General features: G+C 39.5%; 2 protein-coding genes across 4 annotated transcripts; both read right to left on the minus strand.

Moving 5' to 3' along the window:
- Positions 1 to 8,116: 8,116 nt before the first annotated feature.
- Positions 8,117 to 110,025, minus strand: tafa5l (TAFA chemokine like family member 5, like). Of its 3 annotated transcripts, XR_003674511.1 has the most exons (6): positions 109,184 to 110,025; positions 79,860 to 80,009; positions 52,936 to 53,063; positions 20,919 to 20,962; positions 14,630 to 14,664; positions 8,117 to 9,302 (listed from the first exon to the last, which is right to left on the minus strand). XR_003674511.1 is itself a non-coding variant. In XM_028453649.1 (5 exons), the coding sequence occupies exons 1-4, from the start codon at positions 109,278 to 109,280 to the stop codon at positions 20,939 to 20,941; spliced, it is 399 nt and encodes a 132-aa protein (XP_028309450.1). In that variant the 5' UTR covers positions 109,281 to 110,025; the 3' UTR covers positions 8,117 to 9,302; positions 20,919 to 20,938. The 3 variants fall into 3 exon arrangements, 2 of the variants coding, with proteins under 2 accessions (XP_028309450.1, XP_028309449.1); XM_028453649.1 differs by lacking the exon at positions 14,630 to 14,664; XM_028453648.1 differs by lacking the exons at positions 14,630 to 14,664; positions 20,919 to 20,962.
- Positions 110,026 to 112,560: 2,535 nt separating this feature from the next.
- LOC114466921 (uncharacterized) lies at positions 112,561 to 115,379 on the minus strand. The gene is given in 3 exon segments (XM_028452797.1): positions 112,561 to 113,010; positions 113,012 to 114,880; positions 115,269 to 115,379. Coding segments are annotated over 3 exon segments (2,430 nt in total).
- Positions 115,380 to 121,896: the final 6,517 nt, after the last annotated feature.

Raw genomic sequence — 121,896 nt, forward strand, 5'->3', positions numbered from 1 at the left:
GGATCCAGATTGGGGGGAAGTGTTTCAGCGAGTACAGACATGTGAGGTGCGAGAAAAACAACCACAGCCAAGCTTGCAAGCAGAGATGTTGTCCGAGTACCTGCTGGTTCTGTAGCCACAGTTTATGCAAAGGGCCTCCAACCCATGTCTGATGATAGCACCTGTCTGTTAGTGGAGCCAGCTAAGACCCCATTGCCAGGTGGTCTTGCAGTTCTTCCAACAGTAGTAAAGGCAATTAAGCCTTAGTTCCCTGTAATGGTAGTGAATTTCTCTCAGGAGGATGTGTGGTTGTGTCCCCGGACCAGGTTCGGCGTTCTGTCTTAGGTGGAGTGTGTTGACAAGGATCAGACCGAGGTACGCTTCCAGCGTATATCAGCTGACCAGGAAGAAGTCACGGTAAGCCAGAAAGGAAGGCAGACATCAGACCTTGACCTTCAGGAAGTGCTAAACAAACTGCTCCAAGGAGGCACCGAAGAGGAGCAGGCTAAATTAGCTGCGCTTTTAGCTCAGTATGCTAATGTGTTTGCTCTCCAGGATGAAGACTTGGGTTACACAGACCGAGTCAAGCATGAGATCCTTCTGGTAGATGATGCACTTGTGGCCCAACCCTACCGCCGCATTCCATCCACACAGTATAACGAGGATAGAGAGCACATGACAAAGCTTCTTAAGAAGGGTGTAATCCAGGAAAGCAAAAGTGCTTATGCTTCTCCAGTGGTCCTAGTTTAAAAGGCTGATAGCAGTCTGCCACTGTGCGTGGACTATAGGTAGCCAAATTCTAAGACTCGACGTGATGCTTTCCCATTACCACGGACTGATGAGTGTTTTGATGCCCTGCAGTATGCACAGATCTTTTCAACTATCGATCTCGCTAGTGGGTATCACCAGGTTGCTGTAAATGAAGAATGCAGGTAAAAGTGTCACTTTTTGCAGTCTGAGGTGTGCTTCCTAGGTCATCAGATTTTGGCTAAGGGCATAGGGACTGATCCTGGAAAAATAGCTGCAGTACAGCAGTGGAAAGTTCCCAGTACAGTGAAGAAACTAAGATCATTCCTAGGTTTCTGTAGTTATTACTAGTTATTAAATTCAACCAAGTAAATTCAAACTGAATTTATTAGTTTTTTTTATTGCTTATAAGCTTTTGTTCATGTACTCTTATCATGCACCAAACAACACTATAAGTAATTAATAAGTATTTATAACTTGTACAAATACATTGCAGTTCATAGAAATAATAATAATAAAAAGGCTTCAGTATCGCGATATTACCCGTGATACTTTGTCTGGTATAGTATCGTGGTTACTCATTTTGGTATGGTGACAACTCTAATGGTTGCTGTCCAGGGGTGCTATTGTGCTTGTTAGAGATGGATCTTTTTTTGTGTTACTATTTAGGTGATGATAATAAGAGATCAGTTTATTATTGTTTGAACTTTACCCTAAAGCAAAATACCAAAAACATGTAACAACCAAACTTTATGAACAATGTTTGAAGCCTTTACAGTTTGACAAGTTCAGTATTTATTGAAGAATAATGACTCTAGCCCCAAAAGACTGATTTTGTCTAACTTGCACAACTATTTCAGGTTAACACTTCTTATTTTGTAGCTAACAATAGCTATCAATACTTAATGATGAGTTCATTTACTGACAAATTGCTCAAACTGAAAACAGTAAGTTATACAGTCTTTTCTGATTATTTTGGTTTAAACAAAGACACAAAATGATCACACAAATATGAAAAGTAATTTGTACATTATGCTATAAAAAATGTACTAAAGTACCAAATCTACCACACGTATATATATATATTTGTATACTTTTGTCCATTCAAATTACCTCAAATAACTGTGTCCCTCAGATGAAAATATAAATCAAGTGCCTGGGACAAGGTGGATGGGAACTCCAAGCTTGATTCCACCATTATTATTGAGCACAAATCAAACATGTCCACATCACATGGGACTGAACTAAAAAATGTGCAGCTGTCTTTACATGTGGTCAAATCTCAGTGGAACAAGACATTCTTCTGCACCCCAAAGGAGAGGGCTATGTTCATGACATGAGGAATCCCACTGGGCATGTTGGTATTCTTGGAGGGCCTTATATGGTGAGCATGCCAAACACTCCAGATGTCATTTAATACCCCCTGCTGAAGAAACAATAAGGATTAAGTCACAGCTGGTATGCAGTGCATTATGGCCTACAATAAGTGAAATATAGTCTCTATTATTCTCTACATGCCTTTGCAGTGGGTAAGAAAAAAGTTTCTGTTTAGAAAAAAAAAGCACCTTAAATTGCATTGTGATGTGTCTTATTTTCACAACAGTCTAAACCAGTGGTTGTAAAACCTTTTTCAGCAAGTACCACCTCAGAAAATACTTAGCGTAGTAGGCCTTAGTATTCATAAAAACAAGGTATTATTTAAAGTGTATTTAATATTGTTGGCCACTGTAACATTACATACAGTTTGAACAGTAACACTGTGTTTAAATATAGGAAAATAAAACACTTAATCTTTTTAAATTGTATTTATAATTATTTAAGCGATTCTTTGGCAGACCACTAGTTGAATCAGTGGTCTCAAAAATCAATACATCACACACATTAAATAAACAAACTCGCAGTGGCTTAAATCTCTAAGATTACATGAAGGTAATGCAGAGGGTGCAGTGTCTGGGTTTCTTGCTGTGATCACAATATAGGCTATTTACCTGAATGAGTGGCATGAAATAGAAATATGACAGAGCTTTGTCAACAAAATCCCCAGCGAAGAATCCCTCATCTTTCAGTTCTGCTAGAAGCGTGATCCAGGGTTCGATTCCTTTTTTTCTCATCACTCCCCACCAGCTCTCAATTCTGTGGTTTGCGGCACTTGCCCCTGTGATGTAGCTTCTCTCCACTGCTTTGTCGTCCACGTCATTTGTTCGCAAATACCTCTGAATGTCTCTGACCACTATACTGTACGTTCTTAGTACCCATGTCAGTTTGTACAAGCCTGGGCAGCCCCCATGCAGCGCTCCACTGCTTCCGCAAAGTACTGTCGATAACTTTCGGGTTGCTGCGAGTGAGGGTGGCCCGCAGCCAAATTATGTTGCATGAGAACCGCCATTAATGCATATCCCATATGGCTTCATATATGAGTCTATGTGGCACACAAAGTTAGGTCCCTGAGCAAAATATTGCCTCCTTCTGAGACGTCTGGTCTGGTGAACTTGGGAACCAATGGGATCCAGTAGAGAGAGGAGGATCCTGACGTCTTCTTTTCTGATAGAAAGACCGTGTTGTTTACACTTAGTAGACATCCACTGGTAACCGTGATCCTTTGCAGGGCCTTGCAGTTGGTCAACAATAAAATCTATCTCGGAGTCCAAGTCATACGACCGCCGGTAAAGCAACCTGGCTCTCAATATTCTGTTTAAATGCCTCTCAGTAATAATGGTTCCTTGCAATGCCAGGCTTTTCAGAATGTCTTTGTAGCTCATTCCCAGCCTAAAATAAAATGTTATCATACTATCCCTGTACATTGTGTTACTTTAGCCCCTATGCTACCTTAAAGACCTTAGAAAAGGTGGGCTCGATATGCTTACCCAGCTGTCCAGGAATGTTATTAATATTATTAATTAGTATTTCGTGCACACATTAAACCTACTTCGTGGCCACAAATTAGTATTTTGTGGCCACAAATTCTTATTTTTTTACCATGTCATGTCTGCGGCTCCGCCCAAAACATTTCAACAATCATTATTATGATAAAAACTTTAGATTAAATTCTAGTATGAATGGTGGAGATTTCACATATTTTCCTAGACTCATAATAAATGCAAAAGTTGTGTAGCTTTGATTTCACCACTGTGAGTATACAAAAAGTGGAAAGTCTCCTAAACAGTCAACCTGAAACTATGTCCTCTGGTCTGGATAATATTGATGGCTGGCTTTTGGAATTAGCTGTGAACTACGTGTCTAAGCCCCTCTGTCACATTTTCAATAGGTGTTTATGGTGTGGCGTGTTTCTATCCCTGTGGAAAGTGTCAAACATGATTCCAATTCCAAAAAATAAAAATGCTTTATTGAATGGAGGAACTAGCAGATTATATCAGTATGTTACCTGTGCTTTGCAAAATGATGGAAACTATTGTAAATGACAAAATTAACTGAAATGATTTTGTTGTATTTTGTTGAAAATCACTTGCTCACTAAATTCCACTGCCACAGTTCATATGACTGACAAATGCTATCAAGATTTGGATGAAGGCAGCTTGGTGGGGGTTATTTTCTTAGACTTCAGCGCTGCTTTTGATTTGATAGACCTTGACCTTCTAATTTTTCTAAGTTTTTTTTATTTTTATAATGGCTTCTTCTCTGATAGCTCTGTGGTCTAAGTCTATAACTCTATTAATAAATGGGATTTGTTAATAATACTGACTGTAGCCCTATTGTCACAAAAACACACGATTTGCTTCCTAACAACGTTTTCCCCACAAGAGTCAGGCTATCACTATGGGGTACAGGAGAGACCAGAAGCGGAGCTTGGACCTGCCTCCTGAGTCTAAGCTTACCGTATCCTGAAGTTTGGCTACAGATTTGGAAAGGTCGAAAAGCCTGGAAATGAAGGAGCGACCCTGGGGAATAACACGTATGGTAAAGTTGAGATGCCCGAGCAAAGAAAGCAACTCTCTCTTGGTAAGTTCTACCGAGGCCTGAGCATTTTGCATGATTTCTCTGATGCGTTTGATTTCTCAAGGAGCAGGGAGGCCTGCATTAAGTTACTGTCTAAGGTTACTCCTAAAAATTCGATGACTTTGAGTGGTCCTTCTGTTTTTTCTTTGGATAACGAAATGCTAAGAGTGCAAAGCAGTGTTTAAGTGCCAAAATACATTGGTCAGGATAGTCCACTGGCAGAAAGTCATTGAGGAGGTGAAGCACAAAAGGCAGTTTGTAATTATTAAGCAAGATCCAGCAAAGGGCTTCTGACAGGGTATCAAACCCGAAGGTGAGCTTGACTGAAAAATATATTTTTTCTCTCCATTTTATGAAAAATAAATGCCATTGTGAAAGGTGCAGAGGCAATACTTTAAAGGTGTCCATGATGTCTGCTTTAGCCAGCCAAGCGCCCCTGCCTGTTTTTTTAATGAATTTAATGGCGTCATCAATGAAAGCATAAAACAGGAAAAAGGGTGCCAAAGGAATGAGACTATTAATACTTTGAGTTTTATCATTATGGGGAGACGACAGATCGATGATGAGGTGCTTTTTTCCAGAGTATTTTCGGGTTGCTATGCCTATCGGGTTAATACGGGTAGCTGGAAAGGAAGATTTCTCAAATGGCCCAATCATGAATTCTTTTTTGATTTCTTTTTCCAGTAATGAGTCAACTATCTCAGGTCCTTTCAGTGTGGATTGTAATTTTTTGCAGGTAAAGGACATGACATCATCATGGCCTGCCGGAGTGAATGTTGGCGCATGGGGAGAAGTAAACACATTGCTGGGCCCGGGAAGGAAGCTGCTAGAAGCAGCTGACGCCATTTTCAAGTCTTGGATACAGGAGCTCATGCTGGACAGACTGGATGTTGCCCAGAGCCGACAGGACGGAGTCGAGTTGGTGGGCTGCGAAGAGCCGGAAGAGCTGAAGTTGAAGCTGCTGCAGCGGGGTTGGTGGAAAGGTGCTTTCTTTTCTCCGTGGCTTTCCTAGGGAGATTAGCTGGGTTAGTTTGTGTTGGTTGATTGAAGGGTGTGGCTGGCTTGACGTCTGTGACCTGCCTGAACAACCGCTATGCTGAATTTGTGCTAAGGTTGAAAAAAGGCTCAAAATACCCCCAGCCTGCGAGCCAGATAGCAAAATAATAGGTGACATGTAGGAGGTAGCAGCGCACCTTTGGATGAGAGATCATCCATGCTCAGCAGAGCTAAGAGGGAGAGGAGGAAAGGCGTATACGAGACAGAAAATGGCGCTACGAACGAGAGTTGATGTTCCCAGCAGCTCACGGCAGCGCGCACTTAACCAGAGCATGTGTGGAACTCATGGATAGTTTGGCGATGGTGAGATAAAACGATAAAAAAAAAAATGTCCGGGAGGAAGAGGAAGTTGCATGTGCGCAAACTGACGGAAGAAACTTGGAGGAATGCCAAAATACAGTAAGAAATCCATTCAACTCTGACCCAGATAGCAAAATAATAATAATTTTGCCATCAAAAGCCTGGTCTCAGTGTTTTTTTTTTCTTCCTGTTTTATATAAGGAAACAATGTTCAGATGTTAGAGTTGTCACTAAAGCAAAAAAAAAAAAAGCTTTAAAGTCAACGACAGGGTTTTTAGAAAAAGGCTTTTTTCTCAGCTTTTTGCTCTGAAACTCATGATTTGTGTAAAACTTGCTCTATTCAACAGCTGCTTACAAAAGAACAACTTTTGATGAAAGTAGAGGCTTCAATCTTTCAGAGTCTAGTGTCAGATTTCAGATAGTCATAGTGGAAAATTTTCTGTGGGTCTTTAAAATCAGTCAAAATGCTCAAAAACAGCTGGCACTGGGGGTGGAAAATCTGAAAATGGTTGGCATTGAATAGGTTAATACAAGAGCTATTGGGGTAGGCTGGATTATTTTCTGATACAGCACTGATATGAAGCTGTACGGACACAAATGACGAAAAAATACATTATTTAAAACTAAGTGAATTAAAAGTTACTTTTTCCAGTAACGCATTACTTTTTGCTGTAAGAAATCAAAAATAGTAACTGAGTTACTTTTTGCATGAAGTAACTCACATTTTTTCATTAACTAGCACAACACTGCCCAGAACAAGGCTGCTCGCCTTCCTTTGAGGTGTCCCTATTCAGGACCAGCATCACTGATGTGCACTGCACATTATCATGGCCCCTCATTGAAAGTAAAATTATGATAATATACTAATATTCATAAAGAATATTATTTTAACTGGCAAAGCAAGATTATTTCAAGAAAAGATCAAATACTCCCATCATATCCAATTAATACTCGACTTGCGTCAAACTCCAACTTAATCACCAATGATCCTAATACCAACTATTGACAAATGTCTGTCCTTTTTTTTTTTTAGTTTTTCTCTTATGGAACAAATTACCTGGGGACCTGAAAGACAACTTTACGCATGTTCAAAAATGCTTTAAAAATCACTATTTCTACCAATTTTGAGGTATATATTATGTATTTTTTTTTATGTATTTGTTGGTGTAATGCAAATGTGTCTTGATGTACCTTTTCATGTAATGTTTCTGTATATTTTAACTGTTTTTTGTTTTGTTTTACTAAATTATGTTCTAAAATGTTCTAGAGTATTGCTTTTTTGTTGTTATGGACCCCAGGAAGAATGTCAACCACAACGGTAGAAAGTAATGGGGATCCAACAAAAAAAATCAAATCTCCGTTCAAAAGCAGCAGGTAGAACTTCAAGAAAATGTGATGCTGGTCCTTTCACGCAGATATGGAGATCACAGAGGAAGTAATCACTAACCAAACAGAGCACGGCCAGTTATTCTGCACAGTTCTTATCCTAGATCCAGATTATTTTCCACTGGCCTGATGAGCAACACAGCCATGACGGTGAGTCAAATAAAAGAGACAGTTTATTTATGGTGAGCACAAACCAATGGAGTGATAAGTAGCATGAAATCAAAGGTACGAGGATCAGTTGGAAATTGGTATTTTAGCAAAGCGGATCACTGCTGACCTGGAAAATAAACACACACACATAAAAATAAACACAGCAATGTTTTAGTGATTTCTGAGGACTTGTGCACAATCTCAGTATACACAAAATTGTAACTACAATTTGCCTAATTACTGGGGATGTATGGCATCCTCACTATTGTACTTTACAATAGTTTTTTTTATTTATAACTTGTCCACCAAATTAGTCAAATTTTACTGAAAAGGGTATCCCAGCGTATAGAATACTAAGGATACTTCAGTTATGTTCTGCTGTTTTCGTAAGCTGAACGGTTATTAAAACATTTCTTACATCTGGCTCAAGCCTGATATTTATATAGATATTCATAACACAGAGCTGTTTTTTCACCCTATCTGCCTCTGTTTGTGGTGTTTTAGTTGATCATTGTGTATTAAAGAGAGAAAACAACATGATGACAAGAATTCTGAAATACATTTAATCACATATTAATTGATTTTCATTACAGAATTTGACCTTAGGAACCTAATGTAGTTCTTACGCAGTTTCAACATGATTCTGCCCCATTATAAATATATCTGTTTATTAAAGAAAAGACAAGAGAGAAATCAAAAGTAAAACCAGCTTCTAATAAGATTTCACATCTGGATTTTTTTTTTCTTTTTGACATAAGGTGAACTGCAGTCTGGGCATGTGCGAAAAATATACAAGAATATGAATAATGCATTGGATAGGACCTAATTCACAGTGTATCTCTGGATGTACACACACAGGCATAAACACTTACACACTCCTCCTCGTACAGGTATGTACACTCATGCGCGCACACACACAGAGACACACACTAATCAACCCCATCTGCTAAATGTTGCCAGCATTGTGTAAATCTTCATTGACCTACAAAAACAAAAACTACTCCTCTAGTCTATGTTTGCACCACATTAATGAAAAGCACAAGATAGAAGCCAAGTCATCCAAGTGTTCACATCTCAGAGACAGCATATACTCTCATTTCTGTCCGTGTTAACTTCTTTGACTTTCATGCTTTCTCCCAAAGTCTTGTCCTGTGTGTGTATGCTGCAATGTCGGCCACTACGGCCTCGTAAAATCTCACCCAACCGAATGAGAGGAAGTTACTAAAGGCCAGGATCCAATGGACAACACGGCCTGGCTAAACTTCAGTGAAGTCACATCTCTTTAGCAGAGTACGCTCATAAAAGGAACTTGGCAGAGATATCACCCGAGACAGCTTCATGAGGGCGATAGTAAAAAAAAAAAAAGATGAAAAGGCTGACTTTTGAATATTATTTGATAAGTTTAAATCAAACTGTAGGCAGTGACTGACAAAAAAAGCTCCAAATGCCATGTTGAGTGTTCTGTACTCTGCCCTGTACATACCAGTTCCTCACAGGGATTAGGTGGAATGAAGTGCATGACTTGACTTTTTGGTGGAAACTCAGTGTTGATGTTGCTCCATCAGGCTGAGATGAAACTTCAAAATGTCTTCAGAGGTGTCAGTATAGGCTCTTCCACTGTTGATTGTGGAGAAGCTCGAGGATTCAATTTCTTTTGAAAGTTGGGCCTTTTGTGAGGTCTGGGAGGCTTGTTAAAGAATGGAGACATTATTCCCGTGGAGTGATTGGACCTGCAAGGACAATGAAAAGGCAATATCAAAAAACAAGGTAGTTTCAGCAGCCTGTCAATAACTGCCCATATCAGATGATCCTGATGGTACAGCCTATTTCATCATCCCTGCTTTTCCAGATTAACACATTATTTATTTTTAAACCATTTATTTGTACTTTCTTATATAATTTTCCATTTTATTTTTCAAGTTACAACAGGTCACAAAATATAAAAAAGGGTGAAGGGCACAAAAGGATTTTCTAAATCTAAAGAAATGTAGATTTAGATCTGTTAGAGATGTCACACATGAAGATAAATTATCAGACATAGAACAGTTTTGATCGTGCTGTGTGTGTGAGCTCCGATAATCTCACCACAATAGACAAAGAACTATTCTGACACACCACCGATCTTCCTCCAAGACAGAAATCTTGTGTGATTAAACAAGATCTAACACTGTCACCTAATGCGGCATTCGATGCAATTCCAATATCAAAGGATATCCCAGGAAAGTAAAAATATTTTCTGGCCTCCGACTTGAAAAAGTGACTTGGAACGCCACCTGAAGTTGGAACTCCTACTCAGTAAAGTCAGGAAAAAAGTTAAATATAGTGGTCAGCCATGTTTGAGATATTTCAACATGCTGCTGTTGCTTAACTAAACTCGAAGATCAGAACAACTCGCAAATGCTGAGTTCCGAGTTGCATTGAACGCATCAGTACGTGCTTCTCTGTCAACTCCCTTGATTGGTTACATTCTTTTCTACGCCACAAATCACAGGGTCAGGAGCAGTATTGGGCGGAAACACATTACAAATAAAGAAATAAAATCAGTTACCATTACAATATAGTGCGATTGTCAGTTACTTGGTTAGCTGCAGTGTACTTCCTGTTTACAGTGGCGCTACATTTTTTCGCGGAATGTCGTGCCAACCACCGTAAAACTGAAGAAGAAGAAGAAGAAGAAGCATTGTAGGCGTGTCTCTGAGCGCTAATCATGGCACGTCAATGCGAGAGCAAGACAAGCTTCTCATAGTGGAAATATGTGCATTATTTTACTTTACTTGAGCATTAAGACAAAAACATTTCAGTGAAGTGTAAGCTGTGCCTTTCAAGCTCGAAGGTTCTACTGTGACAAACAGCAACTCCAATCTGCCTCCAAAAGATACATACTCCAAGCTCCAAGCTAACCCTGCGTTGGTGGACGCACTAGACGTGAGGGAAGGCCCTTCAATGAAACAACAGCGGCTAGATTTTAAACAGACTGTTAGCCAGGGACAGATCAACAAAGCTACTGCACAGTATGTTGTAGAAAATAGAAAGTGTCTATTTGTACAGTTGCCGTACGAACAATCCTATTGGTACGGTTACCGAAGTGCAAGTATGTAGCATCCTAGGTTTAGGTTTAGGGTTAGGTTTAGGGTAAGTTTTAATCTTAGTGACGTGACCTAAACTGGCCAATGACTGACCTATCACGTGACCTAAACTGGCCAATTAGGGGCGCTGCGCACGGCTAGAATGTCGGTATATTGATGCGGCAACCGTACGAAGAGCCACTGCCTTGAAAATATGCATCCTGTCGCTACTGTGGAGTCACCCGCTTCCAGGCGGCTTGTTAGTCTGATACTATGTCCTATGCATTGCATTGTGCAGCTCAGAAAAATGCTATGATTTTTTTTTTCATATTTATTTTTAAATAGACTGGCTTTGAACTTTGTGTTTCAGTCGGATTGATGTTTGTAGAGCAGAGTTTAGTACTGTGAAATATATTTAACTGTAGGGTTGGATACAATAACAATTCATTTAGCAGAGGCTTTTATCCAAAGCAATGTTATTACAGGAGCAGTTGATGACAAGCCAGCTTCCTTAACCACTATTCCTCCACCGCAGAGTTGATCAACAGTGTTATTTTCTGATACAGCACTGATATGAAGCTGTACAGACACAAATGACTGAGAAAATAATACATTCTTTAATTTCAGGTAACTTAAGAGTTACTTTTTCTTGTAACGCATTGGTTTTTGGTGTAAGTAATCAAAAATAGAAACTGAGTTACTTTGTGGATGAAGTAACTAGTAACGGTAACTAGTTACGTTTTTTTCAGTGACGAGCACAACATCGGTCATGAGTCAGGAGTTCTCTGCTTTCCTCACACACACAAGAGGAGTTTTAATGATCAACTCTAAAACTGATCGTAACTACTAAAATTGTTGATTATTGGGGCAAATTTACTCTTCGTTTTTGTTTGTTAGGTTTTTTTTTTTATTATATCCTTTATTTAACCAGATATAAGCCTCATTGAGATTAGAAATCTCTTTTTCAAGAGGGACCTGCAATGGCAGCAGCAGACAAAACAACAATAAATACATTCATACATCAAAAACCAGCAGTTCTGGAGACACCAGCTCCAGATGACAAGCCGTCAGAATTAAAAACAGTCACAATGTCCAAGACTAGCTCTTTCCCGGTCCCTTAACAAAGATTTAAATTATCCAACAGTGACCATATCTATTAGTTTCATATAACTCTGAAAACTGTTCCATGAAAAGGGGGCGATATGTTTAAAGGCAGTCTTACCCAGTTGTGTTCTGACTCTGGGAACAATCATTTTAATAAAATCCTGAGACCGTAATCCATGACGGTTACTAGACCTGATCAAATATGTGGTCAAGTAAGAAGGCAGTAGTCCAAGAACGGATTTATGGACAAAAAGCAGCCAGTGTGTGAGTCTACGGGCAGACAGGGAGGGGCGGTTTGCAGCAGCATACAGCAGACAGGGATGGACAGCGTATCAACGACCAGTAGTAAAACGTAGAGCACAGTAATACACCAAGTCCAATTTCTTTATGTGTTTTTTAGGAGCATTCATAAATAACAAATCACCGTAGTCCAGTAAAGGTAAGAAAGTAGTGGAGAATAAATCATCTCTGACCTGATGTGAAAAACAGGACTTGTTTCTAAAGAAGAATGCCAAGTTAAATTTACACTTAGACACAAGACTGTCAATGTGCTCCTTAAATGATAAATTGTTGTCAATGATGATACCCAAATACTTATAGGTCACCGTTTCAATTTCTGCCCCTTGAGCTGTGGTGATTTTTGGAAGGTCGGTAGGTAATGCTTTGCGACCCGAGAAGACCATCAGCATAGATTTACAAGCATTTAACACCATTTTCAGGTTAGTTAAATGTGACTGACATATCAAAAGCAGACTGAAGAAAATCAAAGGTTTGTGTTAATGAACAAGATGCACAGTAGATAACTGTCATCAGCATACAAGTGATGCATACCATTTGATATATCCTGACACAGATTATTAACATAGATAATGAACAACAATGGTCCTAATGTTGAGCCTTGGGGAACACCCTTTGAAACAAGAAGAGTTGAAGAACAGAACCCAGAGGTGTATACACATTGAATTCTGGCTGTCAAATAATTCCTGAACCATCCAGCAGTCTGGCTTGACAAGCCAATATTAAAGAGCCTATTCAAAAGTGTCATTATTGACTATCAAAGGCTTTTGACAAGTCAATAAATAAAGCTGCACAATATTTTTTTCATCATCCAATGATGCCATTCACTACTTTAATGGCAGCAGTGGTTGTACTGTGGCTTTCTGAATCCTGATTGATATTGGGCCATAGTCTTATTTTATTGTAAAAAGTCTTTAAGTTGCTCACTGACAAGCTTTTTCAAGACTTTAGTCAAAACGCATAATTTAGAAATTGGCCTTCAATTATTGAAACTCGAAGGATCACTTCCTTTATGGAGATGAAGAACAAATGCAGATTTCCAGACCTCAGGAATTTCATTATTTAAAAGAGGCAAGTTAAAAATATAAGTGAGTTGGTCAGCAATAATGTCAGCTGCAACCTTAAGAAAGACAGGGTCAAGTTTATCTGGACCAGCGGATTTCCTATAGTGTCAATATTTTGCAGAACTCTACAAACCTCAGTCACATTAAAGGGAATAAAGTGAAAGGGTTGAGTCTCTGAGGTTGATAGAGGTGGTGGTAAATGAACATCCTGTTCACACGATTGATGTGAAGGAGGATGAAGGGACTTGAATAAGTGCCCAGAGGAAACAAAGTGCTCGTTAAAATGATTAAGAATTGCTGCTTTGTCAGTTACTGTGTGGTTTTCATCCTAATACAAGTTGATAAGTAATTTGGAGTTTCATCCACATAAATAGATTTTATCACTTTTCCAGAATTTCTTGGGATTCCTATAGTTTTGGAGAGGTAGTAACTTGATTTCGCCTTTTTGACTTGAGACATAAAATAGTTTCTAAGCTGCCTAAATCTCAGCCAATCAGCTTCAGATGAGGATTTTCTGGCCACAGCCCAAGCTGTATTCCTCTCTCGTTTTAGAGCAGACAGTGATATGGCGCATGTTTATCAATTGCTTTCATTAAAGGTTATAAGAAGTAGTCCCTGGCCAGTTAAACATCAGCAATAAGCGATATCTTCTTCCAGTCTACCTCCCAAAGGTCACGAAGAAAGGCTTGATCACAGAAATGCTTAAGTACAATGAGTGATCTTGCCTTAGGAAGTTTCGCTTGTGTGACTGCTGCTACTGCACAGTGGTCATTCAAATCGTTACCAGAAACACCCACGTGAAACTTTATGGGGTGTATTTGTTAAAACTAAATCAAGTAAAGTTGATTTCACCGGGTTCTTAAAATTAGGTCGTGTTGGGCCATTTACCAGTTGTATGAGATTAAAAGAATCACACAAGGATTTAAAACTGTCAGAGACAGAAGATAACCAGTCCCAGTTAAAGTCACCTGTTAAAAATAACTCTTTAATATCAAGTGACATTTAGAGTCTGCTAAGTGAAGGTAAAGCCTTACTTTTTAGCAGACGGGAGTCTATAACAGCTCACTACAGTAATAAAATGGTCCTTTAAAAGTTTTACCTTCAATTCAAGGAATTGTAGTTGTTTGCTCAGGGAATTTGATGCAAGAAGGACAACATGGAATTTGTTTTTTATATGAATTACCACGCAACCACCTTTCCTTGGACGATCACAACGAAAGACATTATATCCCTTAACAGCAATATCTTTATCCAAAACTGGTTTATGAAGCCAGGTCTCAGATAAAACAAGAATGTCTGGGTCCAAGGATTTTACCCAGATTTTCATAAAGGAAAACATCAGACAGTAGCCTAGTGCTTAGCATACTAACTGATGTTCAGCTGCTGTTTAATGAGCTTTTGCCGGGGTGAAATATCAGGAAAGTTTGTCAAACTTTGTCACTCTTCAGCTTAAAGTATTTACAGCCGTCATCTCATCCATACATGCTCTGTGCACATATGGATCTCGAGCAACAAACGCTTTCTTACCGGTTCTGGATCCAGCTTTGTCTCCCGTTCCACATCTATAATAATAATAGTAATAATACATTTTATTTAAAAGCGCTTTTCCAGACACTCAAAGACACTTTACAGCATAAAAACAACAAGAAAATATGACAGAGAAAAGAAGTGAGTGGGTGGGTGGTTTAAACATTAAAAGCTGAGTGAAACAGGTGAGTTTTGAGTGATGATTTGAAGGATGGGAGGTTGGTGCAGTTGCGGATGTGGCTTGGTAGGGAATTCCATAGGGTGGGGGCAGCTACAGAGAAAGCTCTGTCAACCCAGGTTCTGTGCTTGGTCCTGGGGACAGTGAGGGGGGTTGCATTTGAGGAGCGGAGGCTGTGGGAGGGAGTGTAGTGGTGGAGCAGATCTGTGAGGTAGGAGGGGGCCTGATTATTAAGGGCTTTATAGGTGAGAAGGAGGAGTTTGAATTCGATGCGCTGAGGAACGGGGAGCCAGTGGAGGTTTTGGAGGACAGGGGTGATGTGGTCACGGGAGCGGGTGTGGGTGAGGAGGCGGGCAGCTGAGTTTTGGATGTATTGGAGTTTATTTAGGAGTGTGGAGGTTGTACCAAAGAGGATGCTATTGCAGTAGTCAAGGTGGGATGTGATAAAGGCGTGAATTAGAGTTTCAGCGGTGGGGAAGGAAAGTGAAGGACGGAGACGAGAGATGTTTTTAAGGCGGAAAAAAGCGGTTTTCATGATTTGTTGGATGTGGTGGTCGAAGTAGAGGTTATTATCAAAAATGATACCAAGGATACGGCACTCAGAGGCGGGACACAGGGTAGAGTTATCAATGGTGAGGCGAAAGTCAGAAGCTGTTTGGGTGAGGGAGTTTGGACCAATGAGGAGTATGTCTGATGTGTTACTGTTGAAGATCAGGAAGTTTTCTTGGAGCCATGTTTTGATATCAGAAAGACAGTTTGAGAGTGTGGAGTGGGTTTCATGGGTGATAGACTTGGTGGAGATGTATAATTGGACGTCGTCGGCGTAACAGTGAAAACGGAGATCATGACGACGAATGATTTGACCGAGGGGGAGGAGGTAGATGGTGAAGAGGACAGGACCAAGCACAGAGCCCTGGGGGACTCCTTCGGACAGGGGGCAGTGGAGGAGGAGCAGTTGTTGATGAAGATAAATTGTTTTCTGTTAGTGAGGTAGGATTGTAACCAGGTGAGGGCATCGCCAGTGATATTAAGGAGGGATTTTAAGCGGGAAAGTCGGATGGAGTGGTTGATGGTTTCGAAAGCAGCAGTGAGATCAAGAAGAACAAGAATTGAGAGTAGGCCGGAGTCAGATGAGAGGAGGAGGTCGTTGGTCACTTTGAGAAGGGCTGTTTCAGTGTTGTGTTTGGTGCGGAATCCAGATTGGAATTGTTCGAAAAGGTGATTATTGTTGAGATGGGATGTGATTTGTGAGGCAACAATGCGTTCCAGGACTTTTGACAGGAAGGGGAGGTTGGAGATGGGTCGGAAGTTGCTCATGATGTCAGGGTTGAGACCAGGTTTTTTGATGACGGGGGTTACGGCAGCCAGTTTCAGTGATGAAGGGACGGAGGGAAAAGTGAGGGAGGAGTTGATGATTTTTGAGATGATATGGGAGATGGTGGGGAAACAGTGCTTAACAAAGGTGAATGGGACAGGGTCAAGTACGCAGGTAGAAGTTTTCATGGTGGAGAGGATTTTTAACAGTTCAACTGCGTGAATTTGGAAAGAGAACGAGTGGTGAGAGGGGCGGAGGCAGGTGAGGAGTGGGCGGTGGTGAGAGAAATATTTAAGGAATTGTAGAGGGTGTTAATTTTTGATTGGAAGAATGATAGGAAGGAGTTGCATTTGTCTGTGTTAAATGAGTGGGAAATGATGTCACAGGGTTTGAGGAGTTTGTTGACGGTGGAGAAGAGAGCCTTTTGGTTATTGAAACTGTTGTGGATAAGGTTGGAGTAGTAGTCATGCAGCTTGTTTCACGACATCATTAGATTAAGTGACTGATGCAAATAGATTTTATTCATATTTACATTGGGGTTTCTGGGAAAAGCATCACATTGCCATGTTGGTACCAACTATTTAAACTGTAACGGATTACGGTTACTCATAATTTGCAATCTGATTACGTAACACCGTTACATGTAATCCATTAGATTCTTTTTAGTGTATTCCACACCACATTTGAATATTCTGTTCATCCTACAAAATTCAAGAATCTATGGCTGTGATTGGTGTCTTGTTCTCCACACAGTCTACATACAACATTGCTGTAGGGAGGGTAAAATCACTCCTTTCATTTTTGGTGTGATAAAAAACAAATTTGGTGATTCCTTCCAGCTTGTTGAATCAGTGGTTTTCTGTTGTGTTTTGCAGATGCTGTACTATTTCTTATTGGATGTCTCACTCTTCAGCTGTTTTCCCCACTTATCTTTTATATAGAGGGTTGATGTATTTCTGCTTCTCATCATACTTAAATTCCCCCTGAATATCTGGCTTTTAATTTGTGATGTGGATTATAAATCTTTGTTTTCTATGCCAAACATTACAAAGCTTCTGAATTCTCCTTTTTCAATCATGAATTCAAGTAGTATTTTCATGCCACTATTTGCCCAATGTTTGAATGTTTTTTTATTCAAAATTGGTGAGGTCTGCCACACAACTCAGTATCCTGACCTCTTCTTCCAGTTTGTCTTTCTTAACCACTTTGAAGCCTGTCTCTAGAGGAAATCGAGTGACCGTGTAAAGCTAATCCTGTTTTTCCCTAATCATGTTTATGTTTGCTATCATACTCTTCACATGACAATCTTCTACATTTAGTTCAACCTCCTTCCATTGTGAAGTGTAGCCCACATGACACCAGCAGACCATGGTGCAGGGTCATGCAACCTGATAACACTCTTGAAGGTTTGGCATCAAAATATTACCCTTCTGACACAAGTTATAGAACTGTCCTCCAGTAGAAAGGGGGCTTTTCTGTTGCCCCCAAGGTCCCGGTGGATTATCCAAATGGGGAGAATCTCCTTGAAATGAAGGAGATCTTCAAAAAGTGGACACTGACTCACATATGAGTCTTCCTTCCATTCTAGATAAGTGCAACTTTAATTGAGTACTTTTCCTGGCATTCGAGTGTTTCTTGATCTGAGACTAGGTGTTACTTTGGTCAGGGTGGCTGTAACTGTTCAATAAGTTCCTGGAGAACAAATTTAAAGTGTTTTAAACCATAGTTTATCCCGTTTTTGGATATTTCCAACATTGGCCTTTGTTATGGCAAAAATAAACAAACCTTAAATCTACATAGAAGTCACAAATTTAAAGGGACCTTTTAAAACAGTTCCGTGGCCTAAATGACATATCTGTGCTAGTGTTTGGTCAATACATAACATGAATTAAGCAACAGAAGAGATTTAATACTCTATACTATCAAAAATAGTTCTCTGACAGTGCTCTGTTTAGGGGAATGTTTCCCTGGATTTGCATAAACCTCGCCCTTCCCTGCCGCTCCCGCTACACCAGGGGTGCCCAATCCTGGTCCTCAAGGGCCCCTATAAAGCATGTTTTAGATGTTTCCCTCTTCCAACACACCTGATTCAAATGACTAACTCATCATCAAGCTCTGCAGAAGCCTGATAACGATCCTGGTCATTTCAATCAGGTGTGTTGAAAGAGGGAAACATCTAAAACATGTTGGATAGGGGCTCTTGAGGACCAGCGGTTAACTTCTTGAATTAGCCTACATTCTGAGTGCACTCATCCTTTAGTAACTCCGTAAGTTGATCATTTACACAGTAAAAGCAGCACTGTTAATGATAAGTGCTGGGAGAAGTGATTAGCTCTCTCTCTCTCTCTCCCCTGTCACCCAGCTTTGCACACACTCTCTTTCTCCTCCTCTTCTGATCTTCCTAGTACATGAGTATTTAAGGTGATAATCATTTGTTTTGTTCAACCTCTGCGTCGATTGTGTCACAAAAACGTCAGATCAGCTATACGAGGCGATAGAACAGATACTGAGGGTGGAGTCCATGGGTGGAGGGTATTTTCTTCGCTTGTGACGTCACAAATTTTATCTGTGTTGTAAGACTTACACAAACCACAAACAAACGACTGGATGGTTTTCCTTCACATTTTGTGTGCTGGTGGACACTCAAGTTACCTCATACCCCAGCGGTATCTGTCATTGTGTCCTTGGGCAAGGCACTTCACCCACATTGCCTAGTATGAATGTAGTGTGTGAGTGAGTGTTGGTGGTGGTCGGAGGGGCCGATAGCGCACTATGGCAGCCTTGCCTCTGTCAGTCTGCCCCAAGGCAGCTGTGGCTACAACAGTAGCTTACCACTGAAAGAATAATGCCTTAATTCTGTAAAGCGACTATGATAAAATTAATGCATTATTACAAAAGTGGATTTTTCACAATATGTCCCTTTTAAATAATAGTCTCCACAGCCACTGCCTGTGTCTCTTATCTTATAAACTGCAGATGCTTTTGTGTTCTGCAACTCCTCCGACTCATTGCCATGGGAACCCAATGTCAAATTAAAAGAAGTTGACAATGACAGTGACCGTGGAGTTGTATGGACAGATCAACATCCTTATTTAGCTCCAGATCCTTTTGTATCAGTCTCTCCACAAATCAGGCCAGTGGGTTCCTCTCTGTGCCCTCTGGTATCCTGAAAATGCCTACGCTGTTTCTTTATGTTCTCCCCTCTAAATCAGTCACATTCTCCTTCAGGTGTCTCTGTTCGTTGAGTGCACCTGGCAGCACATCATTAAGTTCTATGTTCTGTATTTCAAGTATGTGGATGTGGCTTTCAGCTTCATTAATACTTTGCTTTGGCTCTTGTTGTTGATTAACATCAAACTGTTCTGTTAGTTTATCAACCATACAATGAATTAGAGATTTCCAAAGTGGATTCTCAGTTTGAGACTTATCTCCTAACAGAGTACAAAAATATGTAATAAAATTCATTACAATAATAAAGCTTTAACGTGAGTAGAAAATGTATTTTTTAAGGACACAAGCATTACATTTTTGTAAAAAGGCTATGCACATACTACATTTCCATGAGGAATTCCTTTCACCTCCAGTAATATACTCAACAGTTAATGACTTCATTTAGCCAATCATTCCATCAGGAAATCCATTTGAATGAGAATGGGATCCTGCCATGAATATGTTATATGGATTGATCTATAAATGTTAATATCTAAATGATTCAGGGTGACAGTGGACAAATGTGACACCCCAACACTGACCGTATAAATCATTCAGACACTTAAATATGAGTTGGCAAATCCCCATAATATTGCAAAAATTCCCAGGGCTGGCAAATACATATTTATGACCTCCCCTCCCTTCTATTTCCTTTTCTCCCTGTCCTTGGTAATTGTGCTTGATTCATTTTGTTTTCTCAGTGGAAAAGGGAAAATCAATCTTGGAATATTGTCTAGAAGATGCAAAGCATGCAGATTGGAAATGCCTGTGGTTTTGCAGAATGTAAGAGATTTGCAGATCCTCAGAGAGAGGAGTTTTGTTTAGTCTTTGGTTGTTTTCCACTGAGAAATAAGATGTTTGTAAAGATGAATGTGCAGAGAATCAGGCAAGCATGTCTCTGACTATACTTGTAACTTTTAATGAGGAAGTGCATGGAGAGGGATTCAGCGCTGCAATGCAAATAGAGAGGTAAGGATGGATGGTGGATGGATGACGGATGCTGAACCCTTTTGGAATGTGCTCTCGAGGAATGTACCTTTTTCTCTTTTACTGCTTTTGTTAAAATCACCTTTTGTCCGAGCAACAATTCCTGTCTTGTATTGAAAGGAAATCTAGCACACATGAAGTAGCCTGTTCCTTTGATGTAATCACAAAGGGGATTTTTCATTTCTTTATTTCTGCATTTTAAAACAGCCAATAACCTGCATGATCTTTCCTTTCTTCAGTGCTGATACATCAAAGAGAGAAAAATGAAGGTTTCCATTGTGCTCTCTCCAAGCCAAGGATGGCCTTTATTTAACCGGAGCAGTGCTTGTGGAGCAGGACATAATGTGATGAATATACACTAATGGTCACTTCCTTTCAGGTCTGAGCCCTGCTGCTACAACCGCCTACTGAGAATGTGAGACGTGACTTCGTCTGCTCTCAGGTGGTTCCTGCTTTCCTTCACATTTTCTTAAATGCTTTCTACCACATTCTGCAATCAGAGTGTCTTTGATTGCTTGTTCTTCAGGTGTGAACTGAAGCAGGGGTTATGCACTACACATGTAAATGAGAGCCAAAGCCATAATTAGAAATATTCATACTTGCTGGTTTTCTCTGCATCTTACGATGGCTCCTTGGGCAAAGGCTGGAAAAGAAGAAAGTAGAAGGTCAGCGTGGAAGGAACAGAAGGGAGCCAACCTCTTTGAGAACGTGTGATTCCACTTTCCCTCAGCAGCATTGGATGCAAAGCAACATACTGTATGTCCATTTAAAAGCATAGATTGCACATATTGCAATTATATCTATGGCGAGTCGAGGGGAGCTGGAGGCCATTTTCTTTTCTTTTTACTTCTTTGACCTCTGCCAATGCAGGTTCTCTCCTCAAGCAGAAAATATGAGTTGCCCTTATTGTCTGCATTCATGAATGACAAATCTCTTTACCATGACTGACACCCCACAGCCTTAGACTCATAATCAGGCAGGTAACCGACACGCCAGGGGACATTTAGGGGTTATTGTGTGAATCAAAAAGTTAAAGCTTATTATTACATCAATCTGTAAATTTATAAAATCACAACAAATTCACACCATTACGTTTATCATACAGCAATGAGTGGACAGCTTTCACACAGCAATGTTTTTACAATTCAAGCAATTACGGACAAACTCGTGTAATGATAATTTATTCTTCTATTGTAGCATTTATACTAGGGGGATCACAAAGCATACATACTTTAATTATTTATTTTGTAGTGTGGAATGTTAGAAAAAGTCTTGATCAAGTGATCAAGTGATCAATTTTACTCAAACAGAGAATAATAGTTATTGGAAGTTAACACCCAATAAATGCCTTACTTTGCCATCCCCACCAGGCAGCGCCACAACATTTTGTGCCAAGCAACAAAAAAACGAGTCGCACAGAACAAAAACTCTATGTGCTGGGCAGCATTAATAAATATTGTACCCTGCAACAAGTCAAAAGGATTAGTCTATGTCCATTTCGTTTATTTATCAGACTAAACTGGCAGTTCAGTCCATCACAGCAATCATTAATCCTAATCCCTGAGAGTTAATGCTGCTCTTATAAACTGTATAAAAATAATAAAGATTTTTATATAAATTATCCTTTATTAATCACCGTAGTAAAACCCTCTCTCTGCATTTAACCCATTCTCTCCAAGGGATTTCAGTGGCACAGTGTGGCACCCGGAGAGCAGTTAGGGTTAAAGGACTTGCTCAACATCCCACAGTAATGGCCCACGTGAGATTTGAACCGGTGACGCTTTGATTACAAGCCTGCTTCCTTAACCACTAGGCCACCACTGCCCTATATTACTGAATATATGTAGTACATAACAATATATGCACTGTTTACATTTAAATAATTATGCCATTGATTTATATCATAAAAGAGGTGGTCTGTAACCTCCTCCCAGTAAAATTTTAGAAAACTGAATGCAGGAAAAACACTTGTCCTCAGTAGCATGGCTCACCTCTATCTTTAAGAAGATTTGGTAAATTAATTCCCACAAACAAACTGAGTTATCACACAGCCAGAGCTGTTGTCATTTAGATCTAATATTCTCTATCAATATATGGTTTTGCATCTAAATATAAATTTGATTTCTGCATTTGTGATGCCCAGTAAGTATGCAGGGATAAAAGCTGAGCTCTTCAGCATTAACGGGTTAAGGAGTTTAGTATAACAAGCAGTTTCCCCTTCAACCAGAGGAAGACAACATCCTCCTTGTCTTATTAATATTGGTGAATGGGCCACTTTTGTGAAGATAATGACTTGGCTAATCAGAATCAGTAGGCTAATGATCTGTTTAGCCAATCAGAGGAGCCTCGGAGAGACGGCTGTGTGGGCAAATCATTGGCATTCCCAGCGGCCTCTGCTGCGGTCCTCTCAGCTGTGCTGGGAGCGTTTTGCAGCAGCAGCATTAGCATGGAGGACTTGGTATTCCGCTGTCTGCCCGGCCTGTCATTCTGTCGCTTAGTCTGTCCGACGGGCTGACGAGCTTCACCGCTGTCAAAGGAATTTGGTGCTTCCAAAAAAGCCCTGATCCATCACGGCTCTTTGGCAACATGTCATCTAAATGCTAAGTACTTCCACTGTATCTTTAAAAATGCAGGAGAAAGGAGTGAGCGAGTGGTTGGAAGGGATACAAACCCATAGCTCTTTGATTACATTCATTTTAAGTGCAGGGGTTGGGTGAATGCTGAAGGGTGACAATATCCTACAGAAACTTAGAGACATTGTTATTCCATCAATACATAGAGAGAAAAAAAGAGTGTACAAATTTGTTACACCACCTCCTAAAGGGTTCCAGAAAATGCTGCGATGTTTGATTTCACTCTAACACCATCATAAACGACCCCCCCTCACTTCGCTCTCCTCTCAGTCCAAGTCCCAGCTATCGATTGCAGCTGTTTTTGAAGTCAGAGCAGAGTGCTGAGCCGGCACAGGCGGCTGACACTATTAACTGCTGCTACTAATTAAAAGAGTAACAAGGTGAGTTTGGCCCTCATGGGACTAACTATGCAGGACACAGGGCTGGCTGCGTGCCTGCCGTGCACACCGGTAAACAGTGCTTACCGCCTGTGGTGTTTACAAGACAAGGAATCCAAGGACATGGAAGACACATTCAGTCACAGCAGGCATGGGGAGACTCATAGAAAAAGATAGGAGGGTGGTGAAAGGTGCGGAACAACAAGCGCTTTGCTAATTGGTTGTGTTATGGGGAGATTGAAATGTCTGGACCTCATGTGTGAGCTTGTCGTGCCCTAGTTTCATCTACACAGAGCACTGAGCATGAATGATAAAGTTTCTCAGTTCAAATGTGGTGCAAAGCATGGATCTGTGTCAGGAAAGATCAAACACAACATACTCCAGGATCAAAATATTTAACATACAGTATGCTTTATGCTAAAATCAGAAAATCCATCGCAAAGAAGGCATAATAATAGAAATTATTGTACTTGTACCTCAAAGAAGAAGCCACTGGAGCTAAAGGGGGAATGCATTTCATATGTTAATTTTAGTAGTTAAAAACAGACCCTACTCATTTTTTTGTAAGCAATAAATTGTCAGATAACTATATGGTGCGATACTTTGATGTGCCACAAGGGGCGCATTGAACAGGAGTTAGGACGCCAAGGGGCAGAAGGGCAGAATAAACCCTGCAGCAGAGCAATGCAAACGGAAAGCTCATCTCCGTCCCTTGTACTCTTTTCTCAGGGTTTCCATTCTCACTCCTCTCGGGCACGGGAGGGGCAACACATACTCATTGGACTCAGACAGAAGTCATAGTCAAGTGCATTTCTTGGGATGCATTTCAGAAGTCATAATTGGCAAATATAGATGCTGCTGCCTCACAGCAATTCCATGTTGGGAGAAGAAATGAACATTGTGACCATGAAGTTAAAGCAATTGACAAGCGAGAGATGTTCATTTAGGCTGAAAATCTGCCATGAAAGAATTCAAGACAACTCAAAAAGATCCACTTTTTAGTGTTTGTTATTAAAAGTGCACCAAGGGACCTTTTACTTCTAGCTTTTGGTGAGTAAACACTGAATTAAAGAGCTATGCTATTGATCTATGCACTTATTAACATAAAAGAAAGAGACTGATTCTTTGTTCTTTCAACCTTTGGCTTTAACCAAGACACTACAACTAGAGCTAGATTTAATGGAGTAGTTGATTAGACTTTAATACTTTTTGTTAACAATTATCCTGATCATGTGTTGGCTGATGATTTAGTTACAAAAACCAAATGTTTGGTAAAAAGCATAATTTTGCTAAAAATATTGAGGGGCTATTAATTATTTATTATTATTATTATTATTATTATTATTTTTATTAATAATAATAATAACAATTTCAATCCCATCACCTCAAATAAATACGTTACTATACAATCAGGATAAAAACTATTTTATAAACTAAACTGCAGCAACACAAAACAAAACACTGAGCTCCAGATTAAATCCCACAAATCACTTATCTGATAATAATAATAATAAAAAAAAAAAAACACTACTATTTTTAAAAAGGCTAAAATTTAATAACCCTGCCTGCAATATGGAGTTTCCTGACACCAGAATCCATCTTGTACTGCACTGTTCCAGTTGCGGGGAGAAGAACTAGCTTGGCTACCGCTATTAGTATAGCTCCGAATCAAAATAGAAAGATGTCAATGCAGAGGATAGTTAACGTTCCCTTAACTGTTGCAAACACGGCAAAAGTCACTCAACGACATAATGACCACACCATTACTATCCCAAAAGAAAGTTTTCACCAGCAGAGCCTTGTTGTTGTTGTAGCATGACGACATCATCATTTGTTACCATGTGATTGGCTAAAACAAATCATGGCGAAGAGGCGCTTCGCCCAATCAGCTTCAAGCTTTCTGTTCATGTCCCTCCCTGGTTCTGAAAGGATTCGCCAGACACAGACACAGATCGATGTAGAGAACTGGAGTTAGAGGGAGGGCTACACATCAATCTGGCTCTTGCCAGGTTAAAAATGTAATCACTCAGAGTTTAAATCCCTTTTTTGAAAAATGTTTATGTCTTTATTTTTAGGATTAAAAATCTATTTCTGAAAACGTTAACTTTATTCACACATGCAGTACTGCCATGGGACACAAGAGGGCTTTGACCCACACTTAAGGTTTGACTATTGTTCATTCTAAGCCCTGTAATAAGCAATGATTGATTATAAAGAACTGACAGCTTCCAGTGAGTCTGGGACCCGGGTCCTTACCCCATATCATTTGAGTCTTGACTGTTTTGGGTGAGTCCATAATCTGTGTTCTTTTCATGCTTATTATAAATGATATTTATTAATTTTTAATTGTTCACTTGTTACTCATTTACAGCCCTTTAATATTTGAGTTATAATCTGGATCGTTTACATCTGGACTCATTCCATTTGCTTTACCCATATTCAGAGTTTGGGTCAATTATAATTGTAATTGCGAAATTGATAATTAATTACAATTATGGTGTAATTATAATCATAATTGTAATTGAAATATTCTGTTGCTGTTGTAATCGTAATTCAATTCTAATTGAGTTCAGCTAATTGAGTTTTTAATTGTAATTGGCATGGAAATTAAATTTAAAAAAAAAATATATATATATATATATTAAATATTATAATTTGATTAAATGCAAAACTAGGGAACCAAGTTCCATGGCTTAAACATATGTGGTTAACAATAAAATATGTTTCAAAATCAAGTTTTCCTACTACCTGTCAGTGAATTTTACACACATACTAGTGGTAAGCGATAGAAGGGTTAGGGGTTAGTGGGTTAGAGTTGGGATATAATTAGGGATGTAACGATTAATCGTAAGGCAGTTAAAAATCGATTCATAGGTATCACGATTCACATCGATACTGTGAAAATTGAATCGCAATACTTTTTTTAACCAGCAAAAGTGTTGGCGGCAAGCGGAATCTGCTAATACTTTCTTTCTGGCCGCCTTCTACTTTTAAACATGTTCATACATGATTCCTTACCCCTTTAGCACCAAAAATATCTGTAATATTACTTGAATATCTGTAAAAGTCACGTTTTTCTATTAGCTCTGTCTGCTAGCATAGCATCTCTTCTTCACTGCAAGATATCTGCATGCCAACCGACCACTGGGTTACCAGCGCCCTCTGCTGGTCCAAACAAATATCTGACCTAAATACAGTGAAACGACTGTTTTTTTTTTTTTTGAAGTCCAATTGTTAAGGCACAAAATACATTTTCAGTTGCACTTTTAAAAAGAAAAATAACTATTATGCAGTTTTGCATTGTTTACTATAGAATCAGAATTTAAATTAATAGGCATAGGAATTCTTTTGACAATGAAAAACAAAAGGAAAACACTAGTTTTTTCCCCCAAAACAATAAAGGAATATTTTTCAGTCATCATTTGTCTACAAATCGTGAGAGAATCGTGTCGTGAACCCAGTATCGTGAACCGAATCGTATCGGGAGTTGAGTGAATCGTTACACCCCTAGATATAATACTATTGTATTGTATATACAATTTTACAGCGTAACAATACTGTGAATGTAACTGATGTTTAGTACACAGAGTTTATAGCTGTTGCTACATTTCAACTCTCCTCCCTGGATGGGCTTCTACATAAGATATAACCAATGCACTAAAATGTAAATGTACACACCAGATTGTTCGTATCCGGTTTGCTAATGCTGTTTCTAAGACTAGTACAGTGCCCGTCGGAAGTATGTATTCATATAGTGGGAGCTTAAGTCGAGTTGTCAAATATGGCCAAATTAGTATGTTTTTGAAGGTTGAATGTACAAAGAGGTGTACATACTCTGTACTCTGTAGTGTTATAAAGGGGTTTATTTCTGGGTGCAAAGTAAAATAGCGTGTGCGATTTCCCTGGTTTAATTCAATGGGACACGCACATGATATGTGTGTGTGTGTGTGTGTGTGTGTAAGACTCAAACTTCTCCGTGAGTTCTCTCTCGCACACACGCATGCACATCAGCCGCGCGCATGACACTGAGTTTACCTCCATACTGCTACGTACTGAGATATACCCGTGCTGAATTAGCCATGCACAGATATATATATATATATGATTGCAGGGCTTTACACTAACTTTTACAGTGGTCGCACCAGCACAGAATTTGGTCGCACCCTTTTTTTGAAGTCAACTATTCATCAGCCATGCATGCTGAAGTTTTGTACGAAGTAAAGATTACATGAACACAATGTTATATAAAGAAGATTTTTAGTTTTTAGCAGTACAAAAATTAATACTGACCTTCTTTTTTAAACCCAAACAAACTGCGACACAAAGACGTCAGGAACCGATGACCCAGAACCGGAAGTACCGCGCTCAATACCGCGCTCAATACCGAGAGGGAGCCGTAATCTTAAAATGAAAATGAACCTTTTGAACGTTTTGCAACACCAAATTACTCCAAAATAACGGATGCACACACTCAGGCTATGTAGAAGCCGTTGACAAAGTTTCAGGTCGAACGGACACCGTGTCGGGGAGAAATTTGCTCCACAAACACACACGCAGAACTTCTTTGCTTTTATATAGAGATTTCTGTCAGTAAATCAGTTTAAGTGAATCCTTGAAGTCTTGCGTGTTTGGGTAGTTAGCGGCAGCAACCTCACAAAGGTACAGTATATGTGAATACTGATTCTGTAAAAAAATATTAAAAAAAAATTAATTAACCGAGCAGCTCTACTACACACAGCCATGGAATAAAAAAAGCATAATTATAAACAAGGAAATTTGAATTCTCGGAGGAAACCTTAGAACACTAAACTCTGCGCTGTACGGTTTGTTAAACCCTTCTTGACGCTGTTGCTGTGACTCAGCGTTTTGGCTTTGAGCAAACCAAAAAATTGTTAGAAACACACAAATGTGAGATGAAAAGAGCTCCAAAGCAAGAGAGTCTGGATTTGGGTCGATTCAGCGCAATGTTTAGACATGTCCAGCACACCGAGGGGATCGTTGTAGGATCTTTGGGATATGTGTTACAAGTACTCTGTGCTGAAACATGGCCAGTGGCTGCGACAATTTCACACCAGAAAAAAACATCGACAGTGACATCTAACATGCAGGGTGAAACAGGCGTGACACTTCAAAGCCTGGGCCTGACAGAACTTCAAAGAGCAGAGAGCAGTACAGTGAGCTGAATATGACAGCAGAGAGGAGGACACTCACCTCGGGCCTCGGACAGAGGAGCGAGGGGGGGGGCACGACACGTGGCTGCTGAAGTCAAGCTGACCAAAGAGCTGCTCTAATCAATCATGGTAGAAGGAGAAGAAATAAAAACAAAATCCCACTGTGTTGTTTCACCCCCTGCACTGAATGCATGCCAAAGGAAACATTAGAGAGTAAAAATGCAATCGTTGAGGTTTCCACTCTCTCCATACGGCATCACAAACACCTGCGATAACACAAATGAAAAAAGGAAATTGGACCGTGGCTTGTATTAGCCGTTCCTTTCCATTCTCAACATCTCTATCAATCGAACCTATTTCAATATATTTTCTGCATCACTCCACGCGCTATCTTCTCATGACAGATGATGATGCCACGTCGCCCGGCAAACCGATGAGAAGAAGCTTGAGAAGACCATTTTTCTTCTCAGCTTGATAAATAGAAAACCTGCAATAAAAGTAACGTAAAGACTATACTTGTTTATCAAGCGTAACCCCTTTGTAGCCCGATGCGTCTACATGCGTTGTCAGAACATCAGTCATTTTAAAAGCAGAAAGCAGGCCGAGCTGCACAATGTTGCCCCTGAGGAGTGAAACAGAGGCTGTTAGATACAATATGACAGGAGCGCTGTCCGTTTATGTGTATGAAAGCCTGGAGGTGGGCCAGTGAAATATGAAAGCAGGACTCTCTGCTCTTTTGTCTGATGTTTAAATCAAAGCAAAGATGGCGGTGCTTTCAGGGTACCCATTTATCCATGAATTAAAGGTAATAGTTTCCGTTTTACTGCACATTTGAATTTTCCCTGGTTTGACATAGAAAGAACTGAAAGTTATACTCAGTGTTAATAAAAAAGTAATGGATCTTGGAGAACCATTGGTGCAATGTACTTTGCTCATAAGAGTATTAGAAACCACTAAATATTTCCCACTCAATAATTCTTAATCAATATTTTCGTGCTCCACCAAATACAGGAATGTTAATGTAATACCCCTGTACTGTATATATTTTAATATTCTGATTTATTGTATCCTATAAGCCCTAAATAAATTCTGGTCCCAGTGTCACCCCATAGGGATACTGTCATTATATATCACAATCAAATAATGGTTTACCACTAAAGTCCAAATTTTCGGCAAGAGATAAAAGCCTTTTCCTTACAGACATCCCTGACATGACTTTAGGCGAACATCTGTTTACATTTGTAAATAGGTGGTAATAATTTGGGACAAATGCCATATTTATAACAGTGTTATATTTTCAATTGGTTTTGTCTAAACAATTTCAAACTGCTGCCTACTTTGTCTTCTATGATGCACTTTGAATTGACTATTTATTTATTTTTTTAAAATGTTAACAACTAAAGCTTCTTTTATCTTAGATTTAAACAGCACCACCTTTTAACTGAATACATTCAAAATGTAGAAAATGTTCCTTTGTTTTTAAGAAGCGGGGATGGGTCAGAACTGCCCAGACCAGTTGAGAACCAACCAAGGAAAACAACTACTTTTACCTTCTATGCCAGTGAGAGAGAGAGAGAGTGAGAGATAGAGATAGAGAGAGAGAGAGGAATATCATTCTTGGTCTCATGAGCTGACCGGAAATGATAAAAATTATAGAAATAAATCTATTCAAGAGCCACTAAATCAGTGGTTTTCAACCTTGGGGTCAGGACCCCATGTGGAATCTGAATTTTCTGAAAATTTAAAATAGATTTTTAAATTTTTATTCCTTTTTTTAAAAATGAAAACAACACACAATTTTTCACTTTGTGAAATATAAATCTAGTTCAACTAAAATGCAGTAAAAAAAAAAAAAAAAAAAATTGAGCTCAAACACGATCAAAATCAAATTCTAGAAAAAAATGTCTTTGGCGTCACCAGAAATTCTTGAGACCCAAAAAAGTTTTAAAAACCACTGCACTAAATACTAGGGATGTAACGATTAATCGTAAGGCAGTTAAAAATCGATTCATAGGTATCACGGTTGATATCGATTTTCTGAAAATTTAATCGCAGTACTTTTTTAACCAGCAGAGGGCGCTATCCACAATTGTAGGCGGCGGGCGGAGTCTGCTAATACTTTCTTTCTGGCTGCCTTCTACTCTTAAATATGTTAATAAATGATTCATTACCCCTTTAGCACCGAAAGAAAATCTGTAATATTACTTGAATATCTGTAAAAGTCATGTTTTTCTATTAGCTCTGTCTGCTAGCATAGCTTCTCTTCTTCACTGCAAGATATCTGCATGCCAACCGACCACTGTGTTACCAGCGCCCTCTGCTGGTCCAAACAAACATGACGTAAATCATTGCAATCACGTTTTTTTTTTTTTTTTTTTAAGTCCAATTGTTAACAAACAAAATACATTTTCAGTTGCACTTTTAAAAAGAAAAATAACTATTATGCAGTTTTGCATTGTTTATTATCGAACCAGAATTTAAATTAATAGGCTTCATTTTCATTTGTATTATTCCTTTATTTATTTCATTCAAGATTTATTTTTAGTTAAATTGCATTGTTTTGAATAGTTTATCAAGGAATTCTTTTGACAATGAAGTATAAAAGGAAAATAATACAGTATTTTCTAGTTTTTTTCCCAAAAAAAAATTTGTCTACAGTCCCATTTTGTAAAATAAATCGTGAGAGAATCGTATCGTGAACCCAGTATCGTGAATCGAATCGTATCGGGAGTTGAGTGAATCGTTACATCCCTACTAAATACTGTTTCTTTCCACATATTTACAAAATGAGATTCAATAAAATGTGTGTTATCACTCGTTCATTCCATCATTATGCTCTATAGTGTGTTTTAAATAGTTTTCTAAGGAAAATGTTGTAGTCGGACAAAGAAGGTACTTGGATTCAGAAACAAGAGAAAGGGGTACTTGAGCCAAAAAACGTTTGAGAACCACTGTTCTATGCCTCCAAAAGGAACATAATATCAATAATGCAGATTACATCTCTTAGTGGAGAAAGTTTGGAAGAAGTAGCTGGAGATAACTGCCAGTTAAAAGTATGACTAATAGTATGACTAACTTACAACAGATGTCAAAACTTGGAACAATCTCAAAAGGTGCCAAATCCTATTATGATAAATTGTTAGCCAATATCTCCTCCGAGCTGAAATTATGGCATATTACTGGCACTGCTGCAAATCCTAAGACTAGAGCAGGGGTGCCCAATAAGCCTTTTCACACTCAGGAAGTGCGCCTACGCGATCGGCGGGAGTCCTAGGTCAATAGGGATATAAATGTCCACACAACGCTGTTTGTGCTATGCGCTGAGATTTTCAGAAGACTTTTGAAGTCACTCACTTAAGCCGGCTTTCAACAAACAAGTTTCAATGAGATTTGTGCTTTTATTTGTAACGGACGAGGAGTCGCAAAAAAAATAAAAAATCTATGGTTAGCTGAATGTGTGGATAAAATTGATAAATATAAATTATATGTTATATTGTTTCATATTATAAATTATAACTAAACATATATTCATGGTAGTGGTACAGTGAGATGCTGAAAATACACAGAGAAGAACAGAATATACTGTATCTAATCACTTGAATATGACCATTATTTTGGTCTTTTATCATGTTCACTACTGTACTTCATTCCAGTGCAATATATCTAGAAAACTGTATGGAACCTAAGCAGTGTAGCCAGGACCCATAAATGTGCCAAAACAACCACCATTCACTTATTTTGAAAAAAATAAATAAAATGGATCAATTAGTAAGCTCTGTAAACTTCATAGGATTTATTAATTGGTCATTTCTTTAACTCCACGATAACATTTTCAGTTTATCACAGATTTTGTAGTTCCATAATTACAATTTTCAGACTACATGACCACTTTTAATTATTTTTTCAGATGCTCGGAGTCTACTGCTATGTCAAAAACTGCAACAGCAGTACTTATCATCTCAATAATTGGAAGCAACAAAACTGTGAACAGGATGGAATTAACTTTGGTGTCGGCAGATGCAATTAAGCTATTATATTATTTAAATTTAAAAATTTGAAGGAAGTACACAAGATGGACTGTTCATTTCATTTGCACATTTTCTTTGTGTAGTCTTGCTCTTTTTTTCTGCGCGTGTATAATTATCATTACTAGAATTATTTTTTAAATACACTGCTCTTTGTCGTTTATACTACAGGTCAGGGATGGAGCTATGCGGGGGCTGGGAGGGCGTCATGTTCCCGGAGGGGCTCAGAGAGGAGGTAGGACTTAAGGGAGCAGGGCCTCTACCACGGCTCGGGGAGCTGGAGAAGTCGGGCCCTCCATAACTTGTGCCCAGAGGCGCACAGAGTATTGGCAGTCACCCATCATGCTGATTTACACAAGGGTTATATAGACCCATTCTATGTGACGTATGCATACTAAATTAGGTGCATGCGCGCGCAGGCTTGGTGCAAAACAACCAGAGGACTACTGAGGCGATTGTGCACGGGAGCGGGTAGAGCGTGATCTCAGTCTGGATCCAGTAAAAAGTGACCATAAAAAGCTGTAAATGGACTGATATGCAGACGTGGGACAGTGAGATGGAAACTCATCCGTTGAAACTGATCAGAATATGCGAACATACATGGAAACCCTCGGTAACAGGAGTACAGCAGCCCGCCTACCTGTCCGTTCCTAACAAGTAGTTATAATCATCTATAGACTTCATGCTTTTATATTTTCTTTTGTATAAGCACTGGGTGATTCTATCAGATATGTATAAATGTCTGGCCAGTGAACATCTGGCCAGGAGCACACATCGGATGACCACTTGTTTTCAGGAATGCTGCATAGATCCCACAATCGTTCACCTGTTCTTTAAGTGAGTTTCCTTAAATAAGCGGCCGCGTCCTCAGGTAACAAGCTTTCTACATACTACGAACTATTTACAAGCCTTAACAGCGGTTCATTCATTACCATTTTTCAATTTTTCAAGCGTCACATATGTAAACAACATTGTTTCTGCACAGAGTATGCGCGCGCACGTCAGTCACATGTCCCGCTGATTCTCTAAGTTCAAACTTATTAAAAACCAGTTGAGGAGCACAGTGGGACAGGGGAGACTGAGTGGACTTGCCATGATGTCCATAGAGAATGAGAAAGCAAAGAAAATGGACATACAGAGAATCGTGGACAAGTTCGGAGAGCAAGGCTTGTCGTATGTCCTTCAAATAGTGGTGAGTAGGTCTATAGTACTTCATATTGAAATATTGTTTGTGAACATGTGGGCCGCTGTGTCAGTTTTACTAAACTTTATAGTTACTGATACAGGCTCTGAGTTGAAATGGTTAAAGTGGGTGTCAAAATAAAGCGGTTGCTATCCATGGTGCAGAGATGCTTTGAATTTGTGTTAGTGACCATCCTAATGCTTTTGTTGTTCTCTTGTTTTGTTATACTTCATGTCCATTTGATGGACTTCAAAATGACATAGTCGCTCTCCGTGGTGTCAAAGCATGTAAGCCCCACTGTTGCGGGTATGTGTATATTGTAAAATGATGTTATCATGAGCTTTATTATTTAAGTTTAAAGGGCCCGGTCATTTGCCCCGCCCCCGGCTCGGCTCTGATTTGTTCCTCTACTGCTACAGGTGCTGGTCATCTAACTAGAATATCATTACAGCAGCAATGTGGCATGGCGTGGAGTCGATCAGTCTGTGGCATTGCTCAGGTGTTATGAGAGCCCAGGTTGCTCTGATTGTGGCCTTCAGCTCATCTGTATTGTTGGGTCTAGCGTCTCGCATCTTCCTCTTCACAATATCCCATAGATTTTCTATGGGGTTATGGTCAGGCAAGTTTACTGGCCAATCAAGAACAAGGATACCAAGGTCCTTAAACCAAGTACTGGTAGCTTTGGCACTGTGTGCAGGTGATAAGTCCTTTTGGAAAATGAAATCTGCATCTCCATAAAGTTGGTCAGCAGCAGGAAGCATGAAGTGCTCTAAAACTTCCTGGTAGACAGCTGCGTTAACTTTGGACCTAAGGAAACAGTGGACCAACACCAGCACATGACATGGCACCCCAAACCATCACTGACTGTGGAAACTTTACACTCGACCTCAAGCAACATGGATTCTGTGCCTCTCCTATGTTCCTCCAGAATCTGGGACCTTGATTTCCAAAGGACATGCAAAATGTACTTTAATCAGAGAACATAACTTTGGACCACTCAGCAGCAGTCCAGTCCTTTTTGTCTTTAGCCCAGGCGAGACGCTTCTGACGTGGTCTCTTGTTCAAGAGTGGCTTAACACAAGGAATGCTACAGCTGAAACCCATGTCTTGCATACGTCATGGTGGTTCTTGAAGTACTGACTCCAGCTGCAGTCACTCTTTGTGAATCTCCCCCATATTTTTGAATGGGTTTTGTTTCACAATCCTCTCCAGGGCGCGGTTATCCCTGATGCTTGTACACTTTTTTCTACTACATCTTTTCCTTCCCTTCGCCTCTCTATTAATGTGCTTAGACACAGAGCTCTGTGAACAGCCAGCCTCTTTAGCGATGACCTTTTGTGTCTTGCCCTCTTTGTGCAAGGTGTCAATGGTCATCTTTTGGACAACTGTCAGGTCAGCAGTTTTCCCCATGATTGTGTAGCCTCCAGAACTAGACTGGAGACCATTTAAAGGCCAACGTTGCCACCCTAGTCTTGTTTAGGGAACACTCTGCCTGGACCCTCCTCCAGGTCCCCCTCCAGCCTCCCAGTCTTGGTTTTGGAGCATAAGTGGGGGGTAATGTTAGGGTCTGTTATATTTTGTTTTATGTAGCCCTTGTGGTGCTCTATAGTTTTTTGTTTATTCTGTTTTTGAGTCTAATCTCTGGTTAACTCTTGTCTTTGTGTTCCACGCATTCCTGCTGGTGTCTCCACCTCCCAGGAATGTCAGTGTGTTTGAGTTGTGAGTGGTTAACTGCCTCATGTTTTGCACCCAGGTGTGGCCCATTCCCATTCAGGCCTCCAGCACTATTTAGTGCTTGGACACAATGTTTGCTGGTTCGTCGACAATGCTTGTCACCATCCACGTGTCCTGCTGTGTTTTGTTCCCTGTTTCTTGGTTCCCGCTTGCCTTTTTGGTTTTTAATTACCTAAAGAATAAAAGATGAACTATTAAAACCAACACCCTCCCTGCCTGCTACCTCCATCTGTCTGCATTTGGGTCCACATCCACACACCCTGACCACTTGTTAATAAATACACACACACATGCTATACAATTTAGCTAAAGAAGTAGCACTCCTCATTCAATTACTCCATTAGGTGCTAATACATCCATTCAGTCAGCCTGTCATTCATTCATTTTATACATGTATTGTGAACTGAAGCTTCTTTAAAGCTGCTGGTTATTATCCCTAACATTTTTTAAACTGTATCTGTCTTTTATCTAAAAGTTGTTCTCATCCACTTTTTTCTGCTGCTGTTGTGCTAAAACAATGGTGGAAGTGGATTTTGTGGCTTTCCACAGAATCACCTGAATTTGCCCAAAATTTAATGTCTAGGGGAGTGATAACATAGCATGGAGAATACCACAAACAAACCAGAACAAAAGAAGTTCAAATCATATTATTTCAACAAACTCTTCATCCACTCATTTACCCAAAACCACTATAATAGTGACCACATACCATTTCTCTGTTCCCTTCCTTTCTGAATTATCTTTTTTGCATTTTGCCAGCGCTTTAACCAGCACGAGGAAGTGCAGCTCATCAATGCATGCTATGTCTGAGGATGAGATCCTCCTTGTAAGACCATAGGTGGGTGCAGTTTTAGCAGTTACTGCATGATGACAACTGGGACATCATGTCTCATTCAATCCACCAACACCACATTACCCAAGACTGTCCAGGAGTGGACTGATGCTTTGACCCAGATCTGAGAGGAGATCTCATCTCATCAGGAGCATGCCCAGATGTTGTAGGGAGTGTATACACAGGCACAGGGAGGCCACACACACACCTGATTTGACTTGTCTTAAAGGGCCTATACTACGAAGCTATTCAACTTTATTTATATAGCATATTATACAATATATTATATATATACAACAGTCATCTCAAAATTAAAAATGCATAATAAGAAGGAAAAAAAGCTAATTATACACTGGATTTATCTTCAAACATTGTCTGTCAGAGAGAAGCTGTACTACGAATCTTGATTACAACCAGCCTGATTACGTGCCCACTCTTGTGTCAGGGGAGGAGATGACAGAGTCAGACCAATCGCGATCACAAAGCGAAACTGTGGAGAGCAATTTACATCACAATTGAGGAATTATTCTTTAAAATTATGAAGAATTAAAATCCATAATTCAGACCAAAAACAACACGGTTGCTGCAGTAAAAGCAAAATAATTAATGCAGGAATTGTGTGTTGCTTAAATGAGTGAAATTACACACTGAGAATAAACAGACTCTGATCAGTTTCACTTTCTCTTCTACCGTGCCCGTGGCTCTGATGCTGCGTTCATACAGATCAGCCTAAATCATAAGGTGGAATATATTTATATTCTATAATATCTTAAAGGATTGAGGCTCTTTGCATCACCCCAGAATAGATTAATGAATTAATTTAGCGGTCTGAAAGCGCCCGATGCATGAAGGCTTTATCAGCTGACTCATTTACTTAATCAATCCATCAGATAAAAATCTCTGTTTCCGATAGAATGTCATCTGTAAATGACAGGATTGTATCGATGTCTAAATATTCTCTCTCTCCTGTCGGATTCACACAGAGACGTGTTCACACATCACCTTTTATTAGTCAGGTCAGAGCCGTATAGAGAGAGAAGTCCAAAATACTGGACCGTCACTTGATTCACGTAAGACTGAATTTTGTCCCGGAAGTTATTGGCGGGCCATTCGAATACATTGATTCCTTGTGACATAACTGGGATTTTTTGTCATTTGTCGTCAATAACTGCATTAATTGACAATATTTATACAATACACTGTCATATGTACTGTATGTGTATGTACAATATATGTTTATGTAGTTCCATAAATAGTTTTATTTCCCTAATGCAAATTCGTATTAATGATTAGTGTAAACAGCTATCTTACCTGCTTTTTTTGACGTAGTTAAGGCCAACATTAATTTCGTTAAAAAATGTATTAATATGTATTATATACAGTATGTATTGCTTTGAATTTTCTTTTAATTGTGAGTCATTTTGTCTGTTTATGTGGTAATTCCTTCTTTTTATGTGTTTTTGGAGTTATTTTCTGTTTTTGAAGTCATTTTCTGTGTTTTTGGTATTTCCTTATTTTCCATGTGTTTTTCTTTGAGTCAAGTTGTCTGTGTATTCAAGGGAGCTTAATAATTGATGTCATCATTTAGAGTGTTCCATATTCCGACACCCTGAACTAAAATGCACCTTTCTTTTGCAAATGTTCTCAATTTTGTGTTTTTCTACTATCTGTATTCCTCACTATAGAAGCTAGCTTATCTGCCTTTTTGACATAGTTAGGGCCAACATCAATTTGGTTAAAAAATGTGTTAATATGTATTGTATACAGTATGTATTGATTTGAATTTTCTTTAAAAAAAAACAAAGAGGTAATTAAAATAAAATAATAATAATAATAATAATAATAATAATAATAATAATAATAATAATAATGTCCAAAATGATTATTTAAATGTCTTAAAGTTCAAAAGTGCATCACAAACTGTCTCATTTGCTGTAGCTTCAATGCGCTACAATGGTAAACTGCTCACGATCGAGACAAAATGTGAGGCTCCATGAGCCGCCATTACTGTAAAAAAAAAAAAAAAAAACCATTGAAGTGAACGGAGTTGTCGCAACTCTCTCTATATATGGCTCTGGGTCAGGTCATTTCCAAAGAGATCTGATTGGTCAGGAGGCGGGACTTTAGGACTCGCTCAGATCCTAGCCAGAACAAAACCTGGTTCCAACCAGGTTAGCTGTTCAGCCTGTTACCATGGTAATTTAGCTCCGTAAGTTGTTAGCCAGCTTCGTAGTTCAGCACACACTGACTAAATCCCAGATGTTAGTGTAATAAGAGGTATTCTAGCTTCGTAGTATAGGCCCAAAGAGTTTCCACAGAAATTGAATCAGCCGATGATCTGATTTTTTTTTAACTTTTATTTTGAGCGTGATTCTAAATACAGAGCTCCATGGGAAAAATGATTTTGATGTTCAGTGATCATCCTTACATTATTTTGTCCTCAAGACATTCCACTATATAATAAAGATTTTCTACACAAATATTCAATACATTGAAATGTGGATGTGAGGGTGTTTTATTTAAGTGTTTTTGTTTTGTTTTTAAGCAGTTTCTCATTATTTAATTGGTTTTAAACCACAATGCTTGATAAAACAATACATAATCCTAGTGTTTTTGACTGCAGGAGGAAACTAGAGTATAACCTACCCATGCTCTGGGAAAACACAGAATGTGGGTCCAACATATTACTCACAAAGTAACATAACTAGTACATTTAGATGGAAAATCCAAAGCAAATATTTTCTGGATGAGATTTATTTCATGTGCAACTGGGTGTTGGAGAGATCTCAGCACAGCATTGCAGCTTGGAGTCAGCAGTTCCAAACCTATTTTATGAGCCGAGTTTGTTTGTTTTCCTTAAGTATGAAAGCCTTTTTCTTTGCTTGTTCTAGTTTCTCTTTTCACAGCCCCACGAGACATCTATGTATGTTAATCAGAGCTTCTAAATTTAACCAAAACAATGAATCCATGATTGTGTAAGTTTTCTGTTTTCTATGTGATAAAGGTAAATATCATTCAGATGCCACCTTCAGTGCGATGGAATAGCAAACGTGAAATGGCTAGAACAAGCTGGCCTGGGGTCAATTCCAGCCATTTCCGAGACCTGTGAAGTTTAAATGTTCTCCCTGTGCATGTGCTTTTTTTTTTTTTTTTAGCTATTTAATTATCCTTGTACAATCCAAAAACATGCATATTAGGTTTAATTAAAACTCATTCACTGCCAGCCATTTTCAGAATGGCTACCCCCCTCACTGCCAGCCACTTTAGATAATTTTGACTGAATTTTTAAAGACCCACAGAATATTTTGTACTATGACAATCTGAAATCTGACCAGATTCTGAAAGATTAGAGTCTCTACTTTCATCAGATTTTTTTTTTGTTGTTTTTAACTTGTTTCGTTCTTTCACAATCAGCAGTTAAAAGAGGCAAATTTCACACAAATTGCCAGTTTCTGACGAAAAGCTGAGAAAAAAGGCTTTTTCGGAAAAAACCTGTCAGTGACTTTGAAACTTTTTTTTTCTTTTGCTTTAGTGATAATATATAAAACTATAAAACAACACTGAGACCGGGCTTTTGATTGCAAAATTATTATAGATTTGCTATCTGGGTCAGAGTTGTACGGTTTTCTTACTGTATTTGAGCCTTCCTCCAAATCTCTCCCCCTGTCAATTCCACACACGCAACTGCCTCCTCCTCTCGGACATGCCAAGTGTTACCGCTTGCCCCGGATTGTTGATCATTTTATCTCACGATCGCAACACTCAGTCGTCCACTTAGTTCCACACATGCTGTGGTTGAGTGCGAGCCACTTTGAGCTGTTGGTAGCTTCACAATCTTCCCTCGTAGCACCATTTTCTGCCTCGTCCCTGGCTTCTTCCTCCCCAGCGATGGTGATAATCTTGGCTAATCTCTGCCACCTACAAGGCACCAGTTGGTCACTACATCATAGTACAAGCCTGATATCTATGAGAGAACTCCGTCACACTGTCTCTTAGCAACCCCCGTCGAAAAACACAATTGACGTATTTTTACATCAATGGCAGTGAGTGAGTTAAATGGAGGCTGTGATTTTCCTGTGTGTGAATTGTTGCTTGTCTATTTCAGCCATTGTCAACTGGTGACCCAGGGGCCAAATGCAACCCTCGGTTTAATTTTGTGCTGCCCCCAAATCAACTGCACAAACTAACTCCAAAAACACACAAAACGCCAAAAAAAAATTACACAAAAGCACAACAAAAATACAAATGATGACAGAAAAATATACATAAAAACAACAAAAACACATCAACATTTCCTGTATTCATGCTCAGTTTGGTCATTATTATAATCGAAATGCTGACATGAATGTTGATAATGTCACCCTTGGATCAGACAATCATATTTCTGTGGCTTTTGCTGTGATTACAGCTGTCCATTTAGTGGAAACTGTGAAGCTCCATTTTTAAAACATGATTTGCTCAGACCTCAAAGCAAAACTGTGAAACTCACTGCCCACTGATCTAAAATAAGCTACGAACTCCTTTTTATTGAAAAATGCCATAAATTCCTGGTTAATCTAGCACCAAAATGTAAACATACCTAATGATCCAAATTCCATGAGTTCTTATTAATGTCTTTTGTGATTTAGTATGTTTAGATATGTATGTGCAACTGTGTGTAGGTGTGGGCGCACACACATGAATTATACAGTCATATTCACATTGATTTATAAAAGCCCTTCTAGGGACAAGTGTTTCAAATTAGCACAAGATATAAACACTGTTGCCTGCCTTGGACTGTTGTCTGTAGTCTATAGGGTGTCCAACCCTATCAAATACACCATACATTAATTCATAAATTAATTGATCTCTGGTCTACATGTTGATATACTGTATGTAACAGATAGATGTCCTGTAAAGGGTTTTCACATCCTTCCACCTAATGTAGTGTAAGTAAGTAACATTTATTTATTTTGCACTTTTTACAGGTAAAGTTCTTTACAGGATTAAAACATATTTACTACAAACAGGATTAAAGTTATTAGCTTGAGATAGGCACTAGCAGACCCATGTGACCCTGAGGCAGACATGAAAAATGGATGGATGGAGGATATAGCTGGGTCAGCTTTACATGCTAGGAAAGACATCAAATGAAGCGAATGAACTAAATCACACAACAGAGCACACTGATAGGAACCTAAACACTACCCTGGGAATTCTCAACCACAAAACTGGATTTAAAAAATGGGCAAGACAGGGTGAACACAAAGATCGTTAAATCCATCCTTCCATCCCAGCGGTCAGTTGGATAATAGAACATGTAATAGTAATAAAAGCATATTTTGCTCACGGCAACAGCTCACTAATAGGCTTTAGATGTCATTGTGTCACTGAGGTGCAGATGAATTGGCAAAGACAATCTCATCTTAATTAGTATTAGACAAATTTTTGTTTTAGGAGCACTTCATGTGACCGATGTTGTCTTTAGTGCTGAGATAATTAATTATTGGACAACTTAATGCAAGTCACAGGTGTACAGAGACAAAGTAGAGGTGAAACTTTCACATTCTCGGTTTTCACAAGCTGTTTGGACAACTTCAAGGATTTTCAAATATATCACACCTTTGCTCTTTGAATAGCTATTTCTACTTTAATGATTACTAAGTGTTTGTGCTAGAATTGATTTTCTTTAACCTTGTTTGCAAAGGAGAACTTTGCCGTTCGATCTTCATTCCAACCCTCACATATGGTCATGACTGAAAGAACAAGATCACAGATGGCCAAAATGTGCTTCCTTTCTCTCAGATCAATGATGAAAATCATTGCTACAAGATAAACATACTTTAATATGAAGTTGGGCCTTCTTGCAGGGATAACGGTTTCTTGAAAAGCATTTTTTAAGATGTTGAACTGTTTCTGTGGGAATTTGTGCACATTCATTTTGCCAAGCATTTATGAGATCAGGCACTGGTGTTGGACGAGAAGGTCTGGTCTATAATATTCTTTCCAGTTCATCTCAATGGTGCTGGATGGGGCTTGAGTCAGGGCTCTGCAGGCCACTCCAAACTAATCTTCATGTCTTTATGCTTGTTGCTTCGTGCACTGGGGCACATATTGGAAGAACAAAGGGCCTTCCCCAAACTGTTTCCCACAAAGTTGGAAACATAACATTGTCCAAAATATTTTGGTATGCTAAAGAATTTAGATTTCCCTTAACTGCAGAAAGGAGGTTTATAGTCAAAACCCTGAAAACATGTGTGGCCAAATACTTTTGTCCAAATTAGTTTATCTGTTCCCTTAGCAACCATTGCATATCATGTCCTTGCCTGGTTATAACCTTATAGGCACCACACCACACTGAACTGTTTCTTTACTACAACTGACCATGACTGCAGTAATCAATAGTTTGTAAAACATGAAAAATGCTGGAAAACCTCAGCAAGGCAGAAAGAGCCAGCTAGTGTGCTGTGATGGCTTTAAGAAGCATCTCATTAGAAGTATGTCGCTGCTCAGATGAGCTGCCAGGATAGCAGTGGCCATGGCGACACATGACTTGGCTGCCTGGTCTCTTTTTCATAGACACTGACGCCTTTATAGTACAAGTGCTAGCAAGGGTTACATAATGATAGTGTGCAGCTACATCATCTGTCCATGCAATTCTCTCACCTCTTATGAAAGAGGCGACAATTTCACAACTCCTTAATTACCCAAAAGGAACATTTGTATTGATACAGTGCTTTAAATTCATTACTGGCTCTGCCTCTGCATCGGATCACACATACATTCTCTTTGTGTCAGGGAACCACAAACGTTGAGCTACTTTTTTGTTTTGCAAAGCTCTTTTTCACATGGCACCATTACAAAGCACACAATGCTTACTGGCCTGAATGACTATGTTTACAGCAGCAGCGTTGGCTGGACTACAAACATCCAGCTCGAGCTGGAGAACAACGACCAAAACAGGCAAATGACACAAGCACCTCTCTCACCTCCAGGGTCACGGAGAGTGTGTATGGCCGTAGGTTCGTTCTACAACTCTCATTTAGCACAGTAGCATGTGTTTGTAAGATTAATGTGCATGTTTTTTTACACAGTATTGCCTACATGTAAGAATGCACATAACGCCACAGCGTATGGAAAGTATGAGGTGATATCAGTGATATGAACCATAGTTGAGCTCTACTTGTAGTACTCATATTTGGAGTACATCAGTGGCCACGGTTACATGATGTTTTTTTAATTCGGAATTAGTTATTCAGAATTAAATTGTTCAGAATTAAAGTGTTCTACTTCGTGTTTACATGGAAATAGTAATCCTGAATTCAGGTTTAAATGGAAAACCGGTTTATTCGGCTTTATACTATTCCTCTTTAGATCTTGGGGTCGAGAAGGGTTCTGATTGGACAGGGGGCGAATTATTCACGTCTATCGGGGAAAAACACACAATAAACCATTTCTTTTCAGCTCCAACATAGAAAACCTCACATGAGAACTGTTTTTACTTCTATTTTTGATTGTAGTTTTGAAGCAGCTGCTCATCAATGACATACTGTTTTGCATTCATTCGCGGATCTCTACCTTCCCTCTAGTTTATAAAATGAGATCAGATTTGCCAAAACTGTTAGGTCTTATTCCACACAGAAGAAGCATTTCTGATATGCACGATTTCAATATCAGCCCATCATTTTGCAAAAGCGAGGCATTAGCAAAGGATGGTATTAAAGCTGAATGGAGCTCTCAATCTGCAGAGCGTATTTGATGCAATCACTGAGGTTTCCTGCTTGGCAGAAAGCAGAGGAATCCTTTTACTGCACTAAATTATTCCTGTTCGTCAGTTTTCAGTTCCTTGACCATTTCACTCCTCTATCTGTTCACATACACACAAACACACTGCTATGCTTTTGTGTGACCAACCACAGTCACTATCACCTTTGTCAGGTACAGTATATGAAACAGCCACACAACACTCTGCCTCCACCTCTGAGAATGTCATACGTGGACCTTTCAGAGGCTCGATAGTGAAGACAAACCAAGGGCTTGTTTGATTTGGAGGGTAGGGGTAGTGGTGGGGTGGGGGGTGGAGGGCTGTGAGAAGACAAGGCTTCAGAGAATGAATGATTTCGACAGCTGACTGGCAGTGGAGCTGACTTATGGTGCAAACACAATAGTTAGGCTGAGGTGTGTGACCGGGCGGTGCCACAATGAGCTCCACACAGAGCAAGCTGCACAGTAAGAAGAGTTACAGGTGGAGAAGGTGCATCACACGCTTCACGCGTCATACATGGAAGACACATGTTTGAATCCCGGCGGCTGCAGTACAGTGAAGAACAAGCCAATCTGGAATAGAGTAGATATAATCATCTGTTATCCCAAAAAACATCCACATGAAAGAATTTTCCAAAATGACCTTGTTTTTAGAAGTTTTCTGTACACATTCCACGCCATCTTGGCAGTACAAAGCATGTTATCCCTCTGTCTTTTCGACTATACTGTAGTTTAAATCGCCTGTGATGAGTCGCTTCAACATAGTTGTGCTTTTTTAAAATAAATTTTTAAGTCAGCTATTAAAGTACATACAGACGTAAATCATTATTTTTGCACTTTAGTTCCATGTTACATTTTGTTTGTTTGGTCGCACATCTAATGCAATCTAATAATTTAATGCTCTTTTAATTTCTGCTACATTTTTAGGCTATTCATTATTATTTTCTTCATCTGTAGGCATTTTGTTGAGTGTTATTGATATTAACTATCAATGAAGAAAGGTATTTGGCATCAAATTGAAAAGTGGTCATGCCCCACCTGTCAAATCTCGATACCCCACCAGGAGGTGCGCCACACACACTGAGAAGCACTGCTTTAACTTCAGCATTTCTTTTTGTAGTAAAGAAAATACATGAATTAGTGCCTGCAGTATGTCTACCAGTTGTGGTTAGGTCTAATGAATAATACATTAAAGATCCAGTAATATGCAAATTTTCACCAATCTCCAATTGTTTTAAAAACCCAACTACATAGTATTTGAGGTTTAATTTCCCAAACTCGCCTGTTTTCTGGAGTTTTAGCCCTCTGAAAAGTTACTTTTAGACTGCTCTTTAGACACCTGTTTTTGCATATGCATGAGTAGGTGTAAACAGTAACACACGCTGCTTTAGTGTGTGTGTTGATCACAGCAGCAGGAGAGAAAATCATTAACAGTCACATTCTTTTCCTCCTCACCTCTTTTGACCAGATAAATAGTCTGTTTAAAATGATAGTCCATTGTTTTGTCTGACCGCTGCGTCACATTGGGTCACAAACACGTCAGATCATCCTATGAAGGCGATACAAGGCAATATAATGGCTACTAAAAATGCAACTGATTGTGAGTGCTCTTCGGATTATCTTTAAACTGAACAAAGAGATATTAACTGTGATATTAACCTGCATTTGCTTTGTTTGTTTTACCTGTGAGGTAGTTTGAGAGAGAGGAGCACACATTCTTATGTAGGGTAGGAGGATCGAGTATTGTCAGGAGGAGGAGTTTCTGCCTTATGACGCATGAGGGGGGGTAAAAACCAACTCGCCCATTTGGAGCTGACTTTTTACAAAATGTGAAAAAAAATGAGGGAGGAAACAGAACTTTTTCAACTTTAGCCCTCTGAATGAGGCTAGAGGAATGTATATCACTGTAGAAAAACCATTATAAAGTGACTTTTTTCATAAAACTGCCCCTTTAAATGAAGCACCTATCTATGTTGCTCTGTGATACAACTAACTTGTGAAACCTGCTCAAAAATCAAATTATTTAAAAAAAATCAAAGTTTTTTAAAAAGGTAACGCAATAATGTCTTTCCCTGGTAACTAAATACTTTCATGATCCGATGATCGATTACCATAGGTATGTCGACCCCTGCGAGGCATTGGCCATCAATGAGTTTCCTCTAACCTATCAGATTTTTCTTTCAAGTTCAGACCATCTCAATCCTAAATCCTGAGGCTGGATCTAGATCCCTTCTCCAGCTATTCCCCAGGCAGCCTCTTCTCCTTTACCCCTGTGGGTTCCAGACAAGAGCCTGCCATGTGATGTTGCTTGCAGTCTATTGTAGAGTGTGTCCTATCCATCCCCAATTCCTCCTCTTTATCTGTAGTGCCATTGGCTCCTCCCCATCAAGCTTCCATAAATCCACGTTGGCGACTTGATTTCTCCAGCAGATACAAAAAAATAGTCTCAAACAGGTGTTGACAAAGGTCTGGATTTTGTTCTGTATTTTCTTGGTCATTCTCCACATTTCAGAACCATATGACCGACTTCACATTAGATGTAAAATATGCAAAGCTTTGTTTTTATTGTGAGCTCTTTTGTCTAGCTTTAAATTGATTGGTGTCTCTAAAACAAACATCCTTTGGAGTGAATATTTTTGTCCAATGTAGAACCCATCTTGGCATATAAAGCTACTTATTACATTGGATAGAGATGGAGATGAAGGACATCAATGTAGCATCAACCCGCAACTAAGGATGGGAAGCGAAAACCGGTTCTTTCTGAGAACCGGTTCCCAGTAATCCAATTCCTAGGAATCATTTGTTAGGCTTCGGCTTATCGGTTCCTTGTACATCGCAAATACGAAACGATAAACTCCTCCAAGTCCTGTATATTGTGTTCATGCTAGCACCAAGTGAAGCTCCTCCCACCATACAGTTGTTTGCTGTCCACCGCGGAAAATCCACCTCCTCCACCCGCAGCTGTGCTGTCATACTCACTTCCTGGTTCTGTACACTCGTGCAAAAGTTGCTTCTTGCACGGACTTTTCTTCCGAAAACAACAAAATTGAATTCCCTCACCCAATGAGAATCGAAAAGAGAATTGGTAAGGAAGAGAATCGATAAGCAGTATGGATAATGGAATCGAAATCCCTAAACTCTAATCAATTCCTATCCCTACCCGCAACCATTTTTAGTTATTGTCTTTTCATGTTCGAAAACATGATATTTATCCAACACTAAATATTAACAGTATTTTAAGTCATTTGCAGTGAGAAAGAAAGAGAACGTAGGTAACACAATAATTTTCTCACCTTGCTGTGATCAGAATTTGGTGGGAAACTGTTGAATGTCTTTGTTGTCATTTGTGTGGGAAAATTGTTAAATATTAATATTCTTTCTTTTAATATTATTGAAATTTATTATAAAAATGTTGTGAAACTGTTTCCACATCCATGTCCCATTTGGATCAGTTATTTAGGGCGAGCAAAGCCATGACCAGCTTTCAATATCTGTCAAAGTAAACAATGTATAATATGATTACAGCCACGCAAAGACAGATCCTCTCACAATTTCAGGACCTTTGCACTTTCTAACTAGCAGGCACGAACACATTGATGTGGACAGACTGAATCTGGCTGCTGGCCGAGCAGCCGCCTGTTTCCCTCTCTCGCTCTTTTTTCTCCCAGCTTACGCTCTGATAAATTCTCCATATAGATTTCTCATTTCCATCTATCTTTCAGAGGGTGTGATTCTCCCACTTAAGATCGGACAACAAATACCTTCTCCTTTCATCTGCCCCCTTTCCTTTCCACCTCTTGTTAAATCCAATAGACAATAAAACCCACACAAACCAGCAGTGCTTCTTAAGGTTGAGCCCCGAACATTAATATTAATTAAAAAAATATTATTATTCCAAATATCTTTACAGCTGCTAACATATGCGTGGGAGATTTGACATAGAGAGAGAGAGAGAGAGAGAGAGAGAGGGAGATTACTTTGACCACCGCTCCTTCCCTAGGAGCAGTACAATCATAAACTCCATACAGAGCAGAAGAAGAAGACACACTTGCGTTTCCTGTAGCTAATGCTGCTACAGCCTGAGCTAGCAATGGAACACTCAAAACACACGCTTCTAAGTGGGAGTTTAGCTTTAAAGTATTGCCAGAACGGGATGTGGACAAAACAAAAGTTATGTGTGCATTGCAAAGGGGAATTTAATTTCCACCGCAGTAATTGTTCTTTAATGTACCATCTACGAGCAAAGCATCCAGGTTCGGCGGCAGCGGCATCAGGAAGACCCGACAAACTACGACAAACAACTCTGGAGGAGAAGTTTGTTGCGAGAGGGGGGGCCAGCCAGAAAATGATTCTTTCCAAAATCGACACGCTGAACAAGAACAAAAGGGCTCAAAAACTTGAAATATTGCAGAAAGCATCTTATGTTGCCCTAATCACTAGGAAATCACTAGACTTCATGTGGAAACGAGAACTATTTGAGGGTTACAGCTCACTTTGTTGACAATGAATGCAATCGTTTGCTTTAACGTAAATCCAATGAGCACCACTATATTGAGGCCTGAATGTAGCACTCTGAAACCACTGCAATGGAATATTGACAAAAATATCTCAACGCTTGGAACAGATAGTGCACACAATATGACAGCAGCTGTGAGACTGCTTCCCTATGAACATCTGCCGTACAGTGCACATGCCATACAGCAATAAATCAGTGTTGCATTGCACAATAGTGGTTTTGACACAGTCTTGGCCAAATGCCGAAAAATAGTTGGTCACTTTAAGCACAGTCCATCCAATACTCGAGAGCCGAATGAACAACAAGTGGCACTTAATCATAAAGAAGAATCCCTCATTCAAGAACTCCACTTTAGAGATGATCAAAAGGGTCCAGCAAAATAAGGCACCGATAGCTGCAACACTGTCAGATCAAAAGAGCAAAATCTCAATGCTTACCGAAGTTGAGCTTGCAAAGCTGAAGAAGTTGGCAAAACTTCCTGAACCACGCAGATGAATGTTCCATAGATTTATTGGTTATTTAAGTTATTGCTTATTTAAATGCATTTATGAACCATTTGTGTGCACTAAACCAGTGATACTTGTGTAATATTTGGGTGGTACTGAGGGCCCTCTGGAATTTTAGGCTTTATTCATTTTAATTAGAGATGATTTCATTTATAGTTTCATAATACATTTAGGTTTGGTGTTTTTCTGGTTTAGGCATGGTTTACACTCAGTTCAGACACAATTTAGTCACATTTAGGTCAATTTTAGAGCCTTTTTAGACCCGTTTTAGTCCTGATTTGATTTTGATGTTTTTAGGTGTACTAGTGCACTAATTAATTAACTCATTATCCCTCTCTTTACAGATATGTCACGGAAATACTGGGTGGGGAGCACTACATCTCCTGCTCAGCTGTGCTGCCTGCCTTGTGCCATCTCTTCAGAGTCATAGAGCCTTCAGACGATGATCCGGTGAACATACTGTAGTTCGGCTAAAAAAAGGCCTTTTCTGAGGACCTGCCTCAATGACAACAAAATGCCAATCTCTCTTGACCCAAGATGGCAACTGCTTAAAATGCCTGCCCAAATCTGAGTGAGATGTAGTGTGGAGTTCTGTAACAGAGCTACTAAAAGAGGAATAAATCCCCAAGAATCCTGAAACACAAGGGCGGCGCCCCGTATTTAGATGAAAAGTGGGAGAACAACAGGAGGAAATGTGAGGGGAAAAGGCAGGTTTTAGACTGAGTTCCCTATTGGGGAGCCAGTAAAATCTAGGAGGAGCATATTTCTGCACAACAGCCTGGTGATAGATAAGACAACCTTGAGCGGCTGGCGTTGGGAGCCAAAGATAATAAACGATTTGTTTTTGATTCAGGCTAGCTCAATTTCAATAGCCTTTAGTCTCAGTCTCTCAGCAGATAATCCAATAAGGTGGTCTTTCAACTAGCGAGACGAGCAGTGAACTTCTCCAAGATTGATTTAGTTCTGTGTAAACGTTACAAAGCAGCCTCCTGCTTGCTTTTGAGATTATCACATGAGTCTGAGTGTTGAGAGCCCTGATCCATCCTTTAGAAATGACTGGCAGCCTTCCCAAAACAGCTGTCGATGTAATAAAGACTTTGCAATAAGTCAAAAAGCTGCCAGCTCCAATCAGCAGCAAACCTACTACCATAATTCCAATCATGTAGAAATCCTCCACGTCTTCCAAGGAAAGAATCGACAGACACACAACTCGCCACTTGTTCCGAGGGTCGAGCACATATCCAGCTGCAAATGTACAGCTCGGACAGGCAAACTCATCATTGTCCGTTCTGTTTCTCAAAAAACTTTGGTCGATTGCATTGAGAGACTGAATTGAAATTGATCAATTCCATAATTCTCGATTTGGATGAGATGCAAAGAGAGGCTCCTAATAGATTCCCAAGACCAGACAAAATAAAGCAGCACCATGGACAGATACATTGGGAAAGAGTGAGCAGAGAAAATGCGATGGCCCTCGTCTAGAGGCAGAAGAGACCAGACCAGACTAGACTAGACTAAATTAAATTAAATTAAATTAAATTAAACTAGACTAAACTAAGGGGTCTTGGTCTCGAGTAACACAACTATAATTCCAATAAGGACTGACCGTTGTATAGTAATATAAGAGCTTAAAGGTCACAAAGCTTTATTTAGCTTTATTTTTAAACATATTGAAACATTTTGGTTTTTTATTTATTTTATTTCTAGCTGGATAAATTGTTTTATTTCCCTTCTCTTTTAAATGTTTTTTTGTATGTATACTTTTGTTTGACCCCATGAAAAATAGCAACATCTCTGCCGCAGCTGATGTGTATCTTAATAAATTAGGCTAAATTAGATTAAATTAAATTAAACTAAGCTATGGAAAATGCAGTTTAAGAAAGGTAAATATATGTATGTATATATATGTAAATATATGTACTGTATGTATATATATCAATTGAATACATACAAGAATACAGAGTGTACACTGTGGAAAGAGGAAAGTACTGTACCGGTGCCTTTTAGACACGGACACACTGGTAGATGATCTGGTGAGAAGTGTAGGAACAGACACTTTATGGGACGGGTGGCCTCGTGGTTACGGACGCATTGTAATCAGAAGGTTCCCAGTTCAAGCCTCACCTGGGCCATCACTGTGGGATGTTGAGCAAGTCCCTTAACCCCAAACTGCTCCCCAGGCAGCCGCAAAATAGCTGCCGAATGCTCCCCAGGGATGGGGTAAATTGCAGGGGACAAATTTCAATATATGTGTAACAACATATACATGACTAATAAAGGCTGAAAGCCCCAATTTCATTTTAATTTAATTTTTATCCCTGATGTGCAGTCTCAGTGATTTAACCACACAGCACCAGTAAGACACATATCCATGGAGACTCGGCCACTATTGAGGAAAGTCTGAGTAGTAATGATTGAACCTTTTTTCTGCCCCGTTGCTTTTAGAGACATCTCTAATGATGTTTTTTTTTTTTTTTTTTTTAATGGAGTGAAGTTTCTCAGTGAGCACATTAATCAGTGCTCAGTCAGCAATGTACTATTGGCAGCTCGGAGGCATTGGATGCACTTTGAGATGAGCCTACAGGAACAGATGACACCATATTGGAGGGTTTAAAATTTAAACAGGCATGATAATCATTCACTTTTCAAGCATGAGAGGTCATGTAATGTTAACATGTAGCAAGTATTAAATAACTTAAAGGATTGATATTGTGAGTGTGCTATATCCTACTGTCTGTGAACTTTAAAAAATTGTCATAAACACAAGTTGTAAATAGGAGTCTGAATGTCCCCTTTTTAGGAATAGGAAGGGTCCATCATTACAAAACATAAAAGAAAAATCTGCCATTTAAAATCCTCCAAAAAACGCTAAAGAGGAGGTCCTCCTCTCTTTGGCACAACTTAAAGGTTTATTGAAAGTTTTACGGTTTGATATTTTCCTAATGCTTATAATAAAGAAAGAAAACAGGGTTTAGTTTGCCCTTTAGCTACATGGCTGTACATAGAGAGGCAGAAGAAAAGGCTCAATTAAATCAGAAATGGGAAACTTATATCACAGTGGGGACTGCAAAAATGTGATTATCTGATATGAGGGCCACATAATCAACATTTATGTCAGCATTTGGAATAACGACCAATCTGAGCACAAAAAAAAAAACACAAAGGGTTATATGTGTTTTTGTGGTCGTCCTATATTTCTGCCTTTATTTTTTGTAGATACTTGTTCTTGGTTTTTTGTGCATTTTTTTTTTTTTGTAGTTTTGTGTGTTATTAGATTAATTGGAGTAAATACGTGTTTTTTGTCATTTTGTGTGCTTTTGGAGTCATTTTGTGTATTTCTCTGTCATTATGTATGTTTTTGTGCCCATTTCTAATGTTTTTGAAGTTATTTTGTTGTTGTTTTGTATGTTACCTCTGCCAAGGAGGTTATGTTTTTGCCTGCATTTGTTTGTTATATTTGATTTATTTGTGTGTTTATTTGTTTTGTCTGACAGACAATACAATTTTAACAAACAAAATTGGTGTTTTGAAACCAACCAAATATGGTGTTACATACGGTTATGAAAACAAGACAGGATGCTTACCAATGCACATACGAGCTTCTCCGCATCCATTCAGTGTCTGAGACATTATTATATTATGTAAAAACAGATATTACATTTAAATGTGAAAAGACCTAAAGCTTCTGTTCAAGATTTGCATTTCCTGGCCTTTAAAATAGAGTATTAACTTAGGCTTTGAACATCTGGTCCCCTCTGTTTGTCTAAGTTTCCCATTTCACTTGGCAGATGCTATTAATGACATTATCAACTCGTGAAGGTTACTCATGCTGGAAATACAGGCACTATGCTGTTAAATGCATATGGTGTCTCTTAATGGAATGTCTTATAAATTACCGTTACGGTCTTGATGCGTCCGCTACCCCTGGTGCAGGTCCAGCCCGATCGGTTGAACAGGAGGCTGCAGTCCTCTCCCTCCAGGCAGGGGGCCATCTCACACCACTGACGGCTCCGCACGATTCGGGCTGGAAGCGCGAAAGACAGGAATGAGGAAAAAGAAAACAGCAAATTCAGATTCCAGAGAAAGACCAAAAAATGTCAACTGTTTTATGTGTAATAAATGAAACTGTCAAATTTTCTTCTCAGTGGAGAGGAAATAATCCTCCTGTAATAGTAATAAAAGTGCAAAAAGAATGTTAAATAGACATGATTTACTTGACTCTTTATTGTTAAAAATGAGATTGTGTGTGTTCTTAGTTAGACTATCTGTGATCGATTGGTTTTGTCTCCACCCACATATCGGGAAAATAAGGCTGCGTCCGAATAGTCCCATCTATCTCCTTTCCTATTCACTGTTCCTTAACCCCGTGAATGACGTCACAGGGTTAAGGAAAGATGTTAGGAGAGGAGTTAGGAAATGGCCATCACGTTTGTTTTGACAATCAGACGCACATCAACTAGGTGACGTAAAAATCTGACGGCCGCGAAGGTTAGTGACGTCTCGTGAAAAAACTAAAAATTTCCGAAAATGGACTAAAAGCTCATTCATAACTTTCTGCTGATATATACTCAAAAATCACAAGGTTTGAATGTAAATCAAAAGAAAAGAGGCTACCAGGCTACGAGGAACAAAAGTGAAACTAAAAGAATGTCACATTGAGAATGGTTCGTGTTTTAATAGCTCACTAGAAAACTTTATTCGTTAATAATTTGCGCATAATTTCACCGAACAAAAACTGAAAACTCTATGTGCCAAGTTTCACGCTGATTGGACAAAACCCAAAAGGAGTAGTTTGAAAAAGTAGGTTTTCCAGGTTTTGCGATTTTGCGCCCACACATTTACTGGTGGAAATGGGCGTGGCCCAGCCCAGGTGATTCAGTGCTATTCAGCGAATCTGTGGTTATGAGGTTTTTGAAAATGTGTTGACCTTGGTTATAGCACCACCTTGCCGGCGGACATATGTCAGTATTTGCGTCCGAGGTACGTGGAGGGGTCTGGACCAACCCTCCAAATTGCACGGTTTAGCCTGCAGCACCACTTTTACCAGGGGAAAAATAAAAGGTAAGAACTTTTTACTGTTTATTGGTTACTGTTTATTGTACTTGTGTCTTGCATGTCTTGTATACTGCTACTGGATGCCTTGAATTTCCCTCGAGATTAATAAAGTATCTATCTATCCATCTATCTAATGATAATAATAAAAAATCAGAACAATTACAATAGGGTTTCCCAGCACTGCTGGTCCTAGGAACCCCGTATGTATGCATTGGCTTTGGCTATCTAATAATTAGTATTCTTATTATTATATATTATATATATAATTTATATTATTATTATTATTATTATTATTATTATTATTAATAATAATAACAATAATAAAAATGGGAGGGGCAAATTACCATATGTCCCTACAGCGCCAATGAGCGAGGGATTTAATTTGCCTTCCAATCACAGGTGATTTTACTTTTAAACTGCCTGTGGTTTCATCCATTGGTTGTTAGTCAGGCAGGGCAGGCGATGGCGACATTGAAATGCTAATCGCATGCATTTGCGAGAATTATCAGGCATTCACAGAGCCAAAAATATGAGTAAATCAAGTTCATGTTGAACTAGTACTTCTAGATTCCCTCTGGTAGTAACCTTTACAGACCAGCTGGTGGTCCATAAATTACTAGATGCAATGCTGGATGTCGCTCTAACTGCTTTTTTTTCTTACACATCAATATTGCTTTTATTAATACATCTGGGTTACACACATTTATACAAATGAATGACCATTAAATGCTTCAGAATATTTATTTTTAACACAGTCTTTGTTAAATACCTTTAACTGATAAATCAACTGTATTTGTGACATTAAGATATAAAAATTGATTGATTGATTTTAGGACAACTGTCATGTAAAAGTCATTATGCTCCAAAGGGTCTTCATTAGAGATGTGACCACTTGCTGATGGAAAATCTGACACTGCCTTTATAACCAGGACTAGGAAGGATTTGGCGTGGAGGATAATCAGCGAGGAGGTGGTAGTAGCAGGTAAAAGTTCTCTCTGTAGCACAGAGCTAGGTTAGCATTAGCCGCTAATCACCCCGGCTTTTTTCACTGGTAGTTTGTTTGTGAGAGGAGAAAAAGCAGCGCAGCTCCTCGCTTCATTAGGCAGTGAAACTCAGTGAGTTGGATGTGTTGCTGGTGGTTGAACGCAGCATTAGCCAATCAGGACGCAGAACACAATGCGCGTTCATACATTGCAAAAAAAAATGCACCAAAAATTGCACTTTAAAAAAAATTCGCGAAACAGCGAGGCCGCGAAAGGTGAACCGCGATACAGCGAGGGACTACTGTATTCATTTGTTTGTTTCTCTTTTCGCAGGATATCTTCAAAAGTAATTAAATTATTTAGACAAAATTTGAACCACATATAGACCTTGTCACCCAACAGCACGGAAGATTCCATTCAAGTTTGGAGGGGATACGGATCAATATACTGATTCTGGATCAGTTTCAAAAATAAAAAAAAATGCTCTCTCTCATCTTTAGCGAGATTGGTTTCTCAATTTCCACACAGAGTTTCATAAGAATTGGATCCAGATTGCGCATTTTTCATAATTTTTTGAAACAATGGAGGGTGTCCATACATTTGGACCTACTGTATGGTTATAGGATGGAAATTTCTTACAAGCTTTTAAAGTGTAAATCCTGATCCTGATCCTGATCAATATCTGGCAATGTTTTGGTAAATGGAAAATGGACATGATTTATATAGCACTTTATAAACACCGAGGTAGTCCCAAAGCGATTCACAATATCAGCTCATTCACTCATTCATGCTCACATTCACACACCAATGGGACTGAGCTGCCATGCAAGGCACTAGTCAACCATTAGGAACAACTTAAGGTTCAGAAAAAGCAGAATTACTATTGCAACAACACATCATCAATAGGGTAAAACTTACCTGTCTCACGACGGTTTAAAACCAGCTCACGTTCCCTATTAGTGTCTTGCTAAAGGACACTTCGACGCATAGACAGGTACAGACTGGGATCAAACCATCAACCTCTAGATCAGAATACGATCCCTGTCCCACCTGAGCCATGATTTTTCAAAATGTTCAGAGTTTAGCCATTTCCGCATTCGTTTACACATTTCTGTTTTGTTTCCATTTCCATCACGCTGGATTTTGCGTATGATTTGACGTCGAGCCGTTTGCTACACTTTCTAAAGCTAGACATTAAACCACTAGGTTTACAGCAAAATATATTGTACAAATGTGTGATATTGCCCCAAAACATGTCGGTAAGAGCTTAGTCCGCATGTCATATACTGTAGATATTTCCATTTCAGAAAGTGAAGCCTGTCATCTTTCATTAGATTTTTCACCCTGACCAACCGTTTGTATAGACATATGATGCATGTGAGGCTTTATTCAGTTTCAGATTGCAATTTCATCTTAAATGTGTTTTAAAAAAATTACTAAATTATTATTGAAGAATAAAAGTAACACCAATATTGCTATTTCCGTTTCAGGAAGTGAATTAAAAACTTGGACGTCCTAGTCACTAACAACGTGTATAAGAAGTAAACTGGGCAGTGCAGGACTCGTGTTTCAGGCAATAAACTGGTTCCGTAGCCGATTGGGAAAGGAGCGTGGGATATTTGTGCTATAGCTGTCAATAAACAGGCCCATCATTGTAGTATATTCAAATGTTACACATCATTCAATACCTCCCAAATCCCTCTAAATATTAAGAATTATTATTGTAATGACTGTTGTGCTTTATGAAATACTGATTTTAATTTCTACTTTCTGAAAAACTTCTATACTTTATCAAAACTGACTTGCAGGAAATTGTTGAAACCATATCATGAACAACATTAAATGTCTTTACATCAGGCTACTGTCTTGGCCATTAATTTATCTTTTCATTTATCTATTTTTTAAATCCAAGTGCTACATTTGTTGTTCTTTTCCCCTAAAATACAAAAACATGTGAAGCTCCACATTAAAACTGCTAGAAAAAAACAGATTAGACGCCAACAATTATGAAGGCCACACCTTTCTCCTGTCTCCTCAAACTTTTGTCGACTCCAGACTGTCAGACTGTAAGCTAGTGATGTGCTCATTCTCTCCCTGCACTCTGACTGCATGACACCACATTAGCATTCGCCTGTAGCATACGCTGATAAGCACTGATTGTTCTTTACACAGCCCACAAAAGCAACAGCGAAAGGTTATCAGCTCTCTGCGGACTTGGCCGGGGCCGCTGCTCCTGTTTTGCCACCATCTCCCCAGGGGAAGCACACATTGTGGAGTGAGGTAACACGGTTGGCAACTTCAAAAGAGAAGAAGTACAATTTGCTGAACGTCCACAGTGGAGCTGAGACGGGGGCAGTGAGGTGGGGGAGTAAAGAGGTGTGGAGAGGGAGGCCTTGTGACATTTAGCTGTGAGGTATTCTTGGTCCAAGCCTTGTTAACCGTCTGATATTGGTCTTTGAAGTGTCTGATCTCCACTGCTACTCTGTAATAAAGAGCTGTGAGGTCTGGTGGAATTTATCAAGCAAGGTGTTTGTAACCTCACGCACATGATTGCTGACTTTTTTTCTTTTTACCCCATTCACTGGTGTCCTCAGTATCGTCTGCTTTTGAGACACAAGTACAGAGAAGTCCACTGAAGGAAACCAATGAAGGGGGACAAAGGTTTTTAAAGATGACAATATTAATTATTACTATAATCAATATTAACATTAAGATTTGCCGACGTGCAGAGTGGAAGGTTAGGTTTTACCCTGCGTTTGTCTGTCTGTCTGTTAGCCATTTAACTTGAAAGGTTATCAACAGATTTGGATGAAATTTACAGGAAGTGTTGATAATGGGTCAAGAAACATGTGATTAAATGGTGACATTCTGGATTACAAAAAATGAGAAAATACCAAAAATATAGGAAAATAGGAGCTGTGCCTGAGTGGCTTATGGGTAATGTAGTAGTGGTAGGGAAGTGCATCGTGTGTATGTCTGTCTCGCCTGGTTCTCGTGCGGTACTTGGCAGAGTTTTTCATTAATTCTGGATTTGTGGTGGACGGACGAAGCTTTAGCCCTTGTCTTCAAAGAAGATGTGAGTAACTTTAGCCATTTTCTGCTGCTACGGTTTTTGGAAAATAAGAGCTGTGCCTGAGGCTGCACCTTTAAGCACGCTGGCTTATGAGCAGCAGGAAGGTGGAGTTTGTCAACATAGCACCCAAAGACAAACAAATCTCCATGTTGAAACCTCAAGGGATCCTCCAAGAAATGGACAATGATGATGAAGATATCTTTTCTACGTCGCCACTAGACCGGTTTGCTGCTCTGCCAGACAACCTGCAAGATATGTCTCTGGCAGAATTTTCGGCCACATACACAACTAGGGGAAGACATGGTTCAGAGGAGGCAGCTGACCACATACATGATGTGCTGGATGGCGGTGATGAAAACAAATCTGTCAGCAATGAATCAGACAATGAAGAAACTGCCAACAATCATCACTTTGCGCAACAATCTTGTAAAAATGAAAAAAATGCAAACGCCACTGTATCATCCGGTTCCATAAAGAAAAGAAGGAAGGTGAAGATGGTACAGGAACCTTCTGATGCTGTATTATCTTTGGCAAGACAAAGTGGTAGAACTGTATCCTCTATACCAAACACAGAAATGGATGAAGTTGGGGGAATGGTGTGTTTGCTCTTGCTGTGAGTCTGCACAGCAAGATGAAACAAGTTACATAGGGGGTTCGAGGCAGTGTGACTGATTAGCCCTGAAAGGGTCAAGGAAACCCAATTCCTGAGCTTAGACGACAGGACAGCCATGGCTGCGTAAAGCCGACACACCAATCAGTGCACTGTCCATGCTAATGAAGTGATGTTCAGTGTTAACAACGATTGGTCCTCCAGACGACACCTGGGATAATGTAGCCCCAAATGTGGAGGCCCAACAAGCAGAAAAAAAGCTGAAGGAATGGTCCAGGAAAGGGAACGGGAAAGGGAAGACCAACTACAAAACATTGAACTTGCACCTGAAGCATCATCAAGCAATCGCTCTAAGCTTCTTGCTTGCTTCACGGCAGAACTAAACAAGATCTTGATGAGCCATCAGCAGTACAGAGCAATTATGCTGTCACTGAACAGCAAACAGTTAGAAGTTGTCATGTTTCACCAAAAATGGTGCAAAGATGCAATCTTCGCCTTGAAACATGGCCGCCCCGTGTCACAGTACAAAGTTTTTCTCAGTGGGCCTGGAAGAGTGGGTAAGAGACACGTCATCAAGTCGTTTCACTATGAAACCCTGAAACTTCTCAAACCTCTATCCGTACATTTTGAAGCAGATGAACTTCCAGTTTTGCAAACCGCATTCGCTGGGACAGCAGCATTTGGTTTGAAGGGATTGACTCTGCATTCATCTCTTGGCTTCATCTACACCAGCTGTAGCCTGTTGGCCAAAATCATGTCTTTGGCCTCCCTTCAGACAGCTATGTCTGCCTCTATGGATCCCTGTGGGAAGAAAATTTCAGCTTAATGGATCTCAGAAAAAGCATGCAGCAAAAGGATGACCGGCATTTTGCACAGCTTTTGATGAGGGTCAGGACAGCTACCTGCACACAATATTACATCACTTTGCTCAAGATTCAACTCATCACAAAAACAGACACTGCTTACCCAGCGAGTGCCCTTCAAGAAGCTTCCCAACCCACTTTTTGACAAAAGCTATCAGCAAGAAAAAGGACATCCAGACAGGCCTCATTGATGTTGTCATTTCCACCAAACCATCAGACACCAGAGGCCTGAGGGACATTGTGTCAGTGGCAGTTGATGCCAGAGTCATGCTGACTGTTAACAAAGATGTTTTTGATGGCCTTGCAAATGGAGTCTGTGGCACGGTAGTAGGAACCAACAACAATGGAAGTGATGTCCATACAATCTTTGTCAAATTTGACAGTGAATGAGTGGGTAAGCAGGCCATTGCTGACAGCCAATACAAGCAGTCCTACCCAGGGGCAGTGCCCATCAAAAGGCAAGATATTCCGTTTTTGCCGGAAGAGGAAAGCAATCTATAAAAGTAAAGCGCTCGCAGTTTCCACTGTCACTGGCATGGGGATGCACCATTCATAAGGTCCAAGGCAAGACCAGGGAGAAGATAGTTGTCTCAATGGAAGGCAAGGGCTCATTCACGCCAGACCAAGCCTATGTTGCCTTGAGCTGGGTTAGGAGCTTGAATGGGCTGTACCCATTAGGTTTTGACCCCATCTCATTCCGGATTAATCTAGCAGTTGTTCAAGAAATGGAGAGGCTTCAACGTCAAGCAGCAGCTGTATCCTGCTCACCAACTTGTGAAATGCTGACTCAGGGACACCTGAAAATAAGGTTACTGAACATAAGATCCTACCTGGAACATGAAGAGGACTTGAACACAGATGACATGCTGCACAAAGTCGACGTCTTCTGCTTTGTTGAGACTTTCTTAAAACGGCAGCAACAGGTAGTCTCAGTACTGCCAGATTCTAAAATCATCAGAGCAAACAGAGCAGCTGCACTTGGACGTGGTGGTGGTGTAATGATGGTTGCTAGGAAGGAGATTGTGCTCCAGGAGCTGATCTTCAATATCTCTGGCATAGCGTTCACTGCTGTTACTGTGAAGACATCTATAACAATCATCAATATTAGACCGTTTAACGACCTCCGTCCATGTCATTGGCTGCATTCATGACCAAGCTGCAGACACTTTTGAAATCTTTACCAAGCAATGTTCCAACTATCGTCTTGGGCAACCTTATAGATTCCCCACAACACCAAATCGTGACATTCATGCAGCAGTTTGGTTTCAGCCAACAAGTTACAGGGCCCACTACTGACTGTAGTACTCTGTTGGTTCACGGTCAACAACGATGTGCATCCTGACTTCACTATTGCAGACTGCTATTTTTCAGACCACGATACAGTCTGCATCTCTTTGTAAATACATGATTACTGTTTGTAAATATGTGTATGTTTACTGTTTATATAATTGAATTATAACACAGCAAAGAAAAAATAAATGAAAAAAAAAACAAAAAATAAATAAATTATGCAACTATCATCTTCAGTGTTTTCAATGTCGACCTTTTTTTTTCCACAACACCAAATCATGACAATCATGCACCAATTTGGTTTCCGCAAACACGTGACAGGACACACTACTGAGTACTGGGGTGTATTACATAAAGGAGGGTTAACAACATCTGAGTCTATCCATAAACTCTGGGTCAACATACCCCGGGATTGGAAACTCTGGGTATCTGATTCCATTACAGCTGGTTATGAAGTGGGTCAATCAACCCTGAGTATGTAAACCATTGGTTACTGCAAGTGCGCAATAAAAAGCCATTATCAATGGAGCAAAGATTAAACGAGCTGCCATCTCAACCACCCGGAAGAGAGTGATTTATTTCCGATGGGTGAAATAAACTGGTGTTTTGTGGAATATGAGCCTGTTCTAAAGGTGCGTTCACAGAGAGCGCCACTTCAGCAACTACATAGTCATTTAAATCGCCTGTGATTAGTCACGCTTTTTGGTCGCTTCATCACTTCATTGCTTCAGTGACGTGACGACCGGGGAATAATATGAATAAAATGTGTCTGTGGAGCAGGGCAGCCACAGTGGGCTGCCTTATCACTATAGGTTTACAGCTCTTATCATAGCAGCTCTACATGTACTTACGGTTTAAATGCTCAACTTACGGAGTTTCTAAAGGATGAGTTCACTGAAAATATAATCAGATTGCAAAAGGTGTATTCAAGGAGTATTCCACTTTCTTTGGCCCCAGTTAGTTGGGAAAGTATACAGCCCTCCCTCTATAGTGGCTATAAAGAAAGCGATGGCCGCTTGACGTCACATTTATATTGATTTTTAATGTAATGGAGTTGCCAGAGTCATCTTGACATCCAAAAAAAAGTCATAAAAAAGATAACTGAGCCTGGATTCAAACCCTCGACCTAATTGTTTCAAGCACGCTGGCTGAACTCGCTGCGCTACTTCGAGCAATGATGTCCATGTATCAAGCTGTATTACAGTATGAAACAATGTGTATGTGTATTCATTTAAAATGACATCTCCCCCTTTGCATTTGCCACAGGTTTGTATCCAATGAACTTTACTATGGACGTCAGTAGGCGTTTTAATGCAGATCAACCTCTTATTGTCTAGTTTATTATTAATTAATACTTTGTCCTTCAGGTTGTGAATTCTTGTCAAACTTTCTACGTTTCTACAGCAAAATAATAATAATACACAAACCACAGACAAATAGTTAAGCTTAAACATTTATTAATCAACAAGTTAAATCTACACAAACAACACTAAAGAGCGCTACGCTTGCGTGACTAAAGTATAAATGCTCGAGTACACAAAATAAAAAGAGAAAAATAGAAGCATGTGATTTATACAGTATGTGTGTTGAGTGTGAGCGTGCGTGTGCTCCTATCGTACAGTCGGTATGGGGATGAGGGTACAAGTGTGTGTTAAGCATGAAGTTATGTGAATTAAAGTCTAATGAACAAAACAGTGTGATGTTACAAATAAAAATATAAAGGAAATTAGTGAAGACATCATGATGGGCTATATGACGCCTCTGCTAAAAATTCATAATTCATAATTTATGCAGGTTTAAGCGTTTACCCTTGTTCATGCGTTTCATGGTGGCTAATTGGATATGGTTTGGGTGGATGTATTCTTGTCATTGGTTCATGTGGGTGTGTTTCTAGGTGTGTGACAAAAAAACCCGTTCTTTGGAAAGTTAAGTTAGAGAAGTTAAGATATAACTCAGATTATGAACGTCACATCAAGAAAAGTGCAGAGATTATATTTCTCTGGTCAGTTTGACACTAAACACAATATGATGCTTGAAACATTACTGATAGATAATCATTGAGATCAGTTAAACCATAACTTCACTGTAAGCTTCAGGTTTCCTAGGTAGATATCTGTAAATGAAAAAAAGTACAGGAGCAATACATTTGAACTTTGCGTTAAAAATATGTGTCCCCAGTTTTAAAGCATGTTCATTGTTAACGCTTTGTCTGCGTAAGGAAGGCAGATGTCCCACTAGGTTTGTTCCCACTGTAATCCAACGCGGAGGTGCCAAACAAGTCTGTGTGTCTGCTTCAAAGTAGATCCAAATGTTGATTGAAAAGTTCACTAGCCATTGATATGAAAAAAGGTAAAGAGAGTTTCAGAGAGCTTTAGGGCCTTTGTCCATTTGTGTGTTGTGTTGGGGGGAGGCAGCAAATAGATAAAGTTTGAGTTCTCTTAAAAGAGGTGTACTGTGGTATCCGTGACACCAAACACAGAAATGGATGAAGTTGGGGGAATGGTGTGTTTGCTCTTGGTGTGAGTCTGCACAGCAAGATGAAACAAGTTACATAGGCGGTTCGAGGCAGTGTGACTGATCAGCCCTGAAAGGGTCAAGGAAACCCAATTCCTGAGCTGAGACGACAGGACAGCCATGGCTGAGTAAAGCCAACACACCAATCAGTGCACTGTAGCGTTCATCATTTCATTTTAGTATCTGCTTGGCCCTGTGTGGAACAGCAGGTGAGCAACTATGAAATACCCACCACCTTATCTGCTACCTGATGTAATAGCCTGATGGAAATGCAGAATACTTGCATGAGGTAAGTACAGCCATCCTGGAGGCAAAACAGTAATTTCTGCAGCAGACAACAAGCAAAAATTCAAAGTGACCTTCTTAACACAACAACATGTCATGGTGGATTTTATTCTCCCCACCTTACGTCAGGTGCAACAAAGTTTAGATTTATCCTTCAGCTGCAGATGTAGTTTTTAGCACATGATGAGGCCAGTAAAACTCAATTTCAGGAGCAAGGAATAAAAGCTGAGCTGGCAAGGTGGGAGCAGTGCTGACTAACAGTGGAGTACATCAGCTCAGCTAGCCCAGTAACAGAGGTTGGCTAAAATTAATGCATTTTCCAGCTCACGCCACAGTACTCAGGCATTTCACTGATCCGCTTTTTACGTTTTCATTACCATCCATGACAATGTGGGTTGATCTACGGTGATTCAACGAATCTCTCAGATCTGTGAGTTTGTGACAACAGCACTGAGTGATAACTTCACCAACAATAAGGTTTACTGATTTAGTTTGCCTTTCGTCCATCATCATTAATAAAAAATGATCTCCCTAACATGCTGGCACTCATAATCATGGATGCATCTAAGGTTGCCCAAGCACCGACACAAAACAACAGCCAATGCAGACCTCTAAACCAAACAGGGACAACTGGAGGCCCAGGGGCCACATTCGGCTTTAGGTCTAATTTTGTGCAGGACTCAAAGTAAATTCACAAAATGACTCTATAAACAATCAAAATGTCAGGAATACACACAAAACGAGAACAAAAATACACAAAATGAATCTAAAAACACACATCACTACAACAAAAATAAACAAAATCACAGAAAATACACACTACAATTTTTTTTAAAAAAAAAAACAGAAAATAAACAACAAAATGAGAGAAAAGTAGACAAAAAGAGATCTAAAAATATCTAAAACACAAAAATACAACAAAAATACACAAAATGACAGAAAATATACAAAATGACAACAAAAATGACTGAAAACACAACATATCACATCTTACAAGACGACTACAAAACTACACTAAATGAGAGAAAAGTTTACAAAAGACAACAAAAATACACAAAATGACTCCAAAATCACACAAAATGAAAAAACAAAACAAAACAACAATAAAAACACACTAAATAAATTTTAAAAAAACATACAAAATGTCGCTCTTGGATCAGACAATTACATTATTGTGGCCCCTGCTGTGATACAAGTTGTCCATCACTACTATAAACTCTGTGAATCTGCAGGAGAGCTCCATCCTGCAGCATGCTTTACTTTCTGCAGGTGCTACAGTATAAACATGTTGAATGCCTCCGATGCTGAAAATGTGTGAGAAGGCCTTTCTGCTTTGATTACAGTCAGTATCTGCCTTGTGCTGTGCTTGGAAATGATTTATGGCCGGTTGTGTAATGTATTCCACTCTGTGAAGTTGACAATGTGTGGCAACAGCAGCGATGCTGGTGGGGAAACAGCTGGCATGAAAAGGAAGGGACACACACGGAGGGAGTCTCCGCCTCGATGGCTTCCACCTGGGTGCTTCCCAGTGCTGCTACCACAGTTGGTGGATCCAGCCAGGGACCCCCGACATCGAGCATGGATTGTCAACTGCCAGGGTCCCTGCTGGAACTCGGTTCTGGACCTCCAACTAGATCACATGTAAGACCGTCTGTCCCCCGAGCGCACAGTGCCAAGTTGTGCCGTGTTGCCAGACAAGAGCGGGAGCAGGACAGGAGGCGTGACAGTGTGTCCTAGATCAGACCCTCCATTCATCTGATGATTCTGCTCCCAAAGAAGAATAGAAACAACATTTTCAACGAAATCCCCACACATCCCTTCAACACATAGTTTGACAACTACACTGTGACTAATGAATCATTTAAAGTCAGTGTTAAGAAGCACCTTGAGATAAATTACACAAAGAAAAATACTAATGCTTACACTATGCATCTATTTTGCTGATTTAGGATCAATATCGAACTAATACTTGTTTCCTCCAGCTACAGTAAACACACAGCACAACAAGCCAACATTCTCCTCTGGGTGCCAAAAAAAAACTATAGAGGCTTTTAACAAGCTTCTTGTTTGATGTTAGTTAACCTTCACGCATGGAACAGACGTTCAGACTAATGCCAATGATGTATCAGTTCAAATAATAACAGCAGAAAAGGCTGACACCATCAGTCCAGCAACAAATTCTCACATGATCCGTTGTAAAATGTCTGTTGTTTTATCACAAGGATGATTTAGTTTCTTTTATAGGGAATAAGATGACGTTAAAGATACTCCTACACTTAAAACTGCCTGAAGAGGAATCATAACATAGCATGCTGGAAAAGGAGAAACCCCAAATCTTCAGATATTTATTGTTCATTGTTCTGCTGTGGCATTGTTTGAATTTATTTGCAAACAAAAAGTCACATTAAATCAACAAAAAGAATGTGCAAAACTAGAAGGTTAGTCAGGATTATTGATTAGTTAGCAGAAACACTACATTTCATCTTAAATGTTTAATGTTGGTTTGTCTTTTTATTAAAATATATATATTATATTATATTATAATAAATATTAGTATACTTTTTTAATGTCACCGTTGAGGAAACAAAACTTACGACGGCAAAGAGCAGTTTGAGCACCATTAGCCTAAAACAAAAATGTTTCTAAATTCTACATTTTGTCCAATTACGGAAAAATCCTGATGGTTTATTTTCATAATAACCATTGTGACCATGAATAACCATGAATTCTATATGTTACATTTTAAAAGGATCAAAGTTGGCTTAAACTCTTTGAAATGTACTTAAAAGATCTGTGCCTAACAAAACGTATTTTTGTTAGGCATTTATTTAATTGTCTTTTAAAAATGGGACTACTTTACAGTTTAAGAGCCTGTGTTCCGCTATCTTGAAATCATGAGATTGATGACGTCACACTGCCCCACTGCCTGTAAACATCCCATTGTTCGCTATTGGAGTGAAACATTTAGTCTGCTGTTAAGATCATTTAGCCAGCATTTTGGGTCAAAATACCAAATTGTGCCGCTTTTGGTTGATCCCTTTAAAATACCTAGAATGACCTTAAAAATGATATACATCCATCTTCTCCTGCTAATCTGTAGCGTGGGCAGCATCCTTAGCAGGCAAGCCAAGAGACATAGTGCCAGATCCACAAAGAATGGAGCACAAACGCAAATAGCACCACAATTTGAGCACCGTCCGTGCCACTGGTCGGCAAGGTTTAAGCGCCGTGTCCTCAGAAAAATTTGCTGTAATTATATTATGGTGCTAACACGTCTGCAAAGTTTGCCAGCTAAGTGCAATGTGCACCTCAATAAGCTGCGTGGTTACAGCGTAGGGGTCTGTGTCAAAGAGCTACAGTACATGATTTAGGCTTTAGGCTACCAGTATTGTTAAGGCTGGGATACACTGAGCTGACTGCTCACACTGTACATTCATACATGACACGTCGGGGTCTTGTTGCAAGAGACATTCGCAAATCTCAGCAAAAAGAACTTCAAAAAAGAAAAGATGGCAATGTGATGGACCAGGAAGTGGCTGGACAGACTTGGGGAGTACAGTCCGTCAATTTTACAGCGGTCCTACGGTGTTCGTGTATGAGCAGTGTGAGAGTTTACGGGAAGCCGGTCAGTGGCACTGCTTCAACTGTGAGATACCCTCACGAGGAGGGACTGGATTACAAACATGTTTGATGTCCTTATGACCATACGATTGCTGATCGGGAGCTGGTCGTGAGGTGTTAATAGCTTCTCGTGACCCCATGTATACTACACAATGCTCAACACAGAGACTCGACCCAATACCAAAAAATAGACGCAGAAGTCGAAAATCGGCTCAAAATGGGCCAAAAATCGCACAGTGTATGCCTGCCTTTACAGCTCTATTAGTGTCCATGGTCCTGAGTCTTTTGTACTGACATTACCTTTGATCAGAGCTGTATGTAGTCCTGAATCTTATGCATTGACGTTATTACCTTTGATCAGAGCTGTATGTAGTCCTGAATCTTATGCATTGACGTTATTACCTTTGATCAGAGCTGTCTGTTGTCCTGAGTATTTTGTACTGAAGTCACATTTGATCAGTTTTCAACATTTTTTATTGTACAATATTATTTAATGTCATACTGTTTTAGTGCAACATTAACTAAACAATCCTCTCGCGATTCATTCACAATGAACAAAAATATTCCCTGCAGGAATAATATCCAGGTACAGACCTCATTAATCGAAATAAAGGATTAGAAGTAGGTATGTCGATTTGTTGAGAGTAACACAACTCCATTGTGACTGATCACTCAAATAGTGTTTTGTATTCCATTTTACATTGAGGCTTCTGGGAAATGCATCTAGTTGCCTTAATTTCTTCAGAGAGTGAAAAATATTGCAACACATAAGTAGGCAAATCTTTTACTTTCAAAAAAGTTAACTGTACTCCAAATACCTATTTAAATTCTATCTGTAACAACATATACTTGTTTATAATTTGCATTCCCAATATGTATTAAAAATAAAATGTATTCCGTTAATCCCCAACACAGCAGCTAACACAGTGCACTGCTTAAAGTAGGCTAATGTTGAACAGAATACTTTATACAATTTAAACTAAAGTTAACTAAAAACACGGCATGTTGCCTGTTTACCTCCATGCTGAGATTATTTTACAATCTCAGTACGTGACTGCTACGTACTGAGATGTACTCGTGCTGGATTAGCCATGCAGAGGTTATTGGACTGATTTTTTAAAAAATGCTTAAAACATCACATCAGTTGACCATTGATATAAGATCGACCAATGAAAAAAAAAAAAAAAATATATATATATATATGATTGTCATGATCAGATTTATATGAATACAATAGCTTATTATTGTTAAGTTACATTAGTTTAACTGTTATTTATTGCAAAGTATATTATAACCATGTTTTTTTGGAAAATAAATTATTCCTTTTCGTATTGAGATTGCTACATGAGATATTATTACGTACTCAAGTTGTTGACTGAGATTGTCTCTCAGATTGCCATACTAAGCTTGTCATGGGAAATTAGTGAAAGGAAGAATACATTCTTAAAAAGTGTATTCCAACTTGTGCTTTATTTTTATTTAAACAGAATACATGGAATAATAAAAAGAAATGCATAGAATAAATTACAAAATTTTTTTTTTTTTGTACAAACACATTGCTTTGAAATTTAATTTTCAATCTCAGCATGGCAGAAGTAGCAAAATTAGGGCCGGGACAAATATGTCGACGCTTAATATGTGCGCCGATGCGTCGTCTGACCAAAACAAAGATGGCAGCGCCGGAGAATAACTGACGCGAGTGGCTCCTTCGAGTTTTAAAAGTGCAAGGCAGCGAAGGCACGCACTCGTTTGTCGAAGGTAGCTGTTCTTCCTAACCCTCGTCCTTCATCCCGGGTGTGACTGGACGGCAGCGCGTCGACGGGACAAGGAGGAAACACCCGCCTTGACAGCAGCGGCAGCAGCAGCAGCTCGCACACACGCACCGAGCCAAAAACACTTCTTACAACTGAGTGCATAACATCAAGTGGCTCTCAGCATTAAAATATGAACAAAAAAAGCTTTGCTCTTTTCCTGAGTCAGGGTGAGAAGTTGCTCTACACCAGTGATTCCCAAACTTTTATATAAAGCATAATGATGGATTGAATGAGTGATAACACACATTTTAAATAATCGGATTTTGTAAATAAGTGAAAAAAAACAGTATTTCTGGCTCCTGAATATATTTATTTCTATAGTTTTTTATCATTTCATGTTTGTGGAAGAGGTGTTTTTTGCTCTGAGGCATATTTACATACAAGGGTGGCCAATTTTGGCAGGAGTAATGAGTATTCTCTCATTCACATACAGTGAAATGAGACCGGCACTACTGATGGTGGCGGTGCGTCACGATCGATATCACGGTTTATGCTCTGTGGATCGCACAATGTAATTTTTTCTGCCATTTGTGCCATTTTAGTGATGCAAACGCAGTCCAATCCTTTTGAAGAACTGACCCCTAGTCTCTCCAGTGTGTTCTGGGTCTTCCTCGGGGTCTCCTAATGGTGGGACATGCTTTGAACACACCACAAGAGAGGCATTCTAATCAGGTGCCCGAGCCACCTCATCTGGCTCGTCTCAATGCAGAGAAGCAGCAGCTTCCGTGTACCTCCTGGTTCTCACCCCATCTCTGAGGGAGAGACCAGCCACCCAACCAAGGAAACTCATTTCGGTCACTTGTCCTTGTCGTCATGATCCACATCTGATGACCATAGGTGAGGAACTAAGATCGACCGGTGAATCAAGAGCTTTGCCTTTCAGCTCAGCGCCCTGTTTACCACAATAGACCGCCTGTCCACCTCCCACTCCATCCTTCCCTCAATCATGAACAAGACCCCAATGTACTTGAACTCTTACACTTGGAAACAACAGCTGAAATGTCTTCGAGTTGAAGAGTGGGAAAAATGCAGTTTGTATGATTTAAAATAATGAAAGAAGGTTTGGACCACTATGTACGTAGTCCCAGGAATGCAGGAAAAACAGAAGACTGAACTTGACCTTAAATATGACCGGTGATTGTTTTTGTACAGAAAAATAATACAAATGAGAAGCAGGTGCAGACACACGCAGTTGAAGGACACAGCGGAGATGGAAAAAAGGCTGCAGTTTATCTTTCTGTTACAACATAATTCAAATAAAACAATAGTCAATATTAACATCCACTGAAAGAGAAAATAAAGCGTGAGTAAAGTGTGTATGAGTCAGCACGTGTGTGTATGTGTGTGTCCGCTCTGGTGCAGTGGGTCGCTGTGTGCGGAAATCCACATGAATCGATGTTGCTTCGGACACAGTTCCAGTGATCTCCTGTCTTTCTCTCCATGTTTTGACCGTCAAAGTCTCGTGTCGTGTCGATGTCAGGCCAGAATCAGCTAATCAGAGACGCGTAATTTACGCATGATGGCACAATGAGCGCATATGAGAATGTGGTGGTGACACATCGCTACTCAGGAGCTCAGAGCTGCTGGATGATAGTTAGTACATCATCTTCCAGATCATCTGTGGACTGATTGACAGACTGTTACTGTATTAACTCAGATCAATGGTGTCAACAGATCAATAGGACGGTTTCTGTCCAAATCTGCTTATTTTTTAAGGACTGATCAGAGCGCCGCCTGCACTACTAAGTAGTGGCGCGGGGGCGGCACTCCCACCTCTGGCTGCCCTACTAATCCCTCCAATTTTAATTACACCTCAACACACCACCCCCCGGAGGGTGGGACCACCACTTCCACCCTCTGGAGCTATTGCACCACATACACATATATACACATAGGCTGGATGGGGAGCACCGCTCCCCTCCATCCACCCTTTTTTAATAGCACTTCATACATTCACTAAACACATACATTCACTCAGGGGATAGGGAAGTGCCTCTCCATTGGGGAATGGAGCTCCGGGGTGGTGCTCTTTGCTGGGGGGCGGCTCTAGCTGTTCCGGGGGTTGAGGTCGGCATCGGCCACTTGGTAGGTCTGTCCTGCTATCTGCGGGCTGGCGGGTGGGTAGGTTCTGCGCCTTTGGCTGGGGGCTGCTGCTCCGCATCGGTTGTGTGCCATTGGGGTCCCTCTCTCCTGTGGTGGCGGCCGCCGGTCGCTCTTGCGCCGGGGGGGGGGGCATTGCCCCGTGGCCTGCGCTGTCCGGTGGGGGGCGGGACCTGGGTAGCTGTCTTTGTGCCGTCTGGGGCTGCGCAGTCTTGCTGGGTTGTGGCCTGTTCGTGGGCTGGGGGGTGGGGGGTGGGGGGGCTCACCCTTGGGGGTTCCCTGTCCTGCGGTGGTGCCCTTTGGGTCCGGCGGGTCTGGCCGGCTGGCGGGGGGCCTTGGGGTTGGGGGTTGGGGTCGGTGGGGGGATGCGCTGGGTGCTCGGCTGCTTGGGGATTCCTCGGATGTGTGTGTGGGGGGCGGTGGCTGCCTCTCGGCCTGGAATCTTGGGGGCATCTGGGGGGTTGCTCGGCCGTGGGGGGGTTGCCTGGGGCTCCCTGGCCTCCGCTCTTTCTGCTGGCCTGGCTGCATCTGCGGGCCCAGGACAGTTCCTGGGCTTGCAGTAGCGTTTTTTTTTTTCACATATACTGGTATACGATGCACTGGCACGCCTTGGGATGTGGGATAAAACTCATACTGGGCTGAACCTTAGACACGTTTATCCCAAATACCTGCTTTAGGTACTACCACTCACTCATTCCCCCTGTTCACAGCCACCACCATTATAGCTAAGCTTCACACTTGTCACCATACTGGCTGGATTACACAACATAATAAGCACAATATATTCTACAACCTCACATTAAGAATTTAAAAAATAAAAAATAAAAAAGAAAGTAATAATGCAGGAAAAAACAGAAAGACTGACCTTGATCTTAAATGTAACCTTGAGTGAAGGTCAAAGTCACACATTGAAAGGAAATGTTGTTCAATGGTACCAGTCTGGGCACTATATCTCAATTTGTGGCTATTTTTTGGCAATTTGTATTTTTTTGTTTCATTTGTGACGTCATGAACTTTGACCCTTACTGATCTTTTTACTAGTGGGTCGTACAGCTTTGGTGTAAATAAATAAAATACTCCACTTGAGATGAGCTTTTTATAAATGTAAGCATTGAACTTGTATGACTAAAATTTGTAGAAATATGGAAAATATGGTTTTTGACACTTGACGCAACTTTGACCTTGACATTTTGGTGCCAAAAAAGATCGACAGACCATCCTTGACATTGCCCCTATGAGATGACTTACTTGTCATTAGTGCTGCATTAATGGCCGAGGAGGAGTTTTAGGACAAAGCAAGTTGTGGAAGAAAAATAATAAGAACTCCGATGATTATAATGTATTTGGCAAATTTCAATTGCCAAAAATCAATAATAATAATCTTCCTTTCCTTTTACCAAATCTGTTTTCTCATCACTTATTGACAACAACAATTAAAAAAAAGGTACGACAGCAAGGTCTTTCAGCCATCAGATAATAAGACTCCCTGCAGCTTGCAGACTCTTATCATGGTAGCCATCAAGCTTCATGCAATTACAGTTCAATATGGTGGCATGGCAACATCAGGCCAAGCAGAGAAAAGAGACTTAGGGAGCAGATTAGAGAGAGAGAGACAAGCAAGGAAAAGCACATAATCCTCCTGTGTACAGTGTGCAGACTGAACCTGCACAAAAGTGACATGCCGCAGCACAAAAAGAGCAAATCACGGCCTGAAAAAATGCAGACGAAAAGAGGGGACTTTCAGAAACACACACTGCTGCAGCAGCAGCACAGGGATAAAGCAAATGAGAGAAAGGACAGAGTGTGACCATGTTCAATCCTCTGGAATGATCCAACCATACATTGCTACACACTCTATGTACAATCTGAGGCCTTGGTAGGATAAACACAACAATCAAACTTTAGGAATGGGATTGTACAGTAGACTTTAAAGCAGAACTAAGTAACTTGCGCTTAGCGCTCCCCCTAAAGGTCCCTTTTGGTTATGTCACTGTCGTAAACACTCCGTACCCCTAAGGCAGCAGCTCCTCCCCCCCGCTACAGTGAGACGGGCAGTTCGAGGCTTCCTAAAAGTACCGGGGCAAAATTAAAGCGGTTACCTTCTTAAATAAGCCTACATTCTGAGTCGCGAGAACAGAGCTGGAAAGGGAAAGGGAAAACATGGCCGACATTCGTAAATTTTTCACTGGAAATTGCTATATAATAAAAGAGCCTGTGGCTTTAGCTTTGTTTTGACAACATTTCTAGTGAGAAATGTACCCTTGACTTTCATAGTATTCATTTATGTATACGATCCATAGTTTGTTTGTTTTGACGTACATATTTCCTGCTTCATCCTGTTGCAATGGTGTTGCTAAGGATGCTTAGAAAGTACCGGATGTGATGTTGAATTATGGACCATATTTACTATTTAAAACCATACTACATGATTTATTATTATTATTATTATTATTATTATTATTATTATTCAAATTTGAATATATTGCCACACCTTGAGGCTCAAGTGTAGTTTAAGACTGTTTGAAACCTTGAAAAGATGGAACGATATAAACTTAAACATTATAAACTTAATGTGCCTTCACTTGAAAACAATGATTATTTTTAGATTAATAATGTAAGAAAAAAATATTAGACTTGATTTTTCATCATGTGCATGAACATGTACAGATCCCTGGAAGAAAGTATCTTGAGACTGGGGTGAAATCAAATGCATTAATTTTATCAGTAATTAAGGTTTTTGATCAATCACCAATAACTTACATTTACTCATGGTTCTCTGTTTGAGAGTGTTTTTTTTTTTTTTTTTTTTTTAATGAGAATGAAGGTCATTCAAAATAAGCATCTTCAAGTAACTTTAGCGCTGGAGGGTCTGGGCTGAGGATCTGAAACAGATTCTGGTCCTAGTAGTGAATCCCAAGAAGAAGAAAGCTTGATTCTGACCATAAAGTGGCAAAAAATACAGTACATTTAAAGAATCAAATGTAAATAAAGGTGTCCCAATACTTTATTGTTATAAATACTTCTAACATGATGCCAATATTGCATTCATAAGTATTGACAGATGCCGATAGCAATCTGATACAACATAAGCATGTACACTTCTATTATTTATTTTGTAGTGTGGAATGTTTAAGTGATTTTATTCAAAGAACAATAGTCAGTAACAGTAGGCATGAGTGAACTGACCCATTTATTATTAACCAATGATTGTTACATACATTTTAACCTAAAACATATGAATAACCTCATTAAATTCTTTGCTGATATCGGAGCGATATCAACCAATCAGATCAGGACACCATTAGATGTAATACTAGGATTTATTACCCAGCTTTTATTTGGTAAATAATGGGAGTTGCATCAGGAAGTGTATTCAGGGAAAACTATTGCAAAAACAGTCCAAACGGTGCTTTCCATGCTTCAACAGTTGAGATCTTGGTTAACAACAGCCAGTGAAATCTATTCCATTCTTGGCTAAAGATAAAAGAGGAGGGTGTGTTGCTGGACAGAGAGAGAGAGAGAGAGGAAACGGAAGGTAAGAGAGTAGAAATGTAGGGGCAAAGAATGGAAAAGCAAGCGCGCAGCTGATGTGATGGGAAGACGGAAGATTGATGTACTATGTACATTCAAAAGACATATCCCTCAGAGGTTAGATTGGTTTGACATGTAAGGGGAGAAATTTGAGAGAGTTTTGTGCTATGTTAGATAAAGCTGTGGAAGGTCTCCCAGAGGGGAGGAAGTGGTGTTGGACATGTATGTAGAAAGGCAACAGATGGGAGTGGATTTTTCACAGAAGGTGGAAAAGTGAGCACTTGGGCAAGCAACACTTTGTGGCATTATTTAGACGCAGACATTCGGAAAGATAAAATCAGCATTGTTATTTTCAATTTAAAAGATAAATATGGTTTGTGTCGAGGGACTCAGATTTTCCAGGATCATGGAAAACATGGAATGTACGTTGTAAAACTCTCTTTGTTTAAAACCAGGCCCCAATATGACACAGAAATACCTCAGATGCATTTGTTGGGTCAATATCACATATTTACACACTATTTTTCACCTGAAAAACGACTGACTGAATATCTATCTCATTCAAAATCTCTTTCAAAATCTCATCTAATTAAAAATCTGCACTAAGTAATCAGAGCTATGCATTATTTTGTGCAAAAGCTGAAGGGTGATTTGCCAGTTGATGGTACTTTGCTGAAAACAGAAAGGAAATAGCCATGTGACAGACTTAACGCTACATGTTTTAGGATGTTTTTTTCTCTGTGAAATGGATGGAAGCAAATGAAAATGTAAACTTTCTCATGAAAAAATCTCTCGTGAATTCAGCATTCATCTCCGGGCTTAAGGATTTTCTAAATCTAAAAAGATGCTTCATTGTTATAGACTCCAACCACAAATCTAACTCCAAGTCAAAAATGTGACGTAATCAAAGAGATCTGAATTTTCACCTCTGGAATGCTGAGTTCTGGGTTTCCCTGAACGCAGCATTACATGTTCCTCAGTCAGCTCGTTTCTTGATTGACTACATTCCATTCCACGCCACAAATCACGGGGTCATGAGTCGGGAGTACTCGGCTTTCCCCACACACACGTGGAGTTGTGTCAGGTTTAATATTACGATTGTTGGCCCGACCCGTTTCAGAGCCGATTATCGGGACAGATTCACTCTTAACACACCTCAGACCACAGAATAATGTTATAACCTTATAAAACATAAGATTATCTGGGGTTTTCTGTCCCTGGTCAGAAAGGGGGAAAATCAGGACAACAGCAGCCTGATTATAAGCAATGGTAATAGATCACCTTTATTGTCACATGTGTAGAGTAGAGTTACATACATACATGAAATGTGGTCCCTGCATTTAACCCATCCCCGAGCAGCAGTGGGCAGCCACGGTGTAGCACTCAGGGAGCAGTTAGGGTTAACATCCCACAGTGATGGCTCAGGTGAGATTCAAACTGATGACCCTCCAATTACATGCCCACTTCCTTAACCACGAGACCATCACAGCCACTTATTTTTAACCCTCTATATAGCATGTTTTCTATGACTTCAGGAAGTTTAATAGCAAATAAAGTTAACTAAATAGAGAAAGGTGATTATAAGGAAATGTAACGGCAAAGGGTAAACTGACACGGAAAAGTCGTGGAAATTGATATATTCTGCGACGGAATTAAAGGAATTTTTAAATTTCAAAATCAGAGTCCCTGTGTCTTACTGCTATTTTTGTGCATGAGTGCATGTGTGAACTCGACTTTTCCACCCTTTCTGATCTGGGACCACACCCGAAACAAAAATATCAGCCGAGATATTTCAGTAGTCTCACTATCAAACCTTTTATATTCACATGGAGTATGCAGAAATGCACTTCAGCAACATGTTCTTCCTATTAATGCCCTAGCTATGAATGAAGTGTAGGGGTGCGGTGCAGCAGGGAGCCAGCAGTAATCAATTTCCTGCTGTTGTAATCATAGTTCTGTGTAAATTAATTAGCATCTGTTATATGTTACGGGGCGTCGTCTGCAGAGTAGGAGAAGCTGCTGAAAGCCAAAAGAGCAGAGGGATGAAGGGTGGGGTGGGGGTGTCACGCCGGCTGGGAGACTTGGGTCGTCTCTCAAGGCTGTTAGTTTAAATCTAGCCTACATCATTGGGATATAATGGTACATCCGATGTCTGTCTCTCACCATGACCTCAGCTTTACAATCGCCACATTTATTTTCATCATCTTTCTTCGGAAGCTGCCCAATAACACAGAGCATCTAAGACAGTGTCAAATCCCATGCCCAACAAAGTGAAGGAACTGTTAAACACTGCCCAGTTTGTTACAAAGTGATCTTCATCCAGCAGAAACATACAGAACTATAAAGAGTAGAAGGAGAAATCTGATACACACTGAAGTAGATGAAGGAGGCACGAAGCGATCACTAATTAGTCGATGTCACAGTGGTTGACCAGGAAATGGCCTCATGCTAACAGCCCATCACACAGTTAGGAGTCACACACTTTAAAAGGCATCAAAAAGGAAGGCATGCAAAGCAAATATTGGATGGATGGTTAAACATCCAAATTAAATAGGCGCTTACTTTTAATAGAGGAAAAAGAAAGTGGTACTTTTTGTTTGAACTGTTATTATTAAAGATAAATTGTACACTGGTTCTGTAGCTTATGTAACTGGCAGGTGTTCATTGCTTGATTATAAAAAAGATAAACATTACCTCTTGATGACATGCATACTGTATGGAATAATTTGAATTGAATGGCTCTGTATCCCACTAAACTTATACTTAAAGCTGCTACCCACAATACATTTTTTCGAGATAAAATTATATTGTAGGCTTCACGGTTCAATGACTCAAACGTCATTTAGGCCCCTAAAAAATCCGATTAATTTTTTTTCCAAATTCCGTTTTTTCCACTTTAATTTCCTTTTAATTCTGTGTTTTTTTTAAGAAATATTTATCATTTTTTAAAGAAAATATTACTTTTTAATTCCTGTGAGGAAACAAAATAAATACTAATAAACAAAAATGTACGTCAAAAATAAAGTAAGATACAATTAAAAGGTAGATCTAAGTTGTAGTAACATGGATTATTCTGCACAATAGTTTGAACACTGAGCAAGGGAAGATGATTAAAGCTGATCACAATCTCAAGGAGCATCGCTGCCCTACACAAAAAACAAACAGAGCTTTTATTGTATTTAGGAGTCAGTGATGATTTGCTGTGTTTTTAGACAGTGTTTGTGGTGGTTTAACATGAGTTTAATGCAGCCAGGATAGGAGGGGGATACAGATTTTTACCATTTTCGCGTTAAATCGTTTTCATTTGTCGATTCCGTCCGCGATTGACGTAAACGCGGATTTTATAGGGCCCTAATCATTAACACCAAAAAGTAAGGAAAAAGGTTGAATTTGACACTTGAAAGTTTGTTTTCATCTCCACCGTAAAAACTCTCATATGGACATTTTTAGAAAAGTTGAGCGCATTGAATTGTGGGATGTATTGAAGGATTTTTCCCTTGCGCCTTACCGGGATTTCTTACGTTTTTGCAAGACAAGGAGTATAGTGATTGACTTGAAACTGTTTTTGTTCCAGTTTGTTTCCGGTATTCCCAGTAAAATGTAAAAAAAAAAAAAAAAGTGTTTACGCGAGAGATGAAAACAAACTCGCAAAAAACCATTTCAATTACCTGTCTTTAATTACTTTAATAACTTTTTTTTTTTCAAATTATTCTTCAAATTATTGATCAACATGAAAAGAGTATAGAAATCAAAGAGAAAGAAATAAACGTCATTGAAACCAAAAAATGACTACACTTAAGCCCAACAAAACATAACATAAACCAATATGTAAAGCTAAATCACAGAATGTTTAACAAGTGTTTCATTCACTATTAACCTATAAGAGACCAAACCTTTATAAAGACAAAAGCTTAATTTTGTACAATCATTTACAGTAAGTTTTCTGTAAACCAGGGCTACACTGTGATGATGGCTAGATGAAGACATAATAATAATAATAATAATAATAATAATAATAATAATAATAATAATACATTTTATTTAAAAGCGCTTTTCGAAACACTCAAGGACACTTTACAGCATAAAAACAACAAGAGCATTGATAGAAGAAAATATGAGAAAAGAAGAGAGTGAGTGGGTGGTTTAAACATTAAAAGCTGAGTGAAACAGGTGAGTTTTGAGAAGTGATTTGAAGGATGAGAGGTCGGTGCAGTTGCGGATATGGCTTGGTAGGGAATTCCATAGGGTGGGGGCAGCTACAGAGAAAGCTCTGTCACCCCAGGTTCTGTGCTTGGTCCTGGGGACAGTGAGGGGGTTTGCATCTGAGGAGCAGAGGCTGTGGGAGGGAGTGTAGTGGTGGAGCAGATCTGTGAGGTCGGTGGGGGCCTGATTATTAAGGGCTTTATAGGTGAGAAGGAGGAGTTTGAATTCGATGCACTGAGGAACGGGGAGCCAGTGGAGGTTTTGGAGGACAGGGGTGATGTGGTCACGGGAGCCGGTGCACAGGCAGCAAAACAAGTTGGGAAACCACACACAACCCAACAGTGATTTAATATACAGTAGAAAGCAACTAAACTATGAGTCGTAGTGGGCTTTATGGGAAATCCTGTGACCCAACAAAATGCTGGTTCTAGTCAATCCGATGGCTGAATGCTTACTCGTGAACTTCAGCCACTAAAGCCAATGGCTGATGATGGTTACACAGATTTAGTCGGTTAGACTCTGATGAAATGACAGCTTTAATTAACTCCTGGCTGCTCTAAAAAGACTTTTAAAGAAAATAACTAAATAAAAACTCTAGTAAAATACAGTATGATCTTTTGATAGAACTTGTGATTAAAATTCACTACAGTTAAGCCTTTAAGTTTCAAGTATCAGTTTAATGGATGACCAAAGCTAAAGTCTGAGCTGACCGGGAGCGGAAGGCAAGCTTGTGTCATAGCTGTAGCTCAACTTGTTTAAAACTGATGTAGAAAGTGCTCATAATGTATGATGTAATTATCCGTAGAATATCTATACCATAACATATGCTAGCCCAGTGCTTTAATGAATGACTAAAGAGCTATGGTAATTCAACTCACAGTCTACGCAGGCCGGTCTTCCCCTGGTGGTCCCAGCGATCTGGCCTCTCCGGCAGGCACAGCGGGCCGTCTGCCTGGCGATGGTCCGTCTGGGAAAACTGCTGTCTCTGTTTAGCATCACTATTTCACAGGTTCCCACCGCCAACTGGCCTGCCAAACACAGCAGCAAAGGAACAAAGTACATGACATTACCATAATGAGAACATAATGAACATATCACAGGGGTGCAACAGGTGTGAGGAGGTGAAACCAACAGGCAGCCTGTTATTTGTGTCGCTTTTCTATTTAACTCACTAAACCGTCTAATAGATTATTTCTAACTTAAAATTGAAAGTGAAAAGCTGACTGGAGGACTCCGGTGCCAAATCCAGCTGAAATTGTTAAGTGCATAATTATGAATGGATGACACAAAACACCATAAAAACCATCTCAAAATAAAGGAAAATTTATAAAAAGTTATATCCTGCTAACAAACATACACATTACCTCCTCTGTGGAAGTAACAACAATTAAATACACAAACTTACAACAAATATACACACAACAAGAACAAGAACTCACAAAAATGTAAGGAAAATAAAATAAAATGACAAACTCAAAACAAAAACCCTTTGTTCTTTCCTGTGTTATTGCTCAGTTTAGTCATTATTCTAAACGTTGATAATGTGACCCTGAGATCAGACAATCACATTTTATGGCACAGCTGTGATAAAAGTTGCCCATCTCTGCTCTGGAGTGTCCCGTTCGAGGATTATGCAGTAGAGGTGTCCCAATCCGATATTGATCAGATATCGGTCCGATATGCACTACTGCACTATTATCTTATTATTATTATTGTATTTTTATTTTATTTCATTTCATTTCATTTCATTTCATTTCATTTCATTATTATTATTATTATTATTATTATTATTATTATTATTTTATTTAGTTTGCACATATTAGTCTAACTACTCTTTATATTTATGTTTATACTTCTTTTTTATTTATTTTTATTTATTCTAGTTGATGTTAATGTTTACACTATCAGAGAGAGCACAGTTCACCAAGACAAATTCCTCATGTGTATTCAATACATTACTTGGTCAATAAAGTTGATTCTGATTCTGATATCAGCCAGAAAACGAATATCGGATTTTATCGGACTGCATTTAAAATCACCGATATAAGCTCTCTGATAAAATTTTCCGCTCCAGCACTTCTATCCATAGGTGACTGTGGTTCACACTCCAACAAAGTAACCTACTATTGCTGACTATTGTGCTCTTGTTTGAGTTACAGAACTTAATCATGCCTTTTCTAACATTCCACACTACAAAATACGTAATAAAAGCATGTATGATTTGTGATGATATCGTATCGGATCAATATTGATATCGGCCGATACGCAAGGCTGCAATATTGGTATCATATCGGAAGTGAAAAAGTTGTATCGGGACATCCCTATTATGCAGTTATGTGGTATATGTATATGTTGGTTTTTTGTGGGGTTCTATATTTGTGTGGCTTTTGTCACTGATGTTTGATGTAGTATTTAGGACTCTGTCTGTGGGTTTTGTGTGTGTGTTGAGTGCATCGTTTTGCCCCTCCCTCTTGTCTTCACACAAAGGTGGGCCTAATGTCTTGATTGCCTCCCTCAACTACTTAAGGGACTTTGGCACGCTGAGCGACTGTCTGTGTTTTGCCTCTCCTCCTCAATATCTGTCAGTAAGTTTTGTTTGCACGGTTTCTTTCAATAATCTTGGCCCGTATCTATTTTCATATTGTATTTGTATTTTGTTATATTTGTGGATCCTGGTTTTTCTAGTTTAGAGTTACTCTCATCCATTGCCTTTGTCATCCATGAATTTTGATGAGACAATCACATGTTTTTGGCCCCCGCTGTGATAAAAGTTGCCCATCTCTGAGTGGTAGACTAGGAGTAGATTCCCTGAACTTTTAATTCAGATCATTTTTTTCACCATAAATTAGATATTTGATGGACTTAAACAAGTTCATTTTTGCAAACCATTGTGGTGGTAAAGACTGTAATGTACTGATGTGTTCAGACAGGAAATGAACAGCTCCTAAGAAAACAACTCCAATAGCTGTTGTCTTACAAAGAAGCTGAAACAATGATTTCAGTGTTTAGATGTATTAACTCAAGCCTCTACTTGGCATCTCCGAACTCTTTCACTGAACACCTTCATTGTTGCAGGAGTAATGTATTAGCAGATTATTCAAAAACCCAAGGGGAAGATATTTAATTGTCTTTTCATTTAGGCCTTCCCGGTATAATTTAAGGGTTTATTAACTGGTAATAGTCTTTTGTTTGGAGATAAACAAACTTTAATCACAGGAAAGAGCCTGAGGACATCTGCTGCTTTCAAAAGACATTTGAAAGAACAAAGTTTTGCTGCTTAGATGACACGTTTGCTTCATTACTTTTGGCACCTGCATTTAAAAGACGTTCTGCTGCAGCCATCAAGAAGACAAAAACACCATAAATGGGATAGAAATGTGATCATAAGTATTCCGGCTCACCTGGAAGTCCCCAATGGCACAAAAAGCAAATTATACAATAAATATAATAAAACCTGCAGAGTACCGGAAAGTATCTTATCTGAGCAGTAGAGCCACAATAGAGTTGAAGTAACTCTTTTCACCCGGTAATGATCTGGAAAAAGAAACCAAAATTCTTTTCTTTTTTCCCCACAGAATGGAAAGCTGCCAGTGAAAACTGTTCAAGCAAACAGTGACATAAAATCAGTGGAAGGGAGGGAGATTAGAGTAGACTGCTGTGGCTCAGTAAAGTCAATCCCTGGCATTCACTTACCACTGCTCCTTTATGCTGCTGACTCCAGTCGCTCCCCAACACACTCAAAGGTTCATTAAGCTGAGGCCATAACTGCTCTACAGCATGAAATGAGAGCAATAATGGCAAAGGTTGAAAGGGTTGTTGATCAACTCAAATTACTTAAAAAACTACCTGAGCTGGCACATAGACACAAAGTTTCAGAAGCGAGTAAGTTGAAGATGGTGTTACAGCCACAGGTTAATTGCAGTCTCGCTAACCTGTGACCTGCCTTCAAAGAATGCAACTAAACCTTTCTAAAAGCGTAATATGTGGACTATTGGTGGTCGCCGTTATTCTTAGGTTTCTACAAGCATCCACATCCGATGGTTGGTCACGGGCCCCTGCTTCAGCGCTGCAGGCAGGACCATTGAACAGAGGACGACGGCCTTGAAGCCATCCACTGTTGACACAATATGTTTTATGCACAAAAACATGTATTATCCTTAGCTTTGATACCTGGAACATGTAAATAGATTTACTGGGTCACTGTGTTTGACGTTAGCTTGTTATCTCATGCGCTGATCAGTTCTGTGGACATTAAGATCTGTTAGTTACTAAATATCTGAATGCCTGTCGGATTCGGGTTGGGTTCCGTTTTGCTCTCATGTCAGTGTCAGAGTGTTTAAGGGTTGAACGGCAGCTATTACGACTGAATTTTGCTATTGGCTGAGACAGATTATGAAGCATCATTGTGACCATTGTGCGTCACCAAATGTTACTGTTGGCCCCGCCCCTCCTATAAAGTTGAGAGGAGGAACTAGTTTGTCTCCAAGCACAGTGCTCAGTGAGCAGTGATTCACAGCTCCAATGCGGAACTCCAATGCTCTGTGCAAAGCTGCTGAAAACGCACCATAGGGGGCGACATCACTCCGTACGGGATCAAAATTACAACATCAGGGGCCCCTAAACTCAGCAGCGCTTACAAGAACCTTGTAAAGTAATACCTGCCTGATCAATTCATTCTTCCTTTTGACAACTATCAGCTCATCAAATTTCATTTAAATGTGTTTGGAACTTTTTCAGATATCATCCTGCTAACAAACGTCCACATTAACAAACAGATGGACAGACGAACCTTGACCTCCTTGGCGAAAGTAATAGTTGCACAAACACAAACCTGATTGGTCATGATTCCAAATGCTGACATGAATGTTGACAATGTGGCCCTCGAATCAGACAAAAACATTGCCCCACTGTGTTAAAAGTGGAGCAGCACGGTCGAGTGGAATTCAGTGTGTGGTTTGCATGTTCTCCCTTTTTTCCCTGGATACTCCAGCTTCCTCGTGATTGTGTTCATCTATCTTTATGTGTTGGCTCTTGGGGCAGGGATGGGGGGGGGGGCTCTGCTTCATTAAGTGCCCTTAGCCATGGCTGGTGCTCAATCATATGCACTGGACTAAATTCATGTGACAGCCGCTTTCTGTCACTCAGTAATGTGCAGACGCTTGGCCTCGTCTCTTTTTCACATGATGAAATGCACATGTGGCTGCAGCTGCAAGTGGCACACAGAATGAAAGATTACTCCAAGCGAAGTCAAAGATGACACGTAGAAGACAAAGAAAAACAGAGACTTGCTTTCAGAAAAGCCTGTCAGCATGTGACCCAATCAAACACAGAATAGAATCAAGACCAAACGTACAGTCTGTACTACACGTATCATCACTTTGATCACATAGTGCAGATACACATACATCTTGGTATTTCATATTTCAAAGTCTTATCACGAGGCATCATAATATTTCTACTGAAAAAAATGAAAATCTACTAATTATCCATGCTAACAATAGCAAGCATCTAATACACTTCCTTTTTTACATATTTGCACCAACAAAAACTCCATTGTTGTTGTGTATCACTGTTTTTTGTTCTTGATCAGGGTCGTGCACATACATCAGTGCTTTGTCTTAACTGATAATCACATTCCTTTCTGTTTTAAAATGTAATCACAGAAAGCCTAGCATCACACACTTGCTCCAATGTGACTGCATCAGACTGGGAACCGGTGCTTCTCCCAGGGGACTACGCCATGAAGTTATATGGCAGGCGGCAATGAATGAACTATGACAAAGATTCCATTTCCATATTAAAACATTCCACCGTTATAGTGTGTAATTACTTGTTCACTGCTTAAAATGGAAGTGAGGTTTAACAGTGTTTTAGTGAAATTGGATCTTTTGCTAACTGGCATCATGGAACATAGGTAAAATCATTTCACTCTCATTTGAAGCTAGTGCAGTTACTAATTCATTACAATGTACTTATTCAAGACAGCTATGATAATGGATGGTTTCTCTTAACATCTTGGAATTGACCAAGATTTTTTTTTTTTTATTAAATCAAATAAGTACTGCTATGTGCTCCTGTGTTTAATCATTGACATACTGTATGTTTAGTTGAAAATCAAGAGAAGCTTTAATTAAAGCACAATGTGAAAACTATAATCACACCGGATCAGATATTAAATACACTGGAAGTTTAAGCATTTATCTAATCTAGTGAACTATAAGCAGTGATGTGCAGTCAGGGTAGGCAGGGTGAATTGATATTGATATTTTGATTATTTGTTTTAATTATAATATAATTACAAATTATTTATTTTTCCATTTCCAATAGCCTACAGTACCTATAAGTTTGAAAGTGTCAGCAATTTGTGCTTTTCATAGCTCAAATGACTAAACATTGCTATTTCCTGGTACGGCAGAGACGCCGCAAAGTCTCACTCCGCTGCAAGGCAAGAGGAGGCCACACCCCTTCCCAAAAGCACATTGCTGTTCTGCCTCTGGCCCCATAGCGTGTTTTTATGTGTTTGCGCATGCGCAGTCAGTTCCCCAAGATGTATAGCATTTAGCATAGCACGGTTACGTAAAAAGGCAGCTCTCTACGCTGACTTTGGACGTAACCGTGCTATGCTAAATGCTATACATTACTTCACAGTGCATTAGTGAATTGATACAGCGTGGCTGCTGCTACGTTCTCTAGTAAGTGGGCGGGATAACACTACAGGCAGGATGACAGCGCTAGAGACAATAAAGAAACTTTCTTTTGAGGAAAAAAACGACAGCTTTTAAACGATGGGAGACCAACACCTGAGCTACCAGACCTTCGGCAAAAGTGAGGTCAGAAAATGTTTCAGACTTTCCACAGTGAATGGTACAAAAGGAAGGACTGGCTTTGTGGATGCGCCTCACCGAGCTTGTTGTCGTCGTCGTCGTCATTTTCTCCGTGTTTCTGTGTTTCCAACACAAACAACGGATCGACTGCCGTGTCATGAGATGTATTTTGTTGGGAGAGAATGGAGGCTGCTATTGAATAATTGTTTATGTTTCTTTAATGGTGTTTTACAATCTTGATTTTGTTATATTAACACTTGCCAGCAGAAAAATATGGAATTGTCATTGGTGTTGACATTGGTGGTCTCGATTTGCAATGCCCTGCCTACCCAACCCTAGTGCTCCCGGCACAACTTTCAATTAATGGATGTACAGTAAAGACCACAAACTTCATAAAGATTGTTTTTATCAACTGCTTGGGGAACTAAGTCAAATTGACCTTGAAAACCTTTATTACTGAATACGTTTGTTATTAACTCATTTCAGTTCATCCACATTAACAGGTTTACTCATTTCTGTGTCAGTTTACCCTTTTCCTTTTCATCGTCTTTCCCTATGCAGATGTCAACTACAGGCTTTAAAATCTTGCCAAACATGCTTAGTATGGATACGTTAAATCATCACTTTGATTTCTCGTCTGTCCCTTTCTTAAAGTTACAAAACATGAAACCGCCCATTTTACAGTGGAATGATGTAAGTAAATGTGTGATGTCCCAAAATATGTCAGTAAGGTTTAGTCCGTGTCATAGAGCTATTTCCACTTCTGTAATCCAATAATGATGTTTGTCTCTGTACGTTGGCCCTGTGACAGGCCAGTAGCTGCCTGTTAGATACCAGTATATCCCCGCTAGCCTAAGTGCAGAAATAAGTGTGTGTAGAAAGTGGTTCAAGTCCAAGGACATAGCCTAACTACTCATTACTCAGTTAATTAGCCAGAACTTAACTATTCATTTGAATTTAATTAGCCTCATCATGAGCTAATGCAAACAAATTTCTACATAATGACATGTAGAATAATTCCATTTGCAAACCACCCATGTGTCTGATCCTTTTAGTGATAGTTATATCTATTTATTTCCTAAACTTTTGTTGACGTCTCAAAGACAGAAAGGCGACTGCATCTTTATTCAAGTCACTGAGCAAGTCGACACTCTCTCCTGTAATGAATTTCAATGATTCAACCTTCACCCCAACACAAACGTGTAAACCTTAGCTAACAGCACAACCTCCCAGTCTTTGATTTCCCTTTGATTTACACATTTTCAAATTTTTCCACTTTCAGACCATGTAGACATGCTCCATCGTTCAGACACTCAAGTATTCCACATCTGTGAATAGCTTGAATTTCCAACTCTTCTGCAGACTATTACAAAGCTGAATCAGACAGCTCCCTCATTATGTGTGTAAGTGTCTTTTAAAAAATGTTGACTCGAATCTTTACAATCAGCCATTACCAACTCAACATTGTGACACAGCTTTCCATTTACTTAGCTTATGCTGCAGGTCAAATTACAAATATGGAAATTTTGGATTTAGGGATTTAGGACTTCCTGTGAGCCTGTAGCCTGTAATATTAAAAAAAAAAAAAAACTAGGGCAGCACAACAACTAATGCTATGATTTCGAGTGATTAACTCTTGATTAATTGTGAGGAAATGACATTGCTCTGCTTAAAATGCATTAAATTATTGTAAAGTAGGGCAATATACATTTACATTGCACAGCCATATGCATACTTAGAATACATAAATAATGTAACTACTGATTTACATGATCCAAGACGCAAAATGCTGGAGAATCCTTTTTTTTCCATCATACTACACTTGAAAACAACAGCTAAAGAGAGCATTCACACTAATTAGGCTTAATTTAAAACTTTTAAAATAACACTGAAAATATATGTCAGAGAAGATCCAACAGGGGAAAACACGACACGTTTCCTTCATGCTCACAACGTAATAGGGGCTTGAATGAAAATATATTTAATGAGATATTTAAAATGCCAAAATATCAGTACCAGACAGACACTTAAACAGTGAAAATAATAACACTATCAATCACTGTTAGTTAAAAATTGGATGAACAAACATAAACTCTGCTGGTAAAACAATGATGTTTGAAAAAAAAGCTGTTTTCAAGAAACAAAAGACAATAACTGATGAAATGAAACAAAGATAAATATTAACAAGTAAACTAAACTAAACTAAAAATAAAATAAAATAAAATAAATGAATAAATGAAGAATAAAAAAACATACAACCTGCTTTAGACTTTGGAGGTTTGATTCATGAAAAAGGTTTTGTGAGTGGGAGTGAACTAATTTTGGCAGCTTGTGAACATTGTGTGCTCAAAACTAATGAGAGGACAAATTAGCAAAGCTATGATTGGAGCGAGTTTGATAAAGGTTATTTTGTAACGGCTCTAAGTTTGGGTCAGAGTGACAGCAAAACTGCAGCTCTGTCGGTTACTGGTGTGCAGTGTGAAATTAAAATGTGGTCCAAAGAAGGAAAAGGTACAATCAGCAACACAGTCATGAATGGCCAGTGCTCATTATGATGCATGCTGGGTGCAAAGATTAGTCATTCTGATCTAATGTACTTTAAATAACTGAATTACAGTTAATGTTGCTAGAAAAGTGGCCACATGGACATTAACTCAGTGTCAGGAAAGTGATGACTCAAATAGTGAGGGATAAAGTCTGTTTATTGTCCAAAAACAAAAATCACTTTGTATTTGGACAAAAAATTAAAAAAAAAAGTCAAAGAACCAAATTATCAGACACTGGAAATGCAGACACAAGGATTTAGAAACATGAGGAGAGACCACAAACACAATCAACCTGCAAACGCTCAAACCACCTGAGTGGAAACAGGAGGCAGGAGTCGGAGAACGGCCTTGCTAAACACTGACCGTAAAGAATTGGAGGGAAAAGAAACCTTTGAACTCAAAGAACTTTATTAATACTGTTCTAAGATATATGTTAGTCCACATTTAATGTTACTTTTAGTTACTTTTATGAGTTTCCAAGAAGATTAGAAGTTAAACAAAAATGTCTGTTCTTGGAGTTAATCTGTGTAATACTGTGGAAAAAAAAAAATTGAAATGAGTGACACTATTCAATTTCAAAAAGAAAATGTCACAATATATTTTAGAGAGTTATGTGAAGCAGTAGAAATGTTTGTGTTCGTTGTTAAATATTGTATATAAAAGAAAGTAGATGTGTTTATTTTTTGCATTATTTGAAAAAAAGTAACTCAAATGTACTTGTTGAATGGTTGCAATTCTTCTGTATGTATTATTCAGAAAGGTAACCAGAATGTTGTAATTTATGTTGGACACATTAGCATTTTTGTTATATATTTTTAAATTGTGATTTATGTTTGAATACTTTTTTTGTTAGACTGAAACAAAAAAACTGAAACTGAAAAACTGAAGATTAGTCCTAATTTTGACATTTTTCAATAAAGGTTTATTTTTCACCCATTTTGTTGAAATATTGCAAAAGAAAAGCTTTGAGAACCACTGAATTAAAATATCTATTTACCTATAAAGCCTGTTAAACAAATATATAAAAATTCATCTACAGTAGTTTCAGACATAGTAAAGTAATATTCTACTTCTGTTTTGTAGTTAAGGCATTATTTTTGATTGGGGCTCATCCTGATCTCACGTCTGTAGTTAATGACTGGTTCAAACAACAACCTTATTTGGCGGAGCATATGCTATTCAGAGTAGCAGCAGCCAAGTGCATCTGATTATGCTAAGAGCACTTGACGTGCACAGAGCAGTAGATAGCATGTAATAGGATAGTAGGTGAGAGAGGCAGATGTTTGACTGACCCTGCGATGTACACTTCCTGACAACGTCGAGATGCTTTGCTGTCAAACAAGTGGGTCAGCCGCGCGGAGCAGCAAAAACATCAGCATCCTGTTAATGCGTTTGCATTGTTGGAAATACAACTACTTCATTTAAACAGCTTTTTGAAAACTCCTTAACCGTCCAACTCTCTGCTGAGAACTAGAAGACCTGTTATAGCACACATGTAGCTTGTTTGCAATTTATTCCCAAATATAAAGAAACACTAGTAGGTGGAGAGAAATGTGAGAGTGGTAGAAATAATCCTTAGTGGATCTGTATCGAGCCACCTGCATTTAACATGTGTGTGAAGTTGTGAGGTATTAACATACATCCATTCTAACACATGGTATAAGCAGCATTAAAGCTTGGGTATGTAAGATTTTTTTTTTTTTTATTTGGTCAAAAATCCATAATCATCTAATTATATTGTATTGCATATTGTAATCCAAAGTGTTCTGAGTGGAGAGTGAATCTCTTCTCCTTCTCCTGGCTCTGTAAATGAACTGATATATGGTTCAGCATCAGGATCTACGCCAGGGGCATGCCGTCAACGTGACGCGGAGTTTGGCTCACTGTACTTCTGCGTAGAGGGAACGCCTTGCTATGCGATTGGCCGCCCTGTCGCTAGGGGTTTGTGTCCGTGTGTGTTTCCTGAGACCCTTAAATACGTCATCGTTTATCTTCAGGTATTATTTTTCACAGTGGCGTCCCAGATGTAGTTGTTGTTTTTGTAGTTGAGCTCGTCGATGTTGAGCAGCAAATACTATAGATTAAGATTAAGATTAAATCGGGGCGTTCGCCTTTAATTGGCCATGTAATGTTAGTACATTAATGGAATTCGTCCTCTGCATTTAACCCATCCCTGAGGATGGGTACTATAGGATACTATAGAGTAGTAGACTGGAGTTCAGACCCCTCATGTTGTCGTTACGAATGCTGCCTTCCCCCTGCACTACAACATGATGCGTCCCTTTCCAGGTATGTAACAGTATCTCAACAGCAAATTACATTAGTATCTGTATGTGGATGCCACAGCAGGTAAAAACAACAACTCTATCATACTGCAACATGACAAATTATCAATGATATAAACGTCACACTTTAACATTGTAGGGGGTTGAGCTATCTTTGATATATTACCACATGAAAACATTAGTTCCATGTTATACCACATTTTTAGTTTGTGCTATGGTAAAAATATCTTGTAAGAAGATGTTTTGCTCATGATATAATGTTAAACTGGTATTGTAAAATGGGATGTCATTTGTTTGTTTATAACACATATGATTTCACAATTGTCTGTAAGTTCTGTGGCACATTCATGTGGTCATTCTTTAGTCAACTAGTTTAGTGTATGTATGTATACATTCTGTTTTTTATAGTTTTAATAGTTTTCATAGATGTGTATACGTACATATTCGATGTTTTGTTTTTATTGTTAAATTTCCTTTCTTGCAACATGTTTTTCCCTCTTTCTATCTGTACTGTGTACATGTCCATGTGTAAATACTGTATATTCCTGTTTTTCTGCTGCTGAAACTCTGCAAATTTTCTCTTGTAGGACAAATAAAGGACATTTCATCTCTCATCTCATCTTATAATATTGTGCTTTCCTAAAAAAGACAAGCAGGTCTACAACTACCACCATTCCAGGGCCAGACTGGTGATAGAGAACATGTTCGGCATCATGGCTGTGCGGTAAAGAGTTCTTGGGAGACAATAGAGTTCTTGCCTGAGAAAGCGGTGGATGTAGCAAAAGTTCAGGGTCGGTGCAGCGTGGCAAGTGGAGATAAGTGGTGGCCATTGACTCCGACCTCGTCCAATCTGTGGACCCTGCACGGATGACCAGGGCCCGTTCCATCAGAGCTGCCCTGGTGGTTCATAATGACTTGATGACTTTCTTTCAGTCACCACAAGGAACCGTGTCATGGCAAAGTGAGGTGTGTGACGAGGCACACTGAATAATTGAAAAACAATTGTTTAGTACTGTTTTATGTGTTCATGAGTTAAAGCAGTTTAATGTGCACACAGACACACACAGTGTGCTGCTGATGGGTAAAGTATGCCAGGCTTCTTGTTTATGTTGTCATGAGTACTTGTATAGTTAAAATTGGACAAATGTTGCTGCAATATATGGATTTTCTCCTCTGGGATCAATAATGGTGTATTGTCTTCTCATAAATTCAATGATTTTTTACTGACTACTGACTACTACTACTTTGTCAGTGCTAATTAAATGTCATATGCATATACTTGTTAAAACAGAAGTTGGGGGAAAAAACTACAAAACAAGATTACAAACATTAGTTTATCTTAAAAAGCGAGATCATAATAATAATGTTCATAATACAGGATATTTGGACCACACCAAGCCACTATTCACTGAATCAAAATCACTCATAATGGCAGAAAGTGTATGCCATAAACGCATAAAATGTATCTTCTAAAAGCATACATGTTAAAATTATTATTAATTTTTTTTAAATAAGAGTATACCGTATATGTAGTTTTAGACATATTAATGCATAGTGGAATACATGAATTATGAAATTTTACAGTATATATCAACGAATTATGTCCCCCTTTACAGTATAGATAGGTGTATATAAGAAAATTAATGTATTGAAATAAGTATAGTACTGGATATTACAAGGAGTATGATCATTTCTCTTTGTGGTAAATACACTGTGTACATGTTAGAAATAAAAATTACTTAAAATCGAAATGCTGTGAAAGCTTGGAAACTAAACAAAAAAGCACAAAAGCATTTTGGTACATGATTAGCTCTACAAATAAAGTGCACTGTAACATTTTTTAGCGCTCCATGTGATCCCTTTATCACTTTCACACACACGCATTTTATTTACATATTTACTGTACAACTTCACTTTAAACTACGGTCTATTGTTCCTGAAAAGGTCTAGTGTTTTGTACATCATTTTGTCTCTCAGGTCTTGGGGGTATTTCCTCAACAGGTCCCCAATCGTTTAAGAAAAACGAGCACATTCATCGTTCCCATCGTTTCCTATAAATCTAGCCGGTGCTCCTCCAGGTCTGCTACCTTGAAATCCACCTCTGTGTCGTGCCTCTTCCTCTTTTTCCCCCAAGCCATGGGGGTCTCACCTGGCCCTGGAGGCGCCAAACTGCACCTGAGAGGTTGGGGTGTTGCTGACGGATCCGGTGGGGAGAAGAAGAATAAATATGACCATACTTACTAACCTCCTCTATCAAATGCTAGCTTAAATCTATCTGCTCCATTGTTGATACAAGTCCTACCTCACTTAAAAATGGCGGTCTCCAGACACGAAAGACTGGAAAAACAAATAGCGGAAATGAGGTTTTGAGCTGACAAATCACAGCCCAAGCTAACTGCCTTGACGGGCAGTCAGGATTTTTGGGAGGCGCAGGTAAGGAGGGGGTCTACGCCAACGTAGAGCACTACGTGCATCTACGGCGGGGATCTTACACAAAACCATATGTCAGGCTTTAGAAATACAGGAGCGTGACGTGCTTTCATGTCTCTAAAACATAAAAAACCTCTCCAATAGCACAAGATAAAGTTCCAACATTTGTTACTAGTCTATGGAGAAAACAGTTGCACAGACTTCCACAGTCTTTGCACAGACTTCCACAGTCTTTGCACAGACTTCCAGAGTTTCATACAGGAGGGGAGGGGATAGCGTGGATCGCCTCATGATTCTACATACCCCAGCATTAACAGCTCAGCAGTCATTCAGAAGACTAACAGAGGAACAAGCACATGCACATATACTGTAATCATAATAAAGTCCACTGCAGTCACACACAATGTGAAAAAAGCCTGCTTGGACTGAAGGAGGCTCAAGTGTTGATTGTAGAAAACTTAATCACACCTTGTTCATTTCCACTTCTGCTGCTTTATACTTGACCAGGAGTACATTTTATATTCATAGGAACTGAGGGAAGATGCAGAATTCAGATTCTGAACTTCATTTATATTTTGAAACTGAAAACGCAATATGAATGTTTTTTCTCTTTATTTAAAGTCAGTTCCCAATATGAAAAGAAAATGCCTCACATGCATGTTTTAGGGCAATATCACGTGTTTACACACCTCTTTTCTTTTTTTTTATTTTGAAAAATGGGTGACTGGAAGTCTAGTAGGTGTACTAAACAAACAAATAGTCTTATTCAAAATCTTGTGCTCCATCGTCAAATGTAAATGTGAAATGGTAATATCTGTATGAAACAAACTAAACCTCCACTTACATGGTTTAGGGCCATATCACACATTTCCATGCTATTTTTCCCATAAAACGGAAGGCTGAGTGTCGAGCAGAGTAGCTAACGAACATTTTACCACATAAAAGAATAATATTTGATTGTGCTTGTTTTACAAGCTTTTTTTTTTTTTTACTTATTAATTGTGAAAGATTTTAGATGAGGACTGCAGAGTCTGTTTTTAGGTCTTGCACTTGCACATTTCATTGTACCATTTGTCACAATGATAATAAAGATTTCTAATTTCAGCGTAACCCTATACTTCTATAAATCATCTGAAGCATATAAATATAAAACTAATAACAGTAATTGACTCTATGTACCCTATTTAGCAAGTTTGGTACAATTCTGGGGAGTTTAATCGCAGTAAAGTCATCTAAACAGGGAAAGATGATGAAACTGACGCGGCTGTCTGGGGGATGAGACAGACTGATATGCAGATGTGGAGAAGTGAGGAGAGGAGTTTGTGTGCAGATGAAATGTCATACATCGTGTATACAATAAATACTGTATGTCCAACTGTCAACAGACTGAGTGTTGTTTCCTGTCTTGATGTTTGTCCATGTATCTACAAGTTGTTATTGTGAAATATTACTCATGGTTTCTTTTTATAACATACTATAATTATACGTTCTTACATTAAAAAAGAAATCCTGAAATAAAATGTATCCTCAGTCAGGCCAACTTTTTTCAAAGCCTATTTTTGTGGACAAGGACAAACAGTTTCATAACATCAGATTTGAACTTAATCTAAATCTAACAACACAAGCTGCACATAAGCGAAAAGACAAATCAGATAAAAACAACCTCAGGGAAAGTCAGATTATCACTAAAAAACAGTTTGAGAGCAAAATGACCCCTAAATGATAGATAATGATAAATCAATCAATATTTTATACGTAATTTACATTGCTTTAAATCGGCAGTGATTGTCATTCTTTACCTAACTACATTAACTGATCATCTGATTTCTAAATGTAAAACATCCTCTAATTAAAAGACTATATTGTTAGATGTAAACTTTAAAAAATTTCTTCTTGTATGTCTTTATCTCTGACAATCACAAATGTCTTACGTATCATAACAAAAGAAGACACGTGCAGCCCAGTGGTGGCTGCTGGTCTTTCATGCAGGGGAAGCTCATTTTCTGCCTACTTCAGAAAATGTATCTGTTTATTTAAATGTGAATTCTAGTAGAATTCACATTTTGTTGTCAACAACTATTTATAGATTATCACACATGGAGTGTGAGTCTGAGTGTTTGGTCAAAAGTCTCACAACACAAGCAGTAACAGTCTCCACAAACACCAAAAACAGACACTAGGTTTGTCAGAAGTTAATTCGCTATGAGAGGATCAGCAAAGTCTCCGTGTCAACACAGAGCAACGGACTGAAATATTTGAAAAACCCGCCTGTGTGCTTACAACGTCATACTCTCTGATTGGCTCATTTCGCTGTCAATCAAAATTGAATTAGCCTGAGACAGATCATCCAATCATCATCCATTATTCCAGCGTCCGGAACAGACAGATCCAGCCCACTGCTCCATAGACCTCCTGTGAAGCCCGGCGTCCGATGGGCGGGACTAAGTGCGTCATAACCGAGCATTTATCCAATGAGCGTCTAGTTTGACTGCAGTGGATCAACCCCTAAACCCTCTCCCATTGAAGTCAATTGAAGCTGAACTTCACCACTGTTTATTAACACTGTGACGCTGCGGTAATGAATGAAGAACGTCACGCTGTCACTGTCAGTTTCCTGTTATAAGAAGCTGATTCTGAACTAAACATACATGTGTTCTGTCATATATTTAGTCAATGAAATGTACACACAACACTACATATTTGACCACTGATTTTAGGGGAAGCTGAGGTTTCCTTGTAGTCTTAAAGCATCCGCCACTGGTGCAGCCATGTGTGAGGGCAAAGGGCGGAGAAAACAGATAACACGGAATAAAAACACTGAGAAAAACTAAGTTTGGGAGCGGCTGGAGTCAGCGACCCGTGAATGAGTGCCTGTTTTTCCTATTGTTGATTAATCTCTGTTCATTTTAAATCTGTTAATAAACTGATTGATTCTGACTATGTCTCTCTGAATGCAATCTCAGGTTTGAACACGAGACCATCTTCATCTACTCTAACACTATCTATAAGTAGTGAAGTTACTTTTCAAATGCAGTAACGAGTAAAGCAATCTCACTCCAATTTACAGAAGTTATAACATGTAACTACCAGTTGTAATTAATTACTTTTAACTACTCCAACACAAGGTACCAGCAGTAATCCCCATGTTTGGGATTGAAGCAGTGCATTAGTGCACACCCCTCATTTTAAATATTTACAAATGTACGATGATTATTACAGACAAGCCAAGAATTGGAAATATTCATCACACATCTGTTTACACACAATTTTATTATTTAGGGTCACAAATTGGTACAAGGTAGGGACATTAGCATCTGGCGGCCCGGGGGCCACATACGACCCTTGCTGCACAGAATCACTCCAAAGACAAAAAACACTAGAAACAGCAAAAATAAACAAGATGGCAACAAATAAATAACTGAAAACAAATACCCCCACCCCCAAAAAAAACATAAAACAACCAAAATAGGGACCAAACTTTTGGTCATTAGTCTAAAACTGAAGTAAATCTTGATCATGTGACCCACAGATCAAACAGTAACAGTACTGTGCACCCCCGTCCGTGAAAAACATATCAAAAGTACATATAAAACTGAAATACAAAATATCACCTTAGGTCATAAACCCACAACCTTCCATGTTGTGCAACTTCTAATTTTGCTCAGTTCCCTCTGTGTGTATACACTTATGTATAGTACAGTTTTCAGGGGTTTCAATGTGCTGAAAATAACCTTCGAGCATTTAAACCTGACAGAAAAAGATTCCAGCTGGAAGTAAACCAGGCTCACCGTGCTGTAAGGCGATGTGGTTTAAGTGAAATAGTTTTGTGTGCACGCTTGGAAGAAATAACACAAACCCAGTTGGCCTGCAGAGAAATACAGTAAAGCCCTCTTTGAAAACCAAGACAAGGGAGATGTGCTCTATTTTCCTAAATGTAATCCTGGTGTCAGGTGAGTGCACCGGTTTCCCACTGGGAAAGACAAAATGAAAGTTGTCATTGCAGCAGTAGGTACGGGGCTCCCTTGGGAGTGAGCAAGAGGACATTTTAAGAGTTTTGTTTCTTGGTTTGAAAACATTATTTTACAGGATATTCCTAAAGTTGTGTGTGTTGTGGTTGCAATCATTTTGTGACATTGCCTTGGGCATTTTTTTTAAACCACAGAATATTACTAAAGATTCTGGTCTTTTTCAGTGGTGAGATTGAGACAGCTTCAGACAGATTTCAGTTGCAATGATGCAGCAACACAGCACAGATATCACAATGTGTAGTACAGCCAAGAGGCTGCGGATGAACACAGGCTCAGGGCAAAAAGAGTGAATGTGCAATACGGCTTGGAAAAGCAGACAGTAGCTTTGCAGAGTGCAATGCAGAGGGGAGTAAAAAGCAACAATGACTCACTTAAACATTTCACCCACAGTCTCCCCTCCTTCCTCTGTGCAAAAACACAGGAAAATGGTGCACATCAGAGGCCTCCCATCAGCACTGTAGAGAAACTGCTTAGCATGATCTGAGGAAATGACATTCAGACATGATCACAGTATCAACACGGAGGCAACATAACAGCTCATATCATTTACACCAATGATAAAATAGTCTCCAGCTCAGGGTCTCCACTGTGAAAATAACAATGCAGAAAAGCAGAGCACTCATCAACCATCAGGGAGGTCATCGCTGACACGCTACTAAGAATTTATATCCAGGCAGCTGTGAAACATGAGCTCTTTGCAGCTAAATTGATTTAGTAGTTTTGAATTATTTTCATTTCTGTTGCTGAAAGATGCTCATACTTTTATTTTTGCGACTGCAGAACCAGACCGCAATGCACTGCTTACAATTCCCAGCCAAGGTCATAATCAAAGCAGGTGCTCCTGTACATGCCTAATGCTGCTTTGAAGGAGACTAGAATGGAACTCACCGCTTTCACTTCAAAAATCAGTAATTCGCTGATACTGTGATTAGTTTAATGCTTGGATGGGTAGGCGCTGCTCGCCGAGTTAAAAGAGAAGATCAACCAAAGATCTTCAGATTTATCCACCCAGCGCCGCGAGAACACTCGTCGCCTTCCACACACAAGATGATTAGTAAGAAATGGAAAATAGATAAAATCAGTCTTCTTGGTAAAAGGCATTTGAACCCTTTGAATCTGTCGTCAGCTGATCTCTCGGTGTAAAACTGCATCGAGCCACTTTGAAATGTACTCCCATGAACTGTGTGCTGTCATTCCCCTCTAGCTATACTGCAGAGCATGGGTGACGGAAAAGATTGTGCTGCTGATTGGTTTGATTTGGTTGATCACTCAATGTGACAAGTTAATTTAGACATATGGTATGAGCCGTAAAGGGACGCTCAACTGTCTTTTGCCTCTTTTGTTCAATATGGGATTATGAAATTAAAATAATAGCTTGTGTACCTCAAAGTGTGACCTCTTCTTTTCCAGGAAGAACATTTAAAATATTATTCAAGGAACCATTTCTGGCTAATTTTGTAAAATAGTATATACAAAATAGATACGACCATGGCTCAGTGGTAGCATCTCATCCTTGTCCATTCACCGAAGGATCGGGGTTCAAATTCCTCTCTTTCCAAGACATTATCGTTGTATCCTTCGGCAAGGCACTTTACCCACATTGCCTTGCATTAATGAGTATGAACTGTGCATGAATAATGGTGGTGGTGGTCAGAGGGGCTGTAGGCACAAAATGGCAGCCATGCTTCTGTCGGGATGCCCCAGGGCAACTGTGGCTACAATGTAGCTTACACCACTTGGTGTGAATGAATAATGGTTTCTGTAATGCGCTTTGAGTCGCCTAAAAAAAGTGCTATATTAATCCAAGCCATTGTTATAATTGTAGCGACTTAGATTTTCCTTGGTCGCGGAAAAAATGGATGAAAAATAACGAATTCCCTTCTTGAAACAGAAATGGCAATATTGGGAGGGAGGTTTGTTTGTTTTTTAAAATAAAATCAAGTAGAAATTACAATAAAACAGGGAAAATACCCTCTCGTGCATGTTTTGGGAAAATATCAGACATTTACACAATTTGTGTTCCTCAACAGGTGGAAAAGAGACAGAAATGTCAATTCTCGCACAAAATATGACATAACATGACGCAATATGCCAGAGTTTACCTCCTGGAATAAAAACAGTGACATGACATGGACGAAACCCATACTGACATCTTATGGGACAATGTCACACATTTCCACATTATTTTCCACCTTAAACTAGAATCTAGTTTACTAGATGGTCTAATGTGTTGCAAACGGACAGACGTCAAATCTCTCGCAAAATCTTGCGTGTTTTTAGGAATTTTAAAATCCTTTTTAATAAAAAAATGGTAAACTAGAAAATGGATTTGAAAATGGAATTTTGGAAATTTTGAAACGGAAATAAAGTCTCGACAATAGCATTTTTTCATGTTTTCTACAAGCACTGAAGCACGTCAAGGAGGAATGTAGAACAGTTGAACCCCCCAGGGACACTTGCCCACCACTAAAACACACAACATAACCTGACCTGGTAAATCAGGTTACTTTGTAAAACATAATAATAATAATAATAATAATAATAATAATAATAATAATAATAATAATAATGGCTTGGAGTTGTATAGTGCTTTTTTTGAGGAGACTCAAAGCGTGCTTTAGAAACCATGAATTATTCACACCAGTTGTACCAGTGGTGGTAAGCTACATTGTAGCCACAGCTGCCATGCTGTCATGAACCAAACTGACAGAAGCTTGGCTGCCATTTCACTTCTACGAGCCGTCTGACGACCACCAACATTACTGCACAATTCAATTCATACAAGGCAATGTGGGTGAAGTGCCTTGCCCAAGGACGCAACGACAATGACTTGGATAGAGCAGGATTCGAACCCCCAACAATTCGGTTATTGTACGACCCATTCTACCATTAAACCACTGTCACTCACAGTGGTGGGCAAATGTTCCACAGGAGTGGGAACACTGGTCATAGAGCACAGGTGGCTGCTAATATAGCATTAATACAATACACAAAGCAGGCGGTCCATACAAGAAGGAGTTAAAGCAGCATTTTCAGATTTTCAGACTTCTTAATGATATCATTTTGATCCCCCTAAAACCCCTCGCCTGAGGTTTAATACTCCAGTGATTCAAAAAGAAAAGTGTCCGAAAGATGAGGCGTGAGCACCCAAACGGAGATAATGGAGAAGGCGGGAGTCGTGCTCAAAGAAACATGAGGTTTCAGTAAAAAAAAAAAAGTTGGTTTATTTTTGTATGCGTGTGGAGAAAGGCTTAAATACCACAGCCTCAACCTATTTGATTTCATCTATTAATTATGCGTGGCGGTAAAACAGCCATGTCAGCAGCTTTGTGAATACATTTGTAAATGCTTTTAAAGTTAAACAGGAGAATAAACAGCAATGCCAAATGTGTGGAAGTGTTTCAAGGAAAGCAACAGCTGATTAAAGTGAAGATGATCAGCTCATTTTTGAAATTTGATTTGGTTTTGATTATTGAAGTCTCGACTAGATTACAAACTGATTTTTTATTGTTCATGATTATTGGCTCGATTTTGGATTATTGTTGATTATTGACCTTCCATTTATCACCATCATTGACTTCTCTTTGAGTAACACCGCTCACAGCACCTTCAATATTGTATAACTAAAATTAGGAGGCCTCATCTTATTTGCATTACAATTGGAAAAATGCAGACAATTAATCCCTGGAAATGTAAGAATTAATTCATAATTATCAAGAATAAAATTGAGATGTTATTATGATTATTGTCATAATAAAATTTATTATGACATGCAAGGAGAAAACACGTTGTAGCCAAATCATTTTGTGACCACGTTTACCTAAATATACCAGCAGTGACAAAGATATTTAATCTAAAAAAAATAGTAATACCTCCACACTAGTTTATTTTTGAGGGAATAGTACCAGCAGTAAAATGCAGTAAAAAATCTGGATACTTGTTCTCGTAAAAGTTGCATTAATAAAACATGTACTTTATACTTTCTCCTGTTAATACCTGAGTAAAAAAAATAATATTTTCATTACTTTATATATAAACAAGTCTGTCTTCTAGCTTAGCAAAATTGCATTTTCTCTTAGAGTGGTGCAGCTTCCTATTTAAGGTGTTATTTACAAATGAAAAGCTCTGTGCACAACAAGAAGGGTCAGTAAGAGGGATGTGTTAAATGCAATTTTGATCTTGGCCTTTAACTTGCTATTTGCTCTCCACACCTTAATGACACAACAAAGGAATGCGATTTGCAAACACTAAAGATGTAAGAATAAATAAGAACTGCAGCCGGCATTGGAGACGATGCAGAAAGGAAACATACAAGTTGGCAGTAGGCAGCACTGTGACAAAAGGACTAAGAAAATCAATAGAAATAGAAATAAAAAAATATTTAAAAATGTGTTGCATAAATGAAATAAAATGTCAGCTCTTTGGAAGAAAGAACTATCGACACCTTTCACATCGAGTGCCCTCAAAGAATCTCTCTCTCATCACATTCAATAACTTCACAAAGCCACAGCACTTAAGTCACATATCATTGTCACTGCACATTAACTTCAATCCCCCTTCATTACCAAGTATGAAAAAAATCCTTTATGGAAAGCTGTTTGAGATATCAGTGATGATGTCATACTGTATCAGTGATATCAACCATAATTAAGCTAAGCACATGTACTTCAACTAGTGAAGCCAAGTGTTACAGTAGTACTAGTAGACTGAAAATGTTCACTAGTACTACTAATAAGCCTTATATGCTCATAAGGGGCTGAGGAAAATATATTCAGGCTCTCCATTGACTTTGGAAAATATTATAACCAATCAGAGAGCTGGATTTGGTTATGATTCCTCCTCCTTCATTTGCATTAACTCTACTAATAATAGTTAATTTTTTGGCTTTAGTGAGATATTTTGAGTTTACTGGTAGTACTAGTATACAAAATGTTGCTTTACTCAAACATTTTTAAATTATTACTAGTAAAACAAATGTATCTAATCGTCCACGATTCTGTGTTACTAGTACTACTAGATTCAGATTCAGATCACTTTATTTATCCCGAGGGGCAATTCATTTTCAGTTATATCCCATCCAAAATCATGAAAAAAAACAATCACATATAACATGGGAGTACAAGAGTGGGAGTAGTGTGGGTCGCCACAAAGGCAGCGCCCTGTATCTTAGATGAAAAATGGAAAACGGGAGGAAAGGAGAGGGGAAAAATTCCGGTCCCAAACTATGCTCCTTTAGAGGGATTAGGAAAAAACTCCTCAGCAAAAACACAATCATAACAAAATTCTAGAACAAAGCACATATGAGGGGGGGTGGGGAAATATGAGCGGGGGAGTTGAGGGCTAGGGGTGGAGGAAAAGATGGCAGCCAGCTGCTGGGGGGCGCGTGTGCAGTCTCCTAGACGGCCATAGTAATAGTATAAACAAAACTTAGTGCATGAGTTGACCGTACTAGTCAAAAAAACCAGTCAACTAGTAAACAATTGTGTGTTTCTAGGAAATATACACTCAAACAATGTTACGAGTAAAAACTTAAAGCTTTACTCATAGTACTAGTAACACAAAATTGTATACTAGTCGAGAACTTTGTTTTACTAATAAGGGTAAAAACTTTCCCCCGGCTGCTAATATGTATAGATCTATGTTCTTTATACTCTTTATATTATTTTTTCTATTTATATTTATATATATAGCCTCTATAATTGTACTGTTCATTTTATCTCCTTTCTTATGGCACTATTTTTTGGGGTATTCTGTGTGTTGCCTTATGTTGTCTTATTTTCTTGCACTTTATCTGAGCTGTAATGACAGTAAATTTTCCCACTGCTGGATCAATAAAGCTACACTATCTATCTATCTATCTAGTACAAAAAATGTGTACAACCAGTAAACTTAAAATGTCCCAATAGTATTACTAGTGAAGTCAATGCAAATTAAAAAGGAGGGATTATAACCAAATCCAGCTCCTTGATTGGTTGTAATGTATTCAAAAGCCTGAATTTGCATTCCCTCATCCCCCTTATTAGCATATAAGGCTCACGAGTACTAGTAATAGAGAACACAAAAGAGTGTACTCCGTAAGTGTGAAAATGTTTAATCTACTAGTAGTACTGGTGACACTTGACCAGTGAAGTGTAAACTTACACAGTAGTAAACCAAAGTTCAGTACATGGACACCAAGTACGAATAGAGCTTAACTATGGTTGATGTATATTAGATTCATGCTCAAATAGCTTTCCATAATCTTTGCTCAATCTTGAACTCATGCGTGTGCTTCTCCTGCTCCAGGCTTCCCTCCAAAATCCACCTTGTACTCAATAATTTAAGATTGTGTGAAACACTTTGTGAGCTTCAAAAATCAAAACACTGTTGTGAAAGAGGCTAAAACCCATGTAAACTAGCTGGTGCTGTAAAAATGGGTTTGTTCCTGTCAACATATCAGTCAGTGATAAATTATATTAAAGTGAAGGCTTAAAACCCTCAGAGATAAAGTCACAAATAGGAAAACACTTCTTCTCGACAGGAAATAGCAAAGTGAAAGCAACAAGGATTCATATTGCATCAAACCAAGTCTGATTGCACGAGTAAAACTGCATATTGCACACGTGTGTAAAAAATAATCTCAACTCAAAGGATTTGTGGAGTGGAGCCACTGCCCCTGAACCAGAATGTGATGATGTGAGGAAATTCAGACATTTCCAAACATATTGTTGAATAAACCAACGATGTTAAGAGAGACTGACAGCCCATTCATTGGCACTGGTGCGGACCCAATGGCACGCATGGACCAGGCTGCAGCGCTTTGATTTCCTGCTACGGCCACAATGACAAATGAGCTCTAGAGGTGCAGACACTCTGCATCTAGAGGCTTAACCTCTCTGCTGACAAGTTCACCAGCACCCTTAGGGGCTGTGCCACTGGAACCAAGATCTGGGAAAGGAAATTGAGTCTCATGGTGGAGGATATAAACAGTATTACATTAAAGCAGCAATATTTTATTTACTCTGTGATTTTTTTAATCATAGTTTTTCTCTGTGTGCCATGAACATGAGTTGATCTAAATCTGCCCCTGTTGCATTAGACTGGCATGAATTATCATGAATTGCAGCTATTTCTTTATGCTGCTTAATGTTTTTCTAAACAGCAGAATGTAAATGAAGTCCCTCGGAATGAATTATGTAGTTTCCTTGATCATGGAAAAGGGTGAAAGAAGCACAATTTGCATTCTAAAACAGAAAAAGCAAGAATCGGGAGCATTTTTTCCCTCTTTACTTAAAATGAGGCCCTAACATGACACAGAAATACTTCACATGCATGTTTTGGGACAATATTACGCATTTACATGCTTTTTCTCCCCAGGAAGTGAGTGACTGTAAGTGCAGCAAGTGTAGCAAACAGACGAACATGACATTTTTTCTCAGAATCTTGCTCAAAATCTTGCACTAAATCATTTCATACAAAATAAAATGGAAATATTATAATGACATGCTATAAACCCTAACTTTCATGTTTTGGGGACCATATCACACGTTTCCATAGTATTTTGTCAATAAAGAAGGTGCCTGAATGTCTAGCAAGTTGCAGGAAACAAACATGTCAAATTTATTGTGATAATCTCACTTGATTTTAGCGTAACCATTAGTGTTTCCCTAAGTCATCTTAAGCATATTAAATATAACGTTGTTATTAGTAGTTAACTCTATTGACCCTTATTAGTATTTTTGGCATGATTTCAGGAAGTTTAATAGCCAGTAAAATCATCTTAAAAGAGAAAAATGATGAAATGAAAACAAAAATGAATTTGGGCAAAACTGCCATTGAAATGATGCTGCAATGTGTAAACTCTGAAAGTAGAACTGAGGATATTTTGAAACATTAAATAAGACATCCTGCTACACTATTGGCTAAATGCCCTGATTATTATTACAGATTGAAGACGACATGTTCAGATTAAGAATATATGCAATAATGCTCCAAAAATCACAGTTCTTGCGTCTTTGCATCCTCTCGGTTTCTGCACCTGATTATATTGTTTAGTAACTACTGTTAAAATTTCATATTTTAGTGTAAACAATTCACATGAGGTATGAAAACAGTAGCGTTATGCTGAAATGACCAACAACCAACCAGTAGCGGCCGGTGCATTTTTCTCCAGGAGGGCTGCAACTCCAAAAAAGATATACACCAAAAACAGGGTTCTATTTCATAATATTTTGTGAGATGTCTCACTATGGGATACTCACTCCCTGTAGCCCTCAGAAGCACTTTTCTCAATCCGCCAAGCCCTGATTGATTGGAATGAACTTTCCATCCACTCCCACCCTCTATAAGAGGGAGGGGTGATGTACAGTTTCTCATTCAAACACCTCTTCTCTCTCTCATGCTCTCTCATCGATAAGTGCTGCTCCTTCACAGGTAAGTGAAATTCAGAGCCGGCTCTCCTCCAGCGTTGTTGCTTCGGCGCACGTTGGTCCTCGAGCGGCTCTCTCACTCACGATGTCTGTTAGCCGCTCCACAGGTCCAGAGCTACCGGACATCACCACTTGACGACTGCGGGCTCGTGTGTGCTGTCCTTCACTGCTGCAAGGCTTGAAAACCCCAAGCCTTGGCTCCGGCTGACTGCTCCTTCCAACGTTGCCGCTCCGGCGTGCACAAAAGCCTCCAGCGGCATCGCACAATGGTACGACCCCGGTGACAGTCCCGCTGCTAGCTCTGTGCCACAAGGCCAGAGCTCACGGAACCCTGCACATCTGCTGCTGTCCCAGATTGCACACGCCCTCTAGGTCCGGCGAGTGTGGGTCTCTCTCCCGAGCCTTCACCACCGTGTAAGGCCCGGTTCCAGCTCCGTACCAGGGTACCCAAGCTCCCAAAATCCAGCTATCCAGCTGCCGCTCAAAAAGAGTTAACGCTGTCCCCGACGTCCGGCGCACGTTGTCCTGTATCCCTGCTAGCACCTGTGTCAGCCGCCACATGGTAGCATAAAAGCTAACCCACCTGCTCTTCTTGCTTGCCTCAAGTGGCGATGGGAACCGAGGGGACGGGATGCACTGGGGCTCGCTGCACGGCGTTTGACGCACGCAGCCTCCATCGTAGGCCGACTCAGCTGATGTCCGCCCAGCCCCCCCCCCCTTCTTCCTCCTCAGGGCGCTTCTGCCTCAGCTATTATACTTCTTGAAATTTAATTTGATTTGTTTTTTTATTTTGTTTTTCAGATTTTACCTATTTTTTGTTTTTTTTTGTTTTAGTTAGTTTAACAAGTCATTAAATACAAACAGGGGTGACAAAGGAAGTGGTAAATTAATACACATAAATTCAGACCTGACAAAATATAATTTAAGACCTAGTTTACAAAATATGGACATATTCAAGATTTTAAATCATCAAATTTAGTTTGTTTCTAGTTTGTTCATGTTTCTTTGCCTTTTCTGAAAAGTGCTTTAAATGGGTCCTACCTGTCTTTATCCATGCTGGGTCGACAGGTAGGCAGGGAAAGCAGAATTATTTCATTTCTCTTTCTTCATTTTGCTTACCATGACTACCTGTCAACATTGAGCTTGTTGACTGAGGGAACCCATGACATCACCACAAGTTCCACAGTGTGGATGGGAACACAAACAGAATATATATATATATATATATTTTTTTTTTTTTTTTGGTAGCCAGAAAATCTGTTCCTTGTCTCATTTATCAATTTTCCAAATCTGTTCATAACCTTTCAAGTTATCTTGTCAATACGATGACACAGACAGACACACGGACAAACGGAGGGTAAAACATAACCATACCGCTCTTCGCTTCGCTCTTGGCAGAGGTAATAATAATCTGAACCACTTGTTGTTCAAAAAACATTAAAAGCACACTTCAGATGAAGCTCTGCATTCAATTTCAATCACAGGATAACATGATCACTATTAAAACCATAACATGTAGTGCAAGTTATGTACATGGTTATGGGCAGAATTGGACATATTCATTAGGAATGTCCCTCAAAAACTTTTTCACTTCCGATATGATACCAATATTGCAGCCTTGAGTATTTGCTGATACCGATACGATACGATATCAGCACAAATCATACATACTTTTATGACTTCTTTTGTAGTGTAGAATGTTAGAAAAAGTTTGACCAAGTAATATTACTCAAACAGAGAACAATAGTCAGCAACAGTAGGTATGAGAAAAACTGACCCATTTATTATTAACCAATTGGATACATAAATTTTAACCTTAAACATATCTACTGAATTCTACAATTGAATAAATATAATATAATATATATCGGAGATTTTAGATGCAGTCCGATAAAATCAGATATTCATTTTCTGGCTGATAAGGAGCGATATCCGATATCAATATCGGATCGGGACACCTGTAATATTCATCAGTTTTTCACACTTTCTGGTCATTCAGTCACCCATTTTCCAGTAAAAAAAACAATGTCAATGTGTGATGTCCCAAAACGTGCATGTGAGGCATATTCGTAAATATATTTTCCAAACTCCATTAACATCCCTGTTAAGGGAGCTTGAGCTGTATTTTGAAAATTCTCTGAATTTTGCAACCCTAATTGAAATGTTGCATTTTTTCATTTTATTATTTTTGAATGAAAACTAATATTAGCATTCTGATATGACACAGTTAAGTTATTTAAAATTTCTGGCAATTTGCAGGTAATTTCAAAGCTTGTATTATATTTTGAAATATTTCCAAAATTCCCGACCTTGAGTTTCTGTGGAATTTTACTGGAAATCACCCAACCTCTCCCTCCCCCACTTTGTAACCCAAGCTGTATGTAGAGAAACATATAATGAACAGGGCACATTCCCACGATTACTGCTGAGAGAAACTGCATCTGTTCTTTCATTAGTCTATGGTCCCCCTGATAAGTCCTTGTTCAACCTTCTAGTCACATTGAAAATGTAAAAGTCCTGTTCTCCACACACTGGAGAATGGGTTTATTCAGGGTTTGTATGAAGGGTAGCAAAGTTTACAAGAGATTGATGGACTCATTGGTACAATTGTGCACTAATGAGATCATTTTGACCAAAAAGAAGAGTCAATAATGAACAGCTTAGGGGAAGAGGTGACTGTGCAATGGCCTCGTGGATAATATGCAGAGGCTGTAGTGACGGTGGCGATAAGGAGAGGATGACAGCATCATTTTGAAAAAAAAAACTGGAAATGAGAGGCAAGGGGAGCATTTTTCAGCGAGCGGGCAGTTCATTCTTCACTTTCTCCTTGGCACGCTGCCAGGTACAAAAATGTAGGCCCTGTGTCCTTTAACCACAGAGTAAATAAACACTGATTAAACGATCTAATCTGCAAACTTTGTGTTCAACATCCCTCCACAAGTCCCCCCTCTCAGGCCTTTTTCCTGTATCTTCAACATCGATGAAAAGTGAATCCATTGCTGTGGACAGTAGACGGTGAAGTGCAAGGAAAGATCTTTTTGCTTTTTATTCTGTGATAGAGAAGGTGTAATTGCACCAGCTAATGTATTATTCAAGAGGAAAAAAACAACTTTGATGGATACAGTGCTAGTCTGGGTGAATTTACAAGCTCCGAGGGCAAAAACAAAGACTCTTTGCGAGGGATGTGGGTATTAAAACAATCAAAGCATGCTGTTTTTATCACCTGAAGCTTGATGATGGATTCAGCAGATTCTCTCTACACCTGGATGCACAGATTGGGGTGTTGTTTGTAACATTGGAGCAGGAAATATTACAAAGGGGGCTTACGCAGCTGTGCTGGGACTATTAAAAATCTCTTTCAAAAACACTGAATTAAACTTAATAAAGAGTCCTAAAGGAAAAGTATAGTGGGGATATGACGAGCATGTACATGATGTTGCTCTCAGATGAGATATCAAGAAAAAATGCACACTGGAGAGGGGGGAAATATTAATAAGGTAAGAAATAAAATTGCAAGATCATCATGTATTGACTGAGGATGGTCCTGTTGGGACGTTAAATGAACCTTTAGGGTTTTCTTTTCTTCTTGATCACTCATTTGACCACAAAATGTGCAGCAAAGCCCACAGACAGACATTTTCCACTGCTGGCAAAGTAATAAATATCGGTGCGCGTCCTTACCCTCTCTGAGCAGATGGGAGTAGATGAGCCAGAGGAGCAGTAAGCAGCAGAGTGACGCACCTCCACCTGCAGAGAGCGTCTTCGCCCCAGACTGCATCCTACACCTTCAGCCTCGATCTCAGACGATTATCCAAACTTTCGACTCTCAGACGACGAGCAGACCAGCAGCAGAATGGCTAATCCAGTGGCGTCCCCAAAGCCCGTCATTGGCATCCATTTTGAGTTTATAATAAAAGAGGGACTGACAACAATCCCTCAATGTGCTTTCTTTAAATCCCCTCAGTGAGCCGTGCATCCATCCAGGCTGATCGCCACTAACAGAGGCTAAGTGTCACCAGATTTGGACAACTTTACGCAGCTGAGGCAATTCCCAAACAGGATGCAGAGCAGGAACAAACAGCCCCAGAATAAAGTGTGTTTGTGAAGTGCAGAGGCCGCCCCCCGCAGCTTTGGACTCCTCACTGATGATACAGCTCGTAATTCAGTCGCTGTCACTTGTTTCCAGCGTGTCCGCTGCCCGCACACGTACCCATCAATTCCCTCCAACTTCTTCGAAGAGGCGCGAGTTAACAGTTAAAAGCGGACATGGCGAAGAGACACCAACAAGCACGAGCCAAAAGCACCTGGCTTGCTAGAAAAATCGCGTCTCTTCTTCAGAGTAAATGAAGACGTGCGCGCTGAGGAAGCAGCAGCGGAAGAAGCGAGTGCGTCACAAGTGCGCAACGCGGGCGCAGCGGCACGTCTGTGTGAGAGCGCACTGGTGTTCACCTGTCAGAGCCCTGCGTGTGCGTGCGTGTGCAAGCTCACACTGATGCACTGCTCGAGACACGAACACCCTCTCCTTCCACTAGCAATGAGACAGTAAAGCGGTCTGATTCTACCCAGATCATTTGCATTCAGGCGCTGCTGCTGCTGCTTTACTCATCACATCTCCATACTCTGCCTCTCTCATCGTGCCCTCATTCTACGAGGGATTGCTTCTTTTTTTTGAGTTGGAGAAAAACAAAAAAGACGACAAAAGTTCAAAATTAAGGAAAAAAAAACATCTTCTATTTCACATCTGATCCATGTTTACCTTCAGGCTGAAGGTAAACATGGATCAGCTTGAAATTGTTCATTTGAATATGAGAGGTTATCATGAGTGTACCCTGTTTTGCTTGTGATTTGTGATAATTTGTTGCGTGTTTATATATCATCTAAGGTAGTCTTTCTCAACTGGTGGGTCGGGACCCAAAAGTGGGTCGCGGACCTGTACTGGGTGGGTCGCGGACAGCTGGTCAAAAATAAATAAATGGCTTACTTCATGTCTCTCATGTTGGACTTGTCTTTTATTTTGACAGGCATGCTATGAAATTCATGTTGCACAGGATAATATATAGATTTATGTTTTTAAAAAGATTATACATGTGTTTTCAAGATCTATTTTTGAAAAACTAAATTTGGTTGGTTGAATTCTAAAAAAAAAGAAAAATGGGTTGCGATTGATGACTATGGCACAATGTGGGTCCCAGGGTGAGACCAGTTGAGAACCCCTGATCTAAGGTATTGTTCAATATTGCAGTTTGGCAAAACAGGGACCCCGGAACAACATCTAGCATAGGGCCCCCACAAACCTAAAAACGACCCTGCCTTCAGCAAATGTGTGTGCTTTCAACTTTTAGCTTCAGGGCTTCACATTAAATCTTGAGCTCCCTTGCTTAAATTTTGTAATAAGTATATATTTTATCAATTGCACGCAGATTGACTTCCTGCAAGTCATTTCCGGGCAAAGCCACCACAGTCACAGGCAGCATGAATTTAACACGTGGTTGCATGCACAGTTTGTGCTAAATCAGATTCATTTCAGCTCAATAATGTGTGAAATTGTGTGAGTTACATGAACACTTTCAAAATTATTATTTATGATTTGGACATTTTAAACAGATAGAGGTTCTTATATAATGTTATTGTAATTTCGTCAGATTTTAATCTGATTATTTATTTACCTGTAACCACATCTGTTCACAGAACACGCACATTGTTGACATGATTTTCTATCAGCGTATGCAGAATTTGGGCGTGTCTGTTTTCGCAGACTTCATGTCTCACTCTTGGAGAGGGTGAACACCCTAGCGATTTTCTTTTGCTATCCACACACTCTTGTTATTATTGTCAGCCAAAAAACTGCACATTACAGTAAAACACATGGCTATTTAAGCAGCTATTGTGATTGTGAGTCAGACAAACGCTGCCCTCAGGGTGTGTGTGCGGCAGCAGCTGTGGAGCAAACTGTCTGCTGAGTCAGCTGTTTCAAACACTCACCGGAGTGGTAAACTGCTAAGTCACTTTCTTGTCATCTTCATCGCTTCTAACCAGAGGAATAGTCCATTTAAGGTGGTAATCATTTGTTTTGTCATACCGCTGCATCACATGGAGTCAGAAAAACGTCATGTCAAAGGCAATATAACAGCTACTAAAAATGAAACGCTCACAATAATCCAATAATTATCTATATACTGAACTTAAATAAATTTCCTGTGGATAAAGGGACTAGTGGTTAAGGGAGCAGGCTTGTAATCGCAGGCTCACTGGTTCAAATCTCCCTAGTTCATCACTGTGGGATGTTGATCATTATGGGGCCATTATTGTAACAAAACTATTTGTGTGTGCGTAATACAATCCGTGAGTCTGTTCATTGATCTGTGTGTGTAGAATTATCATTTGTAAATGAAGTTGTCTATACGTAATCCAATCTGTGTGTCTGTACCTTGATATACTGTACGTGTACGTGTTTCAATTTGTGTGTGTAGAATTGCAATGTGTAAAACCATTTGTGTGTGCGTAATACAATCTGTGTGTTGGTACCTTGATATGTGTGTGTGTATGTGTTTCAATCCGTGTGTGTAGAACTGCAATGTGTAAAACCATTTGTGTGTGCGTAATACAATCTTTGTGTGTCTGTACTTTGATCTGTGTGTGTGTTTCAATCCGTGTGTGTAGAATTAGGATTCGTATCCAAAGTTGTCTGTGTGCAATCCAATCTGTGTGTCTGTATTAACATCTGTATGTGTGGGTCATCAAACCGGGACATTCTATTGGCCGTCTGTGCACAGGACTTTTGGAACACATTTGGCGAATGCGATCTGTAACAGTTTAATACTTGTAATTCATGCAATACCTCTAGAAACCAGCAGTTGTCGCTAGTACCAAGTGCCTTCGTGTATGTAGCTTTACATATATGACAATCAGTTCTCAAATACACCTTGTGGTGCCCCTGGACACATCATCAGTGATGTCACCTGGGATCACAGGGGGTTTCGGGTCTTTCAACAATCAAACCCCCTCCTCCAGGCGACCCAACTGGGGTTGATCAAGCCCCAGCTTGTGCCCAGGTAGCGCTACCCTACGTGCCACTCCTCTCCTCTTCTGATCCACAGCCACCTTGATGCCACTTCTGCAGCATCTGTAGCCAACTTGATGGCCTTTCGCTGGCTGGCTCCAGCAATACCCAGCATCTTGTAGGCCCTGCAGAGAGACTGGCGCGCAAATCCTCTGCATCCTACTTCGATGGGTTGGCATCTTGCCCGCCAACCATTGCTCCTGCACTCCTCCACTAGCTCGGAGTACTTAGCCCTCTTCCTCTCATTGGCCTCCTCCATTCGGTCCTCCCAAGGCACAGTAAGCTCCAGAAGAACTACCTGCTTGGTGGCTACTGAAGTAATCACAATGTCTGGCCTCAAAGTTGTTTTTGCGACCTCTTCGGGGAACTTTAGTTGCTTCCCCAGGTCAACCTTTAGCTCCCAATCACACGCCGTTGCCAACAGGCCAGGGGGAGGTATTTTGGGTGGTCACTGCAACCTTCTCCCCAGCTCTGACGAAAGTGATGCTCCTCTTCACTGGGCGAAGGCTCTTGCTGTGGCTAATCCCGCAGCAGATGGAATTAGCTATTGCCTTAAGGACCTGGTCGTGTCTCCAGCGGTAGCGCCCTTCACCCAGGGCTTTCGAACAGCAGCTGAGGATGTGCTCCAAGGTTCCTCTCCTCTGGCAGAGGGGGCAAGCCGGTGTCTCTGCCTCCCCCCAGATGCAAAGGTTGGATGGGCTAGGCAGCACGTCATAAACCGCCTGGATCAAGAATTTGATTCGGTGGGGCTCAGCTTTCCACAGCTCGGTCCATGTGATCTTATGCTCCAGCGCTTGCTCCCATCTCATCCAGGCTCCCTGCCGCCGCATTCCCACCATCTGGCTGGCCCGCTTCTCCTCTAGTCCTGCTCGCACCTCCTCGAGGATCAGCGCCCTCCTCTCTCTCTTCTTTGCTTTATTAAAGTGAGTTCTACCACTACCCAGGCCAGCTCTTCCTTGTGCCACTTTGCCCACCAGTACCCTCTGCCGTACCCTAGACTCAGCAACATCCACGGCCACAGCAGCTCTCCACTTCCGTCCCGTCCGGACCTCAATCCCAGCCTGGGCAACCTTTGGGTCACTAGACTCCCGGTATTGGAGCAGCTCCCTGGACCGGGTCACCATGAACTCTTCACTTAGGCTGCTCATAGGGAGCTTCAGCTTGTTGCTTTGCCCATATAGGGCAATGCAGCTCAGGCTTCGCGGCAGTCCTAGCCACCTGCGGAGAAACCTGCTGACCCTCATCTCGAAGCCTTCCACTGTTGAAATGGGGAAATCATAGACCAAGAGGGGCCAGAGGATCCGAGGGAGAATGCCATGCTGGTAAATCCAGGCCTTGAACTTTCCAGGGAGGCCAGACTTGTCCACCGCGGCCAACCAGGTCTCCAGCTCCTGATTCGTTGATTGTGTGGAAGCTGCGTCTTTCACGCTACAGTTGAACACCTTTCCCAGGCTCTTCACTGGTTTCTCTGTTAGTGATGGAATCTTGGTGGTGCCAAGGGAGAAACTAAACTTGCCAGTGACCTTCCCTTTCTTCAGCACGAGGGACCAAGACTTAGCTGGCTTAAAGCTCATACGAGCCCACGAGATCAACTCCTCAAGGCCACTTAGAATCCACCTGCAGCCTGGGACAGATGTCGTTGTCACCGTCAAGTCATCCATGAAGGCTCGGATTGGTGGCTGTCGGACTCCGGACTTACTGAGGGGCCCCCTGCACTGAACTTCCGCAGACTTAACCAGCATGTTCATGGACAGTGCAAAGAGGATGACAGAAATTGTGCATCCGGTGATGATTCCCTTTCCGAGTTTGTGCCAGTCTGAAGTTGGTGATCCAGAGGAGACTCTCAGGCTAAAGTTGGAATAGTAGTCCAGGATCAGATCTTTGACCTTCTTTGGGACGTGGTGCCTGTTTAGTGCCTCTTCGACCAGCTTGTGGGGTATGGATCCATAGGCGTTTGCAACGTCCAGCCACAACACAGCCAGGTCGCCCTTGTTCTCTCTGGCTTCCCTGATGAGCTGGGTAACCACACCTGTGTGCTCCAGACACCCGGAAACCTTTGGGATCCCTCCTTTCTGGACCGAGGTGTCGATGTAGGAGTTTTTCAGGAGGAAGTCTGTCAGTCGCCTAGAGACAAGGCTGAAGAAGATCTTCCCTTCAACACTTAGCAGCGAGATGGCTCGGAACTGGTTGATGTTCTGTGACTTTTCCTCCTTCGGGATCCACACACCCTCTGCCTGTCTCCACTGGTCAGCCACTTTGCCCTTCCTCCAGATTACCTTCAGGATCTTCCAAAGCCTGTGGAGTAGCCTGGGGAAGTTCTTCAATCAAGTATAATGTATATTCTATATTAAACCATAGTGTTTGTTTTACCTCTGAAACAGTTTGAGAGGGAGGAACTCACATTCTTATAGGGTAGGAGGAGCCAGGGTTGTCAGGATGAAAAGTTTCTCCTTTATGACGTAATATCAGGGCAAATATCCAACTCACCCGTTAGGAGATGATTTTTTTAGAAAATGAGGAATAACAAGGGAGGGAGGAAACAAAACTTTTTCAACTTTGGCCCCTCTGAATGAGGCTAAAGGAACGTACAGTATATCACTGCAGCAAAACCATTATGAAGTACATTTTTCATAATACTGCCCCTTTAATATTGTGATATCTTGTTGCACGATATATCGTCCCACCTTTATTGAATACTATAAAGACCAACAACACTATAGGGTTTGAACTCATGGCCGTGTGACAGCGAGCCACAAAGCTGAAGCAGATGATGGAGGTGAGAATGCTCAGCCATGATCCCTTTAGCATCATCACCATGCCGTTATGTCCTCTCATCCTGAGGTGCAATACGTCTGAAATGGAGCTGCTTTGAGGAAGGACTGAGATCAACTTTTAGAAAACGAGTGTTTTAGGAAAATTCTGAGGTTAGTGTTATACAGTCTATAATATCTTATCACATCCCTGTGCACACAGTCTTTCCTGAGTGTGAAATGAACCTCTGCAGATGCCAGTCCATCTCCTGAAAGTGCACCATTTAGTGCTCTCCTGCCATTCACAGAGCATTACTATAACTCAACCGTGCTCATAGACACACATTCTCCAGATTCCATGACCAGTGAATATCCACTTTATTAGCAGATGGAGATCTTCCCCCTGTGTGCTGCTGTGCTATCAGCCCTTCACTGAACGCCTTTTATGATGACGTATTGGTCACATCAGAGCCGTGCTCCATGACTGATTATTGGTGGAAGCTGAGGAACACTGTGCACATTTTTCCAGCTAAGTGAGAACGTGGCTTCAAGGCTGCTGATCTGACAGTCTGTCAACCTGTGACCACCTGCTGCACATTTAATTCAACCAAATAAACAGGATTGCAAAGACAAAGTTCTTCTTCCCCTTTCTTTGAGAATCAAGCCTTGTCTGAGGGATGTATTTTTATCACACTGGAGACCAAAGAAAGTGATTGTATTTGATCTGAGGGCCACATTATCATCATTCATGTCAGCATTCATAATGATGACCAATCTGGGTGTTAATACAAGAAAGATTGAACAAAGGCTATTTGTATTTTCTTTATCATTTTGTGTGTGTGTTTTATCCTTTTTTTTTTTGGGGCATTTTTAATATTTTTTTAATTTCTTGTATGTTTTTGTTTCATTTTGTGTGCTTTAAATTATGGGTCATTTTGCATGTTTTTATTGTCCAATATTTTGATGTTTTGCATGTTTTTGTTGTCAATTCTTATATTTGACCCTCGTTTTTGTATTGACATATGTTGTAATTTTGTATTTTTGGGGTACTTTTACGTATTTTTGTTGTGATTTTGTGTATTTCTTTCTAATGTTGTTTTGTTATTTTGTATATTTTACCCTCATTTGTGTATTTTTGTTGTCATTTGTGTTTTTAGAGTAATTTTTGTGTTTCTGCTGTCATTTTGTGTATTTTTTCCCACATTCTGTGTGCTTTATGAGTAATTTTTTTTGGGTCTTTTTGTTGTCCTTCACCTTCGTTGTTTTATGTGTTTTTGTTGTCAATGAATATATTTTACACTCATTTTGTGTATTCTTGTTGCCATTTTGAATATTTTTCTTTCATTTTGTGATTTTTGTTGTCATTTAGTTTTTTTAATGAGTCATTTTTTGCCATTGAACATGAAATAGGAAACATATTCTGTTTACACTTTATTCTATTTTGTGAGTTTTGAATAAACATTGCCACAATTTTTACCTTTTTCAATAAAGGTTAATTTTTAAAAAAATTCTTTTTGTTGAAATTTTCAAATCATAAATTTTACTCTCATTTTTGTTCTCATTTTGAAAATTTTTCTTTTTATTTGTAAGATTTTGTTCTCATTTTGTGTGTTTTATAGGTCATTTTGGAATCATTTGATGCATTTATTTTGAGGGACAAGGGCTGCATTTTGCCCATGTCTGAGTTTGTGTGTAATTAATAATCATCACAGTGACTAACTGCATTCATAATCATTTTTTTTTTACAAATAATATTTTATCTTCTTTATTCATCTATCCTTGCTTGCATCCAGCTCTAACTTGAACAATTTTCTTTTGAAAAACTTTTAACTCAAGTACATTTTTAACTGCAGTTTTTTATATGGAGTCCTTGTGCTTGACTATTTCCATTATTGAGCACTTCATGCTTCGTCTTTGTGACGTTTATCTGGCAGTAACCTTGAACGTCTCCTTGCTTTCACAGATCAAGCCCTCGACAGAGTCTACAACACTGAATTAGGTGCATTAAAATGGAGAGAGGTGATAAACAACTCAGCAGCAAATATGTGCAAGCAGCCAATAAACTTCATATGATGTATTTGGAAGTTGCCATAATTTAACAACAACTTGTTTCTTTGCTATTAAAAGGTAATTGGTTTTAGAGGTTTCGTTTTTTTCCATTTTTTCGCTGTACACCGATTTGCGACATTGCATTATTATGATAATAGTAATCAATGTTCAAACATTTACATATATGTTTTTCAGGCCAATAACCATCCAACAAATGCACAGACAAAACTGGACCAATTATGTGTTAGATTATACTGGGCCTATAGATAATATTAATTAATTAATTAAATAATATAATATTTTTCTATTGTGTATTTATTACATAGCTTTTTAATAATATACAAGTTGCAGACCTGAGTTTAATTAATGACTCTCCCAAAGAACAGCTTGGAGATAATTGTGTCATTTATTGTGTGAATGTATTGGTGCTGAGCTATTGCCAGGATAAATTATATACGACGTCCAGATTGTGCTCTGCCAAAATACATCTCTGCCTAAAATATCCGAAGCACAAAAGTCACTAAAGCATGTGCTCAGGGGCGGAGCTTACGGAGGAAAGTCCCTCACCCATGATGGGCCTGGGTCGTTGAAGCTGTAAACACCAACTGATCTGGAGGACTCTCTAATCACAGTGGCATTAGGAAATGTGTGAGGATATAAAAGTTGCCCCAGTCAGGATGAGTCAGAAAGACTAAGCACAGTATGAGGGTGTAAAATATTGAATAAAATGTTATGCTGCATGACTGTTTACCGACTGATCGGGCCAACTTTGCTGAAAACATCCAGGATGCCAACATTAAAAGATATAGCCTCAAGATGGTCCCAATGCCCAACAATGCATGGGTAAACAGAATAAGACTGGAAACATTTTTCAGCCATGACTGAAAAGCATGAATTCACACAAATACCTCTTGGTGCATGCAGTCTAGCAGTGGAAACCTAACAGAATAATAGATGCAGAAATGGAGAGGAATGTGTGTAATGCAGTCGTGTTTTGGAAACCGGTCGTGGAGTTACATCAAGCTGCCAGTTGACTTGCTGAGCACTACAGTCGGGACATCGCCCCCAGCTTCCATGGCCAGCTACTTTCTTTTAGAACCTCGTACAGGGACTCGATACCAAAGCAAAAGTCTGTTGGCAAAAATGCTCATTGTCAACCACCCAGCAGTACAGTAACTACTACATTTAGTGAGGATTGCACCACCTTTCTTTTAATTGTGACTCTTCTCGTCACCGTTGCAACCTCCAAATTAAAACTCATTAAAAACCACTTAAGAAGCATCATGGGACAGGGGAAACTGAGAGGACTCCCCATATTGTGCACAGAGAATGACAGAGCAAAGAAAATGGACATACATCACATTGTGGACGTGGACGAGTTCATGCCGTGCACAGCTCCTCATATGCCCTTCAAATACTTTTGAGTATCCCTATTACTTCTTCTTCTTTGTTTGTTTGTGGGCCGCTGTATTATTTTATTAAATGTTTTAGCAATTGATACAGTAGCCTACTGTGCTCTCATTAGTTTAAACGTTTGAAGTGTGTGTCAGACTGATGTTGTCACTATCCATGGTGCTGAACTTTGAATGTGCATTGTTTTTTATTATTTGGGCCATGTAGCCTGATGTTTTTGTTGTTCTCTTCGTTTGATAGACTTCATAGAGAGATTATAAAAGATCATAGGCTAAAACAGTGGCTCCCAATCTGACGCCAGGACGGGGGTGTGAGAACACCCTCGATGAGCATTAAAAATAGACAAATATTTTTTTCTTTGCACTCAAAGAACTTTATTATTATCTATTCATTTTGTGACTCCTTTATTTCCTGTTTTCAGGGTTGCAGGGAACTTAAGTATTACTGTTCTAAAAATACATGATTGCAAATGTTTGTATTATTTAGTATTCTATGAGTATATATAAGCTATATTATATGTATATTATGACTAAATTCTAAACATCTATGTCAGACATTGGCACCTGGTGAATCGGGGGCCAAAGAAAATGCACAAAATGACAGAAAAATACCCAAAACAACAGCAAAAATGACAACAACAGGACATAAGAGGACCACAAAAAGCCACGCTGATGGAATGGTGTCAGCTAAGTCAGGCTTTTTCACTGTTCCTTGTTCATAATCTAAAGCTTATTTTCGTTCAGGAAAACATGTTTTTGTTACCGGTTGGAGGTCGTGGGAGGACAAGGGAAGCAGAACCATACAGGCTCTGTCTTAGATCAAAGGACGGGAGGGACTGTTGACGAACACAAAGGTGACTGTGGAGGTGGCAGCTTACAGCTAATTCAGTCATATTTCTTGTAAAATGCAAGATAAAAACTTAAAATGCTAATAAAAAAAAATTGAAAGCAGCATTAAAACTGCAGTATGTAAGATTTTTTTTTATCTAGGGGCATATTGTAACCCAAAGTGTTCCGAGTGGACAATGAATCTCTTCTCTTCTCTTTCTCTTGGCCTTATATTTAGACTAGAAAGCTAATCAGAGATCTTTCTACAGAGTGCTCCATGAGCAGTTTTGGGCGTTACAAATGGCTGTTTGACTGAAGTCAATGTTCGCTCATGTACCATCAATAGTAAAAGTGTAATGGTAGATGTTTCAGCAGAACAGTTACAATGCAAAGCAAGAAGAAAAAAGAAGACTGACGTGGAGAAGCAACAGAAAAAAGGCACAAACGTGTTCAGGATGAAATTACTCTAAAGGAGGTTCCTCTGACTCGGTATGTGGGGAGGACTCACACACTGTCCCACATAGCGAGTCAAAGAGAGTGATAAAAGATGAGACAAACTGTATGTAAAACTAAAAAAAGCATATCCAAGGTGGAGAGAACATGAGCAATTCATTTGCAATCTTGACGTGAATGGTCTGTCTGCTCTGCTATGCATCTGGGATCAGGAGTCGGAGGAGCGGCTGTGAGCCTCTTAATAACTTTCCTCACAGCAGTGAGTGATGCATGCTTTCATGTCTCTAAAACATCAGAGAACTCTGCAATAACACAAGATAAAGTTTCCACATTTGTCTCTAGGCTCTATTGAGAAAAAGGTCACTAGGAGCTCCACAGTTGTGCGCGATCACAATGATACCGATAATGGACGATAGGATTTGAAACAGCGATTGGAGGGGGGAGCATGGTTGTTTCCTGGAGGAAAATATATGTCGTCACAATAAGTAAGAACAGTATTTGCTCATCTCACATGTTATATCACTTTACTTTCTTTTTTTTGTCTGCACATGCTGTCAAAGGTCAACACTGCAGGAAGTGCAATATTTTTTATTAAGTAATCTATTTATCTTTTTATCAAATATTACTTAACAATACTTAGAGAAAATAATGGCAAAGTCATGTAAAATCATTTGTGCAAGTTTGACTGTGACATTAACACACATGCAAACAACAACTCTACTGTAATACAGTTTTGCTAATTCAGCAATCAAGTTTAAACTTTAAAAGTGTGTGGATGGAAACATCATGACCCTTAATTGCTTTTTGCTAGTTTAAGGAAATTCCTTGGAAAATGTTTGTAGCTTTTAAGAGCAGGAATTAGACTAATCTGTGAAATGTGCTTTGCCCTAAAGGTGTAAAAACTAAAAAAAAAACAATTGATTGAAGGATTGCTGCTTCATTTGGTACTTGTTCGTCAAGTAATTGTAAGACTAAATTTGGATGTGACATTCACTAAAAGCAATAGAGACTCTTCTTAAAGGCACTTACAAATCTGAATAAGACAAAGGCGGCTAAAGGGGCAATTGTAGTGATAAAAGACTATTATCTTTTCCAATGATGTTATATTTTCCCTTAAAGCTGATATTCGGAGTTTCTGATAAATCTATGTTTAAGTATGATTCTTTTGAAATGCGAAAAAATACCTAACTAGTCTTTTACTATGGTCTACTGCCGGTGGTCATTCATCAGTGACGTGCCGTGAGCACTAGGGTAGGGTAGGCTGGGCGTTGCAAATGGAGACAATTCCATATGTTTCTAACAAAATCAACATCATAAAATAGCATTAAAGAAACATACAATTATTTAATATAACATCCATACTTTCCCAACGAGATATATCTCATGACACGGCAGAGCATCCGTTGTTTGTGTTGGAAACAGAAACACAGAGAAAATGACAACAACAACAACAACAACTCAAAACAGCATCAGTGAGGCGCTGCCACAAAGCCAATCCTACCATTCACTGTGGAAAGTACAAACAATTTTCTGATTTTAACCTTGTTGAAGGTCTGGTAGCTCAGGTGTTGGTCTCCCATCTTATAAAACCTGTTGTTTTTCCTCAAAAGAAAGTTTCTTTATCGTCTCTAGCGCTGTCATCCTGCCTGTAGTGTCATCCCGCCCACTAACTAGAGAACGTAGCAGCAGCCACGCTGTATCAATTCATCAATTCGTGGTCTGACTTTTTACGTAAATTGTTTTCATCTTGGGGAACTGACTGCACATGCGCAAACACATATAAACACTTTATGGGGCCAGTGGCAGAGCAGAAATGTGCTTTTGGGAGGGGGTGTGGCCTCC

The sequence above is a fragment of the Gouania willdenowi genome, chromosome 7, assembly GCF_900634775.1.
Source record: "Gouania willdenowi chromosome 7, fGouWil2.1, whole genome shotgun sequence".
NCBI lineage: Eukaryota > Metazoa > Chordata > Actinopteri > Blenniiformes > Gobiesocidae > Gouania > Gouania willdenowi.

Coding starts and splice junctions, on each gene's coding strand:
- tafa5l (XM_028453648.1), bottom strand. CDS start 109,280: ATGCAGTCTGGGGCGAAGACGCTCTCTGCAGGTGGAGGTGCGTCACTC. Junction 53,064..79,859: donor AAGACCGGCCTGCGTAGACT/GTGAGTTGAATT, acceptor TCGCGCTTCCAG/CCCGAATCGTGCGGAGCCGT. Junction 9,303..52,935: donor GACGCATCAAGACCGTAACG/GTAATTTATAAG, acceptor TTGTCCTTGCAG/GTCCAATCACTCCACGGGAA.